Below are 144,179 nucleotides of genomic sequence, written 5' to 3' on the forward strand. Positions count from 1 at the left end.
GTGAAGGGCAGACAACACTTTCCTTTTCAAACTGTGCCGTGACAGAATTAGCTAAGTCCGTGGAAATACCCATCACCCGATCATAGGAAATGCATAAACCAAGCTTGTGCATGACGTCTACAAGGTTCCTCTTTCTCGTTTCACCGTGAATTTTCAGAGCTGTGTATACTGGTAACGGACATTCTCTTTCTCTTCTATGGCGCACAATTTTTCCTGCTCTTCCCTGCTAGTGCTCTTTTTTATTTGAAATAAGGAGGGGAGGGAAGAAGACTGGGTGAATTAGTGAATAACTCATTTTTTTCTTCTTAGTGGTTTCGAGGGCTTACCCTTACCCAACAAAACAACATTTGCAAGGATAAAGGATGGCTTTTTTAAAATAAAGGAGGTAACAAGTACTTTAATTACATCACCACTAAAATAACATTATAACGGTCTAAAAAGCGTTCAAAAACAACGAGTACACTTTAAATATACTTTAAATGTGGCATTTGAATTGTTTACAATCAAAATCTCTGCATTGCTAGTAAAAAATATGGAGTTTTGCACAGTTTTCACTTTCAGCCTCGTTTTCATGTAATGACAAACGTGGCGCCGCCTATCTCCCCACAAAGTGACATTTCACGTTGGCCCTATATCAGAATTTAATAAGGAGCTTAAGAGCTATCTTTTTGCAAAGTTTCTGCATGCTTGTATCACAAAACGAACGATTTTAATATTTTTTGGGCTAAGCAGCTGCACTATATACACAGTTGATTGTGATGTGAATTTGGCAGTTTACTAAGCTAGAAGACAGCAGCTTCCATGGTTTTCCACAAAGTCATGTTGAGGAATAAGGTGACAAGAATTCCATACTTGGTGACAATTTTTTTTTTCTGTTTGGTTTGGAACAATAATGAATCAGTCAGTTTTACTGACTAATCTGTATGGTAAATAATAAATTGATTGATTTCAATGCATATTAAGCTCATTGCTGATAGATGAGCTTGGGGAGGTGACCTCAAAGGTGGTGCCTGGCGAGATACGAGCCAATACAATAGATACCATGACCAACAGAAGGGGGGTGGGAAAGGGAGCAAAAGCACCCCATGACGCAACTCAAAGCAACTGCACTACCTCACAGAGCTGGAACGCAAAAGACATCAGCCCTGCAAACCCCCATATTAGACCCCAAATGTGCATTACTGCCCAAACACCACAGACAAGCATTAGCTTGAGTCTAACTTAGCCCAAACTACATTTAGCTGCATTTATTAATATTATTTTGTTCCTTGGACATTGTTGATGGGTGGGCAAAGCAGCCCACAATCATTATGGTACAGTAAAAATGGTTATCAGTCCTTCTTGTTTTCTGTCTCTTTGTGGCTACGTACTTTCCACATTGGTGTGAATAGTATGTCTGTGTGAGTTCACCAGTCAAGTTTTTGCAATAGATTTTGCAAGTGCTGGTCTGGGAATTGTGAATTGTATGTAACCTGCATGCAGACACATCCTTATATTCAATGAACAGTGAAAGGAAAGTTCTTTGGAGATGCATGACACTTGAAAATGTTAACGGATAGGATTGATAAAAAAAAAAAAAAAACAAATATCAAAAAGTGTCAGAAAATTTTTTTTTCAAAACCATTCTTGACACTGATATTTTTTATCAATCCTATCTGATATCCTCATATTTTCTTTGCTTCATTTGTAAAAAGCGCTTTGTGTTAAACACCATTGATCATCCTAACTGTCTGAGCATCCTGTTTTCACATGAGGAATAATACGTGTTATGTGACTGTATGGGGTAAAGCAAATCCTGTTTGTCACAAAATTGTGACATAGTACTTCTCCCAATGGCTAATTCTACTTTATTAGTCACATGAAACATTTCTCTCACATTCTCACTTGGTATTAAACAGGGGAGCCAGTGTATATCATATTATCTCAAGGCATTCATCAATGTCTCAGTTCAAAACAACTATAATTTGAGCGTATCAGTAAATCGAATGCTGCAAGGCTTTATTGACTGTTACAAGATATCACGAGTTTTCATATTCTCCAAGAAATTTAAAATCTGGATGCTTCCCATGGAATTATGGAAACCTGTCCAGGTCTGTGCATGATTTAGGTACTGAAGACAAAGATTAAGTCACAAGCCACGTCATCTTTGTATGAGCAATATCATAAGCTGCAGCCTTGTTCTCAGTCGTCCTTGGCATACAATCAAATGTGATGTTATTCGTTGAGCTGAACAAGGTTTGCCCAGGAAGCTCAGCACCAAGCCTCCACCTTGTTCAACAAGCACAATGAGGCCTGGAAATTAGACTGCATTTGCTCAACCAACTCTGCACATGAGACCCAACAAAAAATACCTTGAATGTTAAAAGCTGTCTCATTGTATCAAGGAATGTAATGTTGCTGATAAATGTAACAGTGCACACACCCTGACCAAAAACCAGTATTACAGTGCAACGCACCTTACTGTGGCCACCCAACAAACTTATTTTACAAGTTAGCCAATGAGGATATGCCAATTTCATTAACAGTCACACCTCCTTGCAAATTCCAACAGGCAAGTGACGCAACAACGAGTCATTGAAAACATGTTGTTTTGTATTTTATGTAGCTTACTTGTTAAAAAAAAGTTTGATGGGTGGCCACGGTAAGGTGCATTGCACTGTAATTCACTGACCACAGAAAACAAGTTCCTTCCCAACAAACTCAGTGATGAAGCCACAGAAATTCAATTCGTTTGTAACTGCCTTTTGAAACAACATTTACCTTTTTCTCTTACATGGAAACCCTTTCTGAAACCAAGTGGCTACCCTAAAATAAAATTCCTTTACTTTTCACTTTGGGGTAGAATTTCCAGGACTTGATACAGAATTCCCTGACTTTTCCATGACCTTGAAATAAAATCTGTTAAAAAAGAGTTATTTCCCTGACCTGATAACTGAGAGCTCAGGAGAGTTCCTAAGAACAGTTTGAATAGATATTGTTAAAACCTGTTTTGAAAACAAACACCAAAACGGGAAAATATCACTCAAGTTTAAACAGGATGCGTGGTGAAGTGGATGCGTGGTTAGCTCCCTAGTGTTGAAATCCATAGTTCGCGGGTTCAAGACCTTAAGCTACTCTGACCATTAGCTGGAGTTGTTTCATGGCCGTTTTGAGTTCAACTCCTTGACCAAACTTGTAAATAGCTAGCTGGTCTGTCTCCTGCCAGTTGGGATTTTTAACCACTTAATTTCAGTTTGAACGTCTGCAATCTCACTATCATCTTTTGCTGCAAATACTTCCCAAAGCATAAAGGACACTTGTTTCTTTTAATAAATTTTTATTCAATTATTTTTCACACAAAATGGTCTGTGGCTCAAAACGTTACTATTGATCGTAATTATAACGATATACTTTGAGACTAACAGCTCAGTACTGTGCTTGTTAAAAACGTGTTTAATGTCAACAATCATCAAAAATCTAAACAAAGTAAAAATAAGTGCTGAGTCAAAATATGCTCCTATTGTCAGTAAGCATTTTTAAATTTAATTTCTAACTACCATAATTTTTATCACACGAAGGTTTTCCAATTGCAATTTCACAGTTACGATAATAATAATTATTATTACAATGTCATAGTTGAGATTTATAAAATAATGTATTTAATTGATTAATTTTCTGAGAGTTAGTTGTATTTTTTCCCTTTATGAATTTTGTGATGTTCTGATTTTGCAATTCTTTTAAACTCTAGGAATTCTCGTTAATTTAGTCGTTAATTTTAAGGAGATTTTTTGTCTGTTGATTGCACTGTTTTCCTTAAATTGCAGTGATAAATTTGCCACATAAATAATGAGGCATGGACAAATAAATTGCTGGGGTGCTTACACAAACCACTTGGTCAGAAATTGTCAGCATAAATATGAAATGATCTAAATTGTCGTAAGGAACTGGTCATTAAAAGTTTGTTCAAAGAGGACCCACCTTGTCTGGGTTGGAGGGCTATTAAGTCACCGCTTATGTCATGAACAGTTTTAGCAAGAGTCTGCCTTCTAGATAAACAAGAAAAGTGAGGTTTGAATCTCATTGCCAGTTTTTACTTCTGGACAGAGGGGTGGCTGAACGTAAAAGAGACACTCTCTTTTGAGTTTGAGGAAGGCGAGGGGAGAGGAAGGGGGGGGGGGGGGGGGGAGTGCAGGTAGAGACCAGACCATCTATTTTGTTGTTTGGTGGGTCCTGTTTCTAGTATTGTGCAGTTCCAGAAAAAAATTCATGTACTCACCCCATCAAAGGTTATCAGAAATTCCTTGGGGGAGGGGGATCTTAAAAGTCAAAATTTTAGAAGCAAAGTATGAACTCAAGTTAAACTGGAATTTCCTGGGGGGATGAGGGATGGAAAGCAAAAAAACTTTTCATGGGGGGAGTATGGATATTTTCTGGAACTGCACACTAAAAATAGTTGTTTTGACCACTACCCTTAACAGAAGATGGATAAATTATGTACCAAAATCAATGTTTCACCAGGAAATCTCGGGATCCAAAGAGAAAATTTGATACAAAACTACTGCACCTTTCAATAAAATGTGGACTCTGAACTTCAACACCCAAGTAACAATCTGCGTCTTCTACCTCCGTCAATCAAACATCGACAACTAAATGACCGCAAAAATACAGAAACCAAAAAAGTACATTCAAATCCACCAATCAATGTTTGGAATTGACCTTTTGAATCTGTTGGGCCGCACGACTTTGTTTTGTACGAGGCAGTGACCAGTGAAAAACATAACGGTTGAATCGTGAACTTCAGAGTCTGCATGTTATTGAAAGGCGCAGCAAGTTATCTTGCCAAAGTTAAGGTCACAGTGTTACCACTTGAGAATGATCTTTTATTCAGTGAGTGGCACAGGCATACTCGCAAAAAAGGAAATCTGAATGCTCCCATCAGGAGTTGAACCTAAGACCTTCTGATTACTAGTTCGGATGCTCTACCACTGAGCTACAGGAGCATTGTTGGAGCTGAGGTCATTAACATAAAAAATCCCGACTTTTCACTGACTACAAACCAGTTTTCAAGGTCCATAGAAGATAATTTCTCTACCATAAGAGCCAGTGCTACAGAAACCAATTCCTTTGTGAATGTCTTTTAAAACAACAATATCGTTGTCAATAACAAAACCATTCCCCAAACCTGGTGGCCAGCAAAAAATAAAATGCCCTGACTTTTCACTGACTTTCTGGTTGAATTTAGAATTCCCCTGACTAATCCTCTGACCTTGAAAAAAATTAAATTCTGCTTTTCCCTGACTGTGGCAACCCTTGAAAAATGCACTCAACAGTTTTAAAGTTTAAAGATGCTTCAGATCGTGAATCTGTGCAGCAAACAGATACAAATTTAATTAAATCTTATTTTCAATGAACGACCATTCTAATACCCACTGCAATTATTTGTTAGAAAATTATTAATTTGAACAATTTTGTGAAACTGCTAAGTAACATATTGACAGACAATTTTTACCAGGTTGAGGTCATTTTTGTAACTAAAATATTACAGCAAAATAAGTAACATGCTTAAATAACATGCTTAAATGTGGGAATCTGAAAACCATGAACACTCTTATTTGAATTAAAATTTAAAAGATACAGCAGAGGACTATTAAATTTGTAGAGAATAAACAAATGGCTCTATATGTGTCACAGAAGTCCATTTGTTTAAAATTCCTGCAGTTTAGCAATTCGAATAAGTGTGAAAAAAATTGAATTGAATTGAATTTGACAGGATATTAAATTGACATGCAATTTTAGTAACAAATATGAAAAGTGCTAAGACAAGGTTTTCTGATTCACACTACCTTCTACATCAAATTTCTGAAAACTTCAAAATTGCAAGCTAAATTAAGCAGCTTTTTTAGTGGTTAATTTGGAGAGGTCGTTTAATTTAATTTCCCATATTTGTTCTGGTTTATCCACACAGGGCTCCATGACCGGGTATCCTTTGTTAGTTGCTGTCACGCAATTGTTAGTGATGACATGAAGAAGTGTTTTGTCCTGTTTAATAAATGATAAAATAGTGAGAAGTTAGTGGAAACAGGAAGTTGAAAAAAACTTCCAGGTTTGTCAAGAGCAAGCAGTCAAATACAAGGAACTATCAATAACGTTTTCTGTAAAACAGGAGGGGGGGGTGGGGTGGGGTGGGGTGGTGCCCAGACCAGAGACCCACCCACAACTTTACCACTGCACCTGTGAGACAATGCTTTTACAAACAACTTTTTGTAAAGGATTCTGTTGACAATACCCAACAAACTTAATAAGTTCTAAACAACTTCAAAATTATTGATGGTTAATAATATTTTCTTGGGAAACAAATTGAACAAGGAGTAACTTACAGTGCTTCATGGCCATTACCACTTACAAAAACTTTTGAAACAGTTTTTGACAACTTTTTCAACAAACAAACTTTTTTTAATAGCAATGTTGCAGCCAACATAAATGTTAACCAGTGGTAGTGTAGGTTTGATATATAATTCATTTCACTGACAAAATCTGTTGGTCAAATCTTCAATCTACAGTCTTTGTTTATTAACTAAATAAATTGCATTTTATTTCCTGCATGTGATCACTTTTACCTTGGTATAACTAAATTCCTGGTTTCCTTTAAGTTCGTGACAGCCATAAAATGTTATTTTTGCCCCACTAAAGCTTTGACTGACATCTAAGCAGGCCTCATCTTGTCGGAACTCCTTCAAAAGTGTGAACTGGAAAGCCTGCAAATGAAAGAATTCAAAGTAAAACTCTTGTCAGAACTCATCTAATTATTATTAATTTTGTGACAGGCCAAGCAAAGGTCAAAGACTTGAGAGTTAAATTGCAAGGGTGCGCTGGCGACAAAATATAATATTATATTCTTATAATTTTTATTAGATGATTCACATCTTAATTATCCAATAACTATTAAATACAACTACTTCATGAATATACAAACAAATTATTGGTCAGGATACAACTTGATATACAATCCAATAACCATTGGATACAACTACTTGATAAACACTGTACAATCCAATAACTATTGGATACAACTACTCAATATCCGATCCAATAACTATTGCATACAACTACTTGATATACAATCCAATAACTATTGGATAAAACTGCTTGATATACAATCCAATAACTATTGGATAAAACTACCTGAGATACAATCCAATAACTATTGGATAAAACTACTCGAGATACAATCCAATAACTACTGGATACAACTAGACAACATTATACCAGTGATGCCAACTCTCCCGCTTTTGGCGGGAGACTTACGCTTTTTTGCCTCATCTCCCGCTCTCCCGCTTTGGTACATAAATCTCCCGCTTTTTACGTCGGCTATAAATACTTAATATTGAACGCTGATGACGGCGTTTTTGTTTTCGTTTAACCATGAAGAAATGTTGAAATTACGGTAGAACGGTGAAGTCCCCCCCCCCACTGAAGGCCTAAATATAGCCGTAATTCCACAGCCCTCGGAGGCTCTTCGCTGTTGCTGACACGGTTCTGCTGGCTGCCCATGAAGATTTCTGGACGTCTCCCGATTTTTGAACTCCGTGGGTTGGCATGTATGTTATACAGTCCAATAATTAATATTGGATACAACAACACAATATACAATCCAATAACTTGTGGAAACAACTACTCAATACGCAATCCAATATTGTATACAACTACTCTATATACCATTCATTGAATGGTATATAGAGTAGATATGGATACAACTACTCAATATGCAATATGCAATTTGAAGCCTTAAATTCCAAATATTATGCCCCCCCCCCCCCCCCCCCCGCCCCCTGCTGAAATTTCCAATTCCCTCCATAGTGAAGTGTGTAAGATTACATAAATCAGTAGTTTTTTTTTATGTGGTTACTTAAGTTTAAGAAACTAAAAAGACATTGTTACTCTCACTCAGTATTCAAGTTTTGGGGTGGGCAAATGGCAAAGATTTTTAGGACACATAGGCACCACTTAATGAGGATTTACATTACGTAATATTACCTGGTTTCCCATCATTCCATGACATGGCATCAGCCCAACTTCACCACCAGCTTTCCTTCCCATAGAATCCAAACAAAGATTGGTGCCTGGGTTTCGAACCTAGGAAAGGAATTATGATTGTGGCATACACATCACTGCTCCTTTTCAATAACATTAGAACTCTGAACTTCAAAACCCAACTAATAATGTGTGTTTTAATTACTGGCATTAATCATAAATAAATATATTATTACGGAGACAACTGAGTGACTGCAAAACTACAGAAAAAAAAAATGGATCAAAATCTGCTAATCACAGCATTTGAATGAGACTGAACCAACTTAGCTAAATATCAAAGTTTTCTAAGAGCAGGGTTCTCATTAGAAGGTGGGACCCGGGTACCAGTACCAGGATACACAAGAGTCAGTACCTGCCTACTTTCAAACTGAACATAAAGAAATTCACTTCAAGTGTAATTTTCTGCCCAGCTTCTCTCCTATAGGTGTCCCCCTACTTCAAAACTTAATGAAACCCCTTTAAAAGGGCGATTTAGACGGTACGATTTTCTCTTACGACTGTCGCATGCGATTTCTAGAGTGCGCACTGCTTGCGTCATGTAAAAATCGTACACAACTTTCGCCACTCAACATTGCCTTTACCTACGATTGTCGTAGGATTTTAAAACATGTTTTAAAATCCTACGACATTTTTCGTGTTGTGCGCGTCTGTCGTAAGGATGTTGTAGGTTGATTTACACAACGCGATTCGTGTTGTAGGCATGGCATAAGCATGTCACATGCGACAAATCGTAGGCAAAATTGTACCGTCTAAATCGCCCTTAAGAGATCCACTGAGCTTATTGACAGCAGTGGAAAACACAACGGTTGATTAATCTTGAACTTCAGAGTCTGCATGTTATTGAAAGGCACAGTAAAGCAAATAGTTCATAAAATAGAAATAACTTTTAGTTATTGACAATGTTTTGGTATCACAGCCAGTAGGGCTAAATCCCAACGAAAAAGATCTTTGATCCAGTGGATGGGCTTTGTTACATCAACTTTGTTTTCAAGAAAACAGGGCCAAATAATCAAGTCGGCATAAAAGGAAAACAGCGAAAAAGAGCGACATTCTTAGTGTTAAAACAAGTCAGCATATAAAGATTTAGCAAGATCCTGCGAAAAAAATAGAAATTTCACCAAAAAACAATATACATGTTTGTCCCAAATAGTGGGAATCCTTTCAAACACATGTATCACATACGTGTTACATATGGGAGTATCCCTCCGCCTCCCTGGGTGCTGACTCACCCAATAATTTTTTTTTGGTTTGACTAAGGTAGTACAGTCAAACCTCTTTATTATGGACACCAAGGGGACAGGAATAAATGTCCGTATTATAGAGATGTCTGTTTTAGAGAGGTTAAGGCTTTCTATGGATTTTGGTCTCTCAGGGACCAAGTGAACTGTCCGTAATAGTATAGAGAGATGTCTGTATTATAGACTTGTCCGTAAGGAGAGGTTCCACTGTATACTATTTATTCCACTTCTACAGCATCCTACACTTACCGGGCCATTAGCCCTCAAGGGTTCATAGATTGATCTGACAGTGTCATTGGCTACATTCTCCATATACCACTTGAAACTTTTACATTGAAGTCTTTTGCGCAGTGCAATCCGTTCACTAATATCTCCAGGGTCTACATGTCTTAGTTCAGGCTTCTTGTCATACAACCATTCTTTGTACTCATCCATCCACACTTCAGCCACACGCTTGAAGTTTGTAAGCGTAGCATCAGCCTTTGGGTAGGAATAGGGGACATGGTGCCGATAGACGTGTCCCACACGAGAACAAGGGATGTTTTCTAGTTGGCCACCACACTGCCAGAGCTACAAGGAGAATGAGGAAACCAAAGACAAATTTTGTCAGAATCTCTTCAGAATCTCCTCTTGCATAAAACGTTTCATTTGTATGTTAGAACTCGCAAGATTCAGTTAATGTCACTGCTGAGACTATGACAAGGAACTCTATCTTACTTTGAAGGACAGTTCATATTGCTCTCCTCCCCAAATGAACATTCCTGGATCATACAGCCCAAGCTCATGAAAGAACTCCCTGTTGATAGCAAACAGTCCTCCTGCCATTACTGGTGACCTGCAAGAAAAACAAAATCAAATGATCAACTGACTGACTGACAGATTGACTGACTGAATGATGGACAGACTGGTTGATTGACTCATTGGCTGAATTGCTGACTGACTGACTAACTGACTGACTCACTGACTGACTGACTGACTGACTGACTGACTGACTGACTCACTGACTGACTGACTGACTGAATGATAAATGGACAGATTGGCTGACTGACTCATTGGCTGCATTGCTAACTGGTTGATTGACTGACTGACTGACTGACTGAATGATGGACAAACTGGCTGATTGACTCATTGGTTGAATTGCTGACTGACTGACTGACTAACTGACTGTCTGACTGAATGATGGATGGACAGATTGGCTGACTGGCTCATTGGCTGCATTGCTAACTGATTGACTGACTGACTGACTGACTGACTGACTGACTGATTGACTGACTGACTGACTGACTGACTGACTGACTGACTGACTGAATGATGGACAGATTGGCTGACTGACTCATTGGCTACATTGCTAACTCATTGAATGATGGATGGACTGGCTCATTGACTCATTGGCTGAATTGTTGGCTGAGTGACTAACTGACTGACTTGCTCCATGGATGACCGATTGACTGGTTGGCTGGCTGGACTGATGGTCTGACTGACTGACTAACTGACTGTTTGACCAACCAGCAGATTGACTGCCTGACTGACTAGTTCAGGTTAACTCATTGACTGACTGAATTGCTCATTGGCTGAATTGCTGACTGAGTGTCTCACTGTCTGATGTGCTGATTTAACGACTGACTGGCTAGATAATAACTTTACACAGATAAAAAGTAACAAACAAATACAACATACCTTACTTCTTGAGTGGGGTCTTTCCTTTTCTTCATATCCTCAGGACGCACAGGCCTCTCTTTGTAATCAAATCTCCAATTAAAAGTCCCCCGTATGTAAGGATCCATAGGCTTGTATTCAAAGGTGCTGTGATCAATAAAGTCTATTGTAGGGCATACTGCTGTCCGACGATCCAAAGCAATTCTTTCCAACAGGGGTGGTAACCAGCCCACATTAGCCTCACAGTGTGCATCAAGAAACAACACAACTTCTCCAACAGAGTTTATAGCTCCAATTGATCTTGCTTTAATTAATCCAACTCTTTCTTTGGTTCTAACAATCTTTATTTTTCCTAATTTCTTTGTATAATCGTCCAGTTTTTTCTGTAGAAATTCTGACGATTAAACCACAAACAAAAGGTCATTTTGTTTTAACCATAATAATTGTTTTTACAAAATAAGCCAAAACTTTAGAAACGAAGTATACAGCTAAGCTGGAATTTCCTGAGGGGAGGGGGGATGCAAAACAAAAACCCTTCCATAGGGGGAGTATGTATATTTCCTAGGACTGCACATTAAAGGGGAAGTATCATGGGGTTTTTGATATAATCAGCTGCCAAATAATTCTAGATTGACGAGAGGAAAGAAATCAACTCAATTCTTGAAAGGAGCAACTTGTGATCTGTTCTAGCACATTTTGGAAACAAAAATGCGAGAACTTGAAAAATATTAGCCTAACATTTTTCAAGTTCCAATCCATACCGGCCTACTCTGTCTCTGGCCAGAGGCACTAATCGATAGTTTTATTGCACTGGGGTGATAGTTTTATAACAAAGTTGACAATTATTTTGTTGTTTCTGCTGACAGACAAACATTTTTGGGTTTTGAAATGACAGCAAATTTGCGTGATACTTCCCCTTTAAGTGACAAACAGAATAGGACTCACCTTTACTACTGAAGTCATCCACCATTACTATTTCCTGAAGCATATGAGGCGGTGATCTGTTTATCACACTGTGTACTGTACGCAATAAGGTTGACCAGCCCTCATTATGAAACACTATAACCACGCTCACTTTGGGAAGATTCCATGGATATTTGCGTTCCTTGCATCTGAAAAATCAAGGAAGCTTCTGATTATGGTCACTCATTTTCAGTTGGTCTGAGAAAAATAGATTTTTGTAACTAAAACAACATCCACAAATTAAAATTATGTTAAAAATGATCCCGGGTAAGCAGCTTAGGAAGGGCATAACATTATGGGGTTCAAAAATGACTGGTTGGTGTAAAAGATGTTAGGGGTTCAAAATCTGCAATTCCAGTATTTGTTTGAGTTTATAATTAACAACTTGTCGCTAAACATAGTAGTTATAAATACACACAACACAATCTTTGGCAGTAAATGGGACTAAAGACATTGGGTGCTCCCTAGCATAATGGAGGGTGGCAGCAACACACCCTGCAAATGGAGGCAATAAGGGTGGCAGCGACACACCCTAGTGATAATGAGTAACGCAACAAGGGTGGCAGCGACACACCCTAGCAATAACAAGTAAGGCAACAAGGGTGGCAGCAACACACCCTAGCAATGATAAGTAACGTAACAAGGGTGGCAGCGGCACACCCTGCAAAGTATGGATGAGCCAGCGAGTGAGGTGCGTCCCCACCCGGGTGTAAGTGAAAGTTAAGGTGGGGCGAGAGCCCCACCCAGCCTGCAACATGCAAGGGAAGTGGCAGGTGTGCACCCAAGCCAGTAGTCCAGCTTTATTGAAATAGGGGGCAAAGGGAGTGGTGGGACAAAATACAGCACTAAGGCGAAGTAAACTTGATAAAAGTTATTGTGCAACGTGTACTCGCAAGGCAAACAATGAGGCACGCAATCCGGACCTAATGGATATAAGCATACCTTGGTATCGATTACATTTACTAACAATGTCCAGTTGTAATGAAGTACTGTTCAAAGACACAAAGGTCAGTTTATGTTCTGCTATGCAGAACAAGGCAGCTATATAATAAGTAATGTCACGCAAGGTCCCTGTATTTGCGAGATGAGTGTAATAGATCTTTTAGTGGCGATGAAGTCGCTGATATGCACTAAGGACAAGGTTGTGTTAAGCTCCCATTAGTTAACTATATTTTACAGGTAAAATAACCATTAACAACTTGTCGCTAAACATAGTAGTTATAAATACACACAACACAATCTTTGGCAGTAAATGGGACTAAAGACATTGGGTGCTCCCTAGCATAATGCAGGGTGGCAGCAACACACCCTGCAAATGGAGGCAATAAGGGTGGCAGCGACACACCCTAGTGATAATGAGTAACGCAACAAGGGTGGCAGCGACACCCCCTAGCAATAACAAGTAAGGCAACAAGGGTGGCAGCAACACACCCTAGCAATGATAAGTAACGTAACAAGGGTGGCAGCGGCACACCCTGCAAAGTATGGATGAGCCAGCGAGTGAGGTGCGTCCCCACCCGGGTGTAAGTGAAAGTTAAGGTGGGGCGAGAGCCCCACCCAGCCTGCAACATGCAAGGGAAGTGGCAGGTGTGCACCCAAAATAATATCCCAAATACTGCCAATTACAATATGCGAAAGCAGAGTCCAATAAATATGTTTTATATAAAACCTGTCCCTAAGAGGACGAGGAGGCCAGCCAGCTGGGAACCTTCTGGAGCACGGAAGGTGGAGTTCGTATGTAGAGAGTAAAGCAATTGCTTGACCATCGTCCTAGTGTCTGGATAAGCCAAGGCGGCAGGCCAGCTTCTGCTGCAGTAGTTGCGGCACCGATCCTGAAGCTGTGGGATGAGTAGAGCTCTGTTGGTATTCCGAGACGTTGGAAAATAGTACGAAGGATGGAGGTGACTTTAGCCCTGGTGAGGTAGTTTCCAGACTGGAATACGTAAAGCGGGGAAGTGCTGTTGAAGGAACGCGTGGAGAGGTACTTTTTGAGAGCCCGTACAGCGCAGACAGAACGATGAGATGGTGCGATGAGGAGTGTGCAGCCCTGACGGTAAGGGTCGGTCTTGGATGACTTTAAATGCAGGGTTAGACATCCTCCAGAGTTGAAAGAGACATCAGAGTTGGAGAGATGCACCAGTGGGTTGAATTGGGTCGCAGATGGAGCTGTAAATTCACTAGAACGGAGAAAACCGTAGAAGGCTAGAGTAAATGCCGACCATAGCATCAACTTGTCGGAAGGGAGAAGGTCAGAAGCCCTAGCTAGCTCCTCTTTAATCTGCCGAAGGAGGGACATGGTAATGGGAAGACGCTGACGGGAGGAGAGGCCCACTGTGCGCTTGATTCCCCGCAAGAGGAGATGAAGAAGTGGTGCTTCCTGGAAGGGGTCTGGCAAGCTATTCTCAGTGTGAGCGAAACGGATACCTGCCAGGTAGAGCTTGATGGTTTTAAAGCTGACTTGGTCGGCAAGATAGGCAGCAAAGAACCGCAGAGTGTTCTCCGTGGCTGGAAAGCATTGCCATCCCTTGGAGGTACAGAAGGCAGAGTATCTACGAATTCCTGCTTGGTATGAACGGCGGGTGGAATTGGCGATCGCCTGGGACTGTAGGAAGGCTAGGCGATGTGCCAGAGGGTCAGTGCTGACTTGGGAACAGGAGTTGGTTCCACATCTGCTGTTGGGGCGAGGCGGCGGAACAGCGTGATGTTTGGTAATCTTGGTGCGGATCTTTTCCGGCAGCGGCGGCAATGTGCTCTCGTGTGGAGGTTGGTGGACTGGGACGCCCAGGGAACCTGGAAGAGCCGTTGGGAGGAGACTGGGCACTAGCTGAGGTTGCGATAAGCCGCCATCTTGGAATTCTCCCGACGTGGCATTTGAGGTGTTTGGGAGGGCGTTCGGCGCGTTGAGGCCGGTGGCGGGGCCGCTGTTGAGGACGCTGGCAGGAGAAAGTAGAGGAATATCCTGTGGCAAGCCAGCAATTTGGTCAGAGCGCTGAGGGGCAACCACTTCAGCGATGATCTCACGGAGTTGGAGAAGTTGATCCGGCGAAAATGTGGAGACCGAAGGCATCTGTTGGCGATCTGGAGGCTGTGGTCGCCCAACATCCAAAGGATTTTCGTTCAAGGCGGTTGGAGTTTCCCGTTGAGGTGCGTGCGTGCCTGCCTGTTCGTGTTCGAAAACCCGCTGGGCCAAGCGGGTCTTCGTGCCGGTTGTCACGAGATTACGAGCCGACGCGAGAAGAATCAAAGAATTCCTAGGTAAAGCATTTAGCTCCTGCAGAGACATGGTTTTCGGGTTAAGGCTAACCGGGCGGTTACGGCGTTTGGCTGGTCGAGGAGGCATAATCGTAAAGACAAAATACAGCACTAAGGCAAAGTAAACTTGATAAAAGTTATTGTGCAACGTGTACTCGCAAGGCAAACAATGAGGCACGCAATCCGGACCTAATGGATATAAGCATACCTTGGTATCGATTACATTTACTAACAATGTCCAGTTGTAATGAAGTACTGTTCAAAGACACAAAGGTCAGTTTATGTTCTGCTATGCAGAACAAGGCAGCTATATAATAAGTAATGTCACGCAAGGTCCCTGTATTTGCGAGATGAGTGTAATAGATCTTTTAGTGGCGATGAAGTCGCTGATATGCACTAAGGACAAGGTTGTGTTAAGCTCCCATTAGTTAACTATATTTTACAGGTAAAATAACCATTTATTTTCAAAAATGTCTTTTTATTTTATAGTTTGAGCCTTTGGCAGATACTTTGGGCTTAGCTTTGGCCCCAAAGATATTTTCGGGATGGAGTTATGGCTGTATTTCCAATTTTCCTTTTTAAATCTTCTTTTCAAGTATTATCATTCCCACGGGAAAGTGTACTTGTCTGAAGAGTGAATGTAATAAGAAAGGCTTTTTTCATTACCTCTATTTTCTAGGCAATGTGGTAAAAGGGCAATGTGTGGTGTGCTTTGAGTAAAAATTATGAGCATTCAGTAAGTGGTTTGTGAGGGCAGCTTGAACTGAACCCAGAATTGTAATATCCATGGCCAACATCTCTGGAAGTCTTTAGAAATCTTGAGACGTCTTGCAGAGACATCTTTGAAAATCTTAACACACCTTTGCAGGATAAAAATCTTATGCTTGTGACTCAGAAATCCCTGGTGAAAAGCCTCACAGGATCTTCAAGGAGCTTTGAAGATCTTCAAAGACCTGCTAAGGATCCTTAAAGATAAAGATCCTAGGGAGGATCATTGAGGATCTTTGCAAGATCTTGGAAGGATCCTTAAAGTGCCACTACGACGAAAATTTTTACTTCTATTTTCGCCCTTTTCGTGTTCCAATCCATTTAATGAGTTCGAAATTGCAAAAATAGCTATTAATTAGCTTTATACAAGCTTACTGATCCTGGGAATAAGTGGCCGAAAACCATCGAAAACCCGTCCGCCATTACTCCGACGGCAAAGTGACGCCCGTGGTCATTCTAAAATGCGGTTGCTTGTATGAGATCCTTGTGTGACGTCATACGCGCATCGAACATCGTGCGTTCCTTGCAAGAACTCAGTAAACTTCAGTAATCGAAAGTCCTAAAGTAGGTGAATAGGCAAGATTATTTGTAAGATCCGCCATCCAGTTTGGTGAAAAGCGATCTAAAGGACAATTTTATCGAATATCGTGGATTATAATTTCCTTGGCGGTGGATTTGGAGTCGTATGACTGCAAAGAATACGCTTCGAAGACACGCGAACAGCTCATTCAAGCCTGAGATTTACATGTAAAGCCGAAGAAGAAACGAATTCACCTCGGCATTTTTTACTCAGCAACTGTATTGGAGGTAGACATATGGTTATTTAATATTCTGGGTATGTTTTCTATTTGGGATTAGTAAACAGAACCTAATCACTATTCGCAGAAGCACTTGAGCAACAAATTATTGAATAGGATGGATAACTCCAGACCAAATGTTGATGCTATGTTGGTGGCGTGTATGGTGTTCGCAAGTATCAATCAAAGCTGCATAATGAGTCAAGAAAAAAAAGAACTATTAACCTTGTTTTTTTATAGTTCAATAAAGCTTTGACAAAACTAAAATGATGTATAATTAACTTCAGTTGAAAAGTGGGTAGCTATGGCTGTAATCTACAGAATATTTGCAATATTACAATACTACAGGGCTGTAATCTTCCAGGTATTACCTGGTTAGATCCCTTCCACATTCTACAACAACTTTCAAGCAGTAAATGAAGTAATCATGAGGGGCCTAATATCTTAAAGCCACAGTCCAAGTAACATTCAACAATAAATTGTTGTAAAGCCCTCAAATGCAGCTGGAAAACTAAAGATTAATAAGAAAGTTTAGGAGGACAGCTAAGGAGGAAACCTTAGTAGGCTTGCATCATATCTCACCCATTTTTGTTATTTCAATAATGTTTGTTCCTTGGTCAATGAGGATGTGTGAATCTGAGTGAAGCAAGCAAACCAGCCCCTTGATATAGTGTCAAACTGACATTATAATTCTAATCATTTTACATATTGAGTGTGAAGGGCCAGCATAACACTGTGCTGTAACAGTATAATTTTGTGTATTTTCCCACAAAATAACACAATGTTCACAGACATAAATTGAAATATTATAGTTATGAAAGAATGACCATCCTTTCTACAGATATATCTTAATTACTCTTGGAGATTCTACCAGAAATGAGATTTAATGTCTTTTTTCTTTGGTGTTTTAAATATTTAAGAGCCAAAATACTTTAACCTAAATTTTCACACAAACCACAGCTTATTTTTTGTTTTTGTTCAGCGACATGAAGTTCATTGTAATTGTTATCTTACTTGACACCACAAACATTTTCATGCTTTATACTCATACTACGTGTTTGTTGTTTTTCTATTCTGTTTAGCTTTTTCCTTCTGTCAAATAGCCCTGGCTTTCTTATGTTGGATGTTCATATCTGTGGGTTTTTACGTTGGCCTTCAGAAAATAACCAGAACCAAGAACAGGGCCAGCTTTAAATATCAAAGCCATTTTTTATGCCAATAATACCACATATTTTACTTTATTTCATTTTATTATTATTATTATTATTATTTTTTTTTTTGGGGGGGGGGGGGGGGGGTTTGTTTTGTTTTTGTTGTTGCTGTTATGACATAACACTCAAATCTCCCTCACTATGAACAAGCCAACAAAATAATTGGCCATCAGTAAACAATTTCCATAATCCCTTCACTGGTTATATTAGTGTGCTTGACCTATATCCAGGATATTTTTTTGAAGACTCTCCTATCAGCTATGTTGCCAGTTTCTAAGATCAAATTTAAAGTTATGCCTTTTGCTGTGGCCCTCTCTGATAACCATTACAACAATGAGAATACTCAGACCACAAGAATGCATGCCATGATCCCACTGGCCAAAAACCTTCCCTGTATAAAGATAAGTTTACCCTTGAAGTCAGAGGCCAGTCTTGCTGTCTACTCTCACCTTGCCTGCAGCATGTGGTTCTTGATGACATGGGTATGACAGCAACATTTAAAAAAAACCACACAGACACAGAGTCTGCATTACCAGTACCTACTTGTCATATTGATATGATATCAATGCTAAATATTGCAAAAATTTGCTGGTAGTTCTCCTCCTCTCCCTTCCATTTATAAATTTGCACATTATGTACAATGTAAACCTTAGTGTAAGATCCTGGCCCATTCTTCTGGACAAGGTATCTTCTGTAACTGTGAAAAATGCCTTCATGCTTCCCTAAACTAACCCTAATAATACAGATCCCAGTATTTTAAGGTTCAGGAAGTGTCGTTGACAGATCTAAACTAAAAGCTGAGTGAGGTTTACTATGGCATTATTTACCATGGGTAGTCCTATTTGCCATGGTGTGCTTTGGTGACCTTGTTGACGCCTTTGTACTGTCTCTGGTATATACCAAAACAGTGCAATACTTTTTTTTAGAAATTTATTATGTTGTACAAAAAATGCTGTAAAATTGGCCGTCCATATAACAGACTTTGCCAAGAAAACAAAAGAAGGCACAAATACAAAATTAAAAATTCAAACACAAAGATGAAATTTACCAAGCACTGGTAGTTTTCCACACTCTTTAGAATAGGGTATTGGACAAAATACTGTCTCATAATTTTGTCAGTTTGGTTCATTTGTTCTCTTTAGTACAAACTAATATGGTTTAAATTGTAGATATTATCTTGACTTGTCCCACAAGATAACTTTCAGCATAATATTCACTGCAAGTCTGCACAAAGGTGCAGTCAAAGCATATTTACAAGTGATATTTTAAAAAAATTGCTCAATAGTATTATAATAAGTTAATAACACAGACCAAATAGGATTGCTACAAGACCTTCTTGACTCACAGTAGTCAGTGATAGCTACATTAGAGAATTTTGCAAGTTGGAGTGTCAGCAGGTCTACATCAGCTGGAAAGTTGCCTGCAAATTTCTTCTGACCTGTACTTTCACATATCATGTGATTGTTTCAATATATAGAGATTAATTTTTCATGTCAATGTCACAATCAGTTTAATTACAATTGCTCATTTAATACAGATCGAAAATCTCGCCTTGCTGCGTATTCTACAGTCGGCATACAAGTCTTTCACAAATGTGTTGGGTGCTTTGTACGAAGAGAGCATTCGAAAAACTCGAGGCAGTTGATTGTCAATATTTATTATACCACAAGCAATTACTATTATTATTTGAATAAAATAGAGAATCTATGCATTTTCATTTTACCAAAGCATGACACTTATAGGAAGTAGACGTAATGAACACTGGACAAACAAAGCATTACAATGAGCTATAAACAAAACATACACACCACCACTCCGCGCCACTTGCTTTCATTGCACGCATTCACGAAAGCAGTTCATTTCCGATTAGTTACCTTGGCCTAATCGCTTCACTTAGTCCCTCGCTTTACCCTTGAAAAGTAAGCATCGAGGCAGTAGCATTGCATGGCAGTCCTTGCGTTTGAGTTTCCCTCGAAGCAGCTGTCGCAGTCGTCGAGAGGATATGTATTTACAGACTTTAGTACTTCGGTGCGATGTACAAAAAGACGATTTGTCTGAAGAAATTACTCCCTTTTGACGTATTTCAGAACCATAAATGTTCAAACAACCACCATTTAAGGTTTTTTCGGTTGCCCACAATACGTGCGCGTTGTAAAGACGGCCCTTGAGCCACTAAAATAAAAAGAAGTGGCTTCTTTCAGCGAGATCGAACATTCGAAAGCTGGCCATGTTGTTGTGCGCGTATGACGTCATATTGCTGTCGGTGCAACTAGATCCAGCTTTCTATGTAGTTCACGGCCATTTGCCGTTCGAGTAATGGCGGCACAGCGAAGCTGAACTTCGCGTTTAAAATAACTGGTCTTCCCGTTGGAATTTCGATGTAAAATTTGGCGTGGTTAGTATTTATCACTTGTACTTTCCAAAGCTGAAGAAAAAAAGGGATGCAAAATTTTGATCGTAGTGGCACTTTAAAGATTCTTGAGGACCTTTGCAAGATCTTGGAAAGATCTTTATGGATCTTTGAAGATCCTTAAAGGATTCTTGAAGATCCTTGAGGATCTTGCCAAGAAAATGAAGGATCCTTGGGGATCTTTTCAAAGATCCTTGAAGATCTTTATTAAGATCCTCATAAAGATCCTCATGCAGATCTTTAAGGATCCTTAAAGATCCTTGAAAGATTTTCACCAGGGATGGTGAGCCTGTATGGTAATACAACACGAACGCATGTTACACCCCATCTTCATAACTTGTCTGGCAATGAAAACTCGCCTTGCAAGTTGCAAGAAATGTAGACTAGTTTTCATCTTTTTGCAAGTTGTAACATCCATTTTGGTGTGCACCATGTTTTCTGCAACTTTAAATACAATACTCTCCTCAGTATTGCATACATTCCAATGCAAGTTGCTGATAAAATTGCCTTGTGTTCCTAATAGCAAAATATCTGATCAAAGCAAAGCAATGGTATTTACAAGACCATTAATAATTGAAAATATTTCCATTATATCAGAGAAATCGGTGTAACTTCAATTTTGACTCGTGAGGGTCAAAAATTAAAATTACGAATGATAACTCTTTTACTACAGATCTTTGTACTAATATAAGTCTTAAGCTTATCAGAATAATGTAAGCGATGCTAATATATTATTACGATGACAAAATTGCGTGCTTTTCATTAATTTTGCAAGAGCTTTAACCAAAATATTTCAAACAGAGTGATCAACGAAAGAAAAACAAATATTTTCGTTGGCTTTGATACTTACGCCGAATGTCTTGTATCTTTGATAGTCCGATCCAAAGCAATTTTATCACTGATAAATTGATTGAAGCCATACTCCGCATAAGCTCGATCTTTGTCGCTCTGATGCCCAGGGTCCGTTTGTACAGCTTCACCGTTTGAACCCGGCCCCTGAAGAACAACTTTTATCTTTTCCGGTGTCCAGAATTCCTCAATGTTTATCATCTTTCCCAGTTTAGGATGAGACTTCGCCACGTGAATGGGATCGAGTTCGTATTTTGTGCAGCCATTAAAACCACAGTTTACGAATAAATACACAATTGCACAGGTTATCAAGATTGCCAAGCACTTGCAAGTTCTTTTTAACGAAAATCGCATGACTAAGCTGTAACACACAGACTCTCTTTCCTAAAGTACAACATCAACAATTCTAAACCACAATGAATGGCGTTCGTATGGAAACAAATCCAGCTGAGTAAAACAAGAATTCGTCACCTGATCCTTTCAAATGCTGAATAAAAAACTCATTCGCATATTTACCGCAACATTACAGGCTTAAATCGAAGAGCTGACTTTCCACAAGAATTTTTCTGCAGTTCTTTTACTTCTTCGTCGCTGTGCAAAACTTCATGAGCGGAAACCAAGGAGACGTTGAAATGGATCATTGAGTAACCAGCTTTGAAAGCTGTCGTTGAAATCCTTTACGTCTCTTTCTACCGCAAACAAAACCACAGGTTGGAGAAAGACGGTGTAACCAATGTAAAGTATTATTCGATTTCAGTCAAGCAAACCAAATCACAAGTTAAAATGAGATAAATTAAATAAAAATGTGGTGATTATCCAAAACAGCTCGGATGAAATCTATTCGCTGGATTTCCCAGCTCGGCGTATATTGATCCTCTTTGTCAATAAACTTTCCTTGTGGAGTTGTGCATTAGTTGACAGTGCCCATCCCCTGCTTTCTTGTGAGAGTCCTTTGTTAATAATGTCTATAACATAATTTCGTAGAGCTTCTAAAAAACAAGGACGGAAAATTCAGAAAACCAAAAAAATTAAATCAGTAGACGCAGTTTTCGTCGTTTACTTCATGTAAGATGCAAAGGTCGCGGCTCCACACGCGAGGGTCTACGAAGTGCCGCGCGGGAACGCGAAAGCCCCGCGAAACAGAAACAGTGCGGTACTGGGAATGAAATTTTTGGCTTGGTTACACTGCTGGTTTGTCGCCTGGCGGCTTCTGCAGTTTGTGACAAAATGTGGCTTAGACAAGAGTATAAACCAGAAAAACAGCGCTTTGAAAAACCTTTTGAATTAGAGGTAGACAACGTACAGAGTACTCAACGAACTAACGGAGCTAGTCAGGCGTTTTCCAAGAAATCCTTCCTGAAACTTGAGCAGAGTTATGGCGCATTGGGGACAACAGTCTGGGATGGAAGCATTGCACTCGCTAAAATGTTCGACAATCAAGAGATTTTCCCTTCAGATTACTTACAGATGTGTAGAGTGCTAGAACTTGGTGCTGGCTGTGGTCTTGTAGGGATTTATCTCTGTTTGTTAGGGGCGAAAATGACCCTACTTACGGATCAACAGTGTTGTGTCAAAACTCTTAAAAATAACGTGTCTTCGAATGTTCCTGAAGTTGATCGAAGCAAAATCCAGGTTATGGAATATTCCTGGGGCAACATTACTACTGAGTTGACAAAAGATGGCTTGTTCGATTTGGTTTTAGCTGCAGAAGTTCTCTATTCGACAAATGACTCATTACTTTTGGCTCAGAGCATTCCAAAGTTAACCCATAGAGATTCACGCGTTTTCGTCTCAATGGGAAGAAATCGCGGAGGGGAAGAGATATTTGTTAATACATTAGCAGAGCAAGGATATCTATGCAATGAGGTATGTGCCCAGGGGTATGTGGAGGGGGGGGGGGGGTGGTGGTGAAAGTGAAGTGTTTTAATGCCTATGGTTGGGAGTTGTGTTTTTTTTTTTTGGTGCAGAACTTTGTACTGACTCAAGTAAGACTTGTAAAGGTATAATTTGTCTTTCAGGAACTGTAAAATCTCTATGAAGTCCCCAGTGCAGGGGTTTATTTATTTTTAGCTTAACACTGTAAGCCCTATAATGCGCCGATCAAATCAAAACTTCAACATTCCCCCCCCCCCCCCCCCCCCGGGCATTTGACTATTTTCTGTGCCCGGGAGTGGGGAATTTGACGGGTAAGGCCTTCCCGGGGGTGGGGAATTTGACCTTGCCTGGGTGGGGTGGCGAAAATTGAACCGAAAGTGTCAGGTTTCAAATCGCTGTTTTGGGGGGGAGGGGGGGGGGCGCCGAGTTCGCTAACAGCTGTAAACACGCGTTTGGACGAGATGGAAGAGTTTAAAGGAAGAGATACAGCATTACAAAAAAAGGTCTTCAAAAGTGAGAGTGCTTAAATTTTAATTATTTTTATAGATTGTATATGAACGATGTAGATTTTTTATTCAATGAGTCAAGCTGTGGCTTTGTCCCGCAGTGAATAGTGAAAGTGAAAAACCACTTTTGCTTAAATTGCAGAATATCCTGCCACTCGAACAACATTCTACGTAGCTTGCTAACTAATTAACATGTATTTCTAGTTCTTTAAACGATGTAGTTTTTTATGCAATGAGTCAAGCTGCGCTTTTCTCCTGCATTTGTGTCTGCAGAGGTTTTAAGAATAGCCATAAAACAGCAGTGAAAGTTAAAAAAAAAAAAACATCGTCGAATGAAAAACCGCCGCTTTGGCTTAAACTGAAAAATACCCTGCCACTCGAACAGTCTACGTAGCCGGCTAACTCATTTTAACAACCTTTGCCGTGTTTCGGAGTTAGAACAGCTTACACTTGCTGATTGACATTGTCCGACTTTTTTAAAAATAAATTCAATTTCCAATCATTAGTTTCAATGTTAAAGTTGTGGTTTTTGTAGTGACTCATGACAAGAGCCGACAACGATTGTTCTTTAGGAGGGGCATTTGACAGACAAATCCGACAATAAGGTAGGGTATTTGAACTCCATTTTGGCCCGAGGGGGCGGGAATTTGAACGATCCAATCTTCAAAAGTTCAAATGTCCGGGGTTTGCCCGGGGGGGCGGGGGGGGGGGGGATGTTGAAGTTTCGAGTTGATCGGCGCATAAGTGATCAACATCAAATTTCTCCTTGTAATATCAATGCTTATTCAACCCATGAGGCCATGGGAATTAAGGATATGATCACCCAAGGTGAATTTTCTTGTTATCTTAATCAGTACTTTTGAAGAAAAGTATGGAGACAAGATAGGAGAATTTGTTCTTTGACATTAGGGGTTAAAGGGTTAAGAAGAGGGGGTGGGAAGGAAGGCTCAATAGAGAAGGAAGAAAAGCTTAATTAGCCTTTCCAAAATGCTTCCCTACAATAATTTATTGACCGAAACATAGCAGTAATGAGTCATACATTACAATGTCATTCTTAGAAAATACAAAACTGAATGCAAGGCTGGCACTACGGCAAAGGGCAGATTTATTAGTGGCCACTAATAAATCTGCCCTTTGCCGTAGTGCCAGCCTTGCTTTCAGTTTTGTATTTTCACGTTCAAGTGACGCCTGACACGAGGTCTTTCACAAGAGAGATCCGGCAAAATTACCAGCAAGTTTAATTCCTGCGTTGTGTGGACCTCTGCATTCAAAAGTTTTCGTCATTCTTAGCTTGGCACAATAATATTTCTGCACATAATTTGAAGACCAAGGTTTTAAATTAATGAACTGACTGACGTTCTGACCATTGGTGTGCCTGAGTTTTGAAGTCTCTCTTTTGTGTTTTCCAACATTGGAAGTAGAGGGTATATATATAAATGTAACTACTTTTGATCTCTTACATTGTACTGCTTCGTTTCTTGTAGTGTGTTTATGTCTGTTAAATATATGTTATATTTCTTTTTCTCTTTCACTGCCCGCCTTGATCAGCTTTCGCTATTGCAGTCTCTTCAATTAGCTAAAAAAAATTGGTAAAACATATAATAAAGATTGATTCATAGGGTGTGTTGTAGAGGGGGGGGGGGGGGGGTGGAGCTTATGAAAAAATAGGACCTCCAAACAGGGAACTTGTTAGAGATGGGGTGCTTAATTAGAGCAGGGATGTTTTATCTTTTATAGCACATGAAAATAGGTCTGCATGCTGAAAAAAGCCATTTCATGTAAAATATTGACACTATGCTGTTGCTGTGCAGTTTTTGATTATTGTGTGACTGTAAATCTAGGAATAAGCATTGATATTACAATAGTGCTGATCACTGTTAGGGCTTATAGGGTTAAGCAATGCAAAGAATACATGTACCTTAATTTAAAAGACTAACCGGCAAATGGCAATATTCTTTTTTTAATGAAATATTACTCCATCTTCTAGGTTCCAAGGAATCAACTGCATCCAAAATACCAAGATGACATCATCAAGATCCTTGAATTTAAATTAAAAGTTTGTTGATTGCAGCTCAATAATTAAGAAAGAAATCTGTCTTTCATCATCATCCAGCTGCCAATATTAAAGGCAAAGAAAGTCAATGTGGGCTCAACAAAAAACTGGGCCCAGCATTTGTGACACACTAAAGCTATAGTTTTTCATGTGAACTGCACAAAACTATCCCACCAAATTAAAAAACATGATTTAGCACCTCATCTCTGCTCTTCATTCTTCCAAAACTGTTTTGTAAAACCTGGTTTTCAAAAACTGCTTATTTGAAATTTTAAGAGAAATGACACTCTCCCTTCTAAAGCTGATTAGTCTATGGTAGAAGAACCTGATATTTGTATCACACATGCGGCTAGGGCTTGCCCAAGATGAATCGGTGTGTATTTCGGTAGGGATTTGTGTGTTTTTCACTGTTTGAATGTGCAGAAATTGGGTCGATAAGGAAAAATAATGGAGCAATGGGGAGGGAAGAACTAAGGAGCACACTTGAATCAATAAGAGCTTCGCGTTTCAATGACTTCCAAGACCAGTCCTTCTGCAGATATTGGCAGGAATTTTACCGAAGTTTTATCCACAGTGCGTACTAAAACTGGGCAAGTTTAATTTATTGATACTTTCCTATGTCATTGTTATTGTTTTATATTTCACATACATTAGATGCTTTTAACCCTTTCACTCCCATGATCTGGATGTTAATTCTCCTCACTGACTGCCATATATTTCTCTTTAAAGTTGGTGTAATGTCAAATAATATCACCTAGTTGATGAGTTTCTTCATTCTCATCACCTGCTGGTTGAAAATGCATTGATAATGTAAGGAGAAAGTTCATATTGATCACTCCTGTTTAGAGTAAGGGTGCCCTTGTGAATGAAATGTTTATAACCACACTGAGGTTCAAACAAACTGTTAACCTTGAATTTATTAATCAATATTTAAAGTTTTACAAATTGTAAGGTGACTTCATGGTGGTAATGTGTTCCATTCTCTCCTTGCCAACCTTATTTAACACTTGAGGTAATTCAATAATGCAACCACGATCCTCCCATTGATTGCAATAATCCAGAATGTAACGAATACATTTAGTACTCTCTGTATCTTCCAAACAGGAGCCAAAATTGCAGGGATTTTCTTTGTTTGATGCATCAAAGTTGCAGAAATCACTCTGAAAAATTCAATTTGTATACAAATGACATTAGTGTCAGTCAGGCTATGTAGACTGAACAGTAAAGGCAACGACAAGCTTTTATGGGGTTTGCAGGGGTCATGAATTCCTAGGAATTCTCTGAAATTTGGGAATCTATTTTGCAAGGGCTCTCGCAGACTTACTTTGGCCTGCCAATAAGCAATATATTTGGTTTTATAAACTGAGCTGATAATATTAACAAACTGATAGCAGTCTTCTATGGTCCATACTCTTATTGACCATAAAATGATGTCATAAAAATTAATGTTCAAAACTCAAGTGGAACCACAAGCCACAGGTGATTGGTTTCACTGCCAAGTTTTAAAGATTTTATGACGTAATTTTGCTGTTAATAAGTTTGTTACTGACAATAACATAACAAAAAACAGAATTGGCTTTTTTCCATCGAGAAAGTGTGGGCATTACATCTGCAGAGGTTTCAGTAAGCTTTTAAGCAGACAGCAAAAACTGCAAAGTAGGCGGCTAATGGAAGTTCAATTTTACTCTAATTTTATTAATTTCGGAGAAAGTAGGCGGCAAATTTAGGTCAATTTCCTTGATATAGCTGATGAATTTCGCCGGTTGCCTGCTCCTATAGAAACACCTGCACCTGACATCATTTTTATTGCCTGTACTCTTATAGACAATAGCTACGAGCCAATTAGCAACCAGGAATTTTGACAGTTATTGTAAAAGGTAATTTGGCCAACATTAAGAGATCAGATGTGCAAGCCGATGTTTCAAAATAATACTAGTCCTTAATTGTCAGAGTGAATCCAATACATGTTTACTTGATGCAATAAATTTTTGTACCTCAGTAAAATCCGGGCCATCGTGGATTGTAGCATAGTCTTCTTTACTCATCTTGCCAGTCTCAAATGTGTAGCTACTCATTCTCATGTCTTGCTGTGGACAAACCAGTGATGGTACGTCCATGGCCAGAAATCTCTCTTCATATTTCCTCAGTAGGCTTCTCAATGACTCTTGTATGTTAGATAGCTGCGTATCTAAGTATGGAAAAGATTTGGTGTGATGTTGTTCAATAGCAGCTACTGATTGATAACTAATATCGTTTCAACCAGTGATTTTGGTGAACAGTTGAAAGTTGGAAATATAACAAATTAATATAAGTGAATAATTATTTTTGAAGGGCTGAGAGCATACCGGTAAACGGAAATTGTGTTTTCAATAACTGCACTACCCCAGACAAGGTGGGTTCTCTTCAAACAAACTTGTTATCCCTCTCACTCCCAAGAGTGCCATATGGTACAAAAAGCCATTACTTGCTCAAATTTTATTGGGTCAATTCATATCAAATTTGGACACCAAACAGATCTTGACGAGATCTGTACATTGATTTTAGCATAAAATTTTAACCCCCCCTCCCCCCTCCGCACCTTCCCCCTCTATACCAGACATGTTTAACCACCCCTCCATTTTTTGAAACTTTTTCACCAAGTCGACATTTGACAAGAAACTACGCAATGAGATCTGAAAATTAAGCTACAGTTTAGGGGTATACTCAATATATAGAGAAATGACATATTTTTAAGGTTTTTTAATTATTATTTTCTTTTTTTGTTTTGGATACTTTTCAATCTAATCTTTTATTTCCTAAATGTCTGGCTTGAATGATATAGGCAATATCCTAGACAAAACCTTTCAGTTGGTTATTTTGGTATAAGGGTTCACTGTTGCCATTTTCCAAAAATACGGCATTTCCCAGTGGGAGCAAAAGGGTTAAGACCATTTTCCTAATTGTACATATTTGGTAAGTCTTGTAAAAACCTCTGTAAAAATCCACTGACCTGTTAAAGAATTGTCTTGAATCTGAATCTGAACGAGTTGAGTTCTGTTTTAATCGTGTGTTGTAAAGTAAACATACAAACTTACAGTGTTCACGAAATAATTATTGTAGAAACTGTCATCATGACTTTATTTGTTATGCTTTGGATGACTTTTAAGCTCTCTATTTGTGAATTACCTTTTGTCTTTGATGAAAATTGAATATGATCATCTCTTGGTATCCTAGATGGCCACAAAAACTGGACAAACAGGTTATGATTATCCATCAATGTTACACGCTGCCACCACATTTGAGGAATGTATAACAAGTCACCCTCGTGAAGATCAACAGTGTAGTGTGGAATGTTTTCTGATGAGAGCTTTGAGAGAATGTCTGAAAGAAAGTAACAAAAAAATTGCTTTGATTATGTCAATCTACAGTAACAGATCTAGTGGGAAGGCTTTGGGCATGTGGACCCTTGCATTTTTGCTGGTAATCATGCTACTCTACTGAAGTCCTAACTGAATTTTATATGGGGCAAAATGTAATTTAGGCAAGGTTAAACTCCAGACAATGCTAGCCAGTGGCCTCTTCATTAAATTATCCGAGGTGGGATGAGCATTTTCCCAGGGCCTCAGTAAATTTACAGCTCCCCTTTTTGACGTCAACCATTTTTCTTGCGTTGTTCTGCGCATACAGCTGTGGAAAAGCCAGGCTGTGCTCCTGTATTTAATTTTTTCCACTGAGACTTCCGTGTGATGGAGTACCTGGTGGTTGCCACTAACAGGGTTGTCATGGTTACCTCCCATGCTCACTTGTGGCTCCCACAGAACTTTCAGGCACCTTTTTCCACACTCATCTATTGGTGATGAGTTTAATCACCAATTGAAAAATTAATACCGTAATTCATTATTTTCTTGATCATTCTGTCTTTCACGAATCTCCTAAGATCCTAAGTCAAATGTCCTTGGTTGCATTTCTGGAGAGGTGATATAAATACAAACACATGCACAGTGAACTCCTTTTAACACAAATGAATTAACTTAAGGTGGTTAGTTTCTAAAGAAGCTGTTGCTGCATTGGTGAGGAGTGAAAACAAATGTTTGGTCAAGGTTATCAACAGAGTTTATCAGGTAACTTGGCCAATGTAAATTCTCCATTTATTTCAAAAGCAAATACAATGCAATTTGGAAGGAGAATCTAGCAATTTATCAGAGATCACTTCTGGCTTTTTTGGGTTTGTTTTTCACTGATTGAGAGAGTAACTGTAAAGGAAAACCAAAGCAAATGTGAATTACTTTCAACACTCAACTGAAAACTGCTAAACAGAGTTCAAAGTGCATTCTGTGTTTACCTTCATTAGACCCAGCAATTGCCAGTAACTCATTATCATCTGCGGGAAGTTCTTCAGAATATAAAGAAGAAACCAGTGTTACTTGAGCACTACCATTCAAAACAGCAAGTATTTGTTCATGTGGATTGAAAAACAAAGGTGTTGATGCCTTGCTTTTGTATTGCCGCAACCAGTATAAGACTCTCATCTTCTCCATAAACTGACAACATCTTAAACAAAGAGGAGCTGTGATGTCATCAAGCATCTGGTTTGTTGGTTTATCAAATAGGATCAGGTCTTCTTGTTGAGATCTTGAGAAGAATTCTTTGATTGAAAGGAACAGTTTTGAGCCAAAAGGGAACTTGTTGATTCCATTTGCTACTGAAAACTGTGAGCCATTGCTGAGTGATTGAAGTAAATACTCTCCTGTCCATGTCTAACATACATAAGAAAAAATAGAACTTAATGTTATTGCACCATTATCTAGTTCTGGTATCAATATATTTCCCTCATGTGCAAACAGTAGTCAATACACACATGACCATGACCATATTTATACTCTCCAAAAATTGGTAACACAACATTAGCTTTAAAATCTCAACACCTGTCGGCTTAAAACTGAATGAATATTTTAAGGAGAATTAGTTTTAACTGGTTTTAGGATTCAATTTGTTGAGAGTTGGGGGCTTTTATTTGGTATTCCATAGACTTGCCAAAATATAAATTTTCTACAAGCTAAGGATCAATTTTTTAGGCTGCAGGAGAAGGGGGGTGGGGTGGGGTTAAGAATTGAAAAACGTTGAGTTAACTTATTAACCTGTGATACTTTAAAAACAGCTAGGATGAAAAATATAGAAAAACTATTTTGAATTGCCAAAATATAAATTTTCTACAAGCTAAGGATCAATTTTTTAGGCTGCAGGAGAAGGGGGTGGGGTGGGGTTAGGAATTGAATAAACGTTAACTTATTGAAAGATGATCTTTTATAAAAAGCTAGGATAATAAATATAGAAAAACTATTCTGAATTGTACCTTGCGTACTGGCCAGTTGCTTGCAGCTTTTCTCATCACAATCGGCCTGTGTTTAGCCACAAACTTGTAATAGAAATCTTCTGGGGAAATCATGTATGGACTTTCTTCAACAATATTCTGTGCAAATTTGTACTTGTTTGTTGATTCACCACAGTTCTTTTGATTGCAATGAAGCTCTCTGGTTCCATAACAAACTCCAAATGAAATTAAAACGAGAACAGCGTTTGAGCTGAACATCTTAGAAGCAACGTCGGCCGGCAAATAAAGTAAGGCCTGAATATAAAGGCCAGCGTATTGCAACCGTCAGTGTGTTGAAAGTATTGAAAGTGTTGATTATAAAATCGAGGCGAGAACATCTGGTGTGAGAAACATTTTTCAGCACGTCTTTCGGAGCCGTGGAACAAGCCAACGGGAAACAAACTCTACAGAACAATATTACTTGAAGCAATACCTGTTGAATGGAATTGCCTGCTGACCAACGCTTTGAAGTACCCGCGCCGGACCCCGCGCACGCGACAAGAAAAACACGCCAGCCAGGCTGGACGAAATTCAAGGTTTTGTGGAGAACATGAGCACACGACGGTGAATTTTTTTTTGATTCTCGATTTCCTCTTACTTGAGCTTGATAGCCGCGGTTCCCATTAATTTAGTTTCCGGATACTTTGGCCACATTGCACAAGTTCTCAGAAATAATCACGAAGTACCGCTAGTAGCGCGAATATCCTGGGCATTTGACGGTCGATTTTACCCGGAGAGTGAGCTAATTTAATTAGGGTGGGGAACTAGAACACGGGGTTTTTCGTTTGGTCCCGCGGAATTCGTGCGTGGGTTTTCCTGGTTTTGGGAGTTGAGGAGTTTTTCAAGGACAAGATTTCGCCTTTGTAAACGAATGGCTCACTTTAAATTAAAATATCGCATTTCGATATTGTTTAAACTGTCGAGCATTCCTTAGAAGTTCTTCTTTATATTGACCGTTTTATAAAGGTTTGTTTCCTTTAACAAAAACAACCCAACGACCCGTTTTTTAGAGAAAATTAATCGTATGTTGCACTCAACACTAGCTGAGTGTCCCTACGTCAATCTTGGTTACTATTTAACGTTCCTGGGAAAAAATACCCGCTCTTCACTGCCAGCGAGCAAGACTTTTATAATAACACATTGTATATAGTTTTTATTGCAGGGTCGTAACGAGGTATATGGGATCAGAGATCAAGGGCAAAAAGTGGGGTGGGATCTGGGATCTCAGGCCCGCGGAAAGCCGTGGGATTGGGATCAGTAGTGCTGCGAGGGGATCAGGGATCAAGTTTTCCGACAGAAAATCAAATATATATCATAAAATGACAAAATTCAGTATATTTGGACGGAAAGAACTGCCACCGTTTACAAATTCAAATGTATTTTTGCGGTAACATTTTGTTCCGGTTCTAAACTGTATGCAATACGATCTGCTGGACTAGCTTGACTACAAAACGTGGATATTTTCCCGAATTCTTAAATGTATTTATACCATGTTGCCCTTTTTTAGTACATATCAGAGTGACTCTCTGCTGTGATTGACTCAGTTTGTTGGAGCTATACATAAATGCAGTTACTGATCTACCGAATTGGTGTGGGTCTTTGACTGCTGAATAAGGACTTACGAAAAAAATTCATGCAATGGACATTGCCTTTTGCCAATGTTTTCCCTCTGTCTAAATCTATCACACGAGGATGGTGCTTGCACTCTGAACAATAAATTTAACAAAGATTTCTTCATTTGTAGACACATATACATACCCTTTCGACAGTGAATGACGAAGTCTTTTTTAAGACAAAATCCTGTTATCAAAAAACTCGTTATTGCACTTGGTACTGTACACTACTACTGTACCGTTTTTTTCTGACCAAGCTCAAGAGACTATATATGGTCTCTTGCTAGCCTTAAGCATAATTTACTCCTTTAACAGCTTCTGATAATATCATACAAAGTTTCATTTCCAAGCTCTCAACACAAATTACTTTCCGCAGAATATCATAACCAAGCTTGCTCTGATTATGCTAGGGAGAAGTAACTAAGATGCACAAAGCTCACAAGGCGGTAAGGGAATCGTCCAAAATTTTGATTACAAATTTGCTCCTCATTGAAATTAAATTGATGTAAATCGAGAAAGATATAAAGATCTTTTTCAAGTTTCCTTTCTCTGCCCAAATTATATTCGTATTTTCTCAGCGTGGTGCGGTAAGGGCCATCTAATCATTCTGGTTCTGTGAAATACTGTAGTTTCCTAGATCGTTGGTCAAGCCCCGCGTTATCCATTATCTATTTCAAAGAGACCTCATTGTGATCTCGTTTTCCTACGTACAAGTGCGAACGGATAGTTCATGGCAAGATAATATCAGAAGACTTCATTTTGAGAAACGTCTAGTTTCTGATAAAGAACTTAACGGAATGCCGGATTCATAGGTCGATCGTACGTTACGCGCACTAAAGCCTTTTGCAGGCACCAGATTCAAGCTTATTCGATCTCAGCTGTGAGCTGGTAACATCTTACGTGACAGGGTGACCCAACCAGAAAAGAATCCAGACCAGTACAATTAGGATAAACAGATAATTAGTTAAGACTAGATGTGCGACTGAACTGAGTTGATCAACCAGTAAAATGGAACTATTATGCCGATAGGAAATCATAACTTGAAGAACTGTCGGGAGTCAAACTCCCATTCAGTCATTCTCCATTTCGTGAGTGCTGGGACTAAGTTTAAAAACTCAAGCGACACTTCATTTTGACCCATTTTGTAGTTTATCGAGGTTTATTCAAGGAACAATAATACGCCGTTTGTCCGACCCATATTCCGTGTTTGAGCTGAGCCCAGGGATCAACTAATTTTCACAGGATCAGGGATCAAGATTTATAAAGATTTTGGAATCAGGGATCAAAATTTAAGACCAAAATGTGGTATCAGTCGGGAAAAATTAAACCCCGTTACGACCCTGTGATAGTATATAGTAAATAGTTTTTCTTACTTCTATAGTATATGTACATTTTATAGCATAGCGCGCGTGAATCCTAATCTAATTCCTATTGGCGTCATGGAACAAAATCTGTTTTCCAGGGATCATTTACTTTATTTTCACATTGTTATAAAAGATTTGGTTCATGCTTTTAGCTGTGTGTATATTGAGTGATACAGGGCTCCTTGTTATGGATACACTTGGCAAGTTTGGAGAGCACTCAAAGCTAGAGTTGGTCTCGACTACGCCTCCGGAGCAACTCTTACGCTTCTCTTGCGCTCTCCAAACTTCCCACGTGTATCCATTACTCGATATACAGACGCTAGGCATGAACCAATTCTTAAGTTTTCAAGTACAAAATTTACTGTTCAGTTTATCAGAAAGCAGTTGATCATGACAAGGCGATTGGGGCGAACATTACAAAAATAAAAGAAAGTAAACTCTGTTGAAATTGTCGCTACTTTATTTGTCTTGGCTTTTCCGTTCAGTTTCTAAGGAAGGAGAAGATTTTTATTTGTATTTTTATATTTTTTGGTTACATATATTATTTGTTGCGTCTCGCATACCCCTCCCCTCCCCTCCCCTCCCCTTCCCTCCCCCACTAAGGTCACAGGGTTGAGAGTTTCTGTCACGTGTTGGAACCAAGATCCTTTGCAATGTTCAAATTTCGCGGCAACATGGCCGAGAAGTTGTCTGAGGTATTTAGGGTTCAAGATTATCCCTTTTTACTACAAGTTTCTGTCCAAACTTCTTTTGAAAACATCGGAAATTAAATAAGTTAAACTTTCTTCCTTCATTTACAGGATATTGAAGAAAATGTCGTCGTAAATAAGCGCAAAAATGACAAACCATATGGCGAGCTGCACAGGTCACGTGTACTTGTTTTGAAGGTGAGCTTTCCAGAAATGTAAGACTTTAACGAGTATTTTAGCTATATCAAGGAAAAAAGGGAAAAGCTTCAGTTGAACTGACTGTGGATATAACACTTAGCTACCCTAGCCCCAAATGTCTGCTATCCTGGCTGGAGGTGTTTCTCACTCACTACTCCCTCAAATTTTTCACTAGCAATAATAATTATTATTCTAAACATTATTATATTTTAAGCAATTAATTAAACCTTAAATTAATAATGGAAAGTTTGGGGTGAATTAACGATTATTTCCAGTCTATAGGTGGTTTGCATCGCCGCCATGTTGGTGGACAAAACAAAAGAAAATTTGTTCACAAAGTTTGCATAAGAATGGAAGTTAACTCACAGAGGAGAAAAATCTTATTGTTCCATACCACCAGCATGGCCGCTATGACGTCACATGTAAACCATCAATGTGTATAGTTTCTTTGTCAAGATTTCTGTGCAGCCCCAACATTATTGTGACCTTCCATATGGAGTGGTATCAACTCCAAAAATAAAACTGGAGCTAGATGATATGATGGTCTGTCTGTTTAATTCGTTACTCTGTTTCCAAGATGCAATGGTTTGGCCGCACCATTTAATACTACAGCTAGACACCACGATCATCCATCTATTATGCATATTGCTTGAACAGCACGGTTCAATATTATGGCTTGACAACATGATAGTCCACCCCCTAAATATAATGTTTTGGCAACCTTGCTCAACAAAATGTCTTGAGTTGGCAAGAACCTCCGCACAATGTAACGCCTTTGCCATTATTTGAAGCATTGTTTTGACATGGCAAGACGACAAAATTGACACAGTGATTTCCCCAAGGAACCTGGTAACTAACAGTCAACTTCAAAATTGCATGGTCAGATGGGATTCTCCATTCAACATGGTGGAAAATCTGTTTGGTGGCTCAGATAAAAGTCTTTGAAATTTCCTAACTCTATGAACATTGCTTGTACAGAAATGATTGTAGCCTTTTGATATACGTTAAGACAAGGTGAATACAGGAAAAATAACATTTGGTTGTTTCTGAAAATATTTGAACATTCAAAACTGTTGCATGTTTACAAACGCATAATACCTGTGCGCTAGAAATGAAGTTTGCTGCTCCAAACCAAAACTTTCAAAAATTACATGTAATCTCTCCACTGATATTTATCCTATACAAACAATTAAAATATTCTGTGTAAAGTTCATAACATGTACAATGAGAAAAAATTTCGATTCTTACCCAGAAGAAAGCATTATTAATTCATGATTTTGAGGTTGACTGTTAGTTACCAGGTTCCCCAGGGAAATCATCATGTCAATTTTGTCCCCTTGCCATGTCAAAAATACATAATGCTTCTAAATTATAACGAGACAAAGGCGTGACATCGTGCAGAGGTTCTCGCCACTCAAGACAAATTATTGAGCAAAGTTACCAAAACATTATGTTTAGCGGGCGGATTATGGAATAAAAATTTTAAGGTGCTCTTTCTGGTGTTAATTGTTTTGCTTTATTGGGACTACATAAAAATTTTAAATTTCTGTGATAAGGAAGAGTACTTGTACAGTGTATGAGAATGTAATATGATACATGTAGGTACTACCAGTTAGGTAAATTGGTTTCACAGCATCTTTCACAGTTAGTGATAATACTTGGTGAAATTTACCAATGTTGTTTGTACGTCTCTTTAAGTGATTCTTTAATTCAAATTTCCTTACTTTTTGTTACATCCTAAAATGTCTCCCAAAAAACTGTTATTGCTGCTTGTTTGGTATAAATTGACTCATTGTTGAGCTACACACCTTTTCTTTACCTTTTCTTTTTTTTCTTTCTTTCTTTTTGTTTTTTTTCTTCTTTTAAAAAAAATTAATTGGAATTTTCATTCAGTACCTTTAACTTCTATGGTTTATCCTATAGCTCTAGGAAGCCTATAGTTAATAAGCCCCCGGCTTCTATATAGGCTTCCTAGCCTTTAACACATTTAATATTGTAAATAGTTAAGTAGGAATATTGTAATAGTAAGAATATTGTGTGTCGTCTATAATGTATTTATGTTGTATTTTTTGGTTAATGGCAAAATAAACGAATTGCATTGAATTGAATTGAATAAATTTTTCAGTTGCATACAAAACTTGCACATACTTTTTTAACTTTATTTATTTGCTTACAATACAATACTTCGGTACTTACATTACTACGTTACTTGCACATACTTAAACTGTACTATTCAATTAACCTATTAACATCTCTTAGAAATTATAAACAGAGGAGAGGTTTCCATTTCATTTGATCCTTGGAATTTAGTTTATTTCTTTGCACAATGGTCTTGTTCTTGACAAACTGAAAACATTGAACAAGTTTGTTGCTCAAATCTTTGTGGAAATATATGTCGTTTCCCAAGGAGAGTGAAGTTCACCTGTAGTTGAACATGAGAAGAAGACAGAATCTTTTTCTAAAATTTGTTTTCTGTTTCTTCTTGGTATTTTTTTTTTGTGCAAACTAGGCCAATGTTTTTCCTGAAATGACTGTTTTTGAAACCTTTGAGAAAGTACAACCAGTGATTACTAACCATGACACCACCACACCTCTTTTACTGTCAGTAGTACATGTAGTACACTTCCTTATTCAAGATGAAGGCAATTTTCCCCGGCTAAGTGCTGACATAGCTCTCATATAATTCTTCTTCAGGGACGTGTACATAAGATGTCAGCAATAAGAACACCATTAACCTCAACATACATTAATTTAAATGCTCAGTGGTGAGTTTTTGCTTTTGTGTGTTTGTTTCTTGTTGAAAATGAATGTATTTTCCCAGGCTAGCAATTTCTAACATAGCGCTTACATTTACATTCATTTTCAGGGACATGTACATTAAATGTCAATAGTCATGCAATAAGGACACCATTGATTCAACATGGCATTCTTTTGAATGCCCGAAGGTGAGTTTTTGCTTTTGTCTGTTTGTTTCCTGTTGAAAATGAAGCTATTTTCCATGGCCAGCAAGTTACTAATACAGCTCTTATATTCTTTTTCAGGGAAGTGCACATGAAATGTCAAGAGGCATGCAATAAGGACACCATTAACCTCAACATGGCATTCTCTTAAAGAAAAATAGTCAATGGTGAGTTTTAGTTTTTGTCTGTTTGTTTTCTTGTTGATGAGGAGCTACCTTATTATAGGAAATTAATAATGCACTTTATCAATGCGATTTTACAAAATTTGCATTAATTTAATGTATCTTAATTAATGTTTTACAACATTGTTATTTTAAAGCACCTTTATTTCATTACAAAACCTTACCCAAATTTTTGGCTTTAAAAAAAACTTAGAAACATCTGTGCACTTGTCTTGGAAGATTTTATTGACTGTAGCCAAAACGCAGTTTGGCATTCAGAAATGTAAAGTGCGAGTTTGCAGAATTATGAAAATCGCAGTAAATAAAGCAAGATGCTTATCAAAAAATTCGCGTTAATTTAGTGTAACGTAAATTTTCTTCGTGTTGTCAACGTGCATTGTTAATTTCCTATAACAAGGTAGTTTCTTAAGGAACTTTAAATAATAAATAACTCACTTTATGTAAGTGTCAGTGTATGTAGCACAGAGTGCTAATAATTATTTGGGACACTTTCCAGTTTGAATTGGAATTTAGAAATGTTGGTCTTTAAGGAGAGGGGAAAATGGGAAAACGAGAGTACCTGGAAATATAACCTGCGATCAGGTACAGGTTTTATGTATTTTCTTTTTTTGAGAGAGAGAGAGAGAAGGGAAAAATCTGCTTATTCTATATTCTGGAATACAGACAATCGAACGTCACCATTGTAGCTTAGTGTGCGTCCGATTGGCCCTATTCCAGAATGTGTGGTTCCAGAAAATATCCATGCCCCCACCACAGAGGGAATTTCACATAGGACCCCCTCACCCCCCAGGATTTTCCATTTTCGAGGTATTTTTTTAATCCCCCCCCCCCACCCCTTCGGAAATTCCTCAAATACAGAATACACCCCCACCCCCCTCTGGAAAAGTTTTATTTCAAAAGAACGCTTCAAAAATCAGTTTGATGTGAACATTTCAGAAATATCAAGAACTGCCTGCACGAGGAGAAAATATGCGTTATCGAAAAGCGCGCACGCCGTTCAATTTCACCGGTAGAGTTGCCAAAAAGCTCTTGATACTGAAATAATTGTTTTGTTTTATATTTACCTGTGGTCATTGACATCAGACTTTACCATTAGCTTCGCTGAAGATTTTAAATCTTAATTGTTGGAATAAGTCCGGCAATGCAAAAATGTGCATATGTCATGTTTACGTTCCCATGCAAATTTGTAGGAGATCAAAAGGATTATCGCTTTAGTTCTACTCAATCGATTTTCTCATGGTAATCATTCAGTCTAGTTATTTTAGTCAATAGTTTTCCTATTGAATCGGAATAGCTTGGACAAAGGAAGCATAAGCAGGGCAGGGAGACAAACTGACCTTTCAGATCGTAACTTGATACCGCAGATGAAATGGAGCCGCAAAACGAAATTAGCATGTTCATGTTCTTATGCAGATTTTGTATGAGATCAATAACGCATTAAAGAATGTCGAATTGGCTCTATTTTGTTTAATTTCGGCAAAGAAATTAAGTTACTAATTTTGGACTTTGAGTTGAAATACTTTGGACAAAATAAGTTTTAACACGGGTCAGTTTTGACAAACCAATTATAATTGACCCCAGGAATTGACCTTTGCCGGTAACTCTACACAGCAAAACAAAAATAACAAACAAATATTTCAATGTTTTAGGTAAAATTGGGGCTTTCACTTAATAGCCATACAAAATTTTCCCTTTTAAACATTGATACAAATTCAATTGTTGCCAGTGAACAATATTTTTCTACGCAAGAAAGTTTCTCAAACAACTGTTTTATAATAACTGAGTCACGCAACGCAGACACATTTTTTTGTCTCAGTTGGAGTACTTCGCTTACAAAGGCTTTTCAGAGAAGGGAAACACGTTTTTAATGTAACAAGGGTTTCTTAAAACAGCTAAACAAAGTTACGTCTTCAAGAAAGATCTACGAAGTTGCGAAGTTAATTTTGAACAACTATGTCTGACATGAACGTGAAGTTGACCCTCTGGAAACTTATCCAACCATTCACCACTCCTCCCCTCTGGAATTTCCTGGGCCATTGACCCCCCCCCCCCCCCCCACCCCTCTGGAATTTCCAATTCCTTCTGTGGTGGGGGTATGGATATTTTTCTGGAACCACACAATTGCTAAAAATCCTTCATAAGACACTGGATTCGTATGGGTCATGGAATACCTGGAAAGTCATGGAATTTTAGAATATTATTTCATTTTCCAGGCCTGGAAAAACATGGAATTTAGGTGTGGGTCATGGAAAGTCATGGAAAATTATGTTTATTAAAAAGTACAAAATAATTTTTTTTTTTTTTTTTTTTTTTTTGTGAAGAAAATAGTAAAACATATCCAAAAATGAAAGATGATTTCCAAGAAAATGGTCAAATTTAGGTCATGGAAAACTTGGAGAATTCATGGAAAAGGTCATGGAAAGTCGTGGAATTACAAAAGCTCCAAAGGGTATGAACCCTATAAGAGGTTTGGGGGTTAACAGGATAGAGAATGGGTCTTGAATACTGTCTTACTTCACTTAGTGATCAATATATTTTTGTTCTCTTTCTATAAAGGATCCAAGAACTTTCAGATGTCAGATTCAAACAAGCAGCAAAGATTATCATCTCCGTAACTGGCCAAGCAAGCAAGTAGAGGTAGAGAAACTAATTTTACTTTAAGAAGTGTAAGAAAACTATCATATTTACTCACAGTTATGCCGTATGAATAATATTTGAACAAAATACAATGCAAGGTTTAAAGTTTACAAAGTATGCAGCTTAGATGCGAATACAGGCAAATCTGTATATTTTGTTTGTGTTGGAAATAGTCCAGCATTTATGCTGTGGTTAAAATGTGGGCACAGCAGGTCATAGTTGGGGTGTGCATGCAGCTTAGGGTAACAACGTGTAGCCTTCACACGAATACGGCCTAGACACGTGAGTCAATATGGTAGTTTATGCTCCAGTTTTGTTTCTTTTTTAGCAGCTGAACAGTTACAACAAAGTCTTTCTTTTCAAGATACAGTGCAACCACAGATATAAAGAACCCAGTGTAGAATATAATTTTTCGGGAGAGAAAATGTGAATTCCAATCAGAAATTGCGCATCCAAAAATTTAGAACTAATAAACACTTTAGGGTTTAATGATAAAACTATGAGGCAATTTGTTTGCTTTTTTCTGAAGAATCGGGCTTACCCTTTTCTACAATGATTTTTACAATAATAAATGTTTAATTTAACAAGATTGAGGAACAAGTGATCATGCATAGAAATCTTAGGCCGATAGTCTATTTTCATTAAGAGTTTCAAGGAAGGGCACTTTTTCTCAGTGTACTTGATGCAATTATCTTTCTAACAGATGCTACCAATTTTCAATAAGAGTGTCCTGTAGATTTCTTTGAACCTTGTACTTTCCTGCAGCTAAGTGGTAGAGCATCTGAACTAGTAATTGGAAATTCTTAGGTTCGACTCCTGATACAGTGCAGGAGCACTCGGATTGCCTGTGTCACTCACTGAATAATATATCGTTCTCGAGTATTCTTATTATAGCTTAACAATAGCTTTGCCTGCGTGTGTAAACAAGACAGAACTGACCACAATTGTGAGCGTAATTTGTCATTCATGATATTAAAAGGTAATCAAATGGTATGCTCGTGAAATTAGGAAATAATTTCACTTGCATTTTAGAAATTAAATATTAGAATTTTAACAAAACGCGCGTGAAATAATTTCCTAATTTCACTTGTCACCATTTGATTACATATACAAATGTCTTACTCACAGTTTGTTTAAGTTTCATTAGGTCTCACAATTTCATAGTTTTCAGTAAGGATTCTAAGTACAAATGTTTTCCTATCAAAAATCAAAGAGCTATTCGTCTGTTTTCAAGGAAATTTTTTTTATTGTTTTCTGGCTTTGTGTGGAAAACGAAGTTCAAAAATGACGGAGATCTATCGGTCCATCCTCTGAAGGAGTTGAGACACGATTTTTGGTAAATCATTAGGCATTTTTCAAATTAGCAACAAAGATTCCTTGTGCAGAGTGATAAAATCTATCTCGGTTGTGGCTGAAGAATGATGATGATGTTACTTTTTGGTTAAAATTTGAAATAATATTTACGTTCTCAAAGAGTTAGGCCAATTGGCAAATGTAATCTTCAGTTTGAATTCGAGACTTGATCACATGATCTCAAGTGAAACCCAATGTCAGGCAATCTGCAGATCAGCCCTGTTTCATTTTAATTTTGCCTTTTAATCTTTGTCGCTTCGATTTTAGACATTTACTAAGTTCAAGACTGGAGTTTGAGGAACAAGTGATTATGCATAGAAATCTTAGGCGGATTGTCTATTTTCATTAAGAGTTTTGAGCAAGGGGTACTATTTCTCAGGGTATATTACTTGTCTTGATGGAATTATCTTTCAATAAGAGCCTTCTGTAGCTCTCTTTGAACCTTGTACTCTCCTATACCCCAGTGGTAGAGCATCTGAACTAGTAATCAGAAGTTCTTAGGTTCGACTCCTGATAGGAGCACTTGGATTGCCTTTATCCTAGTATGCCTGTGTCACTCACTAAATAGTACATCATTCTCAAGTATTCTTATTATAGCTTCACAATAACTCCAAGTATTGCAAAGTAAAAATCATGGACTATTTTGATTATCTTTGATTTCGGTTGAATGTTGCCTGTTTGTCAGCTTTAACTAGAGATTCTGTTGTCGAGGAATTTCCATATTTATGCAAAACGAAAAATTTAGAGGCTACTCTGTTTATCCTCATCCCAGAATACGGCCAATCCAGCGCAACCTTTAAGTTAAAAATGGTTTCTTTTTGCTACTCCTTGACTGTTTTCTGTTTATAATCTGTAAATTGAATTTAGCACATTTTGTATAAATGTTTCCCAGATAGAGAAATGCTGTCTTATTTTCAGAATTTTAAGGCTAAAAATTATTTCTTAGTGCAGATTTAATCATACACCATTGTCCATTCAATTCATGTTGAGAAATACATTCTCCATCAAAATTGTATTCACAATTTGTAAATAACTGGTACCATTTTAAGTACCTGTAGTAATAATTAATTTTATTTTGTCAGATTTTCAACTGATGGTGGAGAACAATTTATCAGTAAAATATATATATGGTGAACAGGACATTTGTGTGTTTTCAGTTAGGCTGGTTTTACTGAATGTTTATTGAGTGGTTTGTTAGGATGGAAAAGGTATATTAATGATGCTTGACTGGAAGGAGCTTAGATTTAAAATGTCTTACTCACAGTCTTGTTAAATTTCGTTAGGTCTCACAAATGCATAGTTTTCAGTAAGGATTCTAAGGACAAGTGTTTTCTTATCAAAATTCAAAGAGCTATTCGTCTGTTTTCAAGGAAATTTTTTTTTATTGTTTTCTGGCTTTGTGTGGAAAATGAAGTTCAAAAATGACTCAGTTCTATTGGTCCATCCTTGGTCCTGCTTAAAGTAAAAGTGTGGTTCTTTTTCACTGAATAAGTATTTTAAGGCGAACAAGCAGAGTTTTTTGTTGAATAGCTGTTTCTGGTTTGACAACAAGTTGTGGCATTTGAAGTGATTTCTCCAAAAAGCTATTTTTCCAAGTCTGCTTTTATGTTGTTAGATAGTGGAGTGGAACATCACTTACAATTTCTCGCTAAAAGTATTTGCGGGCCACCATTAGTGGGCCGCCATTCGCTGTTCTGTTTCCATTTAAAATGTGGTTAGCTTTTAATTGAAGTTTGACATTTAAGATCGATTGTAAGTGATTCTCAATTTGCTGCTTTCTACTAAAATTTCAGCTTTCACTAAAGGAGTTGAGACAATTTTTTAGTAAATCATTAGACATTTTTCAAATTAGCAACAAAGATTCCTTGTGCAGAGTGATAAAATCTATCTCGGTTGCGGCTGAAGAATGATGATGATGTTACTTTTTGGTTAAAATTTGAAATAATATTTATGTTCTCGAAGAGTTAGGCCAATTGGCAAATGTAATCTTCAGTTTGAATTCAAGACTTGATCACATGATCTCAAGTGAAACCCAGTGTCATGCAATCTGCGAATCAGCCCTGTTTCATTTTAATTTTGCCTGTTAATCTTTGTCTTTTTGATTTGTGTAAGTTTACTGAGTTCAAGACTGGATTAAGGGATTTTCTGGTCTTTTTCTACCGCAGTTGGCTATAGAGAGTGAAGTTCAAAAACCACGATTTCTCAGTAAATTTACTGGCTGCCTGGGGCCATTTTGTAACAAGCTGTTGTAGTCGGCTTCTTGTGTTGGCCTTCAGTCCTGCTTTCATAAATCTAAGGATTTTCTGGTTCTTTTTACTGTTGTAAGGTTATGTTTGGAATTCAGTTTGCCCTGCACTCCTCAGTGTTTTTGTTGCATTTGTCTGTTTGTCAGTTTTTCGGTTTTTGTCATATTGACTTTCCTGGTCAGTTTACATGCCTGATAGGAAAGCTATGTAACTGATGTTCAAAAATCGCCAGTGTTTGATATGTTAGGGAGACTAGCTATTTCATAGACCATACACTGTATGTCAGTCCTCTTGTAATGTATTTTCATCTTTTGATCAATATCGTCACATGTCTGTCTGAAGATTATTGCTGAGACATGATTCCAAAGTGACTTAAGCTGGTCAATTTCCATGCATGCAATATTAATCCTATTCAGCCTGGTTTGGGGGGAGGGGGGTACAAAGTGCCCGACCTGACTTAAAGCATTCATAAATTCCTCAATATTAAACAAACACCACCAAACTTGGAGACTTTTCCTAAAATGTATGCAATTTGCTTCAACACCTAATAATATTGTTCACGTGATTTGATGTTTTCATGGCAACAAGGTTTTGACAGCCTTGTTTTTCAACTTTGTAATTTTTTTACCTTTTGTGAAGAAAGTGTATTGTCGTTAAATTTTTTGTAAACCATTTAAAGCAGATGTTTCATTGGTTTTGATTATTTTTGAGTCAATTTGAATGGTTTTCTGAGGTTTTTGCCATGAAATTGAGAAATCCAAAATAGCAAACTCAAGATGGCAGCTGGGAAGAATCAATCACATAATTGCCCCTTCATATGACCTTATTGTCCCATTGTTTGAGCACTAAAGGAAACAGTTTAGGCATATAATTTACCCTCCAGGTTTCATTGTCATAGTGTTAATGCTCTTGAAGTGACGAAGGGGCCGATACAAAGTGCCCCTCAGGTTTAGGAACTCAGAAAAAAAACCGGGCTTAACAGGGTTTGAAAAATCATTAGCAGGACATTCCTGAGTCTGTTCGCAGTTTAAACGTTTAGCGTTCATCAGTTTTTAGTTACGTCAAGTGCAATTCAAGTTGCAGAGAAGAATCGAATGTGCTCTCTGTTTGACTTTTAAGCCTGCTTTAATGATTTTTTCTACTGTAAAGAGTAGTACTTGTTGTCTGTTGATTTAGCCAGTTCTTTCCAGGCCAAGGTTGTATTAAATTCCATGCCTTCCATGCCATTCAAATGCAACTTACAACTTGAAAATTGGGCCTATTTGTATCTTTTTGGCAAGAGATGTAAGCTTGAGGTATTCAATTTTCAAATGAAAAAACCAAACCAATCTCAGTTTTTATTAATATAAATATTGTTTTCCCTGCTAGTTTTCAGTAAGGTTTGCAAGTCGGTCTAGGTATGATTCCTCATTGAAAAATTCAGGCCATTTTTGAGCTTTTTGTTTAAATTCTGCGTGTTCAGTTTTCAAGAAAACTTTGAATTTCAGAGACATGATTACTAAGTGTTCAGTCTCGATTTTGTTTAAGTTAAACAGATGTTAGTTTGCAGTTCTTGAGAATTTCAAAATTAGAGCTTGCTTTGCCAGCAAAGTTGGAAGGCCATTTGTCACCTCACACCTTGTTAAATTCTGCATGGAAGTGAGTTTCAATTTTCTTTACTCTCAGTTAGATTTTGTATATTTACCAGTTTCTATGAGGATTTCATTGTCACTTAAGAGTTATTTCTGAACGAAATTTTGAAGTTGTTACGCCAGGGTTTTCAGTTCGCAGTTTAATTTTCCAAGTGAAAATTTAAACCACCGGTCAATTTCAGGATCATCGATTTCTGAATAACTTATAAGGTTCTCTATCTTTTGTTATCTTACAAGCTTTTTACCAATATGTCTTTTTTCAGTAACACAGCCAATCAGTGGGTAAAATTAACCTTCTAAGGCCATCTGTTTTTCTCCGATTAGTTTTCAACGTTTTTACCCAAAAAGGCGCAACACAAAAGGGACCAAGCTCCTCCCACTTTCGACATTAAATGTAACAAATGCCGGTTAGCTCGAAACAAAATAATTCAAGGAATTTCGCGTGTTTCCTAGCGCTAGCGTAAGCATTGCACTTTCAATAAAATGCAGGCTGTGATAAATTATTAAAATTTCTGCTTTCTTTCTCTCCCTGCACAAATTAACATAGCAATTCCTATGGCCTTCTGATTAATAACCGAGCTTTGGTTTTCCTGGAAAACGTTTCATAAAATTATTCAGTAGCAATTTGTGATTTCTACCTAAACTTGCGGTTTGAAAAGTATTCATCGAGTTTACTTTAAAGTTTTTACAAAAATTCGTCTCGTTCGGCAGTTATATCTGTGTTGCACTGTATCAATAAGGTTGGGTTCGATTGACCATATTCCGGAGTAAGAATAAGCGGAATAGCTGTTAGATTTCTCTTTTTTAGCAAATTTGGGAAAACATTTCTGCAAACTTTCGCTAACGCACGATAATTTAAGAGCCATTTTGTATTTCAGTAATTCCAAAAACCTTTTATGAGGGATTTCTTGCCATCGTCGCATGTATTCCTATTCTGGAATAGGGTCAATCGAACGCACCTAAGCTAGTGACCATTTACACGATACTCATTTGCTTACAACTGTATCACGGCGGGATACTGCTTTTTAAACAACAAAGTGCCAGACTCGAAGACAATTCTTAATGTTTAATTTAGCCACTACTGCTGAAAATTTTTTTCGACGCGTTTCAAGTTTTTCATTTTGTAAGCAAAGTTTGAGAACAAGCCAAAAAGAAAACCTCCAAGTATGTTTTTCATCGAAGAATCTCCTGTAACAATATTTTTTTAAACAAATATATTGCCAAATCTATCTGCATTTTGATTTGCCGTAGTTTGTTTTCTATGGTAACCGCCGTTTAAACTACTCAAATTTTCCCGCCAAAAGACTTAGAAAAAATACGGGCGCCTAAAATACGCATGCGCCGTTTTTTTTTTAATTTTTTAATCATTTCAACTAGTTATACTCCGTTTGAAAATGTCAAATTTTCCCGCCAAAAGACTTAGAAAAAATACGGGCGCCTAAAATACGCATGCGCCGTTTTTTTTTTTAATTTTTTAAGGCAATAATGTAATATTTAATATCTATTTTAGTTGTCAAGTATTCATTTTATTAGCTAATAATAAAAGACAATAAAGATCATAACAGTTGTTTCAGTTTCATTTTGTGTTCTTTTATTTCTTTTTCTCAACAATGCTTTTCAATAATAAGGTAATTAAATTAAAATCTTTTAACTAATTAAAGGTGTGACAAAAACTTTTCTTCCTATATATACTAAGTCTTTTGGCGGGAAAATTTGACCAAATTTGCACAGCGTTTCCCCTGGCAACAATTTTCGCCAAAAATTTAACGGAGAACCCTTTGAAATTTTTTGATCACAAAAAAATTGCAAAGAGTGCCCCTACAAATTAAAATCCGCCAAAAAACGCATACACCACTTCGTAAGGAAACTTTTTGTGAAAAATTTTAAGCTTTTTAAGTCTTGAATTCGAAAAAATTTGGAACAAAATTTGTCTGAAATAAAGTTTCCTTTGCGAAGTGGTGTAAGCTAAAAGAGCGACATGGTGAGCCGTTAAACAGTTTTGCAGCAGGGAAAAATTAAATGATCACAAAAAATTTTGAACAGAGAACCAATAGAAAAACGCTTATGTTTTTGTTTCCCAAACTTAAACCAAGTTTATATCAGCTGCAAAACCATTAAGCTTACCATGTCGCTTTCAAAGATCTAATTCAACTAGCAAATGAAGTCAGCACAGGCTAACAGTGTTACAGAGGACGAGTGAAAGCATCTTTTTGGTCAAAATAATCAAGTTGTTTTGAATATCGAAACAAATTCTTTGTACTTTGTCGCTTACTTGTTCCCAGCTACGTTTCATTTTACAAAAATCAAGACACTGTCTAGTTCGTATATACTCTTTTCGAACTTTGTTTTGTTTTGAAATATCAAGTTATTTTTGTTTGCCGCTTTTTGAATGAATTTATCGAAGTTTTCATATTTAAAAATAAATCCTCTTGTCAATCCATTTTTCGCTTCTTTTCAGTAAACATTTTGGAGAATAGCAATACAAAATCCGTAACGATATTTGGTCTGTTTACTCTTAAGTTCGAAACAACCGTTTGGAAAATATCAAGACAATTCTCCAGATAACTAAGGTCACAGTTTGTTTATTGACGATTAACAAGGAAATATTTGGTCCAATTATTGTTCATTTTTGGAAATAATTTTGAAGATATCAGTTCAATTTCTTTACATCTTTAAAAGGAGCTGATTGGTTTATCTTCGGCTCTTTATAATATTTTGGCAAATATCAACACAATTCGATTCCTCAAAGTCTTTGATGATTTGGTTCGTTTACTTTCTAGTTCGAGTTAAAAATACGTGCTTTCACTCGTTTGTCCCATGTAACACTGATTCAGTTGAACAAGATTTTAAACATAAAATTAAATACTAAAAAAACTAACGTCTGGTTGAAGTAATGGGAAAAGAAACTCGAATGAAAAATTAATCTAAGCCCCAATATTGAATTTTCCTACCAGTATAAGTAAGAAATATCCATTAATATTTGAAAATAGCGTTATTTTGTGTCACTGATTTGTTCAATTTTTATAGTCAGCAGGACCACAAAGGACATTACAGATTGTTCCACGCAGCTCTAAAGTGTGAACAGCAGAGAAAACTCTATTTTTCGGTCGCACAATTTTTTTTTTTCACAGGAAAATTTGAATTCAAATACAATTCAATTTTAATATTCTCTGAGGAATACTTCAAGATGAAGTTGAATTTTGTGCCTTTGCCGTAAGCGCAAACTTGTAAATTTAGAGAGCAATAGATTTCTTCAAAACTCTCGTGAACTATTTTGTAAACAACTCGGTTGAACGTGCAATCTAATCAATTTTTTTTTTCACAGGGAAATTTGAATTCACATACAATGCAATTGTAAAATTCTCTGAGGAATATTTCGAAATAAATTGGAATTTTGTGCCTTTGCCGAAAGTGCAAACTTTTAATAGATTTCTACTTCGACAGTTTAAATCACTTTTTTTTTTATAAAAATGACCAAAATCTCATCTTTCTTAGGTTGGAAAATTTTAACTGGGTAAATTGTGTTTTTGTTTTTCTTTCTCACAATGTCACTTTGACGTCAGATTTACATAATATTTTTGCACGGAACATAAAAGTGAGAACAACTCGGTTGAACGTATAATCTATTCAATTTTTTTCACAGGAAAATTTGAATTCAAATACAATGCAATTTTTAGATTCTGTGAGAAATATTTTGAAATGAATTTGAATTTTGCGCGTCTGCCGTAAGCGCAAACATAAAAGGAAGTTGTCTGTCCTCTGAAACTGTTGTTGTCCTTTTTTTCGTTTGTGGTGGTCAATTAATGACTTACTCCTCGAAGTCCTCTTTTGGCACGCCTTCTTGTTGTGATTTTAATCATTAAAAAAAAGCCTGTTTCCGACAAAAAAAAATGGAATACAGCAAATCTTCAAATTTATATCTCTGCCGGAAATAAAATGGTGGGAAAATCATTCAATCTTTTGTGGTCCGTAACTCTAATTTGGTGCAAAAGGTGTCCCCGAGACGTTTTCTATGGTTTTGTCCACATCATTCCAACCAGACGCTTGTTTTTATCATACATACTACAGCATGTAAAGGGAACATAAGGAATAACAGAAGGATCCTCCATAATTTTTCGTCTTCATTAAAAAATAAAATTTTTCGTTCAAGGAAATCGTTGTAAAATAGGTCCACGCCACACTTAAACAATTCGATCAGTCATAGACGTTTCCATGGAGATCCTCTTCAAAGCCTTTTGCTCCCTTGACAACAGTAAACGAAGGTGGAACTGCTAAGTGTAGATGTCTGATTTTCATTTTTATTCCCGTCGCGAATTGACCAAAACTGAAGAATTTATTTGAAAATTTAGGCTTGTAGTTTCTTTGTTATTCACTCAAAAGATCGAGAAGTCATCAACAGAGTTTCTACTTCACAGAGCATACGATAAAGAATTTTGCAGATTTTTGTAGATAATCAGACAATTTAATATCGAATTAACCAAAACAGAGAGAGATCCAAAACTAAAAAACTATGAAATTTAACTGTCCATTTTTGTAAGAATGTGAACAAGGTTTCCATTCGCAGACCAAATGATGTAGAATTTTGAAGATTTTTTTACATAATCAGGCAATTTGATATCGAATCAACCAAAACGGAGAGTGATATAGAAAACCGAAGAATCAGTGATTTTGAAATTGAAGCTTCCATTTCTTTTGTAATTCATTTAAAAGGTAAGCCCATCAACAAAATTTCCAATTTACACACCAAATAATATATAATTTTCAAGATATTTGAAACAATCAGGTAATATAAGATTGACCTACCAAAACAAATATTTCTTTTGGACGTTTTCCATTCCCTAAAATTGTTTTGAAGTTAAGAACGAAAACGCAATTGCTAGTCTCATCTCTTGATATCCTTGTTTGGTGTTTCGGCTTAGCCTAGAAGTGTTTCAGATTTCAATTTTTTTCCAAAAAAGAGAAACAATTTTTTAGCTTTTGACCGAGCTGTCCTTTTATCCAGCGTTATTTTTTCATTTTCATTTTACACAACTTGCAGTTCCACCTTGGCAACAGAATATAACTGAAAATTTCTGAATAGCGCAACACTGAGTGATCTCCGATGTTGAAGTTTTAAATTTCTTTTCAATTTTCAAATTTTTTTCATTTTCAAGTTTCATTTCCCAATTTTACGTTTAAAAAAATTTCAATTTAAGTTTCAAGTTAATTTGATTGAAATCTCGAATAATATGGCGTTAAAGTATGTCAGTATGGACTGATCGCTCAGAGTTAACGCTAAAACTGCCTTAACCGATCTGCAGAATAATACCTTAAAAAGATGGCTGGTGTATTTTAGAAGGAATGAAAAAATTCTGCTGCGTTTTCAGTGTTTACAAAATTAAACGACCGTATATTCGAGTGTCAGCATTTCTGACTGAAAATATCAGCCTACCCCCCCCCCCCCCCCCTCCCCCGATCTGCCCTCTCAGAGAATGGTTAGTTTGTTGGAAAATTTAAACATACGATATTTTAGTAAATAGATCAATTGACTGTTAGTGAATTGAAGATTCAATAGTTTTGTCATACACCGCCACCATCTTTCAAAGGTATCCTTTTTATACAAAAATTTAATCTTATCTTTGATCCGTTTGCTTCAGTTCAATGCTTTTTACTCTTTTCTGATCCTTTTGCTCCTCCAGTTCAGTCTTCTTTCTCGTGAAAATGTCCTTCCTGAAAATAAAACAAACAAAACACATGAGTTTGTGTTCAACAAATACACCCGTACAAAGTCAGCAGCATGCTTTGCTAAATACTTGAAATTTAAATAACGTTTATCGTCGCCGTCACCACAATCATAATTAGCATGCGATATTTCTTTAGGCTCGGAAAAGCCCAAAATTAAAATTAAATTTTTTTCGATTTTCATTTCATGAAGTAAAGAGAAACAAAAGGCACCATAGGACAATACTGCTCAGTAGCTTTCATTTGAATGGTCACACTTTAGGATTTCATGCACAGACTCAAAAGGTAGAACCACCTTGTACAACATGATAAACAGCACCACACAGCAAAAGTTGGTGAAGAGATTTAACAAATTTGGACAGTAAACTTGTACCTAAGTTTCAAGAGTGCAACTTGCCTAAGTGAGTTTTTCAAGGCTGAAGAATGCAAAATGTATTCGTAGTATTTCAATGGAAAGCAGTGGACAAAGTCCTCAACACGTGGTCGCTTCGAACAATTTGGAAAAAAGGTTTCTTGCCACAGAAAAGACCTTAAATTCAGTTTATTTATCGTTAATTCTTCTGTAAGCGCTATGTGTCTGTTTAGCTCTTCTTACAAGGTCTTGTTTAATTATTCTGTTTTAGAACCACGCAGAGTGAACCGCAACGTCGATAAAACAAACTCCAGGACGCGCTCACATCGACTGACTTCGGAGTTTTACGTACTGAAAACACTTAATGGAATAAGACTCTTACCGTTTGCGTCTTGGTGAAGCGAATATTCCTTCCCTCAAAGTCTTTGATGCTTGTTCCTGACGTCTCAGTAAAGTTTCAACGACAGAGGTCACCTTCACACGTCCTCACTCGCCAAGCAGTTGCTCGGTTTGACAAGAATTCTGCACTTTCAGTCATGAATATGGATTAGAAGCTGGAACCAATCGCTGGTCGATAGAAAAACCATATTTGGAGTGGAATTCTATGCCCATGTTCTAATGAATAAACTTGACATTTTTCTGTTTTTGTTCAAACCTCAGCCTGTGGGATTTATAGCGTGAAATAGCTGTCTGGAATATTTTTCCCGCACATTAAAATTGTGGTTGTTTGAAGCCTTGAAATCTCTTATCATCTTTGTGTTACAAAATAGAAATTAATGCACTCTTATACTATATGATGATAAAAACTCTTTCCGCTTTTCTGAGTCAAAAGCACCTCATGATCGAGGAATACTCATAGTCTCTGTATTCGCTGAGAATCAGAGATTGTCTTAAAAACTTTATCAGAATAAAAACAAAAAATACGACAACTTCTACAAAGGGTTATTTTCTAGTTTTTATCTTACCACCTTAAGATAGACAGATATTCTTTATCCTTCGCAGTAACAAGCTTGGAATTAAGGGAAATCAATGCTTGCAACTGATCAAGTAAAATAGAGAAAAGGAGATTAAGACCAACATTACGGGGTGCTTATAAATCCTATCTTATACTAATAAATTTGAAATGTGAGGTTTCGTTATCACGTTCCAATTCTCCTATTTTCCTGGGAGAAAAATCGAATTTGTGTGATTGTATTTTAATGAAATAGGAAGAAATTTAAGGCAGAGATAAAAGAAAAACGTACGGGTACATACACCAAGAGACTTCCATGAGACATCCATACCCTCTAGCCGAGTTTTTCCTTGTAGAGGTTTTTTTGTTCTTTTCATTTCTAAGATTTATTTTAAAAGCATTGTGAGAGATTAATGGAGCCCTCTTACCGTGGATTGCCCGAAACCTTGAAACCTCCACAGCTAAAAAAAGAAAAAAACCGAAGCATTGAAAGGTAATGCCTTCCCTCTCCTACCCCGCAAGAATGACAAGGCTATGCTTCATTTCTGGAAAAACTAATCAAAGTAAAATGCACAGATTTTCAACCATTTCTCTGGATAAAAAACTGACTACTTAGTAAAAACTCTATCTCCACTATATCATAGGTGTGACAGTTTATCAGGGTCTGATGTCAGCGAGAGAAACAAGAGGGAAAGACACAATTAGTGGTCACTTTTAGGTCTAATTACAAATGCCTGAAAGATTTTCATCGTAATATTAGGTCGGTAAAAAATAAGAATTGTAGTTTTGTTTTCTTAAGTAAAAGAAAAAAAGTTTCCTAAATAGGTTTTTCGGGATCCGGGACTATAGCGGAAAAGAGCGACGATATTCGGGATTAGGTTTAGGGACGGGACGCGGGAATTGACGATTTTACCAAGCGGGATGCGGAAATGTTACTCTAAAGAAACGAGATCCGGTGAAGTCCGGGAAGTCCGGTGTGGAAAATGTACAATGAAAATCTAGTTGTCACCGTTCTGGACTAGAAAAGAAATTTACGGGTCCTGTGTCTCCCTGAGACCTTGCGGTTAACTTGAGCCGATATCCAAAATTCCAATTCGACCTGGAAACAGTGGATGGAAGAGCCACCCCGTGGAATCCACTTAAATTCCCAATGCCCAACCCTAAACAAATGCCACGGAGCTAGCGCACACAACGGCATAAAGGAACTAATTCAAACGGCTCCGAATGATGAGAAAACACATTCGGTAAATTTGAGTAGTTTCCTTCATGATCAAAATCAAATGGTGAACAGAGAGATCTCACCACATTCTGATCGAAAAGGAAAATCTCTCAGAAACGTACTCAGGAAAGCACTTACCCAGAAGTCTAAGGTACATTAAGAAACCAGTGGGAGTCGTGTTTGGCCTGTCACCTTTTCAAATATCTGTTGCAGTGCCACGTTGTGGTACGTGAGTAGCAATGCTCTCTAGCCTTTGATGGCCATTATCCCTGACTGAAAAGTTTTCCAAGGATCAACGTGATAAGAAAGGCAGTCCTCACCATTCAGTTGAGAGAAAAAAGAAAAAAAATAAAAGGAAAAAAACAAGCTTTAAAAAGAAATTGCTAACTGACTTATTGACTGACGCGATTGGCGCCTACTTTTGTTACTGCGCATACGTTCTGCGCATCTCGCGATACTCGGGTTTCCTATGGGTAGTGCTTACTAATACAGGGATATTTTTGCGCGGTTGAAAACTATGCGGAGAAAACAGAGCTTAGCAAGTGCTCTTGGTATCCAAAAAGAAAATTGGGGGTAACCATGCATTTTTCAGAGATAATAAAGCCTCAATATGGAAAAAAACCGCCATACATTGCTTTGTATTGTACTGCTTTTTTGGGGGCTTTTTTGAATTATTGTTGTTGAATTATTGTTGAAAAATGCGTGGTTACCCTCAATTTTCTTTTTGGATTTCCATAGCCCTTGATAAGGTCTGCTTTCACCGCATAGTCATAAACCGCGCAAAAATAAATGAGCGATGTCGTCGTTATGGTGGAAAGAAATAGAAGAAATAATCTCACAGCTAATTTCTCAGTGACCAAAGACAAGTGCAATATCAGTGCTCAGATTTGCAGTGGGAATTTACATCCAACTGAAAATGCTTTTTTCGTCGAGGTAAGGGGCTTGAAAAAAAATTATGACCTCACCGGTCCGGGATCGGGATTGGGCTAAAACAGCTGTCGGGATTACGGGATTGATTTTGTCCGGGCTGGCGAGATTGAAGAACCCTATTGGGGACTCTCTAACGATCTCTAACAAGTGCATCCGTACACCCGGATAAAGGCCAACGACAACAAAACACAATATTGATGTTTTTGCAATAGTTGCCTAACTAGCCAACTCTAGAATGGAGGACACATTTCATGATGAAATGTTATGGGGGGCGTGTTCCAAAGTAACCTCTAATTGTACCTTTACTTATTCCCTTCTCCACACTTCACAATCTCTTTACGAACTGTTGCAATGTCTTTACTATCTGTCTACTGTACTTGTCTCTATATGAACTCTTTAGAATCCTGATGCAATCTCTTGAAGATTTCTTTTCGATCCCTTTACCATCTTTCTCGGTCTTTTCAAAACCTCTTTACCATCTACTTAAGTGATCTCTTTGCAATCTCTGTACGATCTTTTTTTAGGGCATTTTTGTTATCTGCGTCTTACAATCTTTTTACGGCCTCTTCACATTCTCTTTACGATCTCTTTAGTTGATTTATTTACGAACCCTTTGCGATCTCTTTCAGTTCTATTTCCGATCTCATTCAGATTTCTTTAATCTCTAAAACATTTCTATGCGATCTCATTACATTTTTACGATCTTTTTTCCATCACTTTACGATCTCTTTTCGATCACTCTACGATCTCCTTACAATCACTTTACGATCTCTTCGCAACTTTACAATCTTAGTTTAAACTCTTCACGTTCCTTTTATGGCGTCTTTACCATCTGTTAACTATCGCTTTACGATGTCTTTACAATCTTTCTATAATTACTCCACGACCTCTATCTCTTTACATTCTCTTTACGATCTCCTTTAGTTACATTCTTTTAACAGGTCTAGGCCTAATTATGATATCTTTACAGAATCTAAGGTCTATTATCTGTAACTAATCTTATTTCGAGCATTTTACGATCTATCGAGAACCACCTAGCGGGCTTCATTTCTCTGCAGTATGTGTTTGTGATATCACCTTTTTTTTTGTCTCATTCTTTCAATACTCGAGAGGAGCACATACTGAACTCTCCACATTCGGAAAATCTCCCAATAAAACATACCCAACCCTTGCTCGTATGGTACAGGCTAGGGCAGCCACTTTTACTTCATTGTTCCCCGAGCCAGTAAAAGCCATACGCGCATGCGTCTGAAATCAGACTGGGAGACTTGAAACAAAAGGTTGTCCCACGCGTTCATCTCGTATCTCGCTCCACGATCCACGAGAGGAACTGTTCGTTTACATCAGCAGGAAAGACACGTTAATCAACCTTATTTTCAAATTATTTTATTTGTATTATACACAACAAAGGAAATAAACAGTATCCTTAACAGGAAGGCAAACCATCTTGTGCTCTATTCTTGGGAAAGGCAACATTCCATTACCCCTGGCCACTGTCCCTTGGTCCAGTAACTTCTGATGTACAACATGGTTTAAAACGTTCACATCCTTTCCTGTGGAGGAGAAAACAGTGCTTAATTAACTCTACAAGATAAGAGAAACCCAACGTAAAAACTCCACCTTCATTGTCAGGTTAAATCCAGTTTATCATGGACTGGCCTGCTGGTAGCAATATTGCCGGTATACAGTAAAGGGCGGCCAGTCTTTCCTGTAATATTGTTTGTTTGTTTCTTTGTTTTAACATTTTGAAGAATGGATAGTGAAGTTTGTTTTTATCTGTAAACCATAGGAGGGGGCAGCAGGGATAGCACAGCACTCGCCTCCCACTAATGTGGCACGCGTTTGATTCCTGGAGTTGATGCCAGAATTATGTGGGATGAGTTTGTTGTTGGTTCTCGTCCCTGCTCCGAGGGTTTTGTTTGTTGTTGTTGTTTTTTTATGGGGGGGGGGGGGGGGAGGGGGCGGGGGTACGCGGGTTTTCTTCCCTCCACAAAAACCAACATTCCCAAATTCCAATTCGACCTGGAAACAGTAGATGAAAGAGCCTCTCTGTGGAAGCCAGTAAATACCTATTTATCATAATATACACAGAGTCTTTGATTCAAAGGTGAAAACATTGCTACTCACTTGTGGTGGTTTGATTGCTATGGCAGCAGTTGGCCTCTGTCTTGTCTGTTGTTGCTGTGATGGCTCAACTTGTAGGAGCTGTGACTGTTGCTGTTGCTGCATCATTGCTGCTTGTGGAGGATAAAATGCCGCTGCCCCCTGCATTGGCATACCATACATCTGCAGACACACAAACAACAAGTTACTAATTTGTCCCGACCGTGCGGCATTGACTGATGTAAAATTGTTTGTTGTTTATGCTTCCTGATGTATACTAACGAAACTAAAAATGTGAACACTTCAGATAATTCTTCTTTTCACTTTAAGAACAAAAACATCTAACAGACATAACTACTTCATCATTGAGGTACAATGTAATACTCACTGTGAATGAAGCTTGCCCTACTGAAGAAGCTTGCATACCTAAGCACAAGTAAGATGGAAGAAAGCGCAGCTTGTGAATACATTTGTACTCCAACTTTAATCAACATCAAGATGCAGGATAGTGGAGGAGGTTGGGCAACTAAGGGATGTTAATTTGATTTTATCAAACATTTTTCCTCAAAATTCCCTTAATGGTGTCCAAAGAATGGATAAAATACCTAATCTGGATGATTAATCCTTTAATCCCAATATATATTAAAGAAGATTTTTGACTGGAAAAATAATTTCTGTATCTTTGTACCTCACAGACAGTGAAAGATTTTGACTGGCAAATCGTTTCTGTACTTCTGTACCTTACAGGCAGTGAAAGATTTTTTTGACTGGTAAATCATTTCTGTATCTCTGTACCTTACAGACAGTGAAAGATTTTGACTGGAAAATCACATTTTTGTACCTTACTGTACCTTACAGACAGTGAAAGATTTTGATTGGCAAAGTTTGAACCTTTTGTGCCAGCAAAGTAGTCAGAATAATATTATTGTCTGTAGTTCATCATGTGAAAATAAGGTGAGAGAATGTGAGGAAATGGTTAATTTGCACTTCTGACTGCCTGCACGGGCCACGCAGCAGAGAAACTCAAACAATTCAATACCTCAACATTGAATGGTTTAAGTATGAGATAGATAGATAGAAAGATAGTTTATTAAAAAACTGCATCGCAGTATTTTCTAAAAGTATTTTCTAATCGTATTCCTATACAAGGTACACAGTAGTCTTAAGGGTCCTTCTCAGTAATAATAATGCTATAGAAGTTGGTTTCAGTAATTTGAGTTCAGTTTTTTGTAACAACATTATCAATTGTTAGTCAATTTACTCAACTCTAGTGCTTTGTGCATGCTTTTTGTATCCTGTTGGCCAAGTTCAAATGCACTTTGCAGTTAATCAATAAATTTAGAGCATTAAAACTGCTTTTATTCTCCATCTGCTATAAATTGTTGGATGGTATTAAAAGATACCAGACTGTAAAAAGCTTTCCTTGGGATACCTGAAGGTTTGTCATATAGTTGGTGTTGTACTGTATTTTGATTAAGGCTTCCAAAGTTAAAGTTTAAATTCTTACCAAGGATCAGAGAGAAACAAAACTTTCTGAGGTTCCCCCTGAATGTGTCTCCTGACTCTGATCTGTAAACGAAGTAAAGACAAATTACACAACTGTAGCTAATGTTTCAAATGAAGTACCATCACTGGTTCAAGTGCTTTAAATCTTGGATTTGAAATATACATCTATTAGAACAAATCTTTGTAAAAATTATGCAGAATAAACTTTAAAATTCACCCTGAGTAATAACTATGGCAACTGAACTACACCCATGAAGAGTGGTGGGAAATATTAGAGGAGACCTTTTTTCATCATCATCATCATCATCATTTATTTGCCTTAGTAAAAGAAAAAAACATTCAAATTACAAGTCAAGGTAATGGCGAGAAGACCTCAAGAAACCACCAGGCTTATAAGAGAGGCCACCTCGGCTGTCATTAATAAACAGAACTTATGGTGCTGCGTAAGTGCGGCTACAGGTGTAGCTTGGTCAATTCATGATTTTACAAATAAACACTGAAACATTTTTTCCTTTTTTCCTTAAAGGTGAAAAACCTTTGCGGGAATACTTGTGATCACGACATTGTAACTAGAAAGTTTTCTTTTCCAGGAAGACTCACCAATAAAGCTAAGTGGAAACTAAACTAGATTACAAGTTGTCTCTCATTTTTCAGGGAGAGTGGGGTTAGTGAAACACAGAAGCATGCCTGTGTTGCATCCAATCATGGGAGGTGATTCTATTGCATGCTTACGAGTTTTGCTTTCTCTAGCATGACTGACAAAATAATAGAGACCACTTATAGTCTAGAGGAGGCTCAGGCAAAGCTCAATAATAACAGGTTTCAACAAAACGCTGACCCCATAATGACCCTTAACTGACCTCCTCAAAAAATCTCAGGGAAAACCAAAAAATATGAAATGAAAGTTATAAAGTTAACCTACCTGAAAGATGAAGATGGTGGAAGCGTGACAAAACAATGCAAATGACGACTGAGTTACAACTCAATTTAAGGTTTCTAGACGTCTGCAGCCAGTTAATGTTGTTGTGAAACAATTTGTGAACTTTCATTCCCACGGGAAAATTGAACAGAAAAAGATTGCAGGTCCCGCTCTGCCTCACTATTCCTGCGCTGATGCGCTATTGCCTCGCCGGTAATGTCGGGTGAGTAGTTTATATCATTTTTATAATTCTATTTTTGGTACTTGAATGGTTGTGAACTTCACGAGGAAGCAGCCCTTTCAAACTATTTTGGTCACAACGAGAACTGGACGGTAAGAAACATTGTAGCCATTCCTCGTCAGATTTGTGGTGCATTCTGTCATTTTGGAAATTTCAGGTTGGTTTATAACTTTAATTTGACATTTTCTCTTTTTTCCCTGTGTTTTTTTTAGGGGGTCGGTAAGGGTGTCAACGTTTTGTCAAAACCCAATAATAACAGTGACTAGTCTTGACTTTTGGTGAATTCAGGTAGATACACTCAAAGTAATTTGTAGATTTGAACTCTTTTATGTTAGTTTTCCAACAATGACTTGTCAAAGTAAACACATTTAAGAGAATGAAGAACGGCACGCAAAATGGAATGCACACTTTAGCATGCTTTTGTGGTGTTTGGCCTTGTCAAAATCTCAAGTATTTATTGTCACTTGAGGTCTTTATATACAAAAACTCAAATTTGGCATCTTTTGCCTCATTTTCAAAATGACAGACTTTGCAAGTGTATGCTCTAAATATCGTCAGCTTCTCTTCACAAACACAGAGAAAAACCCCCTGCACTTGCAGCACTGATTATGTAGTCCAATATTATACAGTTAAAGTCTGAATTTCTTACCAAGGCTCAGAGTTCAACAAAACTTTCTGAGGTTCCTCCTGACTGTGTCTCTTGGCTCTCAACTACAAACAAAGTAAAGAGAGTTTACAAAGCTGTAGCTAATAGGGAACTTAAGCAATGACGATGGTGACAGCAACAAGAACACCATAAAACAATAGATTTAATGAGCAAACATATTAGAGGAAAACTTTGCAGGAATATTCGCTATCATGGGATTGCAACTAAAAAGTTTTCTTCCAAATGAAACTGCACCAAGAAAAGTAAGTATAGGTACAGTGTAGTTACACTAAACTATACTATAATTAATTAAGTAGTCTCTTTTTTTTGTCAGGGATAGTAGAGGAAGCGAAACATGGGAGGACATGTGTGGCATCTCCTACATACATGTAGGCAATTCCTACGTAACAGATCATGTGTTTCATTCACTCTACTATTGCTTAGAAAAAATTAAAGACTTAAGTTCTAGTCTAAAGCTAAAAAAGACATTAATTTTTGGATGTTATGTTTATTGTGCTCACATAAATACTGACACTTGGGGGTTTTGACAGGGGTAAATTCAGGTAGTTACACACAAAATTACCGTTAATTAGGCAGTAATTAGGTTGTTTGATTTGTGTGCTGTAGTTTAAAAGCGAATACAAATTAAGGAGTGTGTAAAAAGCTGAAAGAACACAAAATAGTATACAATTAAAGGGAATGCATGTTTTAGCATCCTTTTGTGGACTTTCGCTTTTTAAAATAGTCAAAATTTCACCCAGTTTTGTCAAGGTCCAGAGTAGTCATTAGGGAACCTTAAAGTAGCGACCATGGCAACGCCAATGAAAAAGTCACTTGAAAATAAATCTTCACTTATAATTTGCTAATTTGCAATTACTAAACTCGTTCCGACTTGCTCAAAAATGGCAAACTACCCAGGAACCAAATTGTTAAGAGTGTCGTTCAAATTAAGAAAGAGCTAGAATGAAAAATTCCCCGTCCTGTACTCACGTCCTCCACAAACCTTGAATTTGGTCATTTCACGTTGTTGTTTTACAGGGGATGACAAAGAAATGTACCTAAATTTAAAACGCATGTGCAGGCAATTGTCTTTCCTCGTTAAACCCATTTGTTCTGCAGAGTTGTGGTTGCCGTCTCCGTCGTCAACGCTAAAGCTCCCTATTAAGGCCGTAACCTGCAACACCAGGTGTTGCTGTTATGGCTGAATTTCCTGGAATGAACCTTGATGGAACAGGTGATGTTAACATTATTTTGTAGGTTCATACAAGATTGTTACAGTGTGAAGCTATATATATCATACGGCTAAAAACTTACAACTCTGAAGGTTCTCACACAAACACTACCTTTAGTGCCTCTTTGTCTCATTTTCAAAATGGCCGACTTTGCAAGTCTATGCCTTCAATACTGTCAGCTTATGTGCCTCTAAAAATGTCAAGAAATGTTGATGTTGAGGCTGATTCAATAAATTATTAGATATTATGAGAATGATGCATTATTCAGTAGGTGACACAGGCATACTCAGAAAAAAATCTGAGTGCTCCCATCATGAGTCGAACCTACATCTGAGGCCATTAAACTAGGTTCATGGGACAAACATCCTGCATGCTAATAGACTCATGAAAGGACCACTCAGAATATTTTTCCGAGGGGTGTGTCACTTACTGAGTAATGCATCATCGTCATTTATTCACCAGGCTTAAAATATTCGATCACATTTATTCCATTGCAAAAGAGATAATTATTATGTTAACTCTAATAAGCCTATTATAAAGTTAAAGTTCAAATTCAAATTCTTACCCAGGGTCAGAGATAAACAAATCTTTCTGAGGTTCCTCCTGACTGTGTCTCCTGGCTCTCAAATGGGGCCGGTTCCTTGCATGTGACTATTAAGGGAAGGGATCATTGGGCTCTTGCATGCTCATATTTGATGGTCTAATGGATGAAGCAGAAATCTGTTGGCACCACAGACAGGTGAAAGCTGCAGTGGGTGATGTTTGTACAGAAGCTCTCTCTTTCTAATGCCTGCATTTCTCCCGTGCAGCTCTGCTCCTTTCACTTTCAAACCTGTGGGTTGCCTTCCTGATTGACAAGAGCCATTCCTCACAATTTAAAGCATCAGGATCCTGTTGACATGGTTTGTGTGGTATCCACTGTACCAAGGATGACAGATTGTCTCTTAAGCTGGTCCTTGTAGATTAATTCCTTGGAGCACCCCAGTCACATGTTCCAGCTTTCAGCTCGCTGAAGAGCACTGATTTTGGCGCAAAAACAGTTGAGGAGATGACCATACGGCAGTTGTTCCGTCTGTTCATTGATGACTGCGCCCTCCTTGCCTCACACTGAGGTTAGTCTCCAACACATTGGCTCTCAACGACAACTACAAACGAAGTAAAGACAGTTACACAACTGTAGCGAAATAAATGTTTCAAATGAAGTACTATCACTGGTTCAAATACCTAAAATATTGGATTTGAAATTAAGATTAGAACAAACCTACATGAATCCAAAGTCTATTTCTGCCTGTCAACATAGTAGCTGAACTACACCCATAAAGATTGCTGGGAAATTGTAAAGGAGGGCTTTGCAGTAATACTCTCTGCAATCACGGGATTATGACTAAAAAGTTTTCTTTCTGTGAAAACTTGCTAAAAAGCTTGGTGGAAGCTAAACTACATGTAGACAGCAAGTACTCCCTTATTTCTCTCAGGTATAGTAGATAAAGTGAAACATGGGAGCATACCTGTATGTATTCATCTCCTCACTGGAGGAAATTCCTGTGCAAACATGTCACTCTGTTAGTGCAAAGAAAAATAAGACTACAGTCAGACCTCTATTAAGCGGCCACCCTGGGGACTTTGAAAACTGGCCGCTTAATAGAGGTTGGCCATTGAATAGAGGTATCGAATACAGCACTTTACTGACAAAATAATAATTCGGGACTTTGGAAAGTGGCAGCTTAATGGAGGGTGGCCGCTTAATAGGTAGCCGCTTAATAGAGGTCCGACTGCACTTGAAGTCTAAACCTAAACAAGATGTTTTCAAGGTAAAGAGGTTTTTCAAGCTCAATAGCGACACTAATGGCTTGTTTACAAGGATGGAGGGTAACCCCAGCCTTCCCTCCTTGTAAACTGGCCCTACAGTGTAACTACATGTACATTGTATATAGAGCAGTTTTCAATGGAGTTTCGTAAAACCAAAACCAAAGTAATTACTCTGGCCAATTGTGACAGATGTCGACAGCGTTATGAACCAATAAGAATTCAAAGCAAATACATGTAACTGGCGCCAAGCGTGGGGAAACATATGCAAGCAAGTCATAATTGGTTTTGGTTTTGCATCTCACTGGTTGAGAAAGTGGTGCAAGTTTTGTCAACCAATCACAGAGTGTAGTAATGTAAAACCAAAGCAAAAACGCAATTACTTTCGACACTCAATTGAAAACCGCTCTATACAAAGTAATAAGACAGATTTTAATTTCTGCCTTTGTTTTTCCCCAATCTCTTCCCAGAGTAAACACAAAAGAGAGTGAAAGAGCTGGTAAAAAACACGCACACAAATCAGGAAATTATGGACGAAACTACACAAAAGAGTATGCAACAGGAATGAATTCAGGAAGAAATGAATAAATGAACAAACAAATACCATACTGAAACAGCAGTAAACAAACAATGTTTTTACATATTTAATCTCATAAAAAAATTACTTAACATAAAAGCATAAACATGGCAACAACAACAACAACAATAATAATAATAATAATAATAATAATAATAATAATAATAATAACAATAATAATAATAATTAAAGAAGATATGGAAAACATGTTAAAAGAAATACATGTATCAACGCCAAAACGTCATGTTCTTGTGTTGATATTTCTTTTAAAATAATAATAATGATGATGAGAATGATGTATCATTCTAGAAAGTGACACAGGCATCGGAAAAAAGAAATCCGAGTACTCCTATTAGGAGTCCAACCTAAGATCTTCTGATTACTAGTTCGGATGCTCTACCACTCATGATAGAATAATACATCAATTTCTCATTCATTCACCAGGCTTAATTTAATTCATGTACCACATGTTCGACATTCATATCCTAGCAGTATGCAGGATATTTGTTCCATGAACCTAGTTTAATGGCCTTTTGCTCTTTGCTTTGCCCTTCTCACTATAAACCTGCACCAACTCTTGGAACTGTATATCGTAGCGGAGCCCTACACCGATTCTGCACATAGGTGTGTCAAAGATTCCAAGATCAACACCTGGTTTTATGACGCCATACTCTTGGTAGTCATACAAATGACCAGGGCCCGGTTGTTCGAAAGCCTATTACGCTAATCCACAATTAAAAGTTAACTGAGGTTTTCAACTCACTCATTAAAAATGTTTTTAAGACCTAATTTTAAGCTAGAAGTAAAAAAAAGTCAAAGTCAAAACTGAGGGACAAAAATCTTTTTGAAAAATCTTTATTGTTTAGTAGTTAAACTCGAATCAAAGTTCATCCAGGATTAGCCTAATCGGGCTTTGACCAACTGGGCCCTGGCTGATCGATTTTGAAGGGGTGAATCTTTCTGAACTTTAACATCATCTGTCCTTGCGGATCAAAAACAAGGTAGGTGTTGTAAAGCTTACCCGAAGGATCCTTTTCAATCAGTGACCCACCTACCATGTAAACTCGGTGATCTTTTGCGCATTTTGACATCAAATCCGTCGAGGGACCAGGTATTTCTACTGCAAACTTCAGAAAGTCGTCCTGACTATTTGTGCTGGGTGGTTGCAAATTCTGGAAGCAGGATAAGTTTCGCGCCTGTCTGCACAGCTTGAGCAATCAGTTCTTGTAATTTCTGCAGATTATGTTCTTTTCTAGCGGTTGGGAGGAGCTGAATCGATGCAACACGGATTTTTTTTACATTTAGTAAAAATGCCTTCTTTGCTCGCCATTTTGTTTCCATCATCTCAGACGCTCTGCCCCAACCCTCGAATAAAACTCGGTCAGCTCAGAGCGCTTTAGAGGCTGAGAACGAGGCGGGTGGACAAAATAAGTGTCCGTCTATATAATGGCAGACATACTTAGTATTCTTTTGTGTGCATGCAAATAAGCCTTTTTGACCTCACTTTTGAGTGAAAATTCTTTTGTTCTTACACAAGCTAGCGAGGCCAGGAAGGCTAATTTAAATGAATACAAAAGAATAATAATTAGGCCCTCCGTAATATGTATGAAAGAGGTCTATGTATTAAAAAAGATCTCTTGGACCGTTGGCACTGTTTGGGTGCAAATTTTTGGAAGGTAACTAATTATAGATCACTGGAAAGACATTAATCAGTGACTAAATCAAGATTGCACTTTGTCAATTAAATAAACAACTTATTTTGACAAGATCGTGTGAGGATTAATAATGTTATAAAGCTGTTACTGCAAGAATTATGGATGAACTTAAGCCAATAAAATTTTATTTCACAGAACAAATGATGAAATTGTTATTAGAAAAGCTTTTAAGTGATATTTCTGGTAGAATTTCTGGAAACAATTTGACTCCAATTCAAGTTGCCCGGGAAGTTGTAGAATAAATAATATCAACCTCTGCTTCTTTGACCAAATGAAATTGACTGGATTCTACTAAATATACAATTTTTGCAGAGCGCATGAAACTGCACCAAATTCTCGCATTTCTCTTTTTTTGTGCGAATTATCCCGGCCAATCTATTGGCAAGAACTTAACTACGGTGCCTACAAATACCGAAGTATTTTTACGCGGTTTATAACTATGCGGGAAAAGTAGATCTTAGCAAGAGATATCGGAATCCAAATAGAAAATTGGGGGTAACCACGCAATTATTTATTTTGATTTTTATTATTATTATTATTATTATTATTATTAATGATTTCTTGAAACATAAGAAAACTTAAACCATCCCTAAACGTGCAAACAGACTCGATTCGCGCAAAGGTATTCACCTGAAGAACTTGTGATCCTTTGTTAATATGCTAATTTGTAGAGACTGTAAAGTATAGAAATCAAATCTTTGCATTAATTTATCCACTTTGCCTTGAGAATGGTGTCACGATGACGCCGAAACGTCGGCTATTAACTTTAATTTTCGCTTGATTATTATTATTATTATTATTACATGTATTATTATTATTATTATTATTATTATTATTATTATTTTAGAGGTAATCAGGCAACAAAAATTCTAAAAAGTTGTAAAATATAAAGGAATGTATGGCGTTTTTTCCAAATTGAAGCTTTATTATCTCTCAAAATGGCATGGTTACCCTCAATTTTCTTTTTGGATACCAAGAGTACTTGCTAAGTTTTGCTTTCTCCGCATAGTCTTAAACCGCGCAAAAATATCCCTGTATTCACCTTTTCATGTTTATAACGAGAAAATACGCATTCATTTGCGCAAAATGGGAACCAATTGCGCGAAGATACATTCATTAGCGCCAAACAACGAACATTCGCGCTTAACTCAGATTCAATAACGATGTTTGCATTTTTATCAACATTCAAAAACACTTTTGGGTATTCTTATGCGTCATTCGACATACAAAATAGAAAAAAAATACTTTCATTTGCGCTAATATTCAAGTCATTAACACCATCTTGAAAGTCATTGGAGGTAATAGACAAACACTAACGTGCATCAGAACGATTTATTAACATTTTTATCACACTGTTTGAAATTCATTAGCATTCCTGGACGGCGTTAGTGTGGATAAGACAAATATTAATGCGCTTGTACAAACAATTGAGCGTTCTTCAGATTCAATATACAAAAATCGATTTTCAATTGAACAGTACAATTTCAAAAAATTATTTTGTTCTCAATTTTAATTTAGCCTTCAATAAGCTCTCTATTCAAACATCTTGGCAGATAGGTCTGCATGAAGCGGTACCATTGCGCACTTTTAGATGCGGTCACAGTGTCGATGTTTCTGTGCAGAGCTTCAAGCAGTTGTTGTGTTCGAAACTTCCCTAGTAAGATTCCTCGTGCTCTAGCCTCGTCTCTGTTATCCATGCGTCTTTGAATTTCCGGACGTGAGATGTCAGCCTTGATTGCTGCTTTCAGACACCTTATTGCCTGTTCCACGATGTTTAGGAAAGGACTGTAGGGGGGAAGCATTTTAAGCTCTGTGTTTGGGACCGGAATGGCAGGGTTTCGGTGGGCCGTCGCTCCGTCATACACAAAGATTATCAACTCGTCGGGATCCAGATTCGCTTGTGCCAGGAAGTTATCGAAACGAGCAGCATTCATTCCGCCAACAGCAGCTGAGGAAAACACAAGTCCATTGGTAGGCGATATTGCCATGATCACACTCAAGTTTCGTCCTCGCTGGCCGCACACTTGGCGGTACGCCCTCTCTCCCTGCCGCGCCCTACCGTGACTTCTGGCTGTCCAAATGTTAAAACCACATTCGTCGACGAACACGCAGTGGCGCACTACGGCATGGTTCATAAACCAGGTCGCGTAATCGACTCGCTTGTTCAGTGCATCAGGTCTGTTTCTGTCAGCAGGGAGGGCCCTTTTCAGTTTTACTCGAAACATCATCCCGTCTAATGTCCTTGCTACGGTGCGGTCATGGATCTCGGGTTTGACTGGTAACCGTCTCCTCAGTTCACGGTTTATCTGAGCAAGTGTGAGTAGACAGTTTTTTGATGATTTGCTCTGGGCAATCTCTCATCTCATCATCCACGCGCACGTTGTTTCTACCCCCTCGTGGTCTCTCCTGGATCCTGCCTTCTCTGATGTAGTGCGCCATGATGCCTCTTGCCGTTGATCGATTCACTCCGAGCATGTCTGCGACCAAAAGATAGTCTTCCTCCTCGTCCTCGAATGCTCTTACGATTCTCTCCCTGTGTTTGAGTGGTATTCGGTTTCTTCGTGGCATTTTGTCAGAGGTCAGGAAACCCTTACGAAGCCCATTTGAGGTTAATATTAAAAAAATTAAATCACGATTCCTTGCTAGAGGCTACCCAAATAATCTGATTAAAAAAATTTTTATCGGATGTCAAATTTACAGAAGGGTCATCGGCATTGAAGCAAGAAGACAACACCCCCAAACAAATATTGCCTTTCGTAACACAATATCAATCATCAGTGCCCAACCTCAAACATGTTTTAATGGGAAAATGGCACTTAATACAAAACCAGCCTTTCTTACGAGAAATCTTCAAAGAGCCACCACTAATTTCCTTTATAAAAGGAAAATCTCTAAATGACATGCTAGTCAGAGCAAAAATATAAAGAGGTTACACATCAAAATATGTTTCATGCAGGCCTGTCACCCCTTGCTATCTCCTACCGTATCCTTCTAAACAAGAAACATGTTAAATAATCCAGAAAAGTTCTAAAACGTCTATCTGTCAAGGGAATCATCCCGACAGTGAAATCAAGGTAACTAAAAACCTCTTTGTCTGGAAACATCAGCGCAGCCGATGCGCTTCAAGTCCGGTAAAATAATAATTGCACAGTGTAAAAATTCTGGTTTTAATGCTTCAGTGATTTACTCCTAAAACAGCCGGTTTACACTGCACAAGGAGTGTATAACAATAAATTAAGAAATGTACTGTAAAGCGTCGTGCACTCAAACCTATGAAGCATGGTACTCGCAATAGCTTTTTTCACTTCCAAAACAGGAAAACAGAAAAACAGTCGTAAATGGCTTCCAACCCTTCTACAAAACAATAAAACAAACAACAGAACAATACCCCCAACCCCAAAAACAACAGCAGCCGCCACACAGTTAAAACAATTACAAGCTTACTAGATCTACTACTCTACAGAAACAGTCCGGCGCCGGGTTTGTCGCGTCCAACCTGTGTTGTTTATTTTAAAAAAGGTAAAATATTCACACAAAAAATGTTTCCTTTGAAGCACAAACCGTGTCTAAATATTCAAAGTGACTCGATAAAAGCAAACCTCTTCACCTAGCCTCAAGGGATTTGAACTTGAACTTGAACTTGAACATTAATATTCTTGTTATCTGTTGAACATTATATTTTGACCTGACGATGGTGTCATGTGGACACCAAAACGTTGTAAATATGATTCTACCCGTAATTTTCATAATCAAATCGATCACTTTTAATTAATGCCCAAGGAAACGGGAAAAATACTGTTACGGTTCGGTCTCACTACAAATCGCAGAAAATACAACTCAAACGGACCCATATTTTTTTATACAACTTTTTATTTTTATAACCAATTATAATTGCTGAAAAGCCTTACTCAAGGAGCTTCAATAATGTTATGTATGTACATCTAATAATAATAATTGTTTATTTCCAGCATATCTGCATAGTAGCTCTACATCTGGAAACTAACTACAGTAAAAAAGAGTCTATGTACAAACATTTAGCTAAATACAAATATGCACACACGCTATTTGAAAACTATAATATATAAAAACCATGCTAAAGAAAAAACTTATAAAATTCAAAATCTCATGAAATCTAAAGTTAGTATTGTTGAGTGTTAGCTGCACTGTTTATAGGCTTTGTCCCACAAAACGTGTCTTTAACCATTCGGTTAAAAGAACAAGAGTCAGTACGTGATCTTATTTGTTTAGGAAGCTCATTATACAGTTTAGATACAGAATCCTGAAAAGGTCCTTTTGTGAGTGGTACAACTAGCTGTGGAGCCCAATTTGAACGCAGCTGTCTCTTCAAAATAATTATCCCTTCTACTGGTAGGTACTCTGCCCACGATGGATCGTTCATCGCTCGATGGGCAGTTCGAGGCAAATGGAATTGAGTTCGTTCTTTTCATTGGGAGCCAACCCAACTTCATTACATCTTCTTCAGTAGCAGGATGGTTGATGATGCAGAGGTGGAAACGTCATGACACGGATCAAGACGTGCACCAGATCAACGATTTCTGAAGAGCACTTTTCACATCTCGCTGTTATTGCTGTGCATTACCCTGAGAGATTCGAGGTAGAAAAAATATGCGAGGCCTTTGTAAAAGCTCATCCTAGAATACTCTTTCAGACTACGTTGTTTGATTAACGAGGTTTATAGAGAAACGACAAATAACTATTGTTGATACTGCTGTCCTTTATAATCATGCATTATTATTTTGGGGTTTCTGGCTGAGAAATAAGATCAACTCCAAATTTTATATCATACCTTCACGACGCTTTTCAAGTGAAAAATCGGAAACATTTTTCGGGGAGAGGGTGGGCATTGGCTCCGGATCCCCTTAAGAGCTCGTGGCAAAGGCACGGGGCCGTCACTCGCCTTCCACACTATTGGCGTTGCAGGTTATTTAAATAGTGTACAACACCCCCCTTTCAGAAGTTCCTGGATCCGCCCCTGTGATAAAGCTTGCTGCGAAACTGATTTATTATCCACTGGATGTTCTTTTGTAGATACGCTGGAAGGGGGTAACACACTATATCGTCTATGTATGTAAATTGTTTTTCCTAATCAACTAATCAACAGTGCCTTGGTTTATACAAAAATTCAAAAACAAAACATAATTCAGCCGCTAATAATCGATTGTTGTCCTTTTTACAAAGGCAAAATTTGGCGGTCATCCGTGTCAAGGTTTGTCCTTCGGTCAATAAAGCACCCTCTTAATCAACCATTGCCCATGTTGACGGTGAAAACGCGCGCAGAACTTTAAAAGAACTCTAAAGCTTTCCACAGTAGTTTAGGCAAAGTCTCCCATAACTCTATGCGAACAATATTTTCAAACTCCTTCAGCAAACCCAAGTCCAGCATACTCTTTTCTGTCGTGCGGTAAGAGAAATGCACAGCAAGAGCTTCACCAACGACACAATTAGGATGCGAAGCAGATCCGGAATACCTCTCTGTCCACCAGCGCTCATCGTTCTCGTTGATCGGGCCCACCTCCATCAGTCTCCTGATATCAACGAGGTCTGCATCGAAGAGAAAGAGATTAATGCTGAAACGTAGCCGATCCGTGGTATGCTCTCGTTTGGGAAACAGGTATCTGTTCGTTTGATTCTTATGATAATGATTTACAAATGCACGAAGGATCATTTCGGCGCAATCCGCTCTTTTCCATCCACAGTTTGCGAAAGGATGGTACTCAATTTTGAATTCTTTGGGATTTACTTCTTTGTCAAAAACGCCAATCTGTTGATGAAGCCAGTTGCATCGCCAGTTGGAAACGATGTTGGCGAAGTGAATGAAGCAATCGCTTGAATTCTTTTCCATTAGCATGGTTCCAAAAACATTTGGCCGAAGGTACACGATATCATCATCAATTTTGAAATAAACATCCAAAGGATTTTCCTTGAGGCGTTGAAAAACGTAGTAGTGAACAGCGTCATAGAATTTTGCTAACTTCACTATTTTCGTAATGGGGTCTTTCTTGAAATACACCAACTGAAAAGCTTCATCGTTCAAAATACCATTAGCAGTCTCCGAGAAGTTCTTTAGCTTGACTTGCGTTTCTTCAGTGTATCCCAACATGGCAAATAACACCTTGTCGACCACACCACCGTTTGGTCGAAGCTCTCGGCTGAGGTAAGGAAGCAGGATACGGAGATACTGCCAACGACCAGTGAATATGCACACATGAACTCGACCTCGATTACTTTCGATATCCACATCCATGGCTTTGCCTTGGTTTTGCACCGTAGGTCCCACAGCAACTGGTGCAGGATTTGTCGAGTGCAATTCATATTGTAAGAGCAAAATCAACTGAAAAAGAGACACCACAAGAAGAGAGAGAAAGTATTTAAGCAAATGTGTCTTTTTCATAGCGCCGGGTGTTGTTCGCTCCATCTATTTGCAAAGCGCGTCCCTACTGAAACATCCTAGAGATCCCATGTCATCGGCCCCCTGCCTAGCGGCTACATTCCAAATATGGCAGATTTATAGAAAACGCATATCGAATTGGAAAACATAGCACATGAACTTTGAAACGCACGTGGTAAGGACTCCAAATACATGAATTAGCAAATAAAATGCAATCAACGGTGCTAATAGATTGTTTGTTTTAAAACGTCATACAGGCAAAGACTTCTGGTAATTCAGGTAAGCTTTTTTCATGTCCAAAACTTATTAAATCATTAATAATGATTCGTAACGTATCGCAACGTGTAAACCAGCCTTTATAGTATACTAAATTTCGTAACGACGCCTAAAGTTGCCTGGAGCGTTCTTTATTACTTATTCTTGATTTAATGAAAATTTCTTTGATTATCTTCTTGGAACATTCGGGTTTTTCATATTTGAAGCACAACGGGGGAAAGATTAGCACATGTGCGGGAATGAAGCATGACAACTTCTGTGGTACGTGAGATGTGCCAACTTGCAACACTTAATTGTTGTACTGCACGCAGTACTTTTATACAAAGATTACATATGAATCATTAACTAAATGAAACTCGGCGACAGCATAGAGCAAATCAGAACCCAGCTCAGCATAGATTTATTCCCCTAACTTACAACATTACCAGGAACATAACCGATTTACAAGCACACGAAGCGTACGTTAACGTCTTTATATATGTACATCGGTTCTTTGTTTGAGTTGAAACTCTTTGTATAAAAGTACAGCGTTGAGTACAAAAAGTGTTACAACAAAGAAATTACTTTCTGTAATTTCTTTTGTAAAATATTCAAATTTCACGTGGAGAGATATATTGTTAAACCTTTGATTGGCAGTACAAGTAAATTCCCCTTGAATGGAAACTCAACATACTTAAAAGTGTTTATGACCGGAAGAAACTACCGTGCGTGCATCTCATGAGCAAGCAATGGTTACTAATTAAACAAGCGAAGGATTGGAAAAAATAACAGTGAAAAGACAAACAGCAACACACTGTAAGGTGCTCAGCAAAACAGTTTATCCGTGAAGTGAATGTATCAAGTTGCAGAGTATGTCATTAGTGCCGCACTGGGCACATTTACATGAAATTAGCGGTACCCAGGATTGCCATGGCGTTTGAAAAAGGCTGCAAAAAATGAGCTAAGAAAGAAAAGCCACCTACGAGAGACTTAATCAAACGAGAAATAATCATGAATACCAATTTTTTTTTTTAATTTTCAAGCCACACTTACGCAGCATCATATTTTCTATTTATTAATGCAGCCAAGGTGGCCTCTCTTATTAAATGACTCAAATTTCTGCAAGGCTGATCGGACTGCCGAGAAAACCTAACACGACAGCGACATGATAGAGACCAAACCGAGAATCAACAGAATGCAGCAACCGTGGACAGTTGTTTCGAGCTGCTTGGCTCTCGTCAGCACGGTGTAGCACAGCAAAAAGTAGAACCACCAACGCGAGTCGAGTGGTCTACCAAATGCACGTGGTAGTGATTTCGGATGGGCCCAAATTCAGACATCCGTCCACGTCATAGCGCGTGACTACGAACAATGAACAAAAGAACTGAAATACCATGTCGCTGTCGCAATAAGTATAAGCCTGGTGGTTTCTTGAGGTCTCCTCGGCGTTACCTTAACTTGTAATTTGAATGTTTTCTTCTTTTACTAAGGTAAATAAATGATGATGATGATGATAATGATGATGATGATGATGATGATGATGATGATGATGATGATGATGATGATGATGATGATGATGATGATGATGATGTTTCGGCCAATCTCGGAACGAAATATCACACCCTATGACTGGAACAAGTCATCAAAAACAGTGCTAAATTTTGAACGATTTTATACGAAACGTGGAAAAAGTAGCAATTTGAGAATGGCGCTTTCCATCATATAGAATTCAGTTATGACGGCGTTGGCGTTAGGGAGCGCAGGATGTTCATCTGCAATAGATGGAGATGTATGGAGTTCGACAGAAAGGGATTAAAGATAAGTGAAAGAGTCGATCAGTCGATGTCAGGTATCGAAGTGGAACACCGTTTTGTTCAATGGGGCGCTAATCTGATTCAACCCCCTAAGCAACTGCAACGCTTCTATATTCTACATTGTTGAATCCCTACAGAAAGGAATTTTACCAGTTTACTTATATTTATCATTGCTGTGATGGTGATACATGTTTAGTCCTTGGTTTGCACCCCTGGAAGGTAACATTTGCTGTCAAGAGGCATTCTTCGGTTTAGTTGAAACAAAGTGACTCATAGTTATAAAAATCGGGTTCGATCAGCAGCTAATGAAAATCTTCTTGTCCGGAATACGGGAACCGAAAAAAAAAAAGGAAAAAGAGATAGAAATGCAAAGAGCATTCCTAAGATCTGGGCCGGGTTGTTCGTAAGCCGATTAACGCTAATCCAGGATTATAAGTTAACCGAGGTTTTCAACTCGCTCATGAAAGATTATTTTAAAGGCTCATTTTAATCTTATGGTAAAGAAAAGTCTAATGTAAAACTGAAGGACAAAAATCTTTTGGACGAATCCTTATGGATTGGTAAATATACTCGCATCAAAGTTCACGTTAACCCAGGATTAGCTTAATCGGTCTTTGAACAACTCGGCCCTGATGTTCAAATTCTGGAAAAATCTTCTACTTTACCTAAAAGTATTTAAACTTGAATACAAATTTTAAAACTGAAAATGAGTACATTGGGGTCGCTCGAATTTTATTACGACCCTTAAAATGTAAATTTAAGTTGTGGTTCTGTGTTCAATTTTTTTATTGTGAATTGTTGTGGTGAATTAATTTGTCGTTGGTGCTGTCTATTTGCGCAATGATGTGTTGCAAATACGTGGGTTAGGTATTAATTCCTGAGATGTAGAGGAATGAGGATGGAACAGTTTTTTTATTATTATTTTCTTGATTAATTTGTGTTGTCGTTTAGTTTGTTTGATTGTTTTGGTTTTCTCTTTTTCTTAATTAGTCTTTTTGTGTTTGAAAGCCATTTGCCCTGACGTTAAACAAGTAGAGAATTTGTTTTTTTAATGTTATTTACCAGTAAGCGTTGTGAATATAATCAAAATGGGTTGACATACATGGAAAGTGGTCTACTTATGATATTCAAACTGCAATGATGCAAATTACACTGTATTTGGGAAGAGGTTGAAAAATAAACATGCGTACGTTTGCTGATGTAACGATATGCGGCGCGAACAGATCTTCCGAAAGTTTCGTCGGGTTTATTTGTTAAAAAAAGGTCACCACACAAGAAAACTGTCATTGTAGCTACGAAGGAGAAAAATAGATTTTGTCAACGTTAAAGAAAAAGATAATAATTGTATCCATCTAATGTGGTTTGTGTTTCGTTGGATAAAAGATTATGATGAAAGAAAAGAAACACCGTACGTAGTACTTTTGCACCCTGTCTGCTCGTGATAAACTGCGAGGAGGTGTTGAAAATCATTATATCATGTCTTTTGATGCTAGTTTTGTTGGAAAATTCGTAGTCTGGCGGAGCAGGGATGGCGCAGTGGTGAGAGCACTGGCCTCCCACCAATGTGGCCCGGATTCGATCCCCGGACTCGGTTTCATATGTGGGTTGAGTTTGTTGTTGGTTGTCGTCCTCAAAAACCAACGCTTCTAAATTCCAATTCTATCTGGAAAGTGCCCCCAGTTAGTGCTGTAAATAAAAGTGATTTAGTAGTAGCAGTAGCAGTAGCAGTAGCAGTAGCAGTAGCAGTAGCAGTAGCAGTAGCAGTAGTAGTAGTAGTAGTAGTAGTAGTAGTAGTAGTAGTAGTAGTAGCAGCAGCAGCAGCAACAGCAGCAGCAGCAGCAGCAGTAGTAGCAGCAGCAGCAGTAGTAGTAGTAGTAGTAGAGTCTTTATATAGTAGGGTTAATACATAATAGTGTCTAAGTCTAATAAACTTGTAACCCTCAAGACTAAAATCAATACAAATACATAAAAGAAAACAAAAACAACAACAACAAAAACATTCATGAATTACAGATACACTAGAAAATTAGACTACAACAATATTAATTATACAGACTTATTACTATGGTTGAAAACGATAAACAGATCTTTGTTTTTCAATTAGAAAGTTAACATAAGTACTCTTAGAAGCGAAAGCTGGCTTTCTTTTTCAGATTCACGAGTAGCTCATTCCAAAGTTGAGTTGTGGTGACACTGAATGTCCGTCCTCCCTCCATTTTTCTTGATAAATTTCGGACAAATGAATTATTTTTAGAACTAGCAATAATCAAAGATTAGGGAGTGCGTTCGATGATCTCGATCCCAGGCTCTCTCTCCTTTGTCAAGTTGGTCATGATGTCATCCGCCTCTGCAAAATCTGTGGGGGATGCCAGATACGCGTCCCAAGAGTCATTTATTCGTTGATTGTCCCATACAATCTCGTCTCCATTCTGTATTAGGGGTGCGTTCTTTCTACGACGAACGCAATAAACTTCAATTGAAGCGCTAGCCTCCCAAGCAGTCGTTTTTTGGGGACTCGTATAGGAAGGGAGGGGGAGGGGAAGGTAATACGAGTCCCCTAAAAACGACTGCGTGGGAGGCTAGCGAAGCGCCGGCCAGCGTTAGATCATTTCCTTGGATTGCACGAAGACGTAATTTATCCAACTTGCGAAGATTCAATAAACATGACCGATACTTAGTATCGTAGGTTCAATACAGTCGATGGCGATCATTCTGTAAATTTTGCTTCTGGGACAAGACTACCAGTGGTCCCTTCAGTCCTCTCAGAAATGGTAAGAAAGGCGAAACGTACAAGAATGCCTTAACGACTTCAAGTAGTCAGTTTTGAACTCAGGCACTTTAACGTCACCCGCTCGCGTTTCACTACAATGAAGGGATTTTCACACAGCCTGCGAGTTCACCTCATCTCTACTTGAGGGTAAAAAGTCTAGTGACTGATGCCCGGACGGCACTCCCTTATATAAGCCATATGTGCCATAAGCGTTTGCTTGTTAAGGTTTTATGGTCCACGGTTGCATTTTGGCTTTCGTGTTGGTTTCTATCATACCACTGTCGTGTTAAGTTTTCTACGCTATGCAGTATCAGCCCTGTTTACTTTACTTGTATGTTTGTTTTTGGCTGATAAGATCTTTCATAGATCCTGAGTATACCAGCAGCATTTTCGTTCGCAGTCCTTGTCGCTTATTTACTTTACGGTTTTGTGCCTTTTTGATGTGAATGTGGGTATAGATTTCAAGCGTGTTGGCCTCAAGTCTGGCAATGGGAATGGGAACATTACTTACCTTTGGTCTGAAATAGAGTCAGGACTTCGAAAACATGGCAGCACACTCCACGAAAAGTTCCGAAGAGTAAACCCCACCCCCCCGTTCAATCGGGTATAAATATCAAACGTGTATAATACCTTTGGCGGTATCGAAGCATCACGTGCTGTAGCTGCAATTTAATGTACCGTTAGAGATAATCCCGCTTGAGTGTTGAAATTAATCACTGCGCTCTTTGATTGGTTAGCCATATTCGCACCTTGCTCGGGCCACATTCTCAACCAATGTAAAGTAAAACTAAAACCAATTGTCACTTGGTTGCAAGTTTTTCCCGCGCTTGGCGTCGGTTACGTTTACATGTATTTGCTTCAAATTCTGATTGGTTCATTGCGCTGTTTGCGTCTTTTGTGATTGGCCAGAGTAATGACTTATTGAAATACAACATTAATTTACGAACTCGTATCAAACCCCGTCCTGAACTTTGAAAATGACATAAAGCACACAAAAGTTTTCTCAAAGACATTTCAGGATATTTCCAATTTAAAAAGGACATGCTAAACTGTAAAAGCGCACATATCTTACTTTAACTCAAAACAGACACCAAATGCCTTCATTTTCAATTCCAGTGATTTAATTTCTCCCTTTTCATTAAATTACGCAATTTTAATCTTCTTTGATTTTTAGTAGAAGGTGACGCTACTTGGAACTGCTTTAGCGCATGCGCAGTTACCATCCCATGGAGCCCAGTCCCCAGTAACCAGCCTACAGACAGACCCCAGTTTTATTTAACTATTTAACGACGTCGTCGGCGAACACTCTGTTGATTAGATTCGATACCATTCCCTTGAGGAGTAATCTCTTCCATGCCGCTCTTATCTGGTTCAGACACACACTTGAACTGCCGACACCGACAAGTCTTGATGACTGAAAAGTCAGCGTACTCGATCACCCCATTGTCACAGGACAGACGTACTCGCTTGAAGACTTCCTTCACCTCCGGCTGGCAACAGCTGCAGACAGACTCGTAACCAATATCTCCGTAGGTGGCAACGGAGATGGTGTCACAGTAGCCAACACACTGTGTATGTGGGAAGCTCTGATCAGAAGTGCAGTTCCGTTTGGTGCGGATTTTGTCAAACTTTCGTGTCATCACTGTGCATGTGGGTCCGCTGGATGGAATGTTGTCAATGCTATAATGTGGATTCGGTTCTGTTCAAAGAAACAACAAAAATGCTGAGAATGATGCATTATTCAGTGATTGACACAGGCATATTCGGAAAAAGGAAATCCGAGCGCTCCTATCAGGAGTCGAACCTATGACCTTCCGATTGCTAGTTCGAATGCTCTACCACTGAGCTACAGGAGACTCATGGGAGCTAAAGCAATTGAACTAGGTTCATGGGACAAACATCCTGAACACTGTCCGGAAAAGCGGTCATCGACGAAACAAGTCCAAATTCCAAATTTCATGTAACAACGACCAATATACTGCAAGACATATAATCATTTTAATTGCCACACTTTAGGATTTCATAGAACCACCTTGTACAGCATAATAAACAGCACCACAGGAAAGTACTGCTCAGTAGCTTTCATTTGAATGGTCACACTTTAGGGTTTCATCCACAGACTCAGAAGTTGGAACCACCTTGAACAGCATAATAATTTCATGCAGCCTCGTCATCAGAATAAAACTCATAGATTGTCATATGTTAAATGGCGGCATCTGCTGGAAAGGATCCACACTATTGGGCCACAGTAATAGGAATTAGTCCCGCGGAAATTAACGATTCACTTTGTTAAGGTCGCAGGAATTAGTGCTTCAAGAACTTGAAGCGAAACAAACTTCGCGTCAATTCAATCGACAGTTTAAGTCTTGTTTCAAGCAACGACGCAAAGACAAGCTCAGGGGTCAGTACCCTGGTTCTTTCGGAAGCGTTTCAAGGGAGGTTTATGAACTTTTGTTCAGCGCGAGTTTGTGATTGGTTTGTAGTGAAAATCATCCTTAAAATCTCAGTCAAATAGTGTTAATTTTATACGGTTACACCGTATACTCACCACAAGGAGGACAACAGTCTTTAAAGTTTGCAGGAGGACGTTGGTAACCCTGTGGAAAAAAATCACAAGTAAGAGTATGAAAAGCACTCCGAATATGATACAGAAACCTCAACCTTGTTCCCAGGCCGAGGTGAGGTTGCAGAAACCTGGGATATATGAATCAAGAAGCATTCTGGGAATCAACCATCCTCTCACAGTTAAGTCCCAATACTGACCATTATCTATTTTCTCATTACAATCCCACTACTTTGATCACACAACAAGGTCATGAGAATAAAGGACATGATCACCAAAGAAGAAACGTTTTGATTTGTACACAAACTCTCCTTACGTAGCGCCATAAGAACTCCAGCGAAAAAAGTTAGGAGAATTTGAAAGTTGAAATCGGGGATTAACGATTCAGGCGTTATGGGCTATTCGTGCCATTTTTTGCAATTCTCATTTTGGAAAATTCGCTTAACCTTCGCAGGCATAACATCGCTCGTTCTGCCTGCAGCATGGGTTGGCACACAGAGTAAGATCATCTTAGACGGCGGGTTTTATTTTTCGTCAGAAAAATGAGTTATCGCCAGGAACGTAAGCTTGTCCATCAGTCGTTAGTCTCCAACACAGTTGTTCTTAGTACCGTCACGCAACGCTCCTCCTGTGGGGAAGAGCGTTGCGTGACGGTACTAAGAACGACTGTGTAGAAGACTAATCAGTCGTCGGCATAACTGAATCGCAATCTTGAGAGTACATACGTAAGAAAAATTTAGAGCCAAGACTGCTTGATGTCGTGTTCTCCTTCCTACAAATTTACCTTTAATTACTTTTTTTTGCTTCATGTGTTACACCCGTATAACGCTGTTTTAACATCTGCATTATCCATATAATTCTTCTTCCCAACAGACACAACATGAGCTGGTCAAATAGACTCATATTCGAAAGTTAACATGGCAAGTAATTTTGGGATAACTCGAGTGGCTCTCACCTCTTGCGGGTTTACTGATTGCATGTTTCGAGTTAGTACATTCTAGTGAATGATCAGTGAAAGTTTGAACAAAATGTTACGTCAAGTTTTCTTTTCTAGGGTATCGGTTTGAGAGTCAAAGCAAATGACCTTACCGCTGGGCATTTATCACATATGACATGTTCAGTTGATATTTGCGTGCTAATGTTTAGAGGGAAGCAGGGGTTGACAGTCAGCTCGCACTTGAGTTTCTTACAGCTGCCATCAGTCCAGGTGGTATTCGGCTGCAATTACAAACAAAAACGAACAGCTTAGCAAATTAATAACAACAATAAGTAATAATTAACAATGATTTCACGAGCGCGAGTTGGATATGAGATGAGATGGTAGATAGCCAACGAAGCGCGTAACAATAATAATAATAATAATAATAATAATAATAATAATAAAAAATAATAATAATAATAATAATAATATAACGGTGAACATAATGAACGAGATGATGATGTGACTTGTGACTTGACGAGCGCACACACTTTGCTTTCTCATAATTTCAGCAGAGTATCTAAGTCACTATTGACCGCTCCCTCCCCTCCCCACACCTCCTCCTTTAGACGTCAGAGTTTCTAATAAGCTGTCACTCTCTTTAAAGCTTTTCCCTACTGATTCGAAAGCCTACTAATCCCACCCCCCACAATCGGTATTTTCTGGTAAAAAAACCCCGTTAAATTGACAGAGAGAAGAAATTATCGAAACTGTGGAGAAAGTGAGAAAGAGAAAAATCATCAAAACTTGATTTTCTGAAGTCAACAGAAGCTAAGTTCCATTGCGGTTCTACCAAACGTTCTGAATCTGAATAAGCTCTCCTCTCCCCCGCCTATCACGGGTAATTGAACTGTAACACGCCGGTACATTAGCTAAATATTCATATATGTATCAATACAATCTTAAAAGGAAATGTAAAAATAAAGTTGTTGTTGTTGGTACTGAGTTTAATGAAGCTTTTACGGTATTTAAACGCTAGCAATTATTACTCACCGCGTGATATTCTGTCTCATTTTTGCTGTTAATGTACACACAAGAAGGACAGATCGAAGCTGAAACACACGAAAGACAACGTCAATTAAAAAAATAAGCAGCTATTAGGAGTCACTATCGCTAAAAATGCTTCCAACCCATCTTTCGTTTTTCCGACCTTCTTTCTTCGGAGTTTGGTTTCTTATTACCTCCTACAATACTCGAGGGTAACCGTCAAAGGAGGATTCGTTTCTCCTTTTTTCTCTAGTATGTTTGCAACGATTCATTTCAAGCTTAAGACTGACCCCAGTTGTTGAAAGAGCGGATATTTTTATTCAGTGGATAAAGTCACTTTGCAGCAAATAAAATGTATTCCTATTTATACTTAGTACGAGGTCGACTAGCAATAGAGTTATTTCAGTAGAGTTATGACTTAGAGTTAGAGTTAACGACTGCCAAAATCCTGAATTCAAGATTTTGGACGGCCAAAATGCTGAATTCCAGATTTTGGACGGCCAAAATGCTGAATTCAAGATTTTGTACTGCCAAAATCCTGAATTCAAGATTTTGGATTGCCAAAATGTTGAATTCAAGATTTTGGACGGCCAAAATCCTGAATTCAGGATTTTGTACGTCCAAAATCTTGAATTCAGGATTTTGGCAGTCCAAAATCTTGAATTCAGGATTTTGTACGTCCAAAATCTTGAATTCAGGATTTTGGCAGTACAAAATCTTGAATTCAGGATTTTGTACGTCCAAAATCTTGAATTCAGGATTTTGGCAGTACAAAATCTTGAATTCAGGATTTTGTACGTCCAAAATCTTGAATTCAGGATTTTGTACGTTCAAAATCTTGAATTCAGGATTTTGGCAGTACAAAATCTTGAATTCAGGATTTTGCAACTCTAACTCCACGCTATAACTCTATGAAGATAACTCTAATAGTAGCCGTCCCCACTTAGTACATATCACAACAGTTGTTTTTGGGCTCTCTGATTGGTCCTGGATTTCGCGCGGAAAGTTTTTCGCAACTTTGCCGGAAATAAATAATAGGTCCTTTCCGGCTTGCTTTGAACCTCATTATAAAAGCGAGGTTAAGTGCAAAGTTTTGTTATGAAAATAAGTTTTCATTTATATGCAAGAAAAACTAATTTTCATATGGAAAGCTTTGCACTTAGCTTCGCATTCATAATGATGTTCACAGCAAATTGGAAATGGACTATTGACTAACTGGGGCCGGCTATCCTGCCCCAGTTAATTTTATAAAATAGTTATTCACCTCAGTGTCGGAGAATAATGGTGGTTATTTACCTTGCCACGAACATCCACCAATATCCACCTCCGCTTCGGCGAATGTAATTTTTAATTATTAGCTGGATGGTGATTTATTATCTTTATCTTTGTCTGTTTTTTGAGCTGGGTACGTGTGAAGAATAGTCAAAGTAAAGAAACAAGACAACAAAAAACTTCTTGAAAAAATTCTCAGTGATAACTTATTTACACAACAGGTTTCTATTTATACGCTTGGGTGTAGAGGGATACTGTGCAGTAAATATCGTAAATACTTACACAGGCATCCCAAGCTCAGTAGCCGTCAAGATTAACCTAATGTCGATTTACAGACTTTTTATACGGAATTCACCTTATTTCTTATACTACTAAAATACACCCATAAATATGAAAGTAACTTCACTTACCTCAACTATGTGGTTGTCTTTATGTCTTCTCTGCAATTTGGAAGGAATTCGTGGCCAGTTTAAGCGGGTTTTAGTTTAAAATCCAGTTAAGATGCCACAAATTCCTTTCAAATTACAAAGAACACAACGGCAACCCCACGCTGAAGTAAACAAAATTTATTTCCACATTTATGGCTGTATTTTATTTTACTATATCTATGCTAAAATTGCTCCATCGACACTGTTCTTCTATTTGCTCTGTAACGTCTACCCTTGTATTGTATAAGCGATCTATACCTTTCTTACTTTTCTACATGTTACATTAATATCTGAATGGCTACCATTTTATTTTCTTTTATTTTGTTCAAATTTGACAAAGCTGTTATGACAACCTTCCATCTTCTGTCGCTTCCCGCCTCCACTAGCCAATGCTATTTACGGGAAGCGACCATTTGTATTTTCTTTTGTCAAGTAATAACTAGAATTTATTTTAGCATTTTCAGAAATGAGATGAATTACCCATACTAAGTCTATAAATCCACATCACGTTTATGTTACAGGGCAAGGAGCTGGGGTTTTCTATACTCACACGCACTCGTCACTGAAACTGTTGTTGACGGAGTTGGGGTGATGGTACTCATCAGCGATGACGTCATAGTCACGTATGTTGTTGGAGTGCTTGTGGTAACAAGACTGGACAAACTGAAAACGAAACGAGATAGACAAGAGTAATTGATGAGAGGAAGATTAAAGCGAGAGTAGGATACTGAGGGCTGCAGTTTAAAACTATCATTTCACGTATTTGAAAAGAAAACCGGGTTACCATGAAATTGCACATTGTTACTTACCGGGTGGTGCTAACAGAGCTGGAAGATGATGACGTCGAGGTTGTCGTACTCGAGCTCACACTTGAAGATGTACTACTCGACACACTTGTGGTGACTGATGAGGATGAAGTAGTCGTGGTTGGTGTGGACACACTTGTACTCGATGAGCTAGAGGATGTACTACTAGACACACTTGTTGTGACTGATGTGGATGAAGTTGTTGTAGTTGGTGTGGACACACTTGTACTCGATGAGCTGGAGGATGTACTGCTTGACACACTTGTGGTGACTGATGTTGATGAAATTGTTGTGGTTGGTGTGGACACACTTGTACTCGATGAGCTAGAGGATGTACTACTTGACACACTTGAGGTGACTGATGTGGATGAAGTTGTTGTAGTTGGTGTGGACGCACTGGTACTCGATGAGCTAGAGGATGTACTACTAGACACACTTGTGGTGACTGATGTGGATGAAGTTGTTGTAGTTGGTGTGGACACACTTGTACTCGATGAAGTTGAAGTGGAACTACTCACACTTGAATACGTCGAGTAAACGGTCGTAGTTGGTGTGGACACACTTGTACTCGACGAGCTGGAGGATGTACTACTTGACACACTGGTGGTGACTGATGTAGATGAAGTTGTTGTAGTTGGTGTGGACACACTTGTGCTCGATGAGCTGGAGGATGTACTACTTGACACACTCGTGGTGACTGATGTAGATGAAGTTGTTGTAGTTGGTGTGGACACACTTGTACTCGATGAAGTTGAAGTAGAACTACTCACACTTGAATACGTCGAGTAAAGGGTCGTAGTTGGTGTGGACACACTTGAACTCGATGAGCTGGAGGATGTACTACTTGACACACTCGTTGTGACTGACGATGATGAAGTTGTTGTAGTTGGTGTGGACACACTTGAACTCGATGAGCTTGATGTGCTGTCAAGGGTGGAACAAGAAATAAAAAGAAAGATTGAGTGTGAAGTCAAAATGAGCTATTATTGTGGACGAATGAACGGATGGGACCTTCACTGTTTGCTTTTCCACGAGTGGTCTATGAATGGATTTGGGAGAAACACGACTAATTGAGAAGGATGTTATATAGCTGAGCTGAGGATGGTAGGAATTGGTGGTGCCATGCATTATCGCACTCGCTATGCATGCAAGCATGTAGCGGATCGATCGATAGATTGATTGGTGGATTGACAGGCTTACATGAATGATTGATTGATTGGTTTATTGATCGATCGATCGATCGATTCAATCATTCATCTATTTGATCTTTCTTTCCTTCATCCATTCATTTAATTATTGTCTGACTGACCGACTGACTGACTGACTGACTGACTGACTGACTGACTGACTGACTGACTGACTGACTGACTGACTGACTGGATTGATGGATGAACGGTTGGTTGGTTAGTGGTTGTTGTTTGGCTTGCTGGTTGGTTTGTTGGTTAATTAATTTATGTGGAGAATGTTTCTTGGAATAGTACCGACAACAGCAAAACGTCAAGGAACACAGTATCAATTAATTTCCTAAAGCGGCTTGGAATTGTTTGGTTTACACTGACGTCGAGGTTTCATCAAACGGATTGTCCCACGTACATTTTCCCTCGAGAAAAGAAAGCATTCCAAAAAATATGTTTCATTGTATTGGAATAACCAGAAAGCAAAAATGCTCTCTAATACATAGAGGCAAGTTCCGTAAAACACCCATGTATAATTATAAGGATCTGAAGGCTGAAATTTGGTACATAATGCCTCCTATACATGACCCTCAATAACTAATCTGGTAATAAATAGATCTGAAGATCAATGTTTTACTCTATAAAATAGAACTAAGGGGATATACCCTTAACAAATCTGCTTTACGGCCAGCAGCAAGCAGTATATGTAAGAACCACTTTAGCCTGCCTTAGAGAAATAGGGGGTATTAGACGTGGGTTTTTACTAAAACGGTTCATTTAATGGTCTTCTCGCTGCCTTCATCGTAGTCTGCTTTTCATTTCCCTATCAAGGTATCAGTAAGTTACAATACGGAAACTGTCTGATAATGCTGACAGTTTTCCGCGTCTCAATGATATTTCCCTCTCCGTTCCATGAATCGTCAGAGGCTGTAGACCTTTCAGTCTCTTCAAAATTAACTTTCCTAAGTATGATGTTTCAATTCTGCTTGAAATCATTCCTTGCCTTGGTTTTATTGGGACTAAACCAAGTCGAAATTGACGAAGGCATTTCCCTTTCTCCATTGGACAATGATAAATATCACTGGTTAGTTTCACTTAATCTTCCCTTCTTCACACAATCAGTAGTTTCTAATTATCTCTTTCACCATTTAGGACATTATTAAACCAAATGTATTAACCTGCTGGAAGAAACACTTGACGTCGATGTTCGAGAGGGCGGCTTCAAAGACGGTGGTGTTCTACTTGATGTTGGAATGGAGTATTGTGTCCCTGTTGTCCTGGTAACACTAGACGGGAACACGGTGGCTGTGCTTTTCTGAGACACTGATTTATATGAAGTGGATGATGACGTAGACGTCGAACTGAAAGAGGACATGCTTGTAACATGAAAATAATGAAGGCAGCAACAAGAAAGGATTAAATAACCTCTTTTCAGGTTGTCAAAACCACAGATCACCTTTAGCACACTGGACACCACTGGCCTTACGTGAAAACAGTATGCTGGACGCATGTGACAAAATTGATGAACCTAGAAAATTGCCAAGTGCGGCCACGAGTTCCACGTAATTGACAACTCTCTCTATAGTGCCCATCTAATATCGTTGATTAGTATACCCCGATGAATTGTAACGAAGCCTTGATGGTAAAAGCGTCTATCTGTCCGTGGTTAAGGCATCCAATAGGTGTGTGGAAGGACATGAGTTAACTTCCAAACAGGACTCAAAATTGTATCTACACTTCTATCCTAATAAGATCAAGCGAGTTGTGCCCAACATCCTGTCTTAGTTAAGAAGTTCAATGACATTAAGCCATTGGCCCTTTCTCCTATCCTTTCCAAAACAACCAAAGTGAAAGAGGTGGCTGGACCCTATTTTTGGCGCATTGGTTTCATTCTACTTTGTTTAGCGCTTATTTGGAAAGTTTTTGTGAATGATATAACCAAAAAGATCAAAATTGACAGTAATTTTATACAACTTTTTCGTTAAGATTGTAAACGATTAGAATGCTTAAGATACAAATGTCACATTTCACATATCCCAATATTGAGCATAAAAGTGTGAGAGCAATTCAGTATAATGGTGAAAAAAAAATCGCATGACATTAAAACGCCACCTGAATCTCCAAAATATCAGTCTAAACTACACAGAACAAGAAGTTCAAAACAATCGCCAACTGAAATTCAAGATATTGATTCTTACGAACTTTATTTTTGCCAAAGTTTGTGAGTTTGTTTAAGTGTAAAATGACAAAAATATTGTTATGATCAAATCTTCATGTTGCTCTCTTATAAACATCGAAAACAAAATTCGTTATCACTTTTCTTCCGCGCATTTGAGGCTTATAAAAACGTGAAATTTCACTTCCAGTGGGATATAATGCCGCACAAAAATGAGACACTGGGAATAGTATATCTGTGACCTCCATACAGGATCGCTACTTTCGAGGTCTCTCTATTCCTCAGTTGTTCCGTTGTGAGCATTCAACATTCTCAGTTTAACAAATCGAATGTGGTTTGGCGTTGTCTGTACTCTTATCGACAACGATATTAGTCATCACAGTGGTCAAAGTGTTGTGGACTCACGAGGCGCACAACATTTTGACCACTGTGATGACGAATATCGTTGTCGATAAGAGTACAGACAACGCTAAACCACATTCGATTTGTTTTTCACCTCAATATCAACGTCAAAGAAAATTTTTACAATAACTGTCACAATTTCCGCGTACTGATTGACGCGAGCAGCGTTGTCTAGACACTTATCGACAACGGAAAATTAGCCAATCAGATTGCGAGATTAGAAACAGTTGAGGTAAAACATAATTTTGTCCACACAGTTTTCATCCGCCGTACACAAAAAAGCTGACGAACAAAGAAGCCGCGAAACTAGCCATCATGTATTGATGTCATAACCCTACTATCCCCAGTGTCTGTCTTGCGAGGTATTGTATCCCAACCGAAAGTGAAATTTCATGTTTTAATACGTCTCAATCCTGAGGAAGAAAAATTGATAGCAATTTCGATTTTCATACAAGAAAAACATGAAGATTTGATCAAGCAAATAACAAATTCTGTCATATAGACTTTAAGGAGAAATTTCACGCCGGATCGTATTGGGGCTCAAGGGGATCAACTAAAACCAAAGCTTAACAGTTAGGTCCCATTAGTAAAGCCAAATCGGTGATTTATCCCTTTTGTGAATAACTTTTGCATCTATGCTCTCACTTAAAAAACTTCATCCGCAGGCTCAAAAACTTACAAACGTTTGAGATAACATTACAAAGAGCACCACAGAAACGGAATGTCGTTCAGTAGGTCTAGTTGACATACCACCACTTATGATTTCTACAACAAACTGAAACATAAGACCCGCCCAAGACACCATTAGAAACCGTACCACAGAGAAATTCCGCAAACGCAGAGTCACACTTTAGGAATTCATCTACAGACTCAAACGTTGCAAACATCATTGAAGTATAAGAAACAGTATCAAAGAAATGAAATGCTTACACCTTCTGAATGGTAAACTTAAAATTCTAACCGCCTTCCATAGCACAATATAAAATTCAAAGGGGCAAAGGCACCTCACATAATCCACCTCTAACTGTAGAAGTTAAACTAGAGAATTAATGCTCAACACCTTCGACTAAGCAATAATTGAATGTTTCCTTTTGAGCATACAACTAGCCTCTAATTATTGCCCTTCTCTCAACCATTAAAGCTTAACCTAAATTGAAGGAAAAGTGCTCTACATCCTAAGGAATACAACAATTCAATAGACCCATCCCATTTTCTTTTCACCATTGGCATTTAACCAAAGAAACATACCAATATGTCCGCTATAAAATATCTCGTATTTGCATACCTTGAAGTAGTTGAAACACTCGTGCTGACTGATGTTGTTGAAGTTGTTGTAGTCGGTGTGGACACACTAGCACTCGATGAGCTGGAGGATGTACTCCTTGACACGCTTGTGGTGACTGACGTGGATGAAGTTGTAGTGGTTGGTGTGGACACACTTGTACTCGATGAGCTAGATGATGTGCTACTTGACACACTTGTGGTGACTGATGTGGATGAAGTTGTTGTAGTTGGTGTGGACACACTTGTACTCGATGAGCTGGAGAATGTACTGCTTGACACACTTGTGGTGACTGATGTGGATGAAGTTGTAGTGGTTGGTGTAGACACACTTGTACTCGATGAGCTAGAGGATGTACTGCTAGACACACTTGTGGTGACTGATGTGGATGAAGTTGTTGTAGTTGGTGTGGACACACTGGAACTTGATAAAGTTGACGTGGAAGTACTTGAGCTCACACTGGAATATGTGGAATACACTGTTGTAGTTGGTGTGGACACACTTGTACTCGATGAGCTGGAGGATGTACTGCTAGACACACTTGTGGTCACTGATGTGGATGAAGTTGTTGTAGTTGGCGTGGACACACTGGAACTTGATAAAGTTGACGTGGAAGTACTTGAGCTCACACTGGAATATGTGGAATACACTGTTGTAGTTGGTGTGGACACACTTGTACTCGATGAGCTGGAGGATGTGCTACTTGACACACTTGTCGTGACGGATGTGGATGATGTGGTCGTGGTTGGTGTGGATACACTGGAACTTGACGAAGTTGACGTGGAAGTACTTGAGCTCACACTTGAATATGTGGAGTACACTGTTGTCGTTGGTGTAGACACACTTGTACTCGACGAGCTGGAGGATGTGCTACTTGACACACTGGTGGTGACTGAGGTGGATGAAGTTGTTGTAGTTGGTGTGGACACACTTGTACTCGATGAGCTGGAGGATGTGCTACTTGACACACTGGTGGTGACTGAGGTGGATGAAGTTGTTGTAGTTGGTGTGGACACACTTGTACTCGATGAGCTAGAGGATGTACTGCTAGACACACTTGTGGTGACTGATGTGGATGAAGTTGTTGTAGTTGGTGTGGACACACTTGTACTCGATGAAGTTGACGTGGAAGTACTTGAGCTCACACTTGAATATGTGGAATACACTGTTGTAGTTGGTGTGGATACACTCGTACTCGATGAGCTGGAGGATGTACTGCTAGACACACTTGTGGTGACTGATGAGGATGAAGTTGTTGTGGTTGGTGTGGACACACTGGAACTTGATGAAGTTGACGTGGAAGTACTTGAGCTCACACTGGAATATGTGGAATACACTGTTGTAGTTGGTGTGGACACACTTGTACTCGATGAGCTGGAGGATGTGCTACTTGACACACTTGTCGTGACGGATGTGGATGATGTGGTCGTGGTTGGTGTGGATACACTGGAACTTGACGAAGTTGACGTGGAAGTACTTGAGCTCACACTTGAATATGTGGAATACACTGTTGTAGTTGGTGTGGATACACTCGTACTCGATGAGCTGGAGGATGTACTGCTAGACACACTTGTGGTCACTGATGAGGATGAAGTTGTTGTAGTTGGTGTGGACACACTGGAACTTGATGAAGTTGACGTGGAAGTACTTGAGCTCACACTGGAATATGTGGAATACACTGTTGTAGTTGGTGTGGACACACTTGTACTCGATGAGCTGGAGGATGTGCTACTTGACACACTTGTCGTGACGGATGTGGATGATGTGGTCGTGGTTGGTGTGGATACACTGGAACTTGACGAAGTTGACGTGGAAGTACTTGAGCTCACACTTGAATATGTGGAATACACTGTTGTAGTTGGTGTGGATACACTCGTACTCGATGAGCTGGAGGATGTACTGCTAGACACACTTGTGGTGACTGATGTGGATGAAGTTGTTGTAGTTGGTGTGGACACACTGGAACTTGATGAAGTTGACGTGGAAGTACTTGAGCTCACACTTGAATATGTGGAGTACACTGTTGTCGTTGGTGTAGACACACTTGTACTCGATGAGCTGGAGGATGTGCTACTTGACACACTGGTGGTGACTGAGGTGGATGAAGTTGTTGTAGTTGGTGTGGACACACTTGTACTCGATGAGCTGGAGGATGTGCTACTTGACACACTGGTGGTGACTGAGGTGGATGAAGTTGTTGTAGTTGGTGTGGACACACTTGTACTCGATGAGCTAGAGGATGTACTGCTAGACACACTTGTGGTGACTGATGTGGATGAAGTTGTTGTAGTTGGCGTGGACACACTGGAACTTGATGAAGTTGACGTGGAAGTACTTGAGCTCACACTTGAATATGTGGAATACACTGTTGTAGTTGGTGTGGACACACTTGTACTCGATGAGCTGGAGGATGTACTGCTAGACACACTTGTGGTCACTGATGTCGATGAGGTTGTTGTAGTTGGTGTGGACACACTGGAACTCGACGAGGTTGAAGTTGAAGTGCTTGAGCTTACACTTGAATACGTTGAGTAAACTGTTGTCGTTGGTGTGGACACACTTGTACTCGATGAGCTGGACGATGTACTGCTTGACACACTCGTTGTGACTGATGTGGATGAAATTGTTGTAGTTGGTGTGGACACACTTGTACAAGAACAGAAAAGAAAAGGTGTTTAGTTACTGGAAATTATTCATGAAAATAAATTAGGCACTTGACAAAAATGATAGCATTTTTGAGTTCTGAGAACATGTTTTACTGTTATACAAATCTGAATGTGTCTATAAATTAGGTGGTAAACACAACAATAATATAGTTTATTACAAATACAGGTGTGAAAAAAATTACATTAAAGCCAAGGGGATAAAATGTTGGTGTTTTGTCACTACGGTTATGGATACAAAAAATGATATCACATTACAGACCGGACCTTCAGGGAATTTTTGGCCCGCTGCTTTCCGTTACCTCTGTGTAAAATGATTCCAAAGCTAAAAAGTTGTGTAATTAGGTAACTACAATGTCGAAGAACCTCTAACACTGGACCTATTAATGTGGAAAGTTACGACGGTGCAAAGTTGTTACTCATTTGTTCGTAGCCTATACATCAAGCTGTGCTTTCTTTCTCGTCCTGAACTGGAAAAAGGATTTTTTGTTTGCTTGGAAACAAGTTTCAGGGCCTGGCAAAGGAAGAAGTAGAACAAGTACCAGATAGATGGATGGGCTTAATAAGAGCCCCGTACGCTAGAAAATGTCATTGACCTTTTCTCCTTACGTTGAAGGATCTCGTTTTCTTGACTATAAAAAAATATTACGGATGTCGAGATAGAATAGTTAAGGATGTGTTTGAATGTGACCGACAAAGAGGTTAATAGAATAGTTAAGGATGTGTTTGAGTGTGACCGACAGAGAGGTTAAACATTTTGGATTAGTTCTACACGTTTGGTCCTCTCAGGACGATCACGACACTTCAAAACGACGGTAAAACACGTCTTTCTTTATCATTTGTTTTCACACGTAGATGATAACGTAGATCTCATAACGGTCCCACGGTTTGAATATTTGCGTTTTCATGGTAGTTTGGTTTCACTTTTTTAGTTGTTAAGTCCATTATCATTATTATTTTAATGCTCATGTTGCTAATATGGTATTAATTGAGGAAATTTACTCTCCAAAACTGAAAAGTTGATGGGTTAGATAATGGACAAAACCTTAGTTACATTTTTAGTCCTTTACACGACCAGAAAAATTAACAACTATGCAAATGCACATTAAAATCTTCAGCTTACACGCGTAATACGTCTTGAAAGCAAGGAGCAAGCAAAAATATTCCTTTCTTTTCTTTCTTGTCTATTTTAACTTTTATTAACTATTCCTGCATATCATGCCGAAGTCACCATAACATATGGTAAGCATCTTGAAAAGAGACCATTGAGAAATTCATTTCTGCCGATATCAGTGTGTGTATTACTTAGGGTTACTTGTCTTGCAAAGTTTGGCCTTATTGTAAACGAAACCTACTTCAACACAGCTTTCATTTTTCTCTATAACGTCCCTGAAAGCTTCGTTTTATTAGTCCCTTTAGTTGCTTATATTCATTCAGTTAATGTTTTAATTTCATCTGTGTGTTATTCCGTAAAATCCCTGTTTACTAATTTGATGAAAGGGCCAACGTTCTTAAAACCGTAAGCAGCAGTTTCACAAAATCAAATGGCCTTAAACTGGCCTCCTCAAAGAGTTGCAACTGTTTTTTAAATAGAGGGTTGGAAAAAACTTGAAGCCTTCTAGGATTGCAGAAAATACTGGAGTTGTTTCCAACGCTTTGGTGGAGGCACAGGGTCTAGAGGAATTCCATTCGATCGTGCAAGATACATCTCACCTTGTTAATTCTAAAACATCTTAACTTTGTACAGTAAAGGTTGCCAAAATGAAATCATTTTGAATTTTAACGGTTTGCGGCTTCCATATCCTTTTATATACGATCTTGTTGCGTTCGTGCGTCTCTCCTGGTACCATTTCCACTGTTTAAATTACGAATTTTCATCAGTAAAAGAAGCTTTTCGACCTTTAAACGAGAGACAAAGTGCAAAACTATTCACTAGAAAGCAACCTTTCGAGCCCACAGTAGTGTGGTCTGGGATATATCCAGGTAAACATAGGGGAACATGTACCAGCCTAAAAGAACAAGACAAGATGGAGGGATATAGAAGGATATCGGGAACCAGAAAACGGTTATAATTTAGAAGCACTTCATTTTGGCAATTCTTACTGTACAAGGTTATGACGTTTTTAAACAAGGTGATATGTGCCTCGTACGATTAAAAAGAATTTTTTTGAACCGTGTGGTTGAGGGAGAAACTTAAACAGGTACAGGGCATTGAAATGTTATTCTGCTGTACAAAAGCTTTTACAATCATATACTTCAAATAAGGTGAATACAAACTAGATCGACTAGAGCCGTTTGTAAAGACCGAGCTGAACTTACACTTCTACTTTCAACATAAAGAAATAGCCCGGCACAAATTTGCGTCTACCCGTGTGGGTTTTTGACGTGAAAGATGACGCATTTTTTTTCCTTAATAGCATCATTGGTCAATTTTTTATTCAAAGTACTCTATTTCGCCCCATTCTAGACAGTTTGGAGCTCCGCCTACCCGAAATGATACTCTTTCTCTCAAACATTTGACATTGGGAATGACTATCGTAGTTTGTTTTGATGTAAAATCGTGAGGGTATAATTTCCAGTTAATTAAATACTGGGGCTATTCAATGAGAAATGCAACATCAAAGTAACCGTTTCATTCCCAAAATGTCTCCAGATCGAAAACAAAAATAACCCTGACTTTTGTACAACGTACTACTCAAAACCTTCCAAGTAAAAGAGCTGTACTTTGATTTCAATACTTTCCTTGAAAAAGTAACATGTTTGAAACATGATCCAGGAACTAAGTGTCCGGTTACTGGGGGTTAGAATGTTATCTTATTCATGGTAAACGTTCTCTTGGCTGAATATTTTGAGGGTAAAATGCCGTCCATCGAAGGTTCTTAACTTAAATTTCCGCTACCCCTGGATTCAGTTGCAGCATGAAAATGATGGTCGCTGTCCGGGGAGGAAAAGCGTGCTGTTCGTTTCACTGGCCGACGGGAAGATGACCTCTGTATGCTTAAAAAGAGCCTACGATCATTGAGTGTAAACAACTTAAATGTACCTACCTTGTACTGCTAGACACACTTGTAGTGACTGATGTGGATGAAGTTGTTGTAGTTGGTGTGGACACACTGGAACTCGACGAGGTTGAAGTTGAACTGCTTGAGCTCACACTTGAATAGGTCGAGTAAACTGTTGTAGTTGGTGTAGACACACTAGTACTCGATGAGCTGGAGGATGTACTGCTTGACACACTTGTGGTCACTGATGTTGATGAAGTTGTAGTGGTTGGTGTAGACACACTTGTACTCGATGAGCTGGAGGATGTACTGCTTGACACACTTGTGGTCACTGATGTTGATGAAGTTGTAGTGGTTGGTGTAGACACACTAGTACTCGATGAGCTGGAGGATGTACTGCTTGACACACTTGTGGTCACTGATGTTGATGAAGTTGTAGTGGTTGGTGTAGACACACTTGTACTCGATGAGCTGGAGGATGTACTACTTGACACACTTGTGGTGACTGATGTCGATGAAGTTGTTGTAGTTGGTGTGGACACACTGGAACTCGACGAAGTTGAAGTTGAAGTGCTTGAGCTCACACTTGAATATGTCGAGTAAACTGTTGTAGTTGGTGTAGAAACACTTGTACTCGATGAGCTCGAGGATGTACTGCTTGACACACTTGTGGTAACTGATGTTGATGAAGTTGTAGTGGTCGGTGTAGAAACACTTGTACTCGATGAGCTCGAGGATGTACTGCTTGACACACTTGTGGTGACTGATGTAGATGAAGTTGTTGTGGTCGGAGTAGACACACTTGTACTCGATGAGCTGGAGGATGTACTACTTGACACACTTGTGGTGACTGATGTAGATGAAGTTGTAGTGGTCGGTGTAGACACACTTGTACTCGATGAGCTCGAGGATGTACTACTTGACACACTTGTGGTGAGTGATGTGGATGAAGTTGTTGTTGTGGGTGTTGATACACTGGACCTTGATGAGCTGGACGATGTAGTGCTTGAACTGTGGTACAATATCAAAGAGAATATAATTCAGTTTAATACCAGAAAGCATTTATCGCTAAAGATGTTTACGCTACTTAAGAAGATCTACAAGTCTTCATGTGCCCTCATGAAAAAGCTTAGAAATTTTGATGCGATGTTAGGAATTGAATTGCAAGTTTCACTACAGGTTTTAAGTTGTTGAGAGTGGAATGCTTGCTTCTATATGCTGTGCAGTTTAAAAATCTTGATTTTATTTTTCTTGTTCTTTAAAGGAACAGTTACTTAATATTTGTGCTTTCTCTTTTTCACTGCTCTCCTCATAGAACAAAACTTTTAAAACGAGTCTGAGGAGATTTCCTTTTCGGATATTTTACCAAATAACCCCAATCCTTTCACTTTTTTCCCAAAGTAAGACGAGAACGACCCAAAGCTCATTTTGTAACATACATCTCTTGTCACCAGATTGCTCAATACAACCACCATATTCCCTATACTTCTTTAAATTCTCGCTACCATTATTCCTGCTTAACAACCTTTTTATCCTAAAGCTAATAACCTGCTTGAAGAAAGACTTGATGTAGAAGTTCGCGTCGGCGGCTTCAAAGTTGGTGGTGTTCTACTTGATGTTGGAATGGAGTATTGTGTCCCTGTAGTCCGGGTCACACTAGAGGGGAACACTGTAGATGTACTTTTCTGTGAAACTGATTGATATGAAGATGGGGACGGAAACACTGGACTGGATTTGGATGTGGAAGACGCTGTGAATTCTGATCTCGACGAAGACACGGTTGTCACCTTTGAAGATGGTGGCACTTGAGTGAAGACACTTGGCGAGCTACGCGATTGGAATGAACGAGTTGACACCTTCAGTAACCGACCTTTTTCTTTTGCTGGGTCTAACTACCTAAGCAGTTCACCAAAACACCTATTTCGAAAACTGATACTTACAGATATCTTACAAAGAAAAACTAAAAATTTAAGAGTTATGGCCGCTAAAAGCATCCACCCTACTGACTCTGTCATAGTCATCACTTGGATCATTGTGATATATAATCGTCGTCATTATCATTACCATCACCATGATCTACCCCTTCTAATCTTTTTCCTCATTTTCCTCCCCTCACCCTCATTGTCCACCTCCTCCTCCTCCTCCTCCTCATCATCATAATCATCACCACCACCAACAACAAAAATCACCATCATCATCTCCAGTACCATCGCCGCTATCATTATTATTACCGTCACAATCATCATCATCATCATCATCATCATCATCATCATCATCATCATCATCATCATCATCACCATCATCATCAAAACATTTTACAAAAAAACAATTCCTCTTTTCCTTTGTTTCAGTGGTTCGGCTTTGCATCAATATCATCACCTCACACTATTACATAAATTTACTTACTATAACGTTGCTCTTAACAGACTCCTTCCAAATGGTTAACATCTTTCTGAGAACGAATGCGTGACCTATGGCAATCTAGACTTTAGTACCTTGCATTAACCTCCCACCATAAGACACGAAACTCAAAAGGACGAAATTCGAGGTTTCCGCATGTTTCTCTGAACTCCGAAAACCACTCCAACCATTAGAACTTATCTCTCAAGCATCGAGAACAGTAAAATAACCCTGGCCAAATTTGATTTAACAACTCATTATCTAGTAAAACTACTTTTCAGCATTTAATAGTAAAAACTAAACGTACTCGAAGCATTGTTAATAACTATTCCATAAATTCCAAAAACCTAACAATGTTAAAGCTCCAAATAACGCTTTATGTCACGTAGTAATTACTTTCACCTTTGTCAGTGAAATCCTTAACATTCACTTTTTTCTAATGTAGCCGACGCTTAACGCCAAACTTTTCAAAAGACAAAAGGCCCAAACGCATCATTTCACTCGATTTTCACAATTCCAAAATGACCACAGAGATTTAAAAATTTAAACGCAAAAGATGGCTACCAAAACATTAACAAAAAAAACTGATATTATCCCCAATAACCTTCGATGAAAATATACCTGGAGCTCACAACAGTTGTTGTGGAGGATGTACTACTTGACAAACTTGTGGTGACTGATGTGGATGAAGTTGTAGTAGTTGGTGTAGACACACTTGTACTTGATGAGCTTGAGGATGTACTACTTGACACACTGGTCGTGACTGAGGTGGATGAAGTTGTTGTAGTCCGTGTGGACACACTTGTACTCGATGAGCTAGAGGATGTACTGCTTGATACACTTGTTGTCACTGATGTGGATGATGTTGTTGTAGTTGGTGTAGACACACTGGAACTCGATGACGTAGAAATCGAACTGCTGGAGCTCACACTTGAATACGTGGAGTAAACTGTTGTTGTTAGTGTGGACACACTTGTACTCGATGAGCTAGATGACGTACTACTCGACACACTTGTCGTCACTGATGTGGATGAAGTTGTTGTCGTTGGTGTAGATACACTGGAACTCGATGACGTAGAAGTCGAACTGCTTGAGCTCACACTTGAATAAGTGGAGTAAACGGTTGTAGTTGGCGTAGACACACTTGTACTCGATGAGCTGGAGGATGTACTACTTGACACACTGGTCGTTATTGAGGTGGATGAAGTTGTTGTAGTCGGTGTAAACACACTGGAACTCGATGACGTAGAAGTCGAACTGCTCGTGGAGCTCACACTTGAATACGTGGAGTAAACCGTTGTAGTTGGTGTGGACACACTTGTACTCGATGAGCTAGATGACGTACTACTTGATACACTTGTTGTCACTGACGTTGATGAAGTTGTTGTAGTTGGTGTGGAGACACTTGTACTCGATGAACTAGACGATGTACTGCTCGACACAATTGTGGTGACTGATGTAGATGAAGTTGTTGTAGTTGGTGTTGACACACTGGAACTCGATGACGTAGAAGTCGAACTGCTTGAGCTCACACTTGAATACGTGGAGTAAACTGTTGTAGTTGGTGTGGACACACTTCTACTCGATGAGGTGGATGACGTACTACTTGACACACTTGTGGTGACTGAGGTGGATGAAGTTGTTGTAGTCGGTGTGGACACACTTGTACTCGATGAGCTGGAGGATGTACTACTTGATACACTTGTTGTTACTGATGTGGATGAAGTTGTTGTAGTTTGTGTAGACACACTGGAACTCGATGACGTAGAAGTCGAACTGCTGGTGCTTGCACTTGAAAACGTGGAGTAAACTGTTGTAGTTGGTGTAGACACACTTCTACTCGATGAGCTGGAGGATGTACTACTTGACACACTGGTCGTGACGGATGTGGATGAAGTTGTTGTGGTTGGTGTGGACACACTTGTACTCGATGAGCTAGATGACGTACTACTCGACACACTTGTTGTCACTGATGTGGATGAAGTTGTTGTAGTTGGTGTGGACACACTTGTACTCGATGAGCTGGAGGATGTACTGCTTGACACACTGGTGGTGACTGAGGTGGATGAAGTTGTTGTAGTCGGTGTGGAGACACTTGCACTCGATGAGCTAGATGACGTACTACTTGATACACTTGTTGTCACTGATGTGGATGAAGTTGTTGTAGTTGGTGTAGATACACTGGAACTCGATGACGTAGAAGTCGAACTGGTGGAGCTTACACTTGAATACGTGGAGTAAACTGTTGTAGTTGGTGTAGACACACTTGTACTCGATGAGCTGGACGATGTACTACTTGACACACTGGTGGTGACCGAGGTTGATGAAGTTGTTGTAGTTGGTGTGGACACACTTTTACTCGATGAACTGGAGGATGTACTACTCGACACAGTTGTTGTCACTGATGTAGATGAAGTTGTTGTAGTTGGTGTAGACACACTGGAGCTCGATGACGTAGAAGTCGATTTGCTGGTGCTTACACTTGAATACGTCGAGTAAACTGTTGTTGTTGGTGTAGAGACGCTTGTACTCGATGAACTGGAAGATGTACTACTAGACACACTTGTGGTGATAGATGTGGATGAAGTTATCGTGGTGGGTGTCGACACACTGGAACTCGAGGAGGTTGAAGTTGAACTGCTTGAATTGAGATGGCAGAAAATTACGTTACATATGTGTAAATTGACGTCTTAAACTAGGATTATTATCCTGGCCCTCGAAGCATTGTTTGATCGTCGCTTTTCCCATTATAGATAATGTTTCGCTCAAGAACAAGTCATGTGCGCCAATTTAATTCTCTAAGGAATAACCTGAGAATTTTTCCTTGGCTGGCTTCGATACCCTTGTTTGAAGCCATGTGACCCACCCAAGATCTTAAATTTTACCAGAAGAGGGCAAGAAATCTACATCAACCTTGAAACAGATATATAGAATTACGAAGAAATAAAGTAGTTACCCCTGATTTTCTCAAGAGCTAACAAAAATTAGCCCTTTTCTTTTTAAATCTACTTGATGACATTTCTTCATTTGAACTAAACAACCATACTTAGAACGTACGTTCTGGCAAACTAAATACAACAACGACATATTTAAAGCCAGTCTCTTGCTATCTTAACATAAAAAACAGACAAGGAAGCTGCAAAAGGCGTAATCTAGTATTCAGAAATAAGGATAGTATAGTTGAAATCCATGCAATTTTCCCAGATCTACTTCACTTTCACTGGTCAGAGAAACATAATTGCCTCGTCTTTCCTTTTGTGTCCTTTTAAAGCTTCACATCAATCAAACTTAACTACCTTGCCCTTATTTTCCAGCCACCTATTTACATTTAAGAAAATGATGAACCAGGGCCTAATAACCTGCTGGATGAAATACTTGACGTTGATGTTCGTGACGGTGGCTTCAAGCTTGGTGGTGTCCTACTTGATGTAGGAATGGAATATTGAGTCCCTGTAGTCTTGGTCACAGTTGAGGGGAAGACAGTGGCTGTGCTTTTCTGTGAAACTGACTTATAAGAAGTGGACGATGATGTGGAAGTCGAGCTGAAAAAAGAGATGCTTGTAACATGAAAATGATGAAGACAGCGCCAGTAACGTACTAAAGTAAAAGTATTCTGTTCATCGTGCGCATGGGATTAAAACCACACAAGTGGCTTTGAATCTGCTAACCTTTGCAGCATGCCTGACGTCGCTTACCATATGCCTCCATCTAGCAGGGAGATGCATCTGACTAGTGCCAATGTATGTAAATAAACATTGTGTGCCTGTGAGATCGTTATTTTAATTCTTTTAGAATTGGAGATCAAATTTCACATCCTTTTAAAATAACTGAGATAATTAAAAAAACATTGGATGTTCCCTTCCTTAAATTGGTGACCAGTGGGCGTTTCCAAGAATGTAATTATCCCAACCCAACCAAAGAAAACTAGACCGAACCCCCGAACGTTCATCTGACCAAAACGTTTGGATAGTCATTATAAAAGCTAGTGGCTTGCTTTTTTTATTAACAAGATATCTTCAAGTCTTCCTTAATTTATGTATACTTCAAACATCTACTTATCTAACTCACTTACCAATAACATAGTATGACAAATGAGAACCATTCTCGTCATAAGGTTAAACAAACAATCTCAAAAATAGCGTCACTAACGAAATGAAATATGTACATAAACGAAATAACGGTGACAATTTGTTGTCCTTTGCACGGGCCATCACTAACATCATCACCCTCATCATCATTGCCACCATCAATTTAAAAAGTAATCTCAAAAACCCAAATAAGACACCCTTAAAGAGAAATATCTTTCGGTTGGGCCTTTGTCATACCAAACCAGAAAAACAAACAAACACCTTAGAAGCAGTCTTCACTTCCATTTTAACTTCCACAAAATGTATCTCCATAAACATTTCAATAAACAAATATCCCTATCACCTCATACCTCAAACTAGAAGATACACTGCTGGTAACAGACGTGGACGAAGTCGTCGTCGATGGGGTAGAGACACTAGTACTCGATGAGCTAGAGGATGTACTGCTTGACACACTCGTGATGACAGAACTGGACGAAGTTGTTGTAGTTGGTGTGGACACACTTGTACTCGATGAGCTGGAGGATGTAATGCTTGATACAGTTGTGGTGATTGACGTGGATGAAGTTGTTGGGGTCGGTGTCGACACACTTGTACTCGATGAGCTGGAGGATGTACTGCTTGATACACTTGTAGTCACTGACGTGGATGAGGTTGTTGTGGTTGGTGTGGACACACTTGTACTCGACGAACTCGAGGATGTACTACTTGACACACTTGTTGTCACTAATGTGGATGAAGTTGTTGTAGTTGGTGTAGACACACTGGAACGTGATGACGTAGAGGTCGAACTGCTTGAGCTCACACTTGAATACGTCGAGTAAACTGTTGTAGTTGGTGTGGACAAACTTATACTCGATGAGCTGGAGGATGTACTGCTTGATACACTTGTGGTGACTGAAGTGGATGAAGTTGTTGTGGTTGGTGTAGACACACTTGTACTCGATGAGCTAGATGATGTACTGCTCGACACACTTGTTGTCACTAACGTGGATGAAGTTGTTGTAGTTGGTGTAGACACACTTGTACTCGATGAGCTAGAGGATGTACTGCTTGATACACTTGTGGTGACAGATGTAGATGAAGTTGTTGTGGTTGGTGTGGACACACTTGTACTCGATGAGCTAGAGGATGTACTGCTTGATACACTTGTGGTGACTGATGTAGATGAAGTTGTTGTGGTTGGTGTAGACACACTTGTACTCGATGAGCTAGAGGATGTACTGCTTGATACACTTGTAGTGACTGATGTAGATGAAGTTGTTGTGGTTGGTGTAGACACACTTGTACTCGATGAGCTAGATGATGTACTGCTCGACACACTTGTTGTCACTGACGTGGATGAAGTTGTTGTAGTTGGTGTGGACACACTGGAACTTGATGACGTAGAGGTCGAACTGCTTGCACTTACACTTGAATAGGTCGAGTAAACTGTTGTAGTTGGTGTAGATACACTAGTACTCGACGAGCTAGAGGATGTACTGCTTGATACACTTGTAGTGACTGATGTAGATGAAGTTCTTGTGGTTGGTGTAGACACACTTGTACTCGATGAGCTAGATGATGTACTGCTCGACACACTTGTTGTCACTGACGTGGATGAAGTTGTTGTAGTTGGTGTGGACACACTGGAACTTGATGACGTAGAGGTCGAACTGCTTGCACTTACACTTGAATAGGTCGAGTAAACTGTTGTAGTTGGTGTGGACACACGTGTACTCGATGAGCTAGAGGATGTACTGCTTGATACACTTGTGGTGACTGATGTAGATGAAGTTGTTGTGGTTGGTGTAGACACACTTGTACTCGATGAGCTAGATGATGTACTGCTCGACACACTTGTTGTCACTGACGTGGATGAAGTTGTTGTAGTTGGTGTGGACACACTGGAACTTGATGACGTAGAGGTCGAACTGCTTGCACTTACACTTGAATAGGTCGAGTAAACTGTTGTAGTTGGTGTGGACACACTTGTACTCGATGAGCTAGAGGATGTACTGCTAGAAACACTCGTGGTGACCGAAGTGGATGAAGTTGTTGTGGTTGGTGTAGACACACTTGTACTCGATGAGCTAAATGATGATGTACTGCTCGACACACTTGTTGTCACTGACGTGGATGAAGTTGTTGTAGTTGGTGTGGACACAGTGGAACTTGATGACGTAGAGGTCGAACTGCTTGAGCTCACACTTGAATAGGTCGAGTAAACTGTTGTAGTTGGTGTAGACAAACTTGTACTCGATGAGCTGGAGGATGTACTGCTAGACACACTTGTGGTGACTGATGTAGATGAAGTTGTTGTAGTTGGTGTGGACACACTTGTACTCGATGAGCTGGAGGATGTACTGCTAGACACACTTGTGGTGACTGATGGAGATGAAGTTGTTGTGGTTGGTGTGGACACACTTGTGCTTGATGAGCTAGATGATGTACTGCTCGACACACTTGTTGTCACTGACGTGGATGAAGTTGTTGTAGTTGGTGTAGACACACTAGAACTTGATGACGTAGAAGTTGAACTGCTTGAGCTCACACTCGAATAGGTCGAGTAAACTGTTGTAGTTGGTGTGGACACACTTGTACTCGATGAGCTGGAGGATGTACTGCTAGACACACTTGTGGTGACTGATGTGGATGAAGTTGTTGTGGTTGGAGTTGACACACTGGAGCTCAATGATGTTGAAGTAGAAGTGCTTTAATTTAGATGGAATAATATTAAGTTATGCAATTGTAAACCAATCACCTAAGTACAGATATTTTTGTTCTTTTGACAGCATTGCAGCGCATGTGTGTTATGGCACTTTTTAAAAAAGAGAGAAGCATTTACAATTAATCATTATCATTACATTTTACATAAGATAAAACCTAAGGCACTGTTTGCAGAAACCTAATAAATACTAGTTGTAGTAGGTAAAACTAAAGGAGTTTAGTATTTAGAAATAAGGATAGTATAGGTGTAAATCAAAGTAATCGCCCCAAATTTCCTTTATCTTCCACTGCTCACACAACATTATTGCCATGTCTGTCGTCCCTACAAACCCTTAAGGATTTATATCGATCAGTATGGACCACCTCCCCTCTATTTTCTAGCCAACCATTCACTTATAAGTGTCCGTGGTATGAAGGATAATAACCTGCTAGATGAAACACTTGATGTCGATGTTCGTGTCGGCGGCTTCAAGGTTGGTGGTGTTCTACTTGATGTAGGAATGGAGTATTGTGTCCCTGTAGTCCTGGTCACACTAGAGGGGAACACAGTGGCTGTGCTTTTCTGTGAAACGGATTTATAGGAAGTGGATGATGATGTAGAAGACGAGCTGGAAGAGATATTTGTATCATCAAAATAATGAAGAGATTGAGAAGAAAATACTTAAGTGGAGAGTTAATTGAGTCTGTTACAACAATGCAACTAAGCCTACATGAGACACTTTAACTTTACTAAAGCGAGTAGAACGCCCGACCTACAAAGGTTTCAGTTTCCTTTTAGCATAGTGTTTGTGCATCCACTTGTATCAATCATCATCATCATCATCATCATCATCATCATCATCATCATCATCATCATCATCATCATCATCATCATCAGAACCACTATCATCATTGTCATTTTAACAACATCTGCAAAAACCCTCTTTAGTATACATCCTTTTCCGCATTTACGCCTACCACACATAAACTGCTTCAAATAAAGTGTCTTTCGATGGCTTTCCCATCTGTTAGTTTCGACTAAATCTTAACATCAAAACAAACGAAACATAACAATCCACAAACATTACTTCGAACCTGTCATGGAGTATGCAAGTCAACAAATGAGCAAATAAGGCAAACAGTGTGCTTGGATTCATAAGACGAACAGTGGGTCTCAAAAGTCCTGCGTTGTTTTGGAAACTTTATAAGAGCCTAGTACGTCCGATACTCGAGAACTGCTCTCCACTTTGGTGCCCGCACCTTAAAAAAGACTTAAACACCTTGGAGAAAGTACAATATAGAGCATACAAATATGCCCTTAGAAATATTGGGCGAGACATTTACTTCGAAGAACGTCTGAAGTTCCTTTAATGGCCAACACTTGAACAAAGAAGATTATTTTCGTCGCTTATCGAGTCTTAAAATACAATAAACAGACTTAATGGACTAGATCCCGCAGCATTTTTGGCGTTTGCACATCATTTTCGGCCCTTAAGAGCAAATCACCGTTTTAAACTTAAGTTTCCATCTGCAACTTTGAATAGTTTTAAACATTCCTTTTTTATACACATAATCAATAAGTGGAATAATCTGCCAAAGGAAATTGCTGGGGCGGAAAATTTGAACACTTTTAAGAAGAGACTGAGATGTCATGATGCACATTTTTCTAGTAAAAACTAAGTTCTTCTATTGGGCGACCTGTTCTATATTTTATACTTTGCAGTTTAAATAGTTGTAAATAATTAATCTTTCAATTTCTTTTATTATCAGGAGATAAACTAGAAAGGGATAACCTCCTTTATCTCCTTTTTACTTTCCTATGCATTTGTGAAAAAAAAGTTACTATATATTTATAAACCACGCTTATTTTCCTCTACCATTCAAACACAATTTAATACCAAGCATTTATTAAAAAAATAACCCTTCATCTCATACCTAGAAGAAGTAGACACACTCGTGGTAACTGTCGTTGTAGGAGTAGACACACTTGAACTCGATGAACTTGAAGATGTACTGCTAGACACACTTGTGGTGACTGATGTGGATGAAGTTGTTGTGGTCGGAGTAGAAACACTAGTACTCGATGAGCTAGAGGATGTACTACTAGACACACTTGTGGTGACTGATGAGGATGAAGTTGTTGTGGTCGGAGTAGAAACACTAGTACTCGATGAGCTGGAGGATGTACTGCTTGACACACTTGTCGTGACTGATGTTGATGAAGTTGTTGTTGTTGGTGTAGACACACTTGTACTCGATGAGGTTGAAGTTGAACTGCTTGAGCTCACACTCGAATACGTCGAGTAAACTGTAGTAGTTGGTGTAGACACACTTGTACTCGATGAGCTAGAGGATGTGCTACTAGAAACCTTCGTGGTGACTGATGAGGATGAAGTTGTTGTGGTCGGAGTAGAAACACTAGTACTCGATGAGCTGGAGGATGTACTGCTTGACACACTTGTGGTGATTGATGTGGATGAAGTTGTTGTGGTTGGTGTAGACACACTTGTACTCGATGAGCTGGACGATGTACTGCTTGACACACTTGTGGTCACTGATGTCGATGAACTTGTTGTGGTTGGTGTAGACACACTTGTACTCGATGAGGTTGAAGTTGAACTGCTTGAGCTCACACTCGAATACGTCGAGTAAATTGTAGTAGTTGGTGTAGACACACTTGTACTCGATGAGCTGGACGATGTACTGCTTGACACACTTGTGGTCACTGATGTCGATGAAGTTGTTGTGGTTGGTGTGGACACACTTGTACTCGATGAGGTTGAAGTTGAACTGCTTGAGCTCAAACTCGAATACGTCGAGTAAACTGTAGTAGTTGGTGTAGACACACTTGTACTCGATGAGCTAGAGGATGTGCTACTAGAAACGCTCGTGGTGACTGATGAGGATGAAGTTGTTGTGGTCGGAGTAGAAACACTAGTACTCGATGAGCTGGAGGATGTACTGCTTGACACACTTGTGGTGATTGATGTGGATGAAGTTATTGTGGTTGGTGTAGACACACTTGTACTCGATGAGCTGGACGATGTACTGCTTGACACACTTGTGGTCACTGATGTCGATGATGTTGTTGTGGACACACTTGAACTCGATGAGGTTGAAGTTGAACTGCTTGAGCTCACACTCGAATACGTCGAGTAAACTGTAGTAGTTGGAGTAGACACACTTGTACTCGATGAGCTGGACGATGTACTGCTTGACAGACTTGTGGTCACTGATGTCGATGAAGTTGTTGTGGTTGGTGTGGACACACTTGTACTCGATGAGGTTGAAGTTGAACTGCTTGAGCTCATACTCGAATATGTCGAGTAAACTGTTGTAGTTGGTGTAGACACGCTTGTACTTGATGAGCTGGAGGATGTACTGCTAGACACACTTGTGGTGACTGATGTGGATGTAGTTGTTGTGGTCGGTGTAGAAACACTAGTACTTGATGAGCTAGAGGATGCACTACTAGACACACTTGTGGTGACTGATGAGGATGAAGTTGTTGTGGTCGGAGTAGAAACACTAGTACTCGATGAGCTGGAGGATGTACTGCTTGACACACTTGTCGTGACTGATGTTGATGAAGTTGTTGTTGTTGGTGTAGACACACTTGTACTCGATGAGGTTGAAGTTGAACTGCTTGAGCTCACACTCGAATACGTCGAGTAAACTGTAGTAGTTGGTGTAGACACACTTGTACTCGATGAGCTAGAGGATGTGCTACTAGACACACTTGTGGTGACTGATGAGGATGAAGTTGTTGTGGTCGGAGTAGAAACACTAGTACTCGATGAGCTGGAGGATGTACTGCTTGACACACTTGTGGTGATTGATGTGGATGAAGTTGTTGTGGTTGGTGTAGACACACTTGTACTCGATGAGCTGGACGATGTACTGCTTGACACACTTGTGGTCACTGATGTCGATGATGTTGTTGTGGACACACTTGAACTCGATGAGGTTGAAGTTGAACTGCTTGAGCTCACACTCGAATACGTCGAGTAAACTGTAGTAGTTGGAGTAGACACACTTGTACTCGATGAGCTGGACGATGTACTGCTTGACAGACTTGTGGTCACTGATGTCGATGAAGTTGTCGTGGTTGGTGTGGACACACTTGTACTCGATGAGGTTGAAGTTGAACTGCTTGAGCTCATACTCGAATATGTCGAGTAAACTGTTGTAGTTGGTGTAGACACGCTTGTACTTGATGAGCTGGAGGATGTACTGCTAGACACACTTGTGGTGACTGATGTGGATGTAGTTGTTGTGGTCGGTGTAGAAACACTAGTACTTGATGAGCTAGAGGATGCACTACTAGACACACTTGTGGTGACTGATGAGGATGAAGTTGTTGTGGTCGGAGTAGAAACACTAGTACTCGATGAGCTGGAGGATGTGCTGCTTGACACACTTGTCGTGACTGATGTTGATGAAGTTGTTGTTGTTGGTGTAGACACACTTGTACTCGATGAGGTTGAAGTTGAACTGCTTGAGCTCACACTCGAATACGTCGAGTAAACTGTAGTAGTTGGTGTAGACACACTTGTACTCGATGAGCTAGAGGATGTGCTACTAGACACACTTGTGGTGACTGATGAGGATGAAGTTGTTGTGGTCGGAGTAGAAACACTAGTACTCGATGAGCTGGAGGATGTACTGCTTGACACACTTGTGGTGATTGATGTGGATGAAGTTGTTGTGGTTGGTGTAGACACACTTGTACTCGATGAGCTGGACGATGTACTGCTTGACACACTTGTGGTCACTGATGTCGATGATGTTGTTGTGGACACACTTGAACTCGATGAGGTTGAAGTTGAACTGCTTGAGCTCACACTCGAATACGTCGAGTAAACTGTAGTAGTTGGAGTAGACACACTTGTACTCGATGAGCTGGACGATGTACTGCTTGACAGACTTGTGGTCACTGATGTCGATGAAGTTGTTGTGGTTGGTGTGGACACACTTGTACTCGATGAGGTTGAAGTTGAACTGCTTGAGCTCATACTCGAATATGTCGAGTAAACTGTTGTAGTTGGTGTAGACACGCTTGTACTTGATGAGCTGGAGGATGTACTGCTAGACACACTTGTGGTGACTGATGTGGATGTAGTTGTTGTGGTCGGTGTAGAAACACTAGTACTTGATGAGCTAGAGGATGCACTACTAGACACACTTGTGGTGACTGATGAGGATGAAGTTGTTGTGGTCGGAGTAGAAACACTAGTACTCGATGAGCTGGAGGATGTACTGCTTGACACACTTGTGGTGATTGATGTGGATGAAGTTGTTGTGGTTGGTGTAGACACACTTGTACTCGATGAGCTGGACGATGTACTGCTTGACACACTTGTGGTCACTGATGTCGATGAACTTGATGTGGTTGGTGTGGACACACTTGTACTCGATGAGGTTGAAAATGAACTGCTTGAGCTCACACTCGAATATGTCGAGTAAACTGTTGTGGTTGGTGTGGACACACTTGTAGTCGATGAGCTGGAGGATGTACTGCTAGACACACTTGTGGTGACTGATGAGGATGAAGTTGTTGTAGTTGGTGTGGACACACTTGTACTTGATGAGCTAGAGGATGTGCTACTAGACACACTGGTGGTGACTGATGTGGATGAAGTTGTTGTGGTTGGTGTGGACACACTTGTACTCGATGAGGTTGAAGTTGAACTGCTTGTGCTCACACTCGAATACGTTGAGTAAACTGTTGTAGTTGGTGTGGACACACTTGTACTCGATGTGCTCGAAGATGTACTACTTGACACACTTGTGGTGACTGATGTGGATGAAGTTGTTGTGGTCGGAGTAGACACACTTGTACTTGATGTGCTCGAGGATGTACTGCTTGACACACTTGTCGTGACTGATGTTGATGTAGTTGTTGTAGTTGGTGTAGACACACTTGTACTCGATGAGCTGGAGGATGTACTGCTAGACACACTTGTGGTGACTGATGTGGATGAAGTTGTTGTGGTTGGTGTGGACACACTTGTACTCGATGAGCTGGAGGATGTACTGCTAGACACACTTGTGGTGACTGATGAGGATGAAGTTGTTGTAGTTGGTGTGGACACACTTGTACTTGATGAGCTGGAGGATGTGCTACTAGACACACTTGTGGTGACTGATGTGGATGAAGTTGTTGTGGTTGGTGTGGACACACTTGTACTTGATGTGCTGGAGGATGTGCTACTAGACACACTTGTGGTGACTGATGTGGATGAAGTTGTTGTGGTTGGTGTGGACACACTTGTACTTGATGAGCTGGAGGATGTGCTACTAGACACACTTGTGGTGACTGATGTGGATGAAGTTGTTGTGGTTGGTGTGGACACACTTGTACTTGTTGTGCTCGAGGATGTACTGCTTGACACACTTGTCGTGACCGATGTTGATGTAGTTGTTGTAGTTGGTGTAGACACACTTATACTCGATGAGCTGGAGGATGTACTGCTAGACACACTCGTGGATGAAGTTGTTGTAGTTGGCGTGGACACACTCGTACTCGATGACGTTGAAGTTGAACTGGGGAAAGAGAACCATTTATGTCAATCTTGAATTGAAATTCGCTGTATTATAATTATTTACTTCATCTTCGCAGCGTGAAATTGTGCAGTAGAAAAAAATATTGTTTTAATATTTTCTCGCGTCCTGCCCCTTTCGGTATATACCGTATAATGCAATATACGGAATGGAAGGCATGAACTGTGATACAAACCAATGGCTTCAAAGTTTCTCGGCTTAATAGAAAGAAGGTGGGTTACTCGAAGTATGAAAGAACTGCCAGCGGCAGAAACTGTATTGTAGATAAATAATTGCGTTTGATTAGGTAAAGCAAGCTAAAAGTGTTAATTTGACAATGTGTTTCACTAAGTATGTTTTCTTTGACAGGCAGAGAAGGGACATAAGGCTCAAAGAGTTAATTGTGGAAAGCGGCTCTATGTGCAATGTGGGTCACCATCGGAGATACTAAGAGAGCCTTTCTGTGAGGGGGTCCAAGGTATTTCAGTTTCTAATATGGAACATGAGAATAAACGATAAATATTTTGAGACATATAACTCTTTGTAAGATCAATTTTTTCGCACAGTTTCTTCATGCTTCTAGTGCAGCACGACTTTTAAAGTAAGTATGTTTACAGAGGGTATTCAATTGTGAAATAGCGTACCACTAGTGACATTTCTCTACATTGTGTACATTACACTACACTAACATGTTCTTTAGCTTAGCTCATTTGTAACAAAGTGGAAATAAATATATTCAATAATAGCAGGTCTGGTAGCTCTTTGTTTGACCATTTCCGGATATGATACGAAATTTTGAAGTCTTGTGAATTCAAGGAGACTTCTAACAGCTTCGGGCATACTCTCAACTGCTTCTTCAATCATACGGTATGTGCGTTTAGTACAACAGAAGTTTCCACCAGGCTCTTTTGAGTGCAGTTATAAAACTCGTCTTGTAGGTAAGAAGTTTGCTTCATATGGCTAAATAGACAAATTATCAATTGGCAAATTCCTCAGCCTATTGATGTTTCTGAAAGACAGCTCTATGTCTTCTTGGTAATCTTGGTTTTGTTCTTGTAGCTTTTTGTATCCGTAGAAACATGGCGTTGTATTCCTGTGCCTGCTTTTTGTACGATGGCCGTCACTTTCAAGCCTGTCAAATAACTGACGAATCTCAGACAGCTGAGGGTCTGTAAAAGGCTTCTGCTGCTCGTTTCCGCCATGTTCTGCCGTTTGAAATTTTTTTGTTTCGCTATCCATGACTAAGCCCTTGTCACCTCCCTTTTTTTTTACACCCTCTGCCGCGACCTTGAGCTGAGCTTTAAGTATCATTTCAAATTGTATGAAGGAATTTAAGTCCGCTCAAAACTATGTGGTATACTTGGCCGAATCCAACTATGCTCTACAACTTTAAAACACTAATTTTGTATCCACTCAATTTCTGAATTAATTAAGCAATATTTAGGTCGGTAAAACTGCAAATTGTCGCCAATTCAAGGAGGTCGTGAAACATAATTTTCCTTCTTAACTCCCTTTAAGGTATCCAGTTGGAGAGCATACAATGCTTCCCTATAATTCGTAAACCAGCCCTTTACTTAGGGTTCTAAAAGTAAGGCTAATAACCTGCTAGATGACACGCTTGATGTTGATGTTCGTGACGGTGGCTTCAAGCTCGGTGGTGTCCTACTTGATGTTGGAATCGAGTATTGTGTCCCTGTAGTCCTGGTCACACTTGAAGGGAACACCGTGGCTGTACTTTTCTGTGATACTGATTTATACGAAGTAGATGATGATGTAGTCGTGGATCTGAAAGAGGACATGCTTGTCACATGAAAATGATCATTCAATCAAAGACAAAGAAGTGAACTACTCTGTATTCACTTTGTCACGAGCATAGGACTACTCACAAAATATCAATAGATACAATGCTAACACATCGATAGTCCTTGAAAGAAATGAGGACTTCCATTACATGTCAACCTAGTAAACGGCCTGGTTCGCCCGAATTGCCCCACAGACAGAGTTGTTAAGCATTCCCTAGAAGTGAGAAGTCTGTGCAATGTACGAGGAACGACTGCTGTGCGAGCTCAACGAAAGTGAACTGGATTTGAAGGTTGAGATGAAGATAGTAAATACATCTCGTCGAGATGGAACTTGCCTAAGCCTCTGATATTCCCTCTCGTAAGAAGCTATAGTTTCATAAACCTATATAACTATAACTGACTGTAAAAATCTCCACAATAAATTTGTATCTATCCTTCACGCCACAAAACCTGATGTTTTCTATAACTTCCAAAACGTTCCAGGACTCCTGAAATTTTTTCACTCATAACCCATCTTGCCCTGAGCAAACACTTTTATCAAGCTTTAAAGCAACTAAACACAACGTTCCAAATTGTAAATGTCATAGTTACATACAATAATGGGTTCCAATTTCGACATTTCTAGTAGGGGTATGATAGTCAACATCATCATCATCCTTATAATTAACAGGATCATCTTCACAGTCATCATTATCATTATCACCGTAACAGTCACTTTCAACAGAAAACATGGCGATTGGTATTTTTCACCCTTAACCAACAACAACGAACTTTATTAATCCCATAGTTTACTATGTAAAACAGAAAAAATAGGGGTGATGGCTACCTAAAATAACCTTAGAGATAAGGACGGTGCTTACTAATAGCGAAGTATTTTTGCACGGTTTATAACTATGCAGGAAAAGCAGATCTTAGTAGCGGCTATTGAAATCCAAAAAGAAAATTGGGGGTAACCACGCATTTTGTAGAGATAACTAAGCAACAATTGTTCTAAAAAGCAGCAAAATACAAAGCAATGTATGGCGCTTTTTTTTTTTCAAATTGAAGCTTTATTATCTCTGAAAAATGCACGGTTACCCCCAATTTTCTTTATGGATACCAAAATCATTTGCTAAGTTCTACTTTCTCCGCACAGTTTTAAACCGCGCAAAATATCCTTGTATTAGTAGGACCACCCATAGGAAACTCGACTATCTAAAGATGCGCAGAACGTATGCGCAACAATAGTAGACACCGTCCTTAAAACGCCAGGCAGCCAGCTTAAAGATAAGATATTTTATATGTTAAGGTCAGGCATACAAAAAAACATAGACACAAGCAAAACTATGAAAAAAATTCAGATTACATTCACTACAAGTAGACTAATATAATAATTAATTTCTAAAAGTAAGTGATTATTGGATTGCCAAATAGCATTTTTACCCAAAAGAAGCGACGCACAGGAAATTAATGATCCTTAATATAAAGGTGTTTCATTTCCTTTTTTAAACAAAGACAATGAAGATTTTATAACTTCGTCAATGAAATTACAAATCACTTTAACTTGTGTATTAACAACACGACACCTAAAAAAAAGTCTGCAAAACAACTTGTATCCATCCCTTTCTTTTTTTTCTCTCATCACTAACACAAATAATGCTCTCATACAAAAATTACAACTAGACATATCTAAAAAGAATCCCATACCTCGTACTAGAGGTGGAGACCGACGTGGATGAAGTTGTTGTTGTTGGCGTCGACACACTTGTACTCGATGAGCTGGAGGATGTACTACTTGACACACTTGTCGTGACTGATGTGGATGAAGTTGTTGTGGTTGGTGTGGAAACACTTGTACTCGATGAACTGGAGGATGTACTACTTGACACACTTGTGGAGACCGACGTGGATGAAGTTGTTGTTGTTGGCGTCGACACACTTGAACTCGAGGAGGTTGAAGTTGAACTGCTTGAGCTCACACTTGAATATGTCGAGTAAACTGTTGTAGTTGGTGTGGAAACACTTGTACTCGACGAGCTAGACGATGTACTACTTGACACACTCGTGGTGACTGATGTGGATGAAGTTGTTGTGGTCGGTGTGGACACACTTGTACTCGACGAGCTAGACGATGTACTGCTTGACACACTTGTTGTGACTGATGTGGATGACGTTGTTGTAGTTGGTGTGGACACACTGGAACTCGACGAGGTTGAAGTTGAACTGCTTGAGCTCACACTTGAATATGTCGAGTAAACTGTTGTAGTTGGTGTGGAGACACTTGTACTCGATGAGCTGGAGGATGTACTGCTAGACACACTCGTGGTGACTGATGTGGATGAAGTCGTTGTGGTCGGTGTAGACACACTTGTACTCGATGAGGTCGACGATGTACTACTTGACACACTTGTTATGACTGATGTGGATGAAGTTGTTGTGGTTGGTGTAGAGACACTGGAACTCGACGAGGTTGAAGTTGAACTGCTTGAGCTCACACTCGAATATGTCGAGTAAACTGTTGTTGTTGGTGTGGAAACACTTGTACTCGATGAGCTGGAGGATGTACTACTTGACACACTCGTGGTGACTGATGTGGATGAAGTTGTTGTAGTTGGTGTAGACACACTTGTACTCGATGAACTGGAGGATGTACTGCTTGACACACTTGTTGTGACTGATGTGGATGAGGTTGTTGTAGTTGGTGTAGACACACTTGTACTCGATGAGCTGGAGGATGTACTGCTTGACACAGTTGTTGTCACTGATGTGGATGAAGTTGTTGTAGTTGGTGTAGACACACTTGTACTCGACGAGCTGGAGGATGTACTGCTCGACACACTTGTTGAACTGGCGTAAAAAAATAAAAGGTAGAAGTTACACGTTAATGTGATACAGTGTGTAGAGCAAAAATTAGGCGATAATTTTTGGTTATTTGAGGTGGATTATAACTAAATAATAATTTGGCTTCCCTTATCCGAGATGCTGAAAACTCTTTTACTTTTATCTTTCTCCTTTACTCATTGTATCATAAGTGGCGCTCAAAAACCTAGTCAAATACTCTTCGGTAACCCTTCGCAATTTTCGAGGCAATTTGAATCTTACTTTCGAGTAAGTAGCTCTCTAAAGCATAATCAATTTTCTGCAAAATAGTGGTAATTGAACTATAATGTTCATTGAACTAAAGTACTGCGTTTTATAAGAAAGCCTGAAAAATTTCTTTTCGTAACTGCTTAAGTTGCGTACTAACTGCAAGGATCTTTCTTCTATTTAACCTTTCGTCCGCAGTTCAAATATATGTTTTATATTTTCATATTCATTTTAACTGAAATTGGTGGAGGAATTAACACAATATCTATCGCATGATACAACTACCACTGCGCTTTCCCCATGAATAGGAAGCTATCGATCACAGGTCGTCCAGGATGATGGAAATGTTGGTATACTACTCCTAGGTTAGTCCATCATAGGTTATGCAACAAGATGTGACTAGCATTGCTGTAGAGGATGCTAGTCCACTGCTTTCACTGCTTTTATATTTGTCAACAATCAATGAAACAACCTGCAGAATATTTATGTCTCGCATTTTTTTTTTGAGGTTCAAGTATTTCGCTAACAAGACAGCAAGTCACTGCTCTACTGCCACCTTGCTTGATGAAAAGCCCCTCCCCAGGATTTAGATTTCCATTTTAAAATGATACACCGACTTGCGATTGCTGCTTATGTATCACGAATTCTTTTGTTTCTGAAAGTGAGCCTCCCGTTCTCCCTTTCCCTTAGGCGGTTCTTTTATGGTCAGTAAGTACAAAACAGCCCTTGCATTGTACTCCAAGTACCATAATGATAACAAGATGATCAGGTTGTTCAGATCATTTTGTCATCATTTTGCCCACATTCCTTATTCCCAACCATTTCCTTCTACCCCTCGAGACCTTATTGAACCCAAGCTAATAACCTGCTAGATGAAACACTGGACGTAGACGTTCGCGTCGGCGGCTTCAAAGTTGGTGGTGATCTACTTGATGTTGGAATGGAGTATTGTGTCCCTGTAGTCCGGGTCACACTAGAGGGGAACACTGTCGCTGTACTTTTCTGTGAAACCGATTGATATGAAGATGGGGACGGGAACACTGGGCTGGATTTGGATGTGGAAGATGCTGTGAATTCTGATCTCGATGAAGACACGGTTGTCACCTTTGAAGATGGTGGCACTTGAGTGAATAGACTTGGTGAGCTATGTGATTGGAATGAATGAGTTGACACCTTCAGAAAATCGCTTCTTCCTTCTTGAGATTCCTACCACTATCATATATCTTAAACCAACTGCATATTTCAACACATTTTAACACAAGTACTAATAGTATAACTTCTTCTTTATCATCACCATCACCATCACCATCACCGCGACCATGATCGTTATCATTGGCGTCATAATTATTGCCATCATCATCATCATCATCATCATCATCATCATCATCAACAACAACGACATTATCTCTACCTTTATCTTCATCCTTTCCCTGGGCAACCTCAATACATAAAGTGATGAAGAAACACCTAAAAGCTCTTTTTGCCATGTCCTTCTTTTCATAATTACCCTAAAGTATCGCTCCTTTCTAACAAAACCCCATCACGTTTTCTTCTCCATAACTCTAATAAACACCTATAACAAGTAGTACACCTTTTATTTTAACCCCATAAGGTATAACAACTACACTTGTTACCCAGTCTAGAAGACCCCACCGGCATCCTCATTTTACTCCTATCATCATTATCATCATTACCGCCTTGATCTTCATTGTCTTCGTTGTTGCTCCCACCATCTTCGCTATCATGTTCAACCATCAAATACTTAACGTGTTCATAGTCATTATCACCGTCATCACCATTATCGTCGTTGTCATTCTCATAAACTTAATCTACCTAAGTAATAACCTTCTTAAAGGGATACTCTAGACCCCAAAACAACATTTCAAACACTGAAAGCTTATGACCTAAATAAAAGATATTTACCAAAAATTGAATTTGATCCACGTTCTTTCCTTGAAATACGAAGCTTTACTGGTCATGGGATTTGGACGCGCGCTTAGGTCTAAAACCAGAAATGACGTAGAAAGAAGAACTCGCCAAACCTTTCCAGTTAGATTTCTGTGTATTTCTTTAGCAAGATTTCGTGAATGCCTCGATTTTAAAATTTCAAAATGAATGTCTACTTCCTGTTTTGAGGAAAATTCAATAATAGCGTATCGGTTTATAGTTGCTTGATGCTTAATTCTAGTAACAAAGGTGAAAATCTTCATACTTGACATTTTAGGGTTTTGGATGGATGGGTAGGAAACACACGATTCGATTTGTTTACTAACCACACAACCTCTGCTTAATGCAGTCCTCACTTTACTGAAGACTGTTCTCAACCACAAATTCTCATGGCTATGTGTGTGGAAAAATGAAACTCACAAAATGCCATTTCAACCTTCTTTTTAAGAAAGTTGAAATACTTGTGAGCGGAGTCTTCATCATAGTATTGCTGTTTGTAAAGGTTCCACTCCGAATGAAGAAATAAGCTGTTTAAGCACGGAGCAACAAACTCGGTTCGGGTGCTATGTAATGTGCGATGTGGGCCAAATTCTAGGAACTTCTAGGCCTCGATTTCTTCGTTATTTTCTGGGCACAATAGTCATTCCTGTGCAGAAAGTATATTCTTAAAAGACCTAGTTACTGACAGTTACACCTGTAAATTTGGAATACAGTCGACTCGAACTCGAACCAATTTTCCTTTCCTTTTACAGTTAGGTCATTTTCTATATAATTTTACCCTCGATAACTCGAACTCCCGATAACTCGAACCTTTTTCAATTTCGAGTTATCGGGAGTTGACTGTAGTTATAATCAAAGTTTTCCACATCTCAAAGCTTGTATATTTGTACGCTGTGTCACTAACAGGCCATTTCCTGAGAAAAATACAGGTGTATTTTTTTAAACAAAAATTATATTTCAAATAACGTCTACAACAATCTTCCTCAAAACTCTTATTCAAGCACCGATGAAATCACACTGCAGAGGTGAAATGCACAAAATTTGCGATTAAACTCATCACCAATAGATGAGCTTGGGACCTGGTATCTGAAAAGGTTGGTGGAGCCAGGCAACAATATGGAACAGGGTAGGAGGTATCCATGGCAACCCTGTGAGGGGCAACCACCAAAAGCACCATCACACTGAACCCAATAAGTGGAATACTTGCCAAACCCAATACTTAGCAAAGGGAGGGCAGTGAGGGAAAAGCCTGAAAATTAAGCTAGCAAAATGACCTTTCTCACAGAACAGAAAGCAAGCGAATGAAAAGAGAACCATTAGGTGCTCTCCAGCAGAGAGCTTAAAAGTCACCCCTGAGCAGCGTAGAGAGGTGACCGCCACTGGCCGGCAATGTCTCGATTTTAACCTTGCCTAAATAACATTTGGCCACATGAGAATGCTGAACTGATCGCTTCCCAATCCGCTCTCAACAACTCTGTGCACTCGTTTTGTAGAGACCCCAACCGAGCTCACTTCACATGGCCTAAAAAAACATATGACAGTGCGCCCTCATAGTCTGCTAACGCAGCTCCATCGGCAATTTCGATTGCATCATTTTGTTCAAAAGAAAAACAAGCAAAAGAACTGTGCTAATCGCCAAAACCCATAATGTCCTCAGTGTGGTAAGCAAGAGAGGTTCTTTATTCTACATCATCAGTCATCAGTCCGAAGACAATTTTTACTCCGGTCTTCAAATGGGGAAAATTTCGATTTACCCCCCAATTTTCACCCTTTTACTATCTTCTTTTGCAGATTTTTTTTGCCATTTACCCATTATTATAGTCCAAGTACTGTCTTTTAAGCAAAAGTTGTTTTGGGGTCTAGTGTATCACTTTAAGGTACATAGTATCCCTTCATTCTCAGTGCTTAGGTTAACTAAAAACCTCAACAATCAAAGGAAACATTCTTATACCTCTAAAATACCAAAAGAGGCAAACTAAGTAACAGATTTGGAACAAAGTATAACAGCTAGAGCGAATAGGGCATTTAACAAGAGAAAAATGCAGAAATCCCACTGGGATCAATTGAGTTTCTCCCGGGAGGGTACCACATCACACCCTTAAGCCTAAAAAGCCTGGGACCCTCAAAATCCACCAAAAATCGGGACTTTGAAATATTGCTCCTCTTGTCTGGAGGCGGGTAACTGAGAGAACTAAAAACAACCCTTGAAAGAAAGGCAAACAAAACGACCAACATAACACCCAATTCTAAAATTCAAACTGTCAAACCAAACAAAAACAGGGAGCGCTGTAACTAACGGGTACCAAACCATACAAGCCTACACCGGTTATTAAGAGAAAAACGTAAACCATGTATCAGGAAAAAAAATCCTTACGTAGACCTCAGAGTAATACAAACACTGTTGAATCACAGTGACAGGAATACCCTCGCTGTTCCTTCTGACAGCTAAGCTAAATGATAACAAAATATAAATCCGCCAAATGGCTGCCCTGCGGAACTAAACAAAAAAAATTAAATCTAAAAAAAACATCTTAATAGGTACAAACAAATTAGAACGGATTATACCTCGAACTACTGGTCACAGTTGTAGTTGGCGTAGACACACTCGTGCTCGATGAGCTGGAGGATGTACTGCTAGACACACTCGTGGTGACTGATGTGGATGAAGTTGCTGTGGTTGGTGTGGACACACTTGTACTCGATGAGCTGGAGGATGTACTGCTAGACGCACTTGTGGTGACTGATGTGGATGAAGTTGTTGTGGTTGGTGTGGACACACTTGTACTCGATGAGCTCGAGGATGTACTGCTAGACACACTTGTGGTGACTGATGTGGATGCAGTTGTTGTAGTTGGTGTAGACACACTTGTACTCGATGAGCTAGAGGATGTACTGCTAGACACACTTGTGGTGACAGATGACGATGAAGTTGTTGTAGTTGGAGTAGACACACTCGTGCTCGATGACGTTGAAGTTGAACTGCTTGAGCTCACACTCGAATACGTCGAGTAAACTGTTGTAGTTGGTGTAGATACACTAGTACTCGATGAGCTGGAGGATGTACTGCTTGACACACTTGTGGTGACTGATGTGGATGAAGTTGTTGTGGTTGGTGTGGACACACTTGTACTCGATGAGCTGGAAGATGTACTGCTAGACACACTTGTGGTGACTATTGATGATGAAGTTGTTGTAGTTGGTGTGGACTCACTTGTACTTGATGAGCTGGAGGATGTACTGCTAGACACACTTGTACTCGATGAGGTTGAAGTTGAACTGCTTGAGCTCACACTCGAATGCGTCGAGTAAACTGTTGTAGTTGGTGTTGACACACTAGTACTCGATGAGCTGGAGGATGTACTGCTGGACACACTTGTGGTGACTGATGACGATGAAGTTGTTGTAGTTGGTGTGGATGCACTTGTGCTCGACGAGGTTGAAGTTGAACTGCTTGAACTCACACTCGAATATGTAGAGTAAACGGTTGTAGTCGGTGTGGACACACTTGTACTTGATGAGCTGGAGGATGTACTGCTAGACACACTTGTGGTGACAGATGATGATGAAGTTGTTGTAGTTGGAGTAGACACACTTGTACTCGATGAGCTGGAGGATGTACTGCTTGACACACTTGTGGTGACAGATGTTGATGAAGTTGTTGTGGTTGGTGTGGACACACTAGTACTCAACGAGGTTGAAATTGAACTGCTTGAGCTCACACTCGAATACGTCGAGTAAATTGTTGTAGTTGGTGTAGACACACTTGTACTCGATGAGCTGGAGGATGTACTGCTTGACACACTTGTGGTAACTGATGTGGATGAAGTTGTCGTGGTTGGTGTAGAAACACTTGTACTCGATGAGCTAGAGGATGTACTGCTTGACACACTTGTGGTAACTGATGACGATGTAGAGGTTGTAGTTGGTGTGGACACACTGGAACTCGACGATGTTGAAGATGAACTGCTTGAGCTCACACTTGAATACGTGGAATATACTGTTGTTGTTGGCGTAGACACACTTGTACTTGAAGAGCTGGAGGATGTACTGCTTGACAGACTTGTTGTGACAGATGTGGAAGAAGTGGTTGTAGTTGGTGTAGACACACTTGAATAACTTGACGTGCTGACAATAAGATATTAGAGATATGATGTAACGTAGTGTGATGTAATATGATGTAATATGATGTAATGGAATCTTTGAATGCGTATTCAAAGAATTTACGGTTCCATTGGTTCAAGAATCGGTTTAATTCTGTATACTTTGCAATTTGGTCCTTGGTTACCAGATACGTCTGTTGTTTTTTTCTGGTAAAAGTATTTTACTGAACCTTACCTCTACATTTACCAGGTTTCTCTGAAACCTAATCCCCCGAGTGCCTGCTCTTACTTGCTTTCTTTTCTAACCAATCCTGCTTAAACGTCGCCTTCCTTGCAATGACACGCTATTCACGCGTCATTTAAATCTTGAAAGTTTACGATAAAAGGTCAGAGTGCGCTTTCGAGGTCTAATTAAATGTACTTTTAAATAACAACAACCAGTCTAATGGAAACTATCTCGCATGTTCTCATGGCTCTACCAAAAGTGCCTTCTCTCTAAAGATTAGAGCCTTCTACTGTTATCAGTTGCTTTCTCTGGTACGCGCACCCCTATTTTAATGAGGTAAGTGATCTCTCCTTACATGCCAAGTCCCTTTACCCAGTAAGCCCCTGTCTCTAATGAGAGTTCATCTGATCTAAGGAGTATGGAAACCTGTAGGGGACATAGGAGATGCAAGTTATGATGTACAAGAAAGGCCGACAGAGTTTAGAAAAATACATGATGCGCGGGTGCAAGTTAGAAAAATGCGACATATGAAATGTCTGCCAGTCCGACTCAGCAACTAACAGCAAGGAATATTGCGGCAGCTTACCATGAAGTTAATTATAATTATCATACATTTGGAACCGTTCATTGTTTATGCCAAGAGTTTGGCTAGAGAAAGGGTTTCATATAACTTCGTGTTTCACAGAATTACTTGTGTTTAGATGAGGTTAGCGCTAGGGGACACCTTGTGATGTCCATTATCGCATTTCTGGACAAATATCTCATGATAATCCTTCCTACATTTCAGTCCTCTTTCTGTATGAATTATTTACGCAAAACCCAGAGCTAAAAAGAAAAGAAAAACGTGCGATTCGTAACTTTATCTTAAGTGGCCGCCATCTTCGTTGCTGTTCCTTGCTAATTGCTGGCTCACATTCCTATCCCGCATTTTGGCTCATTTTCCTAGCTCGCATATCACATTTTTATCCTACATTTTTTTAACTTGTATCTCACAGTTTTCTAACTCACACCTCCCATTTTCCCAGCTAGCATCTCGCATTTTTATAATTATTTTTCCATGTTGGCCGCCTAAGACTATTAAATTTTTTCAAAAGTTTGCATAAACATAGTTTTTGATTTAGAAGCTGGACTGCAGTTTTGTAAACCATAATACCTTGAATTTAATCAACAAAATCCGTTTTGGTGCTAAAATCATATTCCGTAGCAATTTTTCAGGATACTTGAGCCAAGACAACTAAGCTCTTTTTCTGTGGTCAACCTACCGCAAGTAACCAAAGTACAAAGTTACTCCACCTGCTAACACTCTCATTACCCAAATAAGTGCCTCACTTCAACTAATGACCATCTTGTAAAATAAGCCCCTTCTCTCCAATAAGCGTTCCTTTAGCTCGGTAAACGACCTACTCTAATAATTAAGTCCCCACTTAGCTAATAGGCGTATCACTTCTCTAATAAGCTTTCATATATTTCAATTAAGCACCCTACCAATCAAGTAGTATTGTTACTTTACCCCAATAAGCGCACTAATTTACAAAGCACCCACCTAATCTTATGCCCTCATCTCTTCTCCAATAAGCTCTCCTATTAGAGCTCCCCTCCTATCCAATAAGATTCTCTTTACATTAATAAGCAACCTTATTATATCTCTCAGTTAGTACGCGTGGTGTAATTGATCAATTACTTCGTATTTCTCTGTACAGCCAGTTAAATTTGAAAATAGTATTTTTCCACATGCCCGATTAACCTCAGAGATCTAATAAATATCTTACTTACTTTGTTTTCTCGGTCCATAATGTCAGTAATGGATCCTCGTTTTTTCGCATTGATTTATGGCCCGCGCACTTCGCGCTTGGACCATAAATCAACAGGAAACTACTTGGTCCGTAACTTACAGTACAGACTTCGAACTCGGTTAGTGAGAGGTATATACAATCTAATGAGAGCAATGTTAGCACATTTCAAATTTGCGTACTATTACATTCATTTATCACAACAGTTGACACCCCAGAGTTAGGAATCACCAACACAGCCAATGTCTCACAACTGTAAAGAATCCCCCAAGTACCAGCCCTTCAAACGTTGTAAAAGATAATTAATGCCCTTGAATATGTCTGCTGGTGTGAGTGCTCAAATTTCCAAACAACATTTAGTACCGGAAAAAAATATTTTACATGAACACCGTTCATTACCAGAAATCGGATTATAAATAATTATGAGAGCTAAAATGTTGTAAACATACATGATTAACAAAACCATTGGAGTTGTTTCCAAGAAAAAAATACCACTAATCAATAGAAAACGGATTTCAAAAAATACTCATTGGGTCCGAAAAGCTCTTGGGTATAGTTATGAGAAACAGACCCAAGTCACAATCTCCAGTGACACACAGCATAACAAGAGGGGTCAAGTAGGAAAGAAGAAAACACAATTCGATAAAAACATTTCCAATTTTTTCTAAAACGTTTCAGTAACTTAAATTAAATACAGTACCACGAAATGTCTAGGAGTCTCACCAACAGCTTAGCTCCCACATAGCTGAATTTAAATATAACGATATTTGTAATACAAAGAGGCATACCTTGAAGTGCTAGAAACACTCGTGCTGACTGATGTAGATGAAGTTGTTGTAGTAGGTGTGGACACACTTGTACTCGATGAGCTGGAGGATGTACTGCTAGAAACACTCGTGCTGACTGATGTAGATGAAGTTGTTGTAGTTGGTGTGGACACACTTGTACTCGATGAGCTGGAGAATGTACTGCTTGACACACTTGTGGTGACTGATGTGGATGAAGTTGTTGTGGTTGGTGTCGACACACTTGTACTCGATGAACTTGATGTTGAACTACTTGAGCTCACACTAGAATAAGTGGAGTAAACTGTCGTAGTTGGTGTGGACACACTTGTACTCGATGAGCTGGAGGATGTACTGCTAGACACACTTGTGGCGACTGATGTGGATGAAGTTGTTGTAGTAGCTGTGGACACACTTGTACTCGATGAGCTGGAGGATGTACTACTTGACACACTTGTGGTGACTGATGTGGATGAAGTTGTTGTGGTTGGTGTCGACACACTTGTACTCGATGAACTTGATGTTGAACTACTTGAGCTCACACTAGAATAAGTGGAGTAAACTGTCGTAGTTGGTGTGGACACCCTTGTACTCGATGAGCTGGAGGATGTACTGCTAGACACACTCGAGGTGACTGATGTGGATGAAGTTGTTGTGGTTGGTGTGGACACACTTGTACTCGATGAGCTGGAGGATGTACTGCTAGACACACTTGTGGTCACTGATGATGATGAAGTTGTTGTAGTTGGTGTTGATGCACTTGTACTCGATGAGCTGGAGGATGTACTGCTGGACACACTTGTGGTGATTGATGTCGATGAAGTTGTTGTGGTCGGTGTAGACACACTTGTACTCGATGAGGTTGAAGTTGAACTGCTTGAGCTCACACTCGAATATGACGAATAAACTGTTGTGGTTGGTGTGGACACACTTGTACTCGATGAGCTGGTGGATGTACTGCTTGACACACTTGTGGTGACTGATGAGGATGACGTTGTTGTAGTTGGTGTTGACACACTTGTACTTGACGAGCTGGAGGATGTACTGCTTGACACACTTGTGGTGACTGATGAGGATGACGTTGTTGTAGTTGGTGTCGACACACTTGTACTTGACGAGCTGGAGGATGTACTGCTTGACACACTTGTGGTGACTGATGTGGATGAAGTTGTTGTAGTTGGTGTCGACACACTAGTACTCGAAGAGCTGGAAGATGTACTGCTTGACACACTTGTGGTGACTGATGAGGATGACGTTGTTGTAGTTGGTGTCGACACACTTGTACTTGACGAGCTGGAGGATGTACTGCTTGACACACTTGTGGTGACTGATGAGGATGACGTTGTTGTAGTTGGTGTCGACACACTTGTACTTGACGAGCTGGAGGATGTACTGCTTGACACACTTGTGGTGACTGATGAGGATGACGTTGTTGTAGTTGGTGTTGATACACTTGTACTCGATGAGCTCGAGGATGTACTGCTAGACACACTTGTGGTGACTGATGTGGATGAAGTTGTTGTAGTTGGTGTGGACACACTTGTGCTCGATGAGCTAGAGGATGTACTGCTAGACACACTTGTCGTGACTGACGTGGATGAGGTTGTTGTAGTTGGTGTGGACACACTGGAACTTGATGTCGTACTCGAGGTTGAACTTAAAATCGCAAGAGGAAATCGTAGAAAGAATCAATCATATTGTTCCTTGCAATCTTGACTTTCCAACAATTTTAGCGTTTGTGTTTTTTTATTTTCCCAAGCTCTTTTTGTGTACCATAACTGAGATGTTTATAACGTACATTACTTGCAAAAAATTTCGGACGATTTTAATTTCGGACAAAAAATGTGTCCGTAAATAAAACCGTCCGAAATTTTAAGCGGCCGAAATTTTTACAGTATAGTATCAAAACTTTAAAAGTACTTTCTGGGCGAGGGCATCACATGTTGAAAGCCAGTATACATGATATGGCTAGAATTCAGATTAGGCGGCTTTGCTCAGTCGTTCTTTTTATCACTGGAAAGGAAAATATTTGTTTCTTTTATTGAAGGTACAGTAAAACTATCATTTTCACAGATTTTATTTCAGTCTAATTCATGTTTTTTAGTCGTAAATTTACTTTAGGCATGTTTCAGCCCAGTGTCCGAAATTTTTGTCCGAAAATTGTCTGAAATGAGGGAAAAAGTGTCTAAAAATTAAACGTGCGAAATAAAACGTCCGAAATTTTAACGTACGAAATTTTTTGCAAGTAATGTAGTTCGACATTTTTGCAGAAAAATCAAAGCGATAAAGGTTTTAAAGATGTTGTTTGTATTTTCCCTTTGATCCATTTAGCGTCAACTATAACGAGTTTACAGAATAGATTGTTTTGATAATTTTTATTTTAGTTTTTTAGTTTTTGTATTATGTAAATAATATGAGTTGTAAATACGCAATTCAGCCTTTGGGCTGCAATGTATTTATTTAATAAACTATCTATCTATCTATAAAAAGACAAGGAAAACAAAAGTACAAAAGAGAGGATAGAGCCTTTTAGCACATAGTTTAAATTTATCTTAATGTACGGCTATATCTGGAAAGAGTTTACCCTAAACAGGAATCTTCAATTTCTCGCTTTGTAGGCCTTCTTTGTATTTTTATTTCGTGTTTCCCATTTTGCCCCTAGTTTAATTTAATTACAGTGTATCATCAACCATTCGTACACCAGAAGAACCATGTTCACCCACAATTACTTTTAATTAACCGCCTTTTATTACTTCAATAAAAGCTAATAACCTGCTTGACGAAACACTTGACGTTGATGTCCGTGTTGGCGGCTTCAAAGTTGGTGGTGTTCTACTTGATGTAGGAATGGAGTATTGAGTCCCTGTAGTCTTGGTCACACTTGATGGGAACACGGTGGCTGTACTCTTCTGGGAAACTGATTTATAAGAGGTGGACGAGGAAGTGGACGTGGAACTGAAAAGGACATATTTGTTAAGTATAGTGGAAGTTGCATGAGCACCATGAGTATAGAGTTGTTCATTCATCCCTTCTGACTAATTGAAAAGGTAATTCTTTCTAACAGCGGACTTATAATCTACCTCCAAGACGTGCATCACTGATACCTCCAAAAACAATCATCAGAATCATTCTTACTATTACCACCATTATCACAGTCATCAAATTATCAAAAAAAATCATATTCAAAATAATAATAATCATCAATAACATGGCAATCATCTAAAAGAAAATCGCCGGAATAATCCTCATTCTTATAACTATCATCAACATCATAATAACCATCGCCATGATTGTAACTTAAAGAAAGGTGACCCACTGGCATTCGTTTAAGCTGAAAGACCATCTAAGTGCTAGTATATAATGTAAAGACAATACCACTAATTTCCCATTCACATCTCCAGACGTTTGTCACCTGCCGACTCTTTGCTATATGAAACACTTAAGACACCAGATAACCGTGAAAAAAGAGGCACTGAGGATACACAATGACTCGTTGAAAACGCACCAAAAGAAGCAAAAATAAAACCCTTAAGTCACAATATCCACGAAATCCAGTGTAGCAAACCAGTTATTCTGTCATTTAAAAAAGAACAGAGAAACACACTATCCGAACTTTCAGTAACTGGGTGATAGAAAATCAATGTTACTAAATATATTTACCTCGAGCTACTAGTTGAACTGGAAACTGATGAGGATGAAGTAGTTGTAGTTGGTGTGGACACACTTGTACTCAAAGAGCTGGAGGATGTACTGCTTGACACACTTGTGGTGACTGATGTGGATGAAGTTGTTGTAGTTGGTGTGGACACACTTGTACTCGAAGAGCTGGAGGATGTACTGCTTGACACACTTGTGGTGACTGATGTGGATGAAGTTGTTGTAGTTGGTGTCGACACACTAGTACTCGAAAAGCTGGAAGATGTACTGCTTGACACACTTGTGGTGACTGATGTGGATGAAGTTGTTGTAGTTGGTGTCGACACACTTGTACTTGATGAGCTAGACGATGTACTACTTGACACACTTGTGGTTACTGATGTTGATGAAGTTGTTGTAGTTGGTGTGGACACACTTGTACTCCAGGAGCTGGAGGATGTACTGCTTGACACACTTGTGGTGACTGATGTGGATGAAGTTGTTGTAGTTGGTGTCGACACACTTGTACTTGATGAGCTAGACGATGTACTACTTGACACACTTGTGGTTACTGATGTTGATGAAGTTGTTGTAGTTGGTGTCGAGACACTTGTACTCGACGAGCTGGAGGATGTACTGCTTGACACACTCGTGGTCAATGATGTGGAGAAAGTTGTTGTGGTTGGTGTAGACACACTTGAACTCGATGAGCTGGAGGATGTACTGCTTGACACACTTGTGGTCACCGCTGTCGATGAAGTTGTTGTGGTTGGTGTGGACACACTTGTACTTGATGAGGTTGAAGTTGAACTGCTTGAGCTCACACTCGAATACGTTGAGTAAACTGTTGTGGTTGGTGTGGACACACTTCTACTCGATGAGCTGGAGGATGTACTGCTTGACACACTTGTGGTAACTGATGTTGAGGAAGTTGTTGTGGTTGGTGTGGACACACTTGTACTTGATGAGCTAGACGATGTACTACTTGACACACTTGTTGTGATTGATGTCGATAAAGTTGTTGTGGTCGGTGTAGACACACTTGTACTCGATGAGGTTGAAGTTGAACTGCTTGAACTCACACTCGAATATGTCGAGTAAACTGTTGAGGTTGGTGTGGACACACTTGTACTCGATGAGCTGGAGGATGTACTGCTAGACACACTTGTGGTGACTGATGACGATGAAGTTGTTGTAGTTGGTGTGGACACACTTGTACTCGATGAGCTGATGGATGTACTGCCTGACACACTCGTGGTGACTGATGTCGACGACGTTGTTGTAGTTGGTGTTGACACACTAGAACTTGATGATGTCGAGGATGAACTACTGTAGCTTGCACTTGAGTATGTCGAGTAAACGGTCGAAGTTGGTGTGGACACACTTGTACTTGATGAACTAGAGGATGTACTACTTGACACACTTGTGGTGACTGATGTGGATGACGTTGTTGTGGTTGGTGTGGACACACTTGTACTCGATGAGCTAGAGGATGTACTACTTGACACACTTGTGGTGACTGATGTGGATGAAGTTGTTGTGGTCGGTGTGGACACACTTGTACTCGATGAGCTAGAGGATGTACTACTTGACACACTTGTGGTCACTGATGTGGATGAAGTTGTTGTGGTCGGTGTGGACACACTTGTACTCGATGAGCTAGAAGATGTACTACTTGACACACTGGTGGTGACTGATGTGGATGAAGTTGTTGTGGTCGGTGTAGACACACTTGTACTCGATGAGCTGGAGGATGTACTACTTGACACACTGGTGGTGACTGATGTGGATGAAGTTGTTGTGGTTGGTGTGGACACACTTGTACTTGATGAGCTAGAAGATGTACTGCTTGACACACTTGTTGTGACTGATGTTGATGAAGTTGTTGTAGTTGGTGTTGAGACACTTGTACTCGATGAGCTGGTGGATGTACTGCTTGACACACTTGTTGTGACTGATGTCGATGAAGTTGTTGTAGTTGGTGTGGACACACTTGTACTCGATGAGCTTGTGGATAAAGTGCTAGACACACTCGTTGTAACTGATGTGGACGACGTTGTTGTAGTTGGTGTCGACACACTAGAACTTGATGACGTCGAAGAAGAACTACTGTAGGTTGCACTCGAATATGTCGAGTAGACCGTTGTAGTTGGTGTGGACACACTTGTACTCGATGAGCTTGATGATGTGCTACTCGACACACTTGTTGTCACTGATGTGGATGAGGTTGTTGTAGTTGGTGTGGACACACTGGAACTTGATGTCGTACTTGAGCTGTAAGATAAAATCACAAGATGTAGTCGTAGGAAGAATCAATTTTTTTTGTTCTTTCCCTTGTTCGCTTATCAATGATTTTAGTATTATTTTCAGGAGCTCTTTCATGTAAATTAGATGTTTATTCGGTAGTTCGTCAGTTCGGTAGCAAAATAAACGGGATACTTTATTTGAAGACGAAGGAAACAAAAGAAGAAAAAAAAAATGGAAAAACGTCTTTCAGGCCATAAGTTAGTTTAATCTTCATACAGGCCCATCTCTGGAATGAGTTTTCCCATGACTTGAATCCCCCATTTCTCGCTTTGTAAACTTTGTTTTTTCTCCTAGATTAATGGTTAATAATTAGCAACCTTGCTGCTCCAATTCTTATCCAAGAAAAAACACGTTAACCCACAATTACTTTTCCTTAACCACCTTTTACTACTTCAATAAAAGCTAATAACCTGCTTGTTGAAACACTTGACGTTGATGTGCGTGTCGGCGGCTTCAAAGTTGGTGGTGTTCTACTTGATGTAGGAATTGAGTACTGTGTCCCTGTAGTCCTGGTCACACTTGATGGGAACACGGTGGCTGTGCTTTTCTGGGAGACTGATTTATATGAGGTGGACGAGGAACTGGACGTGGAACTGAAAAGGACATGTTTGTTAAGTGTGATTGAGTTTCAGGGAGTATAAAGTTGTTCATTCACCGCTTCTCTGACTAGTTTTAAAGGTAATTACTTCTAACGGGGTAACAATAATATATCCCCAGGACTTATGATGCTGCTGGCTCCAAGAACATCATCTTAACCTTCACAATCTTGATATTATCAACAACATCTTATTCATCATTTTCATCATGATCATGGCCTTCGTCATCATGATCAACAACATGAAAACCAACATCAATAAACTCCTCAGAATCATCATCACCAGCTTCCTATCCTTAACATCACTACCATCATCACCACCACTACAACTACGATCCTCCTGCTCCTGCTCCTCCTACCCCTCCTCCTCCTCCCCCTCCTCCTCCTCCTCCTCATCATCATCATCATCATCATCATCATCATCATTGTTGATAGCATCAGCACCTTTGCCATCATCATCATTAACAACAGCGACAACATCAACATTTCAATAACGGGTACAACCAGCTTGTCCAAAGTTTTCACTTCGTTTATAAGAAAAACCAACAACAAAAGGAGGCTTTAGGAACGATTACTCCACTTCCAGTGTCTTAATTACAACCACCTTTTAGCAGGGTCTTAACGATCTTTCACCCTCTTTACTTCCATCTCTTCAAATTTGTTATATTGAACACTAATCACAACATCATTTATCAAGGGAACTATTTAAACGTAACACTGAACTCCTCAAAGACTCCTAACATTGATGTTTAAACAGTTGTAGAAAATGTGCACCCACGTGTAGATAACCCAGTAGTAACGACATTAATTATGGGTATGAGTACATTTATTTCCAATCCAACTTCTGAACTCTCCCCTTTATTCTTATGTATTTGTAATCCCTCAACGAGGGCACTGGGAAACGATATTGGTGCAACATGGGATAATAAGTTAACAGATGACCCAATGGGTAATCAAAGTGGCACTTCTACTAAAACGTGCTCCTGTGCCCACGCATATTCATTTCAAGAGAAGGTAAGCCAGTAGCATCGGTATAAGATGAAAGACGATCTCACTTCTTTCACATAGTGTAAAAAAAACAGTCAGCTGTCTGTTCACATATCCAGGCCTTTGTAATAATAATAATAATAATAATAATAATAATAATAATAATAATAATAATAATAATAGAGATTATGCTGGCCTCAGACTTTACATGGTCTGATCATGTAGAATATGTAATTTCTAAAGTTAATCAGCGACTATGTCTTTTACGTAGGATTAAACATTTGTTACCTTTCACCGCTCGCCTACTATTCTATAACAGTCTTGTTCCTCCAGTTTTTGATTATGGCGATCTTGTGTGGGGCGACAAGAACAACGTGACTCTTATTAACGACCTACAGGTTTTTGCCAACAGTTGAGTTGACTTAAGACACCAGAGAGGCATGCAAAGCCTGCGTCAAGAAGCGCAAGGGTCACTGAACACAATAATTTATAAAAGATGCAATAAAAATTGCTGAGGTCACACTATCAAAGAAATCCAGCGCATATTAAGATTTCACATGAAGGCGAAGTAATATGCACAACATCTTGCAACTTGTCGCAACCACGTAAAAAAAGTTACGATTGCTTGTTGCTCGTATTGCAACTTACATGCACAACAAACTTTCATTTTGTAAAGAGCAGAAACAGCATCTACTTTCTGCAAGATGAAAATTTGTTGCACACGTAGGTGGCAACAAACAATCGCAACTTTGCAATGCAACAGTGTTGCGCGACAAGTTGCAAGAAAATGTTGCCTCATTACTTGGCCTTCAAGATCACGACCGTTTGTTACCTTCTTTAGATATACAAACTCTAACAGCCATAATGAAACATGACATATTTAGTCCATAGCTAACCCGTCATTCTGTACTTTAAAAAAGGCCACAGTTTAAATATATCTACCTTGAGCTACTAGTTGAACTGGTAACTGACGTGGATGAAGTTGTTGTAGTTGGTGTGGACACACTTGTACTCGATGAGCTGGAGGATGTACTGCTAGACACACTTGTGGTCACTGATGTCGATGAAGTTGTTGTGGTCGGAGTAGACACACTTGTACTCGATGAGCTGGAGGATGTACTGCTTGACACACTGGTGGTGACCGATGAGGATGAAGTTGTTGTAGTTGGTGTGGACACACTTATACTCGATGAGCTGGAGGATGTACTGCTAGACACACTTGTGGTGACTGAGGTGGATGAAGTTGTTGTAGTTGGTGTGGACACACTTGTACTCGATGAGCTGGAGGATGTACTGCTTGACACACTGGTGGTGACCGATGAGGATGAAGTTGTTGTAGTTGGTGTGGACACACTTGTACTCGATGAACTGGAGGATGTACTACTTGACACACTCGTGGTGACGGATGTGGATGACGTTGTTGTAGTTGGTGATGACACACTTGAACTCGACAAGCTGGATGATGTGCTACTTGACACACTCGTGGTGACTGAGGTGGATAAAGTTGTTGTAGTTGGTGTGGACACACTTGTACTCGATGAGCTGGAGGATGTACTGCTTGACACACTGGTGGTGACCGATGAGGATGAAGTTGTTGTAGTTGGTGTGGACACACTTGTACTCGATGAACTGGAGGATGTACTACTTGACACACTCGTGGTGACGGATGTGGATGACGTTGTTGTAGTTGGTGATGACACACTTGAACTCGACAAGCTGGATGATGTGCTACTTGACACACTCGTGGTGACTGAGGTGGATGAAGTTGTTGTAGTTGGTGTGGACACACTTGTACTCGATGAGCTGGAGGATGTACTGCTTGACACACTGGTGGTGACCGATGAGGACGAAGTTGTTGTAGTTGGTGTGGACACACTTGTACTCGATGAACTGGAGGATGTACTACTTGACACACTCGTGGTGACGGATGTGGATGACGTTGTTGTAGTTGGTGATGACACACTTGAACTCGACAAGCTGGATGACGTGCTACTTGACACACTCGTGGTGACTGAGGTGGATGAAGTTGTTGTTGTGGGTGTGGACACACTTGAACTCGATGAGGTCGTCGATGTACTGCTGGACACACTCGTGGTGACTGAGGTGGATGAAGTTGTTGTAGTGGGTGTTGACACACTTGTACTCGACGAGGTTGAACTGGAAGTATATGAGCTCATACTTGAATATGTTGAGTAAACTGAGCTTGAGCTTGAAGCGAAAAATTAAAAAAAAACCAGAACTCCATTTAGTCCTCTAATGTGTGTCTAACAAAATAGTATCATTGCATAGGTGTGTTTCACAAAGTAGAAATGATTCTAATACTTTCAGAGATTTGTACTATTTAACAACCTGGGTGTTGGTACTTAAAGTATGCTTCTATTCTCAAATCGTAGCAGTCATGAAGAGATTCTAAAAGTGGAAACGACTACATAGTTTCTCCCCATTTTTTAACTTTCCATAGTTAGCCCTCTGTTTCCCGTTGTCATCATCATAATCATTATTACCTGATACTGCTTGAGCTTGATACACTGCTGGTAGTTGAGGAAGTGACAGAGGTTGTTGGGCTGACGACACAAGGCTTGCTGCACTTCTCTGTAAGATTTGCGCATTTTTTACCATCAAAGTAAGTATCGACGGGACAAGAGCATCCCTCAACACGGGGGCCACGACAGCACCTCGCTCCCAGTTTCTGGCAATCTTTAGGCTTTGTCTCACAGGTGGTTGGCAGGCTGATGTTGGCAAGGTAACCTCCAGTGTTCTGACATGGACGACAGCAAGGAAGCTCTGCAAATAAACATTGATTAAACGGAAAATAAGTTAGTAAAAGGTGGCAATGGAAAGTCCCTATAAAATCCAACAGATTGAGCAGGCCAGATGGCTCATCAAAGAGTCACCAATATCATCCAGTGTCCATTGCATAGAGAAACCCGATATACCATCCCCTACGCTAGTCTTTTACTGGAAACTAACCGTATGCATGTGTGACTAGGAGTATTACTATTCCTCCTGGATGTTAGTCCATAACAGAATATCTAGCATGAAGTGATTAGAAGTGTCACAACTCCCCCTGCATGGGATGCTAGTCCATCACAGGATACCCAGCATAAAGTGACCAGGAGTATTATTACACCCCCCTGGATGGGATGTTAGTCCATCACAGGATACCCAGCACAAAGTAAGTAGGAGTATTAATACTCCCCCCTGGATGGGAAACTAGTCCATCAAAGGATACCTGGCATGAAGTGACTAGGAGTATTAATACTCCACCCTGGATGGGATGCTAGTCCATCACAGTATACTATGGGATTTATTAGCATGATAAAAAAATGCCAAGATGCTGATTTGTTGTTTCAGAATATCTCGGTAAATCCTATAGTTTTATAAAGTTTGTGTTCGTGACATAATCGCTCTTTTACTTGTATGGCATCGATGTATGGGGGGGGGGGGGGGTTGTATGTTAAATAATTGTATACTTAATTATACTATTGTATGTCTCAACTCACACATTATCATAACCTTATTTAGTTTGTTTTTAAATTCAATAAGGATTCTAAGGGTGTGTTCGATTTACCCTATTCCGGAATAGAAATACATACGACGATGACAAGAAATCCCTCATAAGAGGTTTCAAGAGTTGCTGGACTATGAGACAGTTCTTAAATTATCTTGTGTCGGCGGAAGTTTGTAGAAATGTCTTCCCAAATTACTCTTAAAAAAAAGCCCCTCTACAGTAGAAAAGAGGATGGTGACACATTTAAAGCAAAAACTCGTAATGGATAGAATGACAATTACCAGAGTAGAGCTTGAGGAAGTGAGTAAAAAAGCCATTTAACCAACAAACAAAAACGCACATTAAGGACGTTTAAAAAAAGCGAACATAGGTCGATAAATTCAGATAAGTACATCCCTGAAGATTGTGCTTCTCACATTAAGGATTGTTGGAGCTATAGTTTCTAGTTTGAGAGGGAAAACCCAACTTTTTTTTCGGGCCCCAGAGGCTTTGCGCAAAAATTATCCACCTTTTCTCCTCAGTAACTTCGCAAATACTTCAGTCCCTCTAAAATTTTTATTGTTAATATTAGTATTTAATCATTACATAATTCAGCCTACCTTACCTTGCCTTATTTGGTTGCTGGGTGTTTAAAATTAAGCTGTCTAAAACTTAAAAAAGCTTTCAAAAATTGTCTCGCATTTGCTAATGCAAAGCGCAAAGGCTGGAGGAAGCAAGAACTTGAGATTGCGTCGTGACGCTCAAGCGAACTGATTGGCTGGCTTGTTTGCTAGACTTCCAAATATGGTACTTAAGAAATTGAATGTTCGCACGCTTGTTACATGGTTTATGACGGAAAGTGACACTTTTCTAATATTACACATGAAATTTCTCAAGTATCTTGAAATGTTTGGTTGCTCTTAACAACCACTCACGAAGACATGGGAGACCAAGATGCCAGACAAAACATTTGTTCACTTACAGGACACAATATATACCATGGAAAGTTTTTGTTGTTGTTTCGTGTTAAATACAAGGGCATGCTACTCACCACAAAAGCCTTCCCGACGCCACGTGATTGAGATACCATGCTGATTGCAGGCTCGCACGTACGATGCTACCGCTGCACAGAAGCATGCGCAGTCACCTCCCTTGTGGCACAAGCAGGCCTCGTGCTTGCAAGCTTGGAAGTAGGGCTCCGGGTCCACAGTGGTATGGCAGACAGTGAAGTTTGCATTCCTCTTGATTTCATTACAGCCTAAAGTTCAGTGTAGAGTAGAATTTAAAATGTATTAGTGAAACCTGCATAACTATGGGTAACCGGCTAAGTACTTTTTCCAGCGGTACTGTTTGTTGAGCTATACAAGGACGTTTTAGCTTTTGAATCTGTAGATGAAATCCTAGAGTATGAAAGCTACTGAGCAGTACTTTCCTGTGGTAATATGTGTTATGCTGTATAAGGTGATCCTAACCTTTGAGTCTGTGGATGAAATCCTAAAGTGTGACCATTCAAATGAAAGCTACTGAGCAGTACTTTCCTGTGGTGCTGTTTATTATGCTGTGCAAAGTGGTTCTAACTTTTGAGTCCGTGGATGAAATCTTAAAGTATGACCATTCCAATGAAAGCTACTGAGCAGTACTTTCCTGTGGTGCTGTTTATTATGCTGTACAAGGTGATTCTAACCTTTGAGTCTATGGATGAAATCCTAAAGTATGACCATTCAAATGAAAGCTACTGAGCAGTACTTTTCTGTGGTGCTGTTTATTATGCTGTACAAGGTGATTCTAACCTTTGAGTCTGTGGATGAAATCCCAAAGAATGTCCATTCAAATTAAAGCTACTGAAGAGTGCGTTCTTGTGGTGCTGTTTATTATACTGTACCAGGTGGTTCTAACTTTTGAGTCTGTGGATGAAATCCTAAAGTGTGATCATTTTAATGAAAGCTACTGAGCAGCACGTTCCTGTGGTATTATGAAGATTAACATTGGGTGAACGTTAAGAACCCAAGATAATAAAAAAAAACTCACCCGAACTCACCCGAAAACCTCGGCTAACTTTTAATTAAGAATTAGCGTTTGCCGGATTTTGAACTACAGGGCCCAGGGTTACTGGTGAGTTCTCGTGATTGCACGATTCACTTTTATCTTTATCGGGCTCAGGGCAAAAAAACAGACAAAGAAACAATACAGTGGTTTTCAATTGAGTGTCGCAAGTAATTTCGGTTTGCTTTGGTTTTGCATTGCTACGCACTGTGATTGGTTAAGAAAATTGCGCTAACTTCTCGACCAATGGGAATCCAAACCAAAAGCAATCGTGTTTTCGTCGCACGCGTTTTCCCACACTTGGCGCCGGTTACATGTATTTGCTTCGAATTCAGATTGGCTGGTTGTGTTGTTTACATCTGTTGCAATAGACCATATTCGTATTCTCGGTATTGAACTGGATCGAGCTTGCAATGGAGGCTCTTGCGGGGGAATATATTAGAAACTATTTGCATGTGAAAAGATTTCCCCGCATACGCCTCGTGTGCAAGGTAGTTCCAGTTCAATACCGAGAAAACGAATACGGTCTATTGGCCAGAGTTTTGTTTTGGTTTTGGTTTTGGTTTTACGACACTGAAATGGAACCGCTCTAATCCAAATGTACCTTTCTCGGCCCAGCCTTGCCGATCAGGATTCTCTGAGCACGGATCAAGAGAAACAGGGGCTGGACAATCGTCTTCATCTCTCCAGGCATAACCAAACTCAGTAGGATCAGCGGCATCTGAATTCATATCCGGCATCATCAAATCGTCCTCATCATCTCCATCGAAGTTACCGCAGATACCAGCCAGCTTGTTTTGACTCTTATACGTTGGATTCGGTGTGATGTAAACTCGAGAACCTTGATCAAACCTCACCTACATAACAAAAACCAGGTTAACAACGTACTTACAAGAAAAAGACGTAAATACTTACAGAAACAAATTGCATAGCTACAATCAAATCCATGTTGACGAAGACCCACACAGAATATACAGTCCTAATTTTCTTTCAATGAGAAAAGACGATATCCTGAAGTGTGAGTGATAATTCAAATGAAAGCCATTGACAAATACAGGCCTGCAGCGTCCTATATTATGTTGTAGGTGTTGTATACTAGGGTTCTAAGTACTACTATAGAGTACGCAGTGAATCAGGCCAAGTGCTTTACACAACTGCTTTATGACAACTCGATCAACTACTCTATATACAATGATATCTTGGTATATCCTTTCCAATTGCAATCTTTCGGGAAAATGGAATACCCTAAGAGATATTCTATTTTCTCGTTATCACCAGAATATCGCTGTACACTGTACCATATCTTTCATCACACAAGTACTATGCTCCTTGAAGAAAAACGCGGTTTATTTCCCAGTAAGGACTGTTCTATTTGATTTCCCATCGAAACAACCATTTTTTCCATAGAAACGGAAAGTACACGAGAACTCCATTTGGAGGAAAATTCCTACTGGTTTTTCTACACAGATGAAACGCGCTCCCAAGCTGTGAACATTTCAAAAAATCTTTGAAATAATCTTAGATGTAAAAGTTTTCTCTGCCCTCAAAGTAGTTGATTCACTACCGCTTACCTCAAATTTAACAAAGAACGGATTGCCAGGCTGATAAATACGAACAACAAGGAACAGACCGACTTGAAAAATCTCGACATTGGGGATCTCCATTTGACAGGGCTCTGGATAACCACCAGGTTTGTACTCTTTGCTGCTTCCATTTCGGTTGATAGAGAACTCTTTTTGATACAAATCAAGATTTGTGCCATCTTCTAAATCTATTCCAACTCGCTTGCACATCTGCAGCTCCAGCGAATGACTGAGTGGAGAAACAATTTCACATTATTTATTTTTATTTACAAAACTTCCACCTTCACTTATTAAAATAATGTTAATACAAAAGTTTAAAGAAAACGACAAAACTTTTAAGTTTGCAAAACGTTTTTCGACAGAGACTTCTGTCATCTTCAGTTACTTAATGTACAAAGCGTTTGAAGTTGATACACTAGGTAAAAATCATGGATATAGTATATGTATTGGACATTGTATTTATAGTAAAAAAATTAAACTAAGGAAGGCGAGGGACTGCATAACAGAGCTAGGCTCCAAATGAAGATGTGTTAGATGTGTTAGTGGGAGTGTACTGGTAGGGCTCGAAATCATTGCAAGATTTCAAGACATTTTTCCCAAATTGAATCTAGCACGCAAAATGGAGAAGTGAAAAAAATTTGAAATCAAAATGATCAAAATCTGGGCACCATTTCACACAGAAGCAGCTAACAAATTACACTGTTGGGGGCAGCACAGGCCTATAGTGTATCTAAGGGGACTACCCGTTCTACCCGCCAAATTTGCTTCAGGACATATGCCCTTTGTTGGAAGGGAGCAATCATGACTTAAACTGCAGTGTTTACTCAGCAATCTATTTATTGCCTGTTCACTAATATACGCAAACAACAATTTGTTGAGTCAGGAAGGGATTCAGCATGCAAACGGACATTCTCGTTCCGTAAATTCCATTCTGTATGACCCTGCCAAATTCCACGAGTAAATATAACCTAGATAGTTTAAACACAGTCAAATTACCCGACCACTGCCGAAGATAGCCTGAAGAGTTGATTTCATCAAAGCAAAGTGCATCTGCCGAATATCCCCAGAATACCTCCGAAAAAATGTCGGATTTTTTTGCGAAGTAACCCGAATCTTACCTGCATGGTTCGTTCTTAACCGTGACCCTTACTCCATCTCCTTTCATTAGAATAAACTCGCAGCTCTCGTGATGAAACACCACCCATCTGCCATCAAACGTCCTGTACTGATCCTGGCCGTAAGCAGCACATTCGTACTCTGGTGAAGGCTCAATCAAATTGTCAGTTACCCAATGACGTTGACCGTTACATTTCCTGAAATGAAAAAAGAAGCGCCACGTCAGTGTCACGCAAAAATATTTTGAATCTGTCACGCATCCTTGGCAAAGCTGTAACGCAACTGCAATTTAGCTGTTACAGAAGTGTACTTATCTTCCTAAAGTCACATAACTGTCATGCAAATGTCACACAACTGTCATGCAATTGTTGGGGGCGACCTGCACCGTTTGCAACGTCTTACATGATTGGTCGAGAGGACAAAAGAACGAACAACGGAACAATGCTCCCAACGGCTAAAAACAATGCAGCTGCAGGTTATCAGGGTCCAGTGAAAATAGAGCTTCTGAAAGGTGCAAGCCTACTGAATTGTAGCTATCAGCAACGAAAATGGAGTAAAAGGTATTCTGCAGCTGTAACACTTACTTTGAACAATCGACAGGAGACACTTCGCCATTTTGGTAGAGCCTGTCACTGTGTTTACTTCGGCAGCCGCATTCGGTCTTCTCCACGCATGTACCGTTCTCTAGAAGCAGCTTATCACCAGGGCAGAAGCATCCTGCCTTGCAATGCGAGGCTCCTGATGCTTTACTTTTGAAGAACGTGTCACATGTGTCCCCGCAGTCGGAGTACACTTTGTTTTGCCTTTGGCACATCTCTACAAAAGGAAACAGAAGCATAATGTGTTAGGGTACGTTAGGAATACATACAATGATTGCAAGAAATCCCTCCTAAGAGGTTTTTGGAGTTACTGGAGTACAAAATGGCTCTTAAATTATCGTGTATCAGTGAAACTTAAAAAAGAGAAATCTAACAGCTATTCCGCTTATTCTTATTCCGGAATACGGTCAATCGAACGCAGCCTTAGTAAAAAGTGAAATAGAGGTGATACCGCCAAAAATTTGTGCAGTTCCAGAAAAATCAATACCCACCCCATGGAAGGTCATCGGAAATTCCTAGGAAGGGGTGTTTTAAAAGTCAAAATTTTAGAAGCAAAGTATGAAGCTAAACTGAAGTTTCCTGGGGGGAACGGGGTGCAAACAAAAACCTTCCGTGGGGGGAGTATGGATAGTTTCTGGAACTGCACATTAACAGTAATGATGTTTCTTTAATAAGTGCTCTGTAGGAGGTTTAAGTGAAATAGTTGGGGGCGGGGGGGGGGGGGGATGACGAAATATCTGTGCCAGCAACCTCTTCATCTACACTCCTTTTTTCTAAGAATTTCTTTTAAAGCATTATCGAGGCTGAAATTTGCGAAATGTTAAGAATAAACCCGAGGCTGAGATTTTGAAAAGAACATAATTGCGTGTTGAAAATTTGTAAATACAATACAACTACATGTTTTCAACTGTATACTATAACATTCTTCCTTTCTCTAAACGGCAAAACTAGCCAATAAAACGATATAAACCTGCACTAGCCAAATGTTCGATGCTAATGACAGTTCAAAACAGATCTGGACACTTAACACTTGCAATTGATGCCCCAATACATCAGTTCTAAAATGAAAATGTCATACGCTATAATCTAAGAATATTCATGAGAATATTTTCAGCCTAACATCGGCAGAAAAATAAGAATATTCAGCCTTGCCCGGAAAAACAATATTCTTATAAAAAGAAAAGAGTGTATTCAGTGAAGGCGGGAAACACAAAAAGACTTTGCATACAAACCGTTACAATCCACTGCAGTGCAATCCCAGATCCCGCCTCCTTTACAAGTGCTGAAGGACAAACAGAAACATTTCAAAGAATTGGTCACTGCAGTTCTAAGTCTCACACAATAACAGACCTGGAACCAAGCACACTTTTAAAATAACATGAAACGCAGGAAAATACCTGCAAGTACTTAGTTCAGGGGCAACGAAAACATTTAAGCAAAATACTTGCATAGTTTAATTTAATTTAATTTACAGTTCTTTGAAGCGCATGTTTTATAGCCTTTTTAAGGCACATTTTTATAAGCTAATATAATTCGATCTGTTTGGATACTTTAGCTGAAAATTTACGTTGCAGAAAGGTTTAAGAAATGAAATCTTATTTCCTGAAATTACTAGTTGTTGCGAAAAGTGTGTGGAAAGTAAATGCAAATGAGGTTTTTCCTTATCACTATGATGTCGAGCTGTTGCTGGCTTTACGAAAATGTCAGCTGACCATTTTACACATTTTTAACAGATATCCACCGAAATGAATCGTTGGTTGCCCCTGGGGTTAATTAAGTGATCTCCAATTACCCACGGTAAAAATTAAATCAGATGTACAAAAATATCGGGTTAAGATACTAAGTTAAACTACACTACTAAAAGCTAAAATCGAAATGATTTACGTTATATTAATACAAAAACGCTGTTTGCATGAATGCCGTGCTGTGCCGTGATAGACCCTTCCACAGAAATGACAGCGACATTATAGTGAAAACTACTGCAAAGGCAAACTCTCAGAAACAAGTTAAAAATTACCGCTTTAGTCAGTTTGCCCTCGTAGATGTAGTGGATATAGAAAGGAGATACGAAGAAAATGATGCGGGTTCAAGGCGTACACTATTTTGATTTTAAGTACTTAAATTGTCAAGTAAGAGAAAGGTTCCGTTGTGTAAATATCACACGGCCTCCAACCTTGTTTTGGTGTATCCATTTTGCTAACATTCCAGTTGAAACCACACTATTAATTTCCTATGGGCCACTTGACTTGAACTGAGCTGAGAGACGCGAAAAAGTGTTCAAAAGTGTAATAGCAGACGATCTGTGTGGTTATTGTGACTCCTAAAGTGAGTTCGCTTAAATCAGAATTTCTATCTCCATACTTAAGTTGTTAATATTATCTCTCCCTCTGTCTTCCTCTCGTTTTTACCGTAGCTTTTGTACAATATATTTTTGTAAGCAATCTAACCATTGTTTATTGTATTTGTGGTTTTAGTTAATGCCTGTACCTTTTTATAACACGTTTTGTAACAAATATAATTATTAAATCGTCCTTCCTTGTAGTTAGCTCGTATCATAAATTTTGTCTCTTGTCACTGTTTGTCAATGTCCTAGCTAGGGAAAGCATGGACCTTATAAACCACCAGCTTCATATTGCAGGCTCCCGCGTCACCAAACCTATTTTGTATGTGTAGTGTTTAAAAGCGGAGCTCCGCGCGCCACGAAGGCGCGCGCGCGCGGAGCTCCATTGATATTTATGTGTGAAGAAGCAAATCTAAATCTTTTGATATCATCAAGTGTGACGAACCAAAAACATTTTCTTCTTCTTTACAGTTTCTTCACTTCTTTCACCTACCAGTTATTGCATTGTTCAGTTCTTGACTCGCCGGGCTCGTACTCTTTGCCATCGAAATAGCAAGGACATTGTGATGTCTCCACACATTCGTCGCCTTTCAGAACGTGTTTAGGATCTTGGCAGTAACATGCTTCAACGCACCCACGCCTGAAATCGAAAGCCAAACATAAGGAATATATATATAGTAGGTACACCACATTCGTTGGTACCAATGTTCAATAACTCGCATTTGAATGGTTGAAAAGTTGAATGGCGCACGACCAACAACACCGTAACTTTGTTTAGCACTCAGGGCCCAGTTGTTCGACACCCTCTTAACGCTAATCCACGATTAAAAGTTAATCGAGTTTTCATATTAGTCGTTAAAAATGGTTTTAACGGCTAATTTCAAGCTAAAGGTAAAGAAAAGTATAAGTCAAAACTTTAGTCATTAGCAATTACACTCGAATCAAAGTTCGCCTTAACCAGGATTACTTTAATCGGGCTTTGAACAACTGGGCTCAAGGTCAGTAACCAGAGACAATGCCATCTTCTAACGATATACAGTTAAACCTCACTTTTTGTCGAAACGTCATTCAATGTCATGAATAGCAGTTGTTTGCGTGATGACAATCACCTGCACGAACATACCTTACTTCCTTATATAGAGTCGTTTTTCATTGGGTGTCGGAGAACCAAAACCAAAGAAATTACTCTGGCCAATCACAATATTTGCAGTCGACGCAATGAACCAATCAGAATTCAAAGAAAATACATGAAGCTGGCGTCAAGCGCGGGAAAA

At 39.2% G+C, this 144,179-nt stretch overlaps 5 protein-coding genes and 2 long non-coding RNA genes across 12 annotated transcripts in view; 2 read left to right on the top strand and 5 right to left on the bottom strand.

The window, feature by feature from the left end:
• Positions 1 to 3,311: 3,311 nt before the first annotated feature.
• LOC146481663 (polypeptide N-acetylgalactosaminyltransferase 10-like) lies at positions 3,312 to 22,294 on the bottom strand. The gene is made up of 8 exons (XM_085107741.1): positions 21,216 to 22,294; positions 11,910 to 12,076; positions 10,986 to 11,358; positions 10,026 to 10,143; positions 9,558 to 9,878; positions 8,014 to 8,112; positions 6,597 to 6,734; positions 3,312 to 6,018 (listed from the first exon to the last, which is right to left on the bottom strand). Exons 1-8 carry the CDS (start codon positions 21,566 to 21,568, stop codon positions 5,866 to 5,868), a joined length of 1,722 nt encoding a protein of 573 aa, XP_084963867.1. The 5' UTR covers positions 21,569 to 22,294; the 3' UTR covers positions 3,312 to 5,865.
• A 29-nt stretch (positions 22,295 to 22,323) lies between these two features.
• LOC146481664 (protein N-lysine methyltransferase METTL21A-like) lies at positions 22,324 to 26,240 on the top strand. The gene is made up of 2 exons (XM_085107751.1): positions 22,324 to 23,080; positions 25,583 to 26,240. Exons 1-2 carry the CDS (start codon positions 22,442 to 22,444, stop codon positions 25,658 to 25,660), a joined length of 717 nt encoding a protein of 238 aa, XP_084963877.1. The 5' UTR covers positions 22,324 to 22,441; the 3' UTR covers positions 25,661 to 26,240.
• A 307-nt stretch (positions 26,241 to 26,547) lies between these two features.
• On the bottom strand, positions 26,548 to 31,415 carry LOC146481665 (uncharacterized). Its single transcript, XM_085107744.1, has 5 exons — positions 30,981 to 31,415; positions 29,970 to 30,384; positions 28,814 to 29,008; positions 27,643 to 27,836; positions 26,548 to 26,808 (listed from the first exon to the last, which is right to left on the bottom strand). The coding sequence occupies exons 1-5, from the start codon at positions 31,215 to 31,217 to the stop codon at positions 26,587 to 26,589; spliced, it is 1,263 nt and encodes a 420-aa protein (XP_084963870.1). The 5' UTR covers positions 31,218 to 31,415; the 3' UTR covers positions 26,548 to 26,586.
• A 3,225-nt stretch (positions 31,416 to 34,640) lies between these two features.
• LOC146481666 (uncharacterized) lies at positions 34,641 to 52,766 on the top strand. 3 transcript variants are annotated; one of them, XR_014864279.1, is made up of 7 exons: positions 34,641 to 34,670; positions 34,776 to 34,862; positions 37,557 to 37,627; positions 37,729 to 37,807; positions 37,904 to 37,989; positions 40,561 to 40,641; positions 52,216 to 52,700. It is a non-coding gene; the product is annotated as an uncharacterized LOC146481666 (long non-coding RNA). The 3 variants fall into 3 exon arrangements; XR_014864278.1 differs by lacking the exon at positions 52,216 to 52,700 and having other exon boundaries at positions 40,561 to 47,444; XR_014864280.1 differs by lacking the exons at positions 37,557 to 37,627; positions 37,729 to 37,807 and having other exon boundaries at positions 34,642 to 34,670; positions 34,776 to 34,879; positions 37,929 to 37,989; positions 52,216 to 52,766.
• Positions 52,767 to 55,599: 2,833 nt separating this feature from the next.
• On the bottom strand, positions 55,600 to 66,141 carry LOC146481667 (uncharacterized). 4 transcript variants are annotated; one of them, XR_014864284.1, is made up of 7 exons: positions 65,097 to 66,141; positions 62,258 to 62,837; positions 60,464 to 60,525; positions 58,656 to 58,717; positions 57,537 to 57,574; positions 57,173 to 57,331; positions 55,600 to 56,598 (listed from the first exon to the last, which is right to left on the bottom strand). It is a non-coding gene; the product is annotated as an uncharacterized LOC146481667 (long non-coding RNA). The 4 variants fall into 4 exon arrangements; XR_014864282.1 differs by lacking the exons at positions 58,656 to 58,717; positions 60,464 to 60,525; positions 62,258 to 62,837; positions 65,097 to 66,141 and adding an exon at positions 58,000 to 58,250 and having other exon boundaries at positions 57,537 to 57,888; XR_014864281.1 differs by lacking the exons at positions 58,656 to 58,717; positions 60,464 to 60,525; positions 62,258 to 62,837; positions 65,097 to 66,141 and adding an exon at positions 58,000 to 58,250 and having other exon boundaries at positions 57,537 to 57,943.
• Positions 66,142 to 67,126: 985 nt separating this feature from the next.
• LOC146481668 (uncharacterized) lies at positions 67,127 to 68,049 on the bottom strand. The gene has a single exon (XM_085107601.1). The coding sequence runs from the start codon at positions 68,016 to 68,018 to the stop codon at positions 67,305 to 67,307; it is 714 nt and encodes a 237-aa protein (XP_084963727.1). The 5' UTR covers positions 68,019 to 68,049; the 3' UTR covers positions 67,127 to 67,304.
• A 10,088-nt stretch (positions 68,050 to 78,137) lies between these two features.
• LOC146481669 (uncharacterized) overlaps positions 78,138 to 144,179 on the bottom strand; it is a 92,299-nt gene continuing 26,257 nt past the window's right edge. Inside the window, exons 20-53 of the mRNA XM_085107582.1 lie at positions 143,399 to 143,545; positions 141,797 to 141,846; positions 140,550 to 140,781; positions 139,968 to 140,162; positions 138,838 to 139,078; positions 137,871 to 138,123; positions 136,275 to 136,481; positions 134,238 to 134,517; positions 132,676 to 133,941; positions 130,562 to 130,744; positions 124,212 to 125,864; positions 119,873 to 121,432; positions 116,226 to 116,504; positions 113,981 to 115,120; positions 112,095 to 112,277; positions 108,498 to 110,495; positions 108,153 to 108,185; positions 105,885 to 107,084; positions 104,396 to 104,578; positions 101,612 to 103,954; positions 100,533 to 100,715; positions 97,795 to 99,813; positions 96,322 to 96,600; positions 94,819 to 95,784; positions 93,777 to 93,780; positions 91,537 to 91,754; positions 89,112 to 90,938; positions 86,427 to 86,609; positions 84,077 to 84,997; positions 83,818 to 83,930; positions 81,574 to 81,632; positions 80,691 to 80,819; positions 79,587 to 79,635; positions 78,138 to 78,737 (exon numbers count right to left, since the gene is read on the bottom strand). Of these exons, the coding sequence (XP_084963708.1) occupies positions 78,322 to 78,737; positions 79,587 to 79,635; positions 80,691 to 80,819; positions 81,574 to 81,632; positions 83,818 to 83,930; positions 84,077 to 84,997; positions 86,427 to 86,609; positions 89,112 to 90,938; positions 91,537 to 91,754; positions 93,777 to 93,780; positions 94,819 to 95,784; positions 96,322 to 96,600; positions 97,795 to 99,813; positions 100,533 to 100,715; positions 101,612 to 103,954; positions 104,396 to 104,578; positions 105,885 to 107,084; positions 108,153 to 108,185; positions 108,498 to 110,495; positions 112,095 to 112,277; positions 113,981 to 115,120; positions 116,226 to 116,504; positions 119,873 to 121,432; positions 124,212 to 125,864; positions 130,562 to 130,744; positions 132,676 to 133,941; positions 134,238 to 134,517; positions 136,275 to 136,481; positions 137,871 to 138,123; positions 138,838 to 139,078; positions 139,968 to 140,162; positions 140,550 to 140,781; positions 141,797 to 141,846; positions 143,399 to 143,545 (20,992 nt within the window). The 3' untranslated portion in view covers positions 78,138 to 78,321. The remainder of the gene's footprint in view (positions 78,738 to 79,586; positions 79,636 to 80,690; positions 80,820 to 81,573; positions 81,633 to 83,817; positions 83,931 to 84,076; positions 84,998 to 86,426; positions 86,610 to 89,111; positions 90,939 to 91,536; positions 91,755 to 93,776; positions 93,781 to 94,818; positions 95,785 to 96,321; positions 96,601 to 97,794; positions 99,814 to 100,532; positions 100,716 to 101,611; positions 103,955 to 104,395; positions 104,579 to 105,884; positions 107,085 to 108,152; positions 108,186 to 108,497; positions 110,496 to 112,094; positions 112,278 to 113,980; positions 115,121 to 116,225; positions 116,505 to 119,872; positions 121,433 to 124,211; positions 125,865 to 130,561; positions 130,745 to 132,675; positions 133,942 to 134,237; positions 134,518 to 136,274; positions 136,482 to 137,870; positions 138,124 to 138,837; positions 139,079 to 139,967; positions 140,163 to 140,549; positions 140,782 to 141,796; positions 141,847 to 143,398; positions 143,546 to 144,179) is intronic.

The sequence above is a fragment of the Pavona decussata genome, unplaced genomic scaffold, assembly GCF_977016875.1.
Source record: "Pavona decussata unplaced genomic scaffold, jaPavDecu1.1 SCAFFOLD_48, whole genome shotgun sequence".
Lineage (NCBI taxonomy): Eukaryota > Metazoa > Cnidaria > Anthozoa > Scleractinia > Agariciidae > Pavona > Pavona decussata.

What these genes read in the sequence shown, in the direction of transcription:
- LOC146481663 (XM_085107741.1), bottom strand. Translation starts at nt 21,568, where the DNA reads ATGCGATTTTCGTTAAAAAGAACTTGCAAGTGCTTGGCAATCTTGATA. An exon ending in CCTTGAGGGCTAATGGCCCG is followed by an intron (nt 8,113 to 9,557) that starts GTAAGTGTAGGA and finishes TTCCTTTCCTAG; the next exon opens with GTTCGAAACCCAGGCACCAA. An exon ending in ATGGAATGATGGGAAACCAG is followed by an intron (nt 6,735 to 8,013) that starts GTAATATTACGT and finishes TTTCATTTGCAG; the next exon opens with GCTTTCCAGTTCACACTTTT.
- LOC146481664 (XM_085107751.1), top strand. Translation starts at nt 22,442, where the DNA reads ATGTGGCTTAGACAAGAGTATAAACCAGAAAAACAGCGCTTTGAAAAA. An exon ending in AAGGATATCTATGCAATGAG is followed by an intron (nt 23,081 to 25,582) that starts GTATGTGCCCAG and finishes TCCATCTTCTAG; the next exon opens with GTTCCAAGGAATCAACTGCA.
- LOC146481665 (XM_085107744.1), bottom strand. Translation starts at nt 31,217, where the DNA reads ATGTTCAGCTCAAACGCTGTTCTCGTTTTAATTTCATTTGGAGTTTGT. An exon ending in GCAACTGGCCAGTACGCAAG is followed by an intron (nt 30,385 to 30,980) that starts GTACAATTCAGA and finishes TATGTATGTTAG; the next exon opens with ACATGGACAGGAGAGTATTT. An exon ending in ATTTTCATCAAAGACAAAAG is followed by an intron (nt 27,837 to 28,813) that starts GTAATTCACAAA and finishes TTCCATACTTAG; the next exon opens with ATACGCAGCTATCTAACATA.
- LOC146481668 (XM_085107601.1), bottom strand. Translation starts at nt 68,018, where the DNA reads ATGATGTTTCGAGTAAAACTGAAAAGGGCCCTCCCTGCTGACAGAAAC.